The following is a 144,179-nucleotide window of genomic DNA, read 5'->3' on the forward strand; positions in this document are numbered from 1 at the left end:
GAGTTTGCTTACAACAATATTTACCAAGCTAGTATTGGGATGGCACAATTTGAGGCTTTGTATGACCGACCTTGTAGATCACCGATTTGTTAGGCCAAAGTGGGTGATGCACCATTACTGGGTCCGAAAATTATTAGAGAGACAATCGAGAAAGTTATTCTCATTCAGAAAAGGTTAGCAACGGCTTAAAGCCGACAAAAGAGTTATGCCGATAAGAGGAGACGACCTTTATCTTTTGAAGTTGGTAACCATGTGTTTCTAAAAATCTCACCAAGGCGGGGTTTGATGAGATTTGGTAAGAGTGGCAAATTATCTCCAAGGTTCATTGGTCCTTTTGAGATCTTAGAGCGAATTGGGGAAGTGGCATATCAGTTAGATTTACCGCCACAACTTTTAGGAGTTCACAACGTATTTCATATATCTATGCTTAGGAAGTATGAACCCGACCCTTCTCATGTTCTTGATTGGGTTGACTTGGAGGTAGATGAGGATGCCTTTTACGAAGAACAACCGGTTCAAATATTAGATACATGAGAGCAAGTGCTACGGGGCAAAACTATACTGTTGGTAAAGGTGTTGTGGAGACACCATAGGGTTGAAAAAGCAACGGGGGAACGGGAGGCGGAAGTCCGCTCCAAATATCGGGATTTGTTTGAAAATGCTTAAGTTGCTTTTCTTTGTAATATTCCCTAGTGTTGAGGGAAATGTATTTAATGTTGTTAACCATATGTTGATATGTACGTTGTGGTTTTAAGCATAAGGTTGTTGAGAGTTGCCATTACTTTTTAAGAAATTTCATATTTATGCATATTTGGGAGGTTGTTGTTAATGAGATAACCTTGGTGGAAATGGTAGAATTTGGTTGAGAGTTAGTATTGTGATTTGAAAATGAAATAGCGTGATTTTGATCGCTAGAAACCCCTTTGTTTGGGTAGTTTGATTTGAAATTTCGAAGACGAATTCTTTAAAGAGGAAAGGTTGTAGCAATCCCAATTTCAACCCTTCTTTCATGTTTTGCCATTTCGACTGGGTAAGTCAGGGATCGAGTTGCCCGGTCAGCTCGCGAGGGTCCAGGGGGCAGCGCCCCTTGGCGGTCCAAGGGCAGCGCCCTAGCGGGGTCGAGGGGCAATGCCTTCGAAGCAAAAATGCAAAATGCATTCGAAGTTACTTGTCCGCTCGAGCGGCTGTTTATGTACTCGAGCGGAGAATGTTTGGTTCCAAAAGTTTGACCTGTCTGCAAAAGCATTGAGAATGTGTATTTGACGCTCGAGCGGGGCTTTCCACGCTCGAGCGGACCATGTTATATTAATTCGTGAATCTAATATTTCAGATCACTTTTGTATATGTCTTTCTCTCTCTAAAAACATTTCCTCTCCCTTCTCTCTATATCTCCCTAAGCCAAATTGGATCAAAACCTTGATTTCTCAAGATCCATTAGAGTTCTGCCATAGGTTCTTCATCAAAGTTGGTTAACTTCTCGAGGGCTTCGTTGTGTGTGGTGAAGATCAAGTTTCAACACCGTTGATTTTGGGAGTTTCATCTCATTTCTTTTTTAAAACTTGAGGTAAGGATTTTCTTAGAGTTATATATATATATATTTTTGCCAAATCTAGATGATTTTCGAAATCATCCTTCGATAGCTTTGAAAATTGATTGTTAATTCAAGACGTTGAGCGATTTTGAAAGTGGGTTTGTCTCTTATTTTTTTAAAATGATTTTATGGGTTTTGATCTTCATTGATTGAAGAAAAGATAATTTTGGAAAGTTTTGTTTCAAAATATTTGAGTTATATAGTTTTGATGAGGAAACCTAGAATTTGGGGATTTTTTTTAAAGAGACTGAAAATCCATAAATGATATTGTTATATTTATTTCGTGTGTCAAAATAAATGGATGTTTGAAAATTTTCTTATTTATATTTACATAAATGATGAATTTCAGGAAATATGAGAATTATTGTTCATTTTGGAAATTATTGTTCAAAACGTTGAAATAGTCTTGAAATGACTAATTGTTGAGGATACTTGAGAAGAGGGAATTGTGTTATTCCTTGGATAATGAATTGGAATAAAAATATTTATATTCATCTTGTGTTATTGGCATATCAATTCATTTGATTACATTAAATTTTGAAAACTTGCATTGAGAAAAGAATGTTGAGAAACAAGTTTCCATGAATTAGTTTTGGGGTAAATATGGTGGTAAGTCTTGACAGGTGGTGTAGATGAAATTGAATAGGTATCGAGCCTTCCAATTAATACTAGTAAAAATGACAGATTATAGGTGTCGAGCCTTCCAGTCAATGTTGGTAAAAATGACAAATTAGTAGTACTTAGTCTACTTACAGTCACCAACCTAGAGATTACCAGAATCGTATTTACCGCTCTTGAAATGAATTGTTAAGTTTTGAAGAATTGAAATTGCATGACATCATTGAGCATGATGGTTTTCAAAGATGAAGATGTGATTTTCTTTCAAAAGGGCATAGCATGACATGTGCATTTCATCTATTGAAACTTGTATAAAATGTATACTTTGTTAAGGATTTCCTATTGGGCTTTATGCTCACCCTACGGGATTTTTGTGCAGGAAAAGATGTGGTAATGCCGTTTAACTAGAGGCGAGGAAATATGTGTTGAGAGTACGAGAGTCTTATTTTGCTGTGACTCTGTGTGTAAGCTAAGGGCTGTATGTGTGTGAGTTTGAATAACCGTTTTGTGTAACTAGGCTCAAGCCTTGGAAACTTGTAAACCCCTTAGGGATATTTATTTGTTTATTTACTTGTTGTTAGATTAATGTATTGTTGCATGAAGAACTACTGTATCATGTAATGTAAGTTTGGAGATTTATATTCGGTTTTTCTTGAAAGAGTCATAATTATTGTATTATCATTTGGGTTAGAAATTTAGGGCGTTACAGGGAGTAATAAAAAGGAAATGTGTATATCATTTTTCTATGTAGAACATATCAGCAATAGACATAAGGGTATAATAGTCCAACAAATAATATAAATCAGGAAAAAAGAATCTCATGGAATAAAAATATAAATACATAAGACTAACTAGGTTATAATTTGCCTTGGTGGACTTATGGGGTTAGAACACCTTTAAATGAGATTTATCAATAAAAAACTCTAGAATTTTCCTTTGCTTAATTTGATAAATCTCAATTAATAGATTTGTAAAATAACATTTTCTACTTTAAAAAAATTTGGACAAATTTCACTTTGCACCCGTATATTTTATATCTAACCTCACTTTACCCCTTGATTTTTTAATTGTCTCAGTCAATGCTTAGATTTTGAGTTAAGTAGCAATTTGCTCTATTTACATAATATTGTTTCAAAAACTAAGAGACCCTTGTACTTTTTGTCAAAATTCCACTTTCATTTTTAGCATTCTTGCGCTTTTGTTAAAATCTCTCTTCAACACCTACAATTTAATTTTTTTCGTCAATTTTTGAAACGATATTATTCAACTGAATCTAATTGTAACTTGACTCGAAATGTAAAAGATTAACTAAGACAACTAAAAGTTCAAGGAGCAAAAGACTTAGTGTAAAGTACAAGGATACTTAGGCCTTGTTTGGCAAGTGGTGATTTTAGTCAAAAAGTTATCCAAAAAATCAAAAAACTAACAACTTATACAAAAAAAAAAAAAAAACGAAAATTCCCTTTTATCTCTACTTTTTGCACATCTTTTCGTAAAAAATTAAAAAATCATTCCAAACATACTAATTTTTTTACATCATATTTTAGCTAAAAAATTAAAAAGTTACTAAAAAAACTTGTTCCTAAACGAAGCCTTAGTTCTAAAAAAAAATACAAAGGTACAAAGTTGTAATTTGTCCCCAAAAAAAAAAAAAAAAAAAAAATTCAAAAGATACAAGAACACCCCACCCCAATTTTAAATAATACATATATATTTAATTTATTTAAACTATTCCAGTCTAATAAATTCTAAAAAGTCTAACATCTGAAAATAAAATAAAATAAAATTTATAAAACGATAGTACTTCATGTACCAATTAGTGTACTAACTGTTGTACCAACTAGGGGTTTAGAGTGGCTGATGTGCCCCCTTGTAGCGAAATGGACTCATTTTGGGACCCATTTCAATAATTCGAGCCGTTCACATTTTAAAATACATGAAGTAGAACATGTCTACAAAAAATCAAGTTATTCGGATATCGTTTACCCATTCATCCACTCACATTTGTATCTACAAAAATAAATAATAATTATGATTTAAAGTATTAAAATGAATACAAATGTGAGTGGATGAATAGATAAATGATATCCGATTAACTTGATTTTTTATAGACATGTTCTACTTGATGTATTCTAAAATATGAATGGTTCAAATTATCGAAATGAGCCCATTTTGCTGCATAGCAGTGGCTGTTGTGCCCTTGGCACGGCAGCTACCCCAAATTCACCAACTAGTGTTATGACATTATTACTAACTCCATTTATTATACAAATTACAAATATTCAAAACCTCTAAAATAATATCACATCATCTATTAATATACTAATTGATACATATAACATTATTCTTTATAAAAAGTTCATATAAAGTGCATCCAACGGTCCGACTTGCAATAAAATAAAGGGCAATGATACGTTCTTCTAATTTTGAAACTCTAATTAAACTCTAATGATGTAGCAAAGAATAAAAAAAATAAAAATAAACAGTGAAGTTCACTCCAATTATAACTCATTAAAACTCTTTTATTAGACCTCCCAATCATTTTTCTAAAATAAATTAAAGCACAATTAACTACTTCGAAGGATGTGTGTTCTTTTCTTATTTATGTCTGTTTTCTACATGATGGTTCAATCATCGCAAGAACAACCCCAAAATACAAAGCTTGTTAGCTTAGCTAGTGCACAGGATTGAGCCAGTAATACAATTTTGTATAATTATTTGGATCACCATTTCCTAAATAGAAACCATCTGGTCTCACTATCCAGACACAAAGCCACGGCTCCTGTGGTCGATGACCATATTCATCCAAGGTATCGGAGAAAACATCAAAGCTTTGGATTTTGCCATTCCAACCAAACCCGCAGAAGAAGAGAGTAGTTCCGAATAAATTTTCCTTAAAACTCCAATGGAAGTCTTGACCGTTGTTCATCAATTGCTCCCCCAGATCGTTGTCTCTCGATTTGCAATGAATCGTCAATGGGCCTGGAGTGTCTGGGACTTCACTGGTTATATGAACCTGAAAGCTTCTGTTATCTGCAACAATAACATGATGATGTGAGCAAAGAAAGTAATAAAGTACCAAGATGAAGGGGGTAGGAAGAAGAGAATTATGGCTCATCATCATCATCATCATCATCATCATATGCTATGCCTCATTCTACAAACTAAACAAGTATTTTGAGTTGCTGTTGTTGTTTCCCTCTTGCCTCTGTGTGTATAAATAGTACTTGTCTATATGTTGAGTAAATGTTTTTGCATTTATACTATGGAACAGACTTTTTTTAATAATTTTTTTTTATTTTTTTGTTAAAATATGATGTAAAAAAAAATTAGTATGTCCGGAATGACTTTTTATTTTTCACAAAAAGATGTGCAAAAAATAGAGAGAAAAAGAAAATCTTTGACTTTTTGATATAAATTGTTGGCTTTTTGATTTTTTTTAATGACTTTTTAACTTTTAAACTAAAAAGTGATGTTGTCGAACGATATCTAAATATACTTAATTGTGAGCATTTAAAAAAGTTAACGGGTGGTTTGGAATGATTTAAATAAGTGCACTTTTTGACTTTTTATGAAGTATAGGTTGAGTATAGATTGTGTTTGAAGTGATGTGATAGAGAGATAATGTGACTTAAATAAGATGATATGACTTAAATATGATAGTGACTTTTTGACTTTTTAACTTTTTTAAATTATGACAAATAAAGCTATCTACATTCCAAATCGGGTAATGCTAACGGAGCAAGGATCCTCTAGAGTGATTTTTTCCTAAAGTTTCCTAGAGTGCTACATTGTGTGGTTGGGATTTACTGACAAGTCACATCAATTTTTCTGATGTGACTTGCCAGTAAATCTCAACCACACAATGTAGCACTTTAAGAAACTTTAGAGAAATTTCACTCTAGAGGATCCTTGGTGATGCTAACGATACCAAGTTTTCTACCAAATCTTCTAAAGTTAAGCAATTTATTAAGCAAACAATTAATCGGTCTATTTTTCAAGAAATGAAAGTGAGTATATGTGTCGTATTATAAAAGAATCACCGCCTCTTCTTTTGGAAAGAAGTCTCTCTTCATTTACATTGATAATATTAGCATTAGGGTAAGTCAATATGACGCAATCTTCTCACAAAAGGTGGAATCTACATGTGTGGGACTCACCCCTTAAGGGTTGGATCACATTTTATGTTTGGTTTTTATGTTTTTAACATTACTGTTACCATTATTACATTATTTTTATTAAAAAAAAAAAATGCTTGGGACCATTAATTTGGCACTCCTAATTCACTTCTAATGATGTAGAATGGACCATGTGAAGGCTGAGCCGCACTCCTCTTTCTATCTCTCTTTGTTCTCTTTCTTTCCCACCTCATTAGGAATCAAAATAAAAATGCTATATTGCGGTGTGGCATGTTTCTATTTTTTTTATTCAATTTAAATTAATTTCTATAGATAAATATATACACGTCTTATATACAGATGCATAAGTATCTTTTTTTTTTTTTTTTGATAACTCAGGTATCCCCAACCCGCTGATTTTAAGGAAAGCCAGGGCTAATCCTGAGGGTCCTGAAGTTAACGACCGGGCAAACCTCCAGTGGCCCCAAGGAGTGACCCCAGATGCATAAGTATCTTATCCATGCTTAAGAATGGTAAATTTTATTCGAAAACTAGCTATTACATGAAAGAAGTCCCATGTATCATATGATCCATACTAAATTACGTTCTTTGTAGATGCAGTAGGGTTGGCCCTAAGTTTTCAAGGGCTTAAGGTGAAATCAAAAAAGGGCCCTATGTTCATAAATAAAAAAATCACCTTGTTTAGTATCACTACTGTCAATTGATACCAAAATATATATCAAAATGTATTCATTCCAGAGTATCAAAAAAAAAAAAAAAAAAAAGTTACTAAAAGGTATAATTCAAATCAACAAAACAAACTAATTAATTAACAAATCTAATTAATGAAATGTTTTAGCGGCTTGAAGCAAACATATATGATTTCACATTGTGTTAAATTGAAGAGTGGAATAATAATTTTGCTTCACTAGCAATGTGAAACAAACATAAATGAAAAGGAAACATAACTATATAATCAATTTTTCACACAAAACACACAATCCACTTATTATCTTATATCTGATAGTATATAAATTATGGAACACAATTTAATGAAACAAAATTAGGGCAAAAAAATTAGGGAAACTTTATTCAATTAAAATATGATAAAGACATAAGATAAAATTATTTATTCTATTAAAATCTGATAGTTTATGAGAGAGAAAAATTGGCGCAAAATTATTTATTTCATTATTTGGGCCAACTATACTTGTATATGTTTTAATTTATTTTTTTCAATTGCGCCTAACACATTTTTGATGAAATGTTTTTTTTTTTTTTATAAATTGGGCCCAACAAATTTTTTTGAAGCCCTAAATTAATAAAATAAATTGGTTCTATTTAAATTTTAAATATACTACTGATGAATTTGGAACCTTATTTTTGGGCCAAATTTTGAGACCTAAGACACAAGCCTTAATGGACTTAGACCAAGGCCAACCCTGCGATGCAGCTACATCATATAACATAGTATTGAACAATATATCAAGGTAAATATAAAAACACTTAGAAACGCCACATTTGCTTCACAAAACCAGTTTTTGGTAGCACATTAAAATTTCTAAACGACCTAAAAAAATATATATTAATGATTATATTATGTCATTGGCATGGTTTCATAAATAGAAATAAAATTCAAATTATTCGAATATTAAAGATGGGTGCACCTTCAAAAACGGAATGTTAATTTTATAAACCATAGGTGTATTTTGTCCTAAATTTAAAGCTGACTTCAAAATTTAGAAATGTTAATATTAATATTTGATTATTTAATTAATTAAATTTGCAAATCAAAACTAACTCAGTGATGAAATGTTGTTGTAAAAATCCAATTCAGGCCGGTTTGTAAGCTGACTAGGTTTCTTATATCAATAAATTTGGATGCACATGAGATCAAACACAGATGGGACAAAAATATTTCATAAGAGGTGACGCTCACGTAATATGAAACTCACATGTGGTACTCATTCCTTATGGGAAATCTGTGTTTGATATTTGAATTCCTAACATTGTTCTTCTATTTTTGGGTCTCAAAGGTCTACTCGAACTAGATGGATGAAATTCAACATAATCAACACATATAAGAATAAAACAAATACATGAGTATATATTGGACCTGTTTGATGTAATTTTTTTTTTTTTTATTTTTAGAAATTGATTTTTTTAATAATTTTTTGACTTTTTACAAAAAGACATAAAAAAAAATAAATTGAATGGATTAACTTTTGAGAAATTTTCAAATCATTGGTAACCTCACAAAATATTTACAAATTTATGAAAAAGTTATAATTTTAATTATTAAAGCTGATAAAGTTCACCACTAATTTAAAAATATTTTTGAAAACGTATAATGATTTGTAATTTTTTTTTCTTTAACTTTTTATGTTGATTTTTTAACTATTTTAAATTAATTGCCCAACGTGACCCGAAAGTTGATAACCACCAAAAGCAACAGGGTGTCTCTGCCTATATTGATCTGGGTATGCGATTATCATTGAATACCCTTGAAAAACAATTTTTTTAATTTAATAAATTAGTAATATATTTATATATATATATATATATATATATATATGTTTGTGTGTTAAATCAGTCTATTTTTCAATTTTGAATATACCCTATGTTACTCCGTTGAATTCCCAACTAGCTCAGCTTACTTTGCTTTATAACCTACTAATTCTTAAAAAGAAAAAACAAATTGGTTTTAAAAAAATTTAATACAGATTATTCTTCATATCTTTATTTCTTTTCTCAACCATATTGAGCTGTGTAGACAATAATCATGTGTAAGTAACTTTTTAATTGTTTCAGTTAATCCCTAAATTTTGAGTCGAGCAGCAATTTGCTCTATGCACATTGTTTCAAAAACTGACAGAGAAGAGACAATTGATAATATTAATTATACTTAGCACCCTTATACTTTTTTCACAATTCCACTTTAGTCTTTAGCATTCATGTAGTTTTATTAAAATCTCACTTTAGCCCCTACAATTTAATTTTCCTGTTAATTTTTGAAACAATATTATTTATTTTCCACTGTACCCAAAAAAAAAAATTTAAAATTGCTTGGTTAGGTTTTTCAAAAAATACTTTTCAGAAAATTTTATTTTCTTATTTTTCATGTTTTTTTGTTTTTACTGATTTTTTTTTTAATATTTTAAGCAATTTTTTTTACTTTTTAGACATAGCTAACATAAATATATCTAAAAAGTAAAACAACTGTGAAAAAACCTTTTAAATTCACTAAATACCAAAAATACAAAAAAAATACGAAAATTCAGTAAATTTTTTGTATTTTCATGTATTTTTGAATTTTTAAAAATGTTTTCTACAAATTTTTTACTTTTTAGATACATCTAAGTAATGTGCATCTAAAAAAGTAAAAAAAAAATGTATAACATTTTAAAAATATTCACTAAAAACAAAAAACAAAAAAATACTAAAATAAAAAAACTCAATTTTCAAAAAATTTAATTTAAAAAACTCAAACTAAATACACTGATTATTCGACTAGATCTAATTATAACTTGACTCATAGTGTGGGAGGTTAACTAAAACAATCAAAAGGTCTGGAGGCAAAGTGAAACTTAGTGTAAAATACAAAGGTGAAAGTGTAAGTTTTCCAAAAAAAATTCAAAACATGCCAATGAAAAGCACCCCCCTCCAATTTTAAATAAATAATTTTTTTAAAAAAATTATTTAAACTATTTCACTCTAATAAACTCTAAAAAGTCATAAACATTGGCTCTCAAAATAAATGAGTAAAAATTTTTTTATAAGAAGTTCATATAAAGTGCACCCAACAATCCGACTTGCACTAAAATAAATTAAAGCACAATTTAGTGTTTCAAGGATCTGAGTTCTTTTTCTTATTTATGTTTGCTTTCTACATGATGGTTCAATCATTGCAAAAACAACCCCCAAAATACAAAGCTTGATAGCTTAGTCAGTGCATAGGAATGTGCCAGTCATACATTTTAGTCCAATTTGCATCACCATTTCCATATAAAAACCATCTGGTCTCACTGACCAGACACAAAGCCACGGCTCCTTTCGTCGACGACAATAGTGTACTGAGGTATTGGAGAAAACATCAAAGCTTTGGTCTTTGGCATTCCACCAGAACCCACAGAAGAAGAGAGTAGTTTCGAAGAAATTTTCCCTAAAACTCCAATGGAAGTCTTGACTCTTGACCGCTGTTCAGAAATTGCACTCCCAGATCGATGTCGCGCGATTTGCAATGAATCTTCAATGGGCTTGGTGTGTCTGGGACTCCACTGATTATATGAACCTGAAATCTTCTGAACTGTGCAGCAACAATATGATGTGAGCAAAGAAGGTAATAAAGTGCCAAGATAAGCATGGTAGGAAGGAGAGAATTAGAGGAAATATCATTTTACTCCCAAATTTTCATGCGTTTTTTAGTTTGAGCCTCAAATTTTGATTAATATCAATTTTACATTTAAAGTTTCAAAATTTTGATCAATTTGGCCTTTTTTGTCACATTTCGTCGACAATTGAACGGAATGTGCTAACGTGACACCAAAGTTCATTCATTTTAATTCCCAAACTATACCTTAAAAATCAATTTGCCTCCAAATATAAAAAAATTAAATTTAAATATTTAATAAATAATTTTTTATCTCAATAATGAAAAAATACTTTGTAAAAAAGTAATAAATTATATAAAAATCCTCATTTAGAATTATCTTGAGACTATAAAGCATGGATAATTCGACAAACATGTTGCACTTGTACTTAGTACTTACTGACAGATAGTATTTCTGTATACGTACTGGATACACAAAATATGTAATCAAATTTTTCTTTCTTAATTTTTGGCGTATCCAGACATATCTAGTATATGCCCAAGCTATATCGTACCTCAGTCGAAAAAAATATTTTCTTTACTACAAAGATAAAATTGACTTCATTTTTATTTTTAATTTTGTGCTTAGCATGATTTTAAAATTAAGCTATTGTTTGTAAGTTATTTAATATAATGATATTTAATTTTTGTTTATCTTGTACCTATACTATTGGCATTAAATATCAATTGTATATTGGATTTAACAAACTAAACCATTTATTCGCTTTTTGTATTATTCCAAATTAAAAATAAATATTTTTTTACAAACGTATTAAGTCGTACTCGTACCATATTTTTTTTTTGAATTTTAATGTGTCGACGTATCCTTATCGTACCAATACCATTACTCATACCCCTACCTATGCTTTATAGGTCTCAAATGATCTCTAGTTGATCTTGGAGAAACTTATCGTAACTAGTTTATTACCCAAATAAATTTCAATAGAATTTATCGACTAATAGTAATTCTAAAATTGAGTAGGAAATTTTTTTTAAAATTCAGTAAGTACCCGGTACAGGTACAATATGTTTGTTAAAGTACCCTCATACTTCACAGTCTCAAGATAATTATTCTAAATGAGAAATTTTTTATTTTTTTATTTTTTGAAATGTATATATTATTTAAAATTTAATTTTTTCATTATTGAGATAAAAAATTATGTATTAAATATTTAAATTTTTTTTTTTATATTTGGGAGGCAAATTGATTTTAAGGTATAGTTTGACGGTAAAATGAAATTTCAATTGGAATTTGGTGCCACGTTAGCACAATCTATCCAATTGTAGACAGAATGTGGCGGCATGGCCAAATTGATCAAAATTTTGAAAGTTTAGATATAAAATTGATATTAATCAAAGTTTAGAGATCAAATTAAAAAATGCGTAAAAATTTAAGGGGCAAAATAATATTTTCTCACAAAATTATGGCAAATGATCATATGCATTGCCTCATTCTACTAACTAAACAATGCTTTGAGTTATTATTGTTGTGTATAAATAGTACTTGTCTGTGTTGGGTAAATGTATTTGTATTTACACTTTCCTACATTAGTAAATATTATTTATGTGAGCATCTGAATAAAGTATGTAGAAGTATCTACATTTCAAATCTTCTAAAGTTAATCAATTTATTAAGTAAACAATTGATTGGCCCATTTTGTGCCTATTTGGTAGAGTTTATTTTCAGCTTAAATCTACTTATAACTTAAAATAAGTGATTTTGGACTGTTTGATATAGCTTTTCAAAGATGCATTATAGCTTATTTTAAGTGATTTTCAACTTAAAACTCTAAGCTAGCTGAGTGGTGCTTTTTGAAACAGCTTAAGCAGACAACTGAGTTTTGAGGGGTGTAATGACTTAAATGCCCCTCATATACTTCAAATATTACCAAAAAAAACCAGTATATAAATCCACAACAAACACTGTTCACTTTCTCAGAGAGAGAGTGAAAGGTAATTTTCGACGCGTGAGAGACAATTTCTGGTGGCTTCCAGTAACATGAAAGGCTATTTCCGGTGGCGTGAACCAGAGGTGGCTCTCTCTCTTTCTCTCTCATGATCTAAAATGGTACGATGATGATAACGATCGACGGCGTTACGATTTGATGAGCTCTCTCTCTCTCTTCGCGATTGCGGCAGAGAATGAGCTTGAGCTCTCTCTCTCTCTGTCTCTCTCTTCGCAATTACAGCTAGGGTTTTGCAAAGGGATTCTTGAAGTGGACGAAGAGGAGAAGAAGAAAGAGCTACCGGCTAGGGTTTCTTGCGGACCACCGGCGATGGCTAAGGTTTTGCATAATTGAAATGAAAAATGAAATAAAAAAAAAACACAATATATTTCAATTAACTTCCATTTAATTTTTTTAAAAAAATATTTCAATTAATATTGATATAAATTGAAATAGATTTCGCAATTTATATCCATTAAATAAATTGCACAATTTATTTCACAATTAATATTGATATAAATTGCAGAATTGCACAATTTAAATAAAGAAATAAAATGCACAATTTATTTCAATTAAATAACTTCTATTAAAAGAATTTTATATTGATATAAAATTCTTTGGTATTGTAGTAAATATTAAAAAAAAAACAATTGTTGCTAATTGATAATAATGAAAAAAATAAAATAACTTTTATTAAATGAAACATTAAAAAAAAAATAAAATAACAATTGTATGAAATGTATCAATTTTTATATTAATTGATACTAATTATATTAACTTTCATTAATGAAACAATTTTTTTTAAAAAAAATTAAAACTGAAGAAAATGAAAAAATAATAATTTTTATATCTTATAAGGGCAAAAAGGGCATTACACAGTAAAAAAATATTTTACAGCTTATTCAACCAAACACTATTCTGTTAATTAAATCAATAATTCCACAGTTGCACCAAACAGGTTAACAGCTTATATTTAAAGCTATAATCTATAATCTATAATCTATTAAACCATAATTTATAATCACTTCCTACAATTACACCAAACAGGGCCAAATGGAAGTGGGTATGTGTTGTGTTGTAGAAAAATCACCATCTTTCCTTTTGGAAAGAAATCTCTCTTTCATTTACATTGATAATATTACCTCCTTTTTTTTCTTTTTTGCTCAATTTAAATTAATTTCTGTACATAAATATATACACGTCAAATATACAGATACATAAGCACTTTAGCCACGCTTAAGAATGGTAAATTTCGTACGAAAACTAGCTGGTATAGGAAAGAAGTCCCCTGTATCCAATAATCCATACTACATTACATTCCTTGTAGATGCAGCTACATTCCGTAATAGAATATTAAACAGTATATTAAGGTAAATAAAAAAACACTTAAAAAGGCCACATTTACTTCACAAAATCAGCTTGTGTTAGTACATTAAAATTTCCGAATGACCCAAAAAAATATATTAATGATTATATTCTGTCATTGGCATGCTTGCATAAAATAGGAACAAAATTCAAATCATTGGAATATTAAATAAAGATGGGTGCATCTTCAACCCATAATTCCATATTTCACTTCAAACACTGATATTCAGTAGACAAATTTCTTATACATTCAAATTTTAAATTCAAATTCTATGTTTAGACCACAAACCATAGGGTTCATGTGCCTATTTTCTTCAAGTATCAAACGATAAACTCCACATACAGCACATGGAGTAAACCATAAAGTGAAATTTGCCCAATTCATTTAATTTTTGAATCCTGCATCTCGAGCTAGCATGTTACTACTGAATGCATACATAAAGGGAAAGGGATAAACATGTGTTGAAATTTTCAGAAACTGATAATGTAAACAATCTAATAACACACAATGAGCAACTAATTTAAGGAGTGTGAATAAAAAGATGCATTGAAATCAAATTTTTTCTTCAAATAGAAGGCAAAAAAGATGGATCTTTTACTGTCTTATGACACTAAAAAAATGTAGATAGATGAGTGGAATATATAACTATTTATTAACAAAATTATTAGGTGAAAGAACAAAACTTTTGGATTTTCTTTTGCAAACTAGAACAAGGGCACAAGCCTTGTAAATACTTCTTTGTAGCACTCATAGATTCAAAACAAGCACAATCCATACTTCAATAGAAACAGAACCTCAAATGAGAGCAGAACAACACTTGAAGCCTCTCTCTGTTGCATCCATCGAAATCTTGTCATCTTAGACTCATGGACATGGTTACTATGCAATGGGTTGTGGACTTTGAAGTTTGCAGTCTCCATCTCAACTTTTATTGAGCAGCCCATTTTTTGTTTCTGCAATTCTTGATTCGTCAGCGACACGTACTGATTTATCGATCAAAATCAAGATAGCAGATGGGCTGTCCCTTCAGTAGAATCTATTGATGAAATGCTATGAACAACAATCATTCCTTCGTGGAGAACCATACTCACATTGATTCATCTGCATTATCACTACCCATTGAACTCGTTATTTTATTTTCCTCATTTTTACTTTCGTTGAGCATAGGATATTTCCTTTCTAAAACAAGATAGGAGGATAAGAATATGATGGCTCTAGTTACAATGATATCAAGACGTTCCAAGTGTTTGTGTGTGTGTGAGAGAGAGAGAGAGAGTATACAAGGATATAGATTCACTCACTTGAGGTTATTTAACTCTTATCGGTCTACTCCAGACTGATTCACAAACTAGAGAACTAATAACTTTGAGGTCCTCTTCTCATTCTACACCAATCATATATATAGGTGCTCAAAACGAAAGTAATCTTAAAAACTAACCATTGTGGAGAAACCAGCCGTTGGAGAGAAATAACCCATGAAAGATAGCCGTTAATAGAATACAAAAAATTAACCATTAGAGCTGTTGTAGAGAAACTAGCCGTTGGGGAGAAACTAGCCAAGAAAGATAGCCATTCACAGAATACAAAAACTAACTATCTAAGAAGTACAGACACTTCTAAAAAGGTGGTATGTCTGTGTCAGACACTGACACTCCTCAGACACTTCCCAACACGTATCCAACATTCATCCAAATGTGTCTTAATTTTCAAAAAAAAAATATAGGCTCGGACAATCTTTAGACATTTGGAAGACACACGTGTCCATTGCTTAAATACACATGTCGTGTCATACAAATTTTTAATATAATCATATCGTATCCATGTCATATTTGTATCACGTGTCCATCCTTGCTTCTTAGCTAACCATTGGAAGCTAAACATTTAAAGACAAAGAATTCACAGAAACAAACTTCTATAATATTGAATTCAGAAACTAGTTGTTGGGTGGATATTATCACAAACTATGCAACATCAATATAATGGAACTGTAGGAGATCAACCCAAAATGAGTTGGCAAGCCATGAGGCTTGAGTTGGCAGCCATGAGGCTTGCCATGCGCCAGCAACAAAGGAGAAAGCATGGAGTTGGCCATGTGAAGTCATCACATGGTGGGACAAAGCTTTCAACTGGACAGTAGCTCAAAGGAGAATATTGGGCTGGCAGCCAACACACCCATGAGGCCTCCTCCACCTTCTGTTTTGGTGTATAAAATGGAATGATGATGGTGAGTTGAATACACGGCAAACATAGCAAGCAAGAGAGAAACACACTGCTGAGAGAGAGGCACAAAACAGAGAGAGCTAATGAGAGCTATATTCTGTTTGTGTATTAGAGAGTGTGAGAGAGTGTGTTATATAGAGAGACAGTGAGTTGAGAGTGTGTAATCTCCTCCATTTGTTGATATATAACAACATCGCTCCCGTGGACGTAGGCCGGTTTGCCGAACCACGTTAAAAGTCTTGTGTTTTTGCTTGTGAGTGTCCCCTGGTGTGCCCAAGATCCGCAACAATTGGTATCAGAGCCCGGGTGGAGAAAAATCGAGTTTTTTCCGAAAGTGTCCAGATTTCGAAGTGGTTGAAATCCACTTTTGAGCATACCAGAAGGAAGGTCAGGAGGAGAGGAGTCCAAAACTTCAAACCACAGGCCAATCGGAGCTCTAACGCGCCGCCACGCGCCACCTGAATATCGAGAGTGAAGGCCACTCTCACCCACGCGCCCCACGCGCCGACGAAGGAAGAAGACGAGTGGGGGCGCGCGTGAAGCTGACGTCAGGCTGACGTCATCCTGAGCCGAGCCGAGCCGTCGAGCCGTTGACCGCGCCGCTGACCAGGCCGAGCCGCGCCGCCAGCCAAGCCGCGCCGCTGAGCCGCCGTTGACCGCGCCCCTGCGCCGTTGACCGAGCCACTGACTGCGCCGTTGACCAGCCGATCCGGAGGAATTATCTGGTGCTTCTCAGGCGCACCAAATTCAGCAGATCTGAACCGTTGAAACTGTTTTGGCTAGATCTAGGCCATTCGGAGTCCGTTTTTGGCGATCCAATAGTGAGTTCCAACTATTTGGAGTATTCCGGACACATCCGTACGGTTAGTTTTTGAATCGGAGGCATTCAAACTCTTTTGGCTAGATCTAGGCCATTCGTAGTCCGTTTTTTGGCGATCCAATAGTGCGTTCCAACTATTTGGAATATTTCGGACCCATCCGTACGGTCAGATTCTTAAATCGGAATTTCTTTAAAAAGGGAAGAAATTTACAATGGCAGGAAAAGGCGCAAGTTTCATGATTGAGCCTTTTAATGGCAGTAATGACTTTACCCTGTGGCAGCAAAGGGTGAAAAACATTTTAACACGAGAAGGTCTGGTGAAAGCTCTTCTCAAAAAGTCCAACAAACCGGAAGACATGAAGGATGACAAGTGGGAGGAGTTTAGGGAATTGGCAAACAGTACAATTTAGTTGTATCTCGGGAACAACACACTCCGGGAAGTCATCAGTGAAGTAGATCCGGCGGAGCTATGGGCAAAGTTAGAGATGAGGTACAAGTCAAAGTCTTTGACAAACCGGTTATCTCTGAAGAGGCAGCTATATACACTTAGAATGCCAGAAGGTGCGAACCTCACAGAACATCTGGACGAGTTCAATAGGATCACAATGGAATTGGACACCATTGGAGACAAGACCCAGGAGGAAGATAGGGCTATGATCTTGCTGGTCTCTCTACCTGCATCATATGAGCATCTCAGAACAACTCTATTGTACGGGAAGGATGCTCTTGGACTGGATGAGGTGATTGCTACGCTCATTTCTCATGAGTCGATGAAGAAACAGGAAGGTAGCAGTAGCAAACACCCAGAAGGAAATGCCATGGTTGCCTCAGAAAATGAGCAAGGCAGAGGTAGGTCCAATGATAGACGGGGTAGATCCAAATCAAGAGGACGTTCGCAAACAAGGTCAGGCTTCAGGAGAAAGTGTTATTACTGTGATCAGGAGGATCACCTCATAAAAGACTGTGCAAAGCTCAAGGAGGACAAGGCACACAAGGAACAGGCGAGCTCATCAAATGTCGCTGCTGCAGTAAATGCTAAGGATGAGTATGCATTTACAGTTTCGTCGAGTATGACGAAACTTGACTGGATCTTAGATTCCGGAAGCACATATCATATATGCATGGATAAGAAACTTTTTTCTACCTACCAAGCCAAGGATGGAGGTATTGTTCGAGTGGCTAACAACACTGTGAGTAAGATTGTTGGCATGGGAACAGTACGGCTGAGAATGGAAGATGGAAAAATTTTCACGTTGGATGGAGTCCGACACGTGCCAAGACTGAAGAAGAATCTAATTTCCTTAAGTATGCTAGACATGAAGGGTTATAGCTTCACATCTAGCAAAGGAAATCTCAAAGTCATCCATGGAGATACGGTGATGCTACATGGACGACTGGAGGGGAATCTGTACAGGCTTGTGGAGAAGGTTGTGACAGACGGAGCTACTGTCACTTACCGGGCAAGACGTACAAGACATGCACAGAAGAGACATAGGGCCCAGCAGACATGGCAACCAAAGTGTACAAGAACGCATGGAGGCAGTTCGGAGGTGCACAAGACGGAGCCATTGCGGCCAATTTTAAAGACAGCTCAGAGCAAAGAGACCAAGACAGCAAAGCATGTCCCAGGGAAGAAAGTTTTTTTTGCTCCTGAATTAGAGACATATTGGGATCTCTCCAAGACTGGATGGAAGGGAGAGATGCCATCTCAAAGAGTTGCAAAGTAAGCTTTGCATGGCACCCCAGTGAGGGGGTGCCGGGCACTCCAGGCAGGGGGTGCTATTATGGATCACCTCATATGGGTTGAGGGGGTGATTTGTAGGAGATCAACCCAAAATGAGTTGGCAAGCCATGAGGCTTGAGTTGGCAGCCATGAGGCTTGCCATGCGCCAGCAACAAAGGAGAAAGCATGGAGTTGGCCATGTGAAGTCTTCACATGGTGGGACAAAGCTTTCAACTGGACAGCAGCTCAAAGGAGAATATTGGGCTGGCAGCCAACACACCCATGAGGCCTCCTCCACCTTCTGTTTTGGTGTATAAAATGGAATGGTGATGGTGAGTTGAATACACGGCAAACATAGCAAGCAAGAGAGAAACACACTGCTGAGAGAGAGGCACAAAACAGAGAGAGCTAGTGAGAGCTATATTCTGTTTGTGTATCAGAGAGTGTGAGAGAGTGTGTTATATAGAGAGACAGTGAGTTGAGAGTGTGTAACCTCCTCCATTTGTTGATATATAACAACATCGCTCCCGTGGACGTAGGCCGGTTTGCCGAACCACGTTAAAAGTCTTGTGTTTTTGCTTGTGAGTGTCCCCTGGTGTGCCCCGAACCACGTTAAAAGTCTTGTGTTTTTGCTTGTGAGTGTCCCCTGGTGTGCCCAAGATCCGCAACAGGAACAAGTACATTACATATAAAAATACATTAAAGGAACATATTAAATTTCTGGGATTAGTTTTTGGTAAAAAACTAACATCGGCATAATGATATGCTAAGTACTGAAAAAGATTACATTACCAGGTTAACATGTTCCCCATAAAGCGAAGAAGCATCTTGAAGCAATCAAATTCACATACATAAGCTTCATTGTGCAATAATGTATGTTGCAGTTAATTGGTACTTGAAGGATTTGCCAGTGCCATTACGAGTTTCTAAGTAGTTTAGTTGAAAAACATTGTTCATTAAGGGCAAACTTAATGATATTCAATGAAACAAATTGGGCAGAGTAGTTTTAGAGTGTGTATTACAGATTTCGGTTTGTTTACTTCATTTGTATAGTACTTATATGTTTTGATTTTTATTGTTTATAAAAGTGGTTTTTATATTTGAATGCGAATTGATGAATATTTTTACATATCATGTTTTATATTTGTGAATATATGTGGTTGTGTGGATGTTAAGTTTGAGAAATATAATACATGATGCAAACTAGTAATAACAACTTAATTTGACAATATTCAAAAAAAAAAAAAAAAAAACAAACAAACAAACAAACTTCCTTCCAGAGAATTTGATATTTTTTAACACCAAAAGGCCATTCCAGGCAAACCTGCCATTGCAAAAGTCACTTTTTCACATGGGAAACAAGTAAGCATATAAAATAAAGAAAAAAACCATTATTTGGGGTGGCAACCTTGCCTTCATAGAAGCCTACTCTTTTGCAACAAAAAAAAAAAAATGACTATTTGAGAAAAAAAAATTACCAACACATAGAGGGGTGCAAGTAACACTTGCACCCTACAGCCTATCATTTGCACCCTACCATAGACACACTTTCATTTGCCACTCCAAAAAACCATTATTTGGGGTGGCAACCTTGCCTTCATACAAGCCTATTCTTTTGCAACAACGAAAAAAAAATGAATATTTGAGGAAAAAAAATTACCAACACGTAGAGGGGTGCAAGCACAGCCTTTCATTTGCACCCTATCATAGACGCACTAGCACAACCATCCTATTTGTAATTTTTTTTCTATCTCCCACCTACATGTAACTCCCCTTAAATAATATTATGACAACATAGTATCTTCATAAAAACTCAACTATCTATGCCATCGCAAAAGGTTGGAGATGGCATTCCTGCTGTTCCAAATGCTTTTGGTAACCCTGGACTATCGCAATGTGCAATTGCAATATATATAAATATATTCCTTACAGCAAAATACGTATTTGTGACAGTAGAACATACGTTTCCTAGTAGTGAATGTGCAAGGTCCTTCATAAAGTGAGTTTGGCAACCAAGAGAGCAATCACATGATTGACTGTTTTCAAAGTTATAAAAAAAATCAAATTTTAAAAAAGAAAAAGAGAAGAAGCAGGTTTTGAGATCGTTTCATTAACAAATCCTAATTACATGTGAATCAGGATTGGAAACAAGATTAATGGCACCATGTTAATTATCAAAATGGAGCAGTAAGAATGGAAGAAGAATCAACATCAGGTTGAAGAAAAACAAAGGCGGAATTAACCATAGTTTCGATGAATTTATATGAATGAAAGCAAAAAGAAGATACAGATACTTCTTCTTCTTCTTCTTTTCTTCTCTATGGCTCTGATACCTAGTAGGAAGAGTAACAACTGTAGGCACCCCATTTATTAAAAGATTGCTTAATATAAAACATTTTCTCAAAGGAAAGGGTGAAGAACAAGAAAGATAAAAGAAAAATTAAAAAGGAAGAGAGCTAGTTTTTGCCAGAAAGATAAAGCTTTTCTCATGACAGTATAATTGGCAATGTTCTTTCATTATTCCTTGCCATATAGTACATTTATAAGAATGTAGATATATATATATATATATATATGTATATGAGTGGAATAAATAAGTATTTGCTAACAAAGTTATTCAGGTGAAGGAACAGAGCTGGTTTTCTTTTCCAAAGTAGAACGAAGGCACAAGCCTTCCCAAATACAACTTATTTTGCAGCTACTCATAGATTCAAGACAAATATAATCCAAATACTTCCACAGCATCAATACAAATCTGAATAAATAGCGACAAACAATTTTTAACTGTTTAATCCAACCATATCTCGTCATCATTGCAGTCATATTCAAAAGCTGGGATGGTATGTAATAAGGCTGTTGAATATCAATTTTACAGTTTCCATACCCAACTTCTATTGTGCAGCCCCATTTTTGTTTCAACAATTGTTGATTCGTTCGAAACGTGAATCTTCTTGTCATTCTAAATCAACAGAGCAGATGGACTCTCTCAGACAAAATCTATAGATGAAATGCTAAGAAATATCTTTGTTTCGTGATATACCAAATGAACAAACTGTTAGGCATAAACATGTATTGAAATTTTTAGAAAAATTATAATGTAAACAATCTAATAAAACACACAATGAGCAACTAATTTCAGGAGTGAATAAAAAGATGCATTGAAATCAAACATTTTATTCAAACCGGAAGCAAAAGATGGAGTTTTTACTGTCTTCATGACACCAAAAATGTAGATAGATGAGTGGAATAAATAACTATTTATTAACAAAATTATAACGCGAAAGAACAAAACTTTTGGATTTTTCTTTTGCAAACTAGAACAAAGGCACAAGCCTTGTGAATACCACTTCTTTGTAGCACTCACAGATTCAAAACGAAGCATAATCCATACTTCAATAGAAACAATAGAAACAGAAGCTCAAATGAGAGCAAAAAAACACTTGAAGCCTCTCTCTGTTGAATCCATCGAAATCTTGTCATCTTAGACTCATTGAGATGGTTACTATGCAAAGGGTTGTGGACTTGCAATTTTGCGGTCTCCGTCTCAGCTTTTATTGAGCAGCCCATTTTTGTTTCTGCAATTCTTGATTCATAAGTGACACGTACTGATTTATCGTTCAAAATCAAGATAGCAGATATGCTCAACTAGAATCTATTGATGAAATGCTACGAAAACGATCATTCCCTCGTGGCATACCAAATATACTCTTTTTGATTCATCTACATTGTCGCTACCCATTGAACTCATTGTTTTATGTTCCTTGTTTTTACTTTCGTTGAGCATATCCGTTCTGAAACAAGATGGGGGGATAAGAATTTGATGGCTCTACTTACAAAACAATCAAGACCTTCCGAGTGTTTGAGAGAAAGAGTAGAAGGATATAGATTCACTCACCAGAGGTTATTTAACTCTTGTCAGTCTACTCCAGACTGATTCACAAACTAGAGAATTAACATCTCCATGAGGCACGTCATATCACAAGAAAGAAAGACACAACTCTGAGGTCCTCTTCTCAATGCTCAAAACGAAAGTAGTCATTTAAAAACTAACCGTTGAGGAGAAATTAGCCGTTGGGAAGAAATGACCCATGAAAGATAGCCATTCATAGAATACAAAAACTAACCATTAAAACCATTGTGAAGTAACTAGCTGTTGTGGAGAAACTAGCTGCCGTGGATCTAGCCACGAAAAATAGCCATTCATAGAATACAAAAACTAAACATCTAAGATGTAGGGACACTTCTAAGAAGGTGGCATGTCCATGTCATGTACGTGTCAGACATTGGAACTCGTCGGACACTACCCAACACGTGTCGGACACTCATCTAAACATGTCTTTTTTTTAAAAAAAAAATTATCGACTCAAACACTTGGGAGGACACGTGTCCATTACTTAAATATTGTTCTACAATTTTTTAATATTGTCCTACAATTTTTTGATATTGTCAAGTTGGCTTGTTTGTGTCGTATTCGTATCTGTGCTTCTTAGCTAACCGTTTGAAGCTAAGCATTTAAATACAAAGAATTCATGGAAACAAGATTTTATAATATTGAAGTGAGAAACTAGCCGTTATGTGGATATTATCGCAAATTATGCAACATCAGTACAATGGACCAACAACATTACACACCAAAAAAAAAACTAAAGTATATATATTAACAGAACAAACTAGATTTTTGGGATTAGTTTTTGGTAAAAAAAACTAACATTTACATAATGATATGTCTTGTACTGGAAAAGATTATATAAAGCGAATAAACACCTTGAAGCAATCATATTAATATCCATAAGCCTTCATTGCACAATAATGTACAACATAGTTAATTTTTTTTTTTTTTGATAAATATGTTGAAAATAAAAAATAAAAAAATAAAAATTTTACAGGCGGTTGAATATCAATTTTACAGTTTCCACACCCAACTTCTACTGTGCAGCCCATTTTTTGTTTCAACTATTCATCCCAAACAAGAATTTTCTTGTCATTCTAAATCAACATAGCAGATGGAATCTATCTCAGATCAGATAGTGGCCCTGTTTGGTAGAACTTATTTTCAGCTTATTTCAGCTTTTAACTTAATTTAAGCTATTTTGATGTGTTTAGTTTAACTTAACAACACAACTTATAACTTTTTGTAGGTCAAAAATCAACTTATTCTTTGAGTGGGAGAGGAGAAGCTTAATTTATAAGTCAAAAATCAGCTTATGTTCACAGTTCTAAGTTATAAGCTGTTAAAGTATAAGCTATAATCACTTTCCTACAGCTCTACCAAACGGGGCCAGTATCTATCAATGAAATGCTATGAACAATGATCTTCATTTCATGATGTGCCAAATAAACTAACCACTGGAAGCTAAATATTTAGAAACAAATAATTCATTGAAACTAGCCTTTATGATATTAGATTCAAAAAGTAGCCGTTGAGTGGATTGCATATTTAAATATAAGTCATGCTAACATCAGCTATATCATGTAACAGAATATTGAACAATATTCCAAGGTAAATAACAAAAATAAAAAAAAAAACACTGAAAGGCTACATTTGCTTCCCAGAACCAGTTTTTGGTAACACATTAACATTTCCAAACGACCCAACAAAAATATATTAATGATTATATCATTGCATTGGCATGCTTGCATAAATAGAAACAAAATTCAAATTTTTCGAATATTAAAGACAGATGCACCTTCAAACCATATTTCCATATTTCACGTCTTCAATGCGCTATGATATTCACTGGAGTAGTGTTTTATACATTCAAAATTCAAATTCTATGTTTAGCACCCACAAACCATAAGCGGGTTTGTGTGCTTATTTCCAAATATCAAAGGACAAATTGCAGAGAGAGCAAATCACCAAGTGAAATTCGCCAAATTCATTTAATTGTTGAATCCTGCATATCGAGCTAGCATGTTGCTCGTGTATGCATACATATAGGGAGAGGAATATTAATCCAAGTGGATAAACATGTATTGAAGTTTTTTTGAAACTTATAATGTAAACCATCTAATAGCACACAATGAGCAACTAATTCAAGGACTGGTGAATAAAAAGATGCATTGAAATCAAACATTTGTTTCAAACAGAAGGCAAAGACCATAAAAATAGAGAGAGAGAGAGAGAGAGAGAGAGAGAGAGAAGCTACCTTTTGATAAAAAGATGGAGCTTTCACTGTCTCATGAGTCATGACACTATAATTGCGAACATGTTTTCATAACTACTTGCCGTTGGCATTTATAAAAATGTAGATAGATGAGTGGAAACTATTTATTAACAAAATTATTAGGTGAAAGAACAAAACTTTTGGATTTTCTTTTGCAAACTAGAACAAAGGCACAAGCCCTGTAAATACAACTTCTTTGTAGCACTCATAGATTCAAAACAAGCATAATCTATGCTTCAATAGAAACAGAAGCTGAAATGAGTGCAGAAAAACACTTGAAGCCTCTCTGTATTGAATCAATCGAAATCTTCTCATCTTAGACTCGTTGAGATGGTTACTATGCAATGGGTTGTGGACTTTCAATTTTGCAGTCTCCATCTCAGCTTTTATTAAGCAGCCCATTTCTGCAAATCTTGATTCGTCAGTGACACGTACTGATTTATCGTTCAAAATCAAAATAGCAGATGGGCTCTCCCTTAACTAGAGTCTATTGATGAAATGCTATGAACAACGACCATTCCCTCGTGGCGTACCAACAAAGAAGCACGGACACTTCTAAGAAGGTAACGTATCCGTGTCGTATCCGTGTCGGACACCGACACTCTTTGGACACTTTCCCGACACGTGTCCGACACTCTTTAAAACGTGTCCTATTTTTTAAAGACCCGGACACTCTTTAGACACTTGGAGAATACATGTGTATCTCTTAAACACACGTGTCTATCAATTAGACACATGTGAAACCAATTATAAGTTTGAACAAAACAACTTAAGATACAATAATAAAACAAAAATCATATAAATTCATAAGAATTATTGTCATATTTAATATTTTTATTATCTTTGAATGATATATTCATATATATAACATATAATAAATATATAAAATTATATATTGTTAAAACTTACCATCACCTACTCCACCTACTACACCTACCACCACCTACTCCACCTACTCCACATACTACCTACCTACCTATTCTTCTCTTCTATATATAAGAATCATTGTAAACATAACAGATATCAATCAATAATAATACATATAATTTATTCTCTCTCTTTCTCTATACATTATTTCTTACATGGTATCAGAGCAAGGTTAAGAAACTAGTAATTCTGCTTCACCGGCGGGCGGCAGCCTCGCCTTGGCCGCCCGCCGGACCTCTACACATACCTTCACTTCGATTCAGAAGAGGAAGATTGTCATTACAGTGATAATATTGTTAGCCCTAAGCCTCCACAGCTATTGGAACAAGACCTGTTCTGGGAGAGGTCAAGCTATCAAAAGAACAAGAAAACCCCTTATTCCATAGTCTCGAAACAGACCCATCTTTGGGTGGGGCTCGGAGAGCCGCCGTGGAGTGGTTGCTGAAGGTCAACGCCCACTACTCATTCTCTGCTCTCACGGCGGTCCTCGCCGTGAACTACCTCGATAGGTTCCTCTTCAGCTTCCATTTCCAGAGAGAGAAACCATGGATGACCCAACTTGCTGCTGTGGCTTGTCTCTCGCTTGCTGCCAAAGTTGAGGAGACTGAAGTCCCACTCCTATTAGACCTCCAGGTGGAAGATAGTAGGTATGTTTTTTGAGGCTAAACCAATTCAGAGAATGGAGATGCTGGTACTATCAACTCTTCATTGGAAGATGAATCCTGTGACTCCACTCTCATTTCTTGATCACATTACAAGGAGGTTAGGTTTGAAGAACAGACTTTGTTGTGAATTTCTCAAGAGATGCGAGTCAATCCTCCTCTATATCATTTCTGATTCTCGGTTTACGCGACTTCTTCCCCCCATCAACCACCGTCCTTCCAGATCTGGTCAGATCGAGTTCGTCTTGGCTTGGATCGCAAGATCAGAGCACACGAAATCTACGCCGATTCCGTTGAGATCTACACCTTCGGCTATATCAAGGTCTTGTTTGGCTCTCAACATCAAGGTTTGGTTCGGCTTCATCGAGATCTACTTGCTCCATTGACTTTGGGCTTCAGCCACTCCAACAATCACCTTCTCCCTTTTTGAATAAAGCCACAAAATTACACAAAACCAATTTTTTTTCGTTTTATTATTATCATCATCATCATGTTCCCCACTTTCTCTCTCTCATTTTTTCACTTTCCAACCCACCGGGGCACATGCTTTCGTCATTAATATATTATTATTATTATTAAAAAAAATAAAAAAAATAAAAAAAAATACCAAACCCATTGCAGGTTTTCACAAAACCGTGGGCCAAGAAACTCACGTACACCAATCTCCTTTTTCCCTCACTCTCTCGTTTTGATTTCACATATATTCTTATTATTTCTTTCTTTTTTTATTTTTCTTTCACTTTATTTTTAATCTTTTTTCCATTATTATTTCTTTGCACAAAAAAAAAAAAAAAAAAGACGACGAACTGCACACCAAACTCATTTTATTCATGTCGGGGCTCACCCCGATCACCATTTTACACCACAAAAAAAAAAAACAAAAAAAACAAAAAAAAAAAAAAACAAAAAACAAAAAAACAAAAACAAAAACAAAACCACTACATCCACAGGCGGGATTTTTCTTCTCTACTCTGCCGCCGGTCTCTTCTTCTTGCCTCCGTCCTGAGCGGCCCTTGACGGTGCTGCCTCCGTGTTTCCCACGCCACCGAGCACGTTCACTCCCCCCTGCTCCTCCACTACAGCATATGGCGGACCTCCAAATCGGAACATAACAGTGGCCTTCCGCTTCAGCTCCTTATTTTCCGTCTTTAGCACACTTATCTCTGCTCGCGCATCCTTATACATGCGCTGGAGCAGAGCCAGTTGGGCGTTTAACTGCTGCACCTCATTTGTCCTACTCTGCAGCCGGTGCGACAAGTTTGTGACCACAGTCATGGTTTCCACACATGACTTCAATGTATACTGATTGGCTTCAATATCCGTTTGCACTGCCATTTTTTGCTCCGCAGACCGCATAGGAAAGTTCAACGGCGCAAAACCAGAGGCGCTTGGTTGCGGTTCAAGGGCCACCGCACCAATTATTTCTCTTGTGGACTCGTTCAGGTCTGGAAAAAGCGTGAGCAGACCACGGGAAAAGGAGGCCATGTTCTGGGTAGCTGGACGGGTAGAAGAGGCCATGTTATGGGTTACTGAGTGTTTCAGAGACGGGTTGGTTACAGAGTGTTTACAGAGTGTTTCAGAATGCCAATGTTCAGCGGTTTCAGACTGGTTTGCACAGCCTCCGCCTCAACCTTGGTTTAAATAGCCAGGGCAGATACGCGCCACTTGACGCCAGACGACAAAACGAGCGCGCCAACCAAGGCGGTTACGCGCCTCGCCATAATGTCCGGCACACCTTTTTATGGATTGGGCGCGCCTTTTGATGGCTCGCCGCTCGATGATTTCTGTCTGGCACGACTTTTGATGAAGTGGGCGCGACTTTTGAGGGCTCGATATCTATATATCCATGTATATATATTTGGGCAGCCTATATACACCATCATCCAGTGTATTCTACAACGGTCCGGCATGACCACATAAAACTGTCCCGACATTGATTCCGGTTAGCTTTTCCAACGGTCCGACATGACCCATAAACTGTCCCGACATTTGATTCCGGTTAGCTTTTACAACGGTCTGACATGACCTCGTCACCTGTCCAGACTTTATCTGCTACAACGGTCTGCCACAACCATCCAGTGTCCTCTACAACGTTATGACACCACCATACAGTGTCCTCTACACCGTTATGACACCACCATACAGTGTCTTCACCAACGGTCTGACACGACCATACAGTGTCTCCTATCCTCTTTTATTTTTATGTATTTTCTTGTTTTGTTCCTCTCTCCAAACTCAAGTTAGTTAGTTTCTATCCTCCTTGAGTTTGCGGGGGACTGTTAAAACTTACCATCACCTACTCCACCTACTACACCTACCACCACCTACTACACCTACTACCTACCTACCTATTCTTCTCTTCTATATATAGGAATCATTGTAAACATAACAGATATCAATCAATAATAATACATATAATTTATTCTCTCTCTTTCTCTATACATTATTTCATGCGTGTCCCCCGCGTGTCGTGTCCTGCATTTTTTGAAAATTAGCGTGTCGACGTGTCCGTGTCGTGTCACGTGTCCATGCTTCTTAGCGTACCAAATATACTCTCACTGATTCATCTACATTTTCACTACCCACTGAACTCATTATTTTATTTTGCTCATTTATACCTTCGTGGAACGTAGGATGTGGCAGCACAAATATATCCTTTCTGAAACAAGATGCGAGTATAAGAATATGATGGCTCTAGTTACAAAGATATCAAGATCTTATGAATGTTTGAGAGAGAGAGACAGAGAGACAGAGAATAAAAGGATATAGAGGGTGGACTCAAGGATTCACTCACCAGAGGTTATTTAACTCTTCTCAGTCTACTCCAGAATGATGAAAGACACAACTTTGATGTCCTTTTTTCATTCTACACGACTCATATATATAGGTGCTCGAAATGAAAGCAATCATTTAAAAACTAGCCATTGTGGAAAAACTAACCGTTGGGGAGAAACTAGCTGTTGTGGAGAAACTAACCGTTGGGGAGAACTAGCCGTTGTGGAAAAACTAACCGTTGGGGAGAAACTAGACACGAAAGAGAATACAAAAACTAACCTTTGGAAGCTAAGCATTTAAGGACATAGAATTCATGGAAACAAGCTTTTATGATACTGATTTCAAAAACTAGCCATTGGGTCGATATTATTGCAAACTATGCAACAACAATATAATGGAACGACATTACAGATAGTTTGAATAATGATAGTTTATGTACTGGAAAACTACTATATTCCCTGGTTAGCATGTTGCCCGTAAAGAGAAGAAATACCTTGAAGCAATCATATTCACTTCAATAAGCATTTATTGCACAATAATTTACGAAAGAGTTAATTGGTACTTGAAGGATTTGCTAGTGCTATTATGAGTTTCTAAAACAAGTTTGTGATATTTCATAGTTTCATTGCAAGACATTGTTTATTAAGGTCCAAGCTAGTGATATTCAATGAAAACAAATATTTGGCAGAGCATTTTCAGAATCAATGATTATTTGTGTTCAAAGGTTTCACTTGAAAAATATTTTAAGTGCATTTTCTTAAAGTATAATGTTGATGGAGACGTGTATATTAAAGTTTTCAATTGGCACCTTTATTTGTGCATATGTTTTGGTTTTTATTGTTTATAAGGAGGTACCTTTTATCATACCTAAACCAGATTCCCTACAGCCACAATCAATCATACAAAAAGCCAAACTAGTTTTGACATTTAAATATTACAGAAGAATATGAAAATCAGACAATTGAAGACAAAAATTATTAAAAATCCCATTTGAAATACCAAACTGTTACCTTTATTGCACTACAGTCAACAGTAAGAACATAATAACACAATATTTACAAGGCCTAAGTTTATTTGTTCTAGAAAAAGCAAACAAGCATAGTTAACCTAGACATATGCTCTTTATAGAAACAAGCATATTTCATTAGCACAAAACCATACAACACTGCCACACAGATTTAAACCACAACAGCTAGGGGAAATTAACAAAAAGGGTACAGTGGACCTGTTCCGCCTTCCTTGTGAGCATCGGGAATGCTGGAGTAGCAATATAGGTAGTTGGACAATTCCCAGCTCCAGTCATGCTTCCTTGACACAGACAAGCGGGGCCAACGGTTAATCCTAACATAGTGCTCCCTGATCTTCCCCTCGCCCACGAAACTAGTGACAATAGAATAACATGACTCATGACCACCCCATACATCATCGCCAGGATCTGCGGTGAGGGTCCCATCTAGATGAAAGTAGCGGCGCATTGGAGGTCCAGTTCCTTTCCAATAAGGATCAAGATTTCGCCAATATTCTGGGGCCGCCTGGGGAGAATAGAACTGTCAGATTGGTTGCTGATAAATATCAGGAGTGATTACCACAATGAAGCTCACCATAAAATTGCATGTGCATAGAGATAGATATAATTCAGGAATTTGTTCCAGCAATATGTCAAAATTCAATAGTTATTGCAGATGTTACCTGCAACGTGGATTGTTCCCGTATATGGAATGAGAAGGGGAACAGAAATGTGATACACCACATGCTTTAAATTGTGATACCATAGGGGTAGACTTGTATAGTTTGCACTATAAAATTTAAGATATTTGTCTAGAGTAATTTTTTTAACAATTAGACGTCAATAAAATGTAGGTTTTTTTTCTAAATTAATCATGTAGCGATACATTTCTATGAGCATTGTGACTCATTTTTTATGCTTTGTCATGACAAAACTTCACTCACCTTAGATTTTAGTTCATTAGATTTGATAAAAAATAATATATTGGGGGAAAAAAAATTTGAGATTGATTTGGATCACTAAATCTATTATTTTGGAAAGAAAGTGTATCATGATTCAGAACGTGCGTTCCAAAACATAATTTACTAGGGTATCAATGTTTTCTGGAAGGTAATTTATACTCAACTCAGCAAAGCCACATGCAACTCAATGGGGAAAACAAATGTAAGGACTGGAGGGAGAGAAATTTAAGTACCAGTAATTTATTGACAAGTTCTACAACTAATTAGAACAGATATTATTCATTGAGATAATGAAAATTATTTGCATATCATTGAATCTAAAGAATATTACCCAGTTTGCACAACTATGCCATGTGAACTTTAAAAAATCACAATAAAGAACAACTTCATTGCTGCCAACAAAAATTTTCACTGATTAAACAATTTGAGCTCGGGCCGGGGTAGCTTGTTAAAGCCCCACTTTATGACACTTCAATGATTCAACACCATGTCAATGACCAGGTTTGTGAAAGACACAAAGTGGTCATATATCCTAAAAAGTATGTCATGGACCTAACTTAAATGGCAGTGTCACGTACCTCGTTAAAGTGAAACTCCCAAACATGATCACACAGATCCTCCTTCATGATGCGGGTCTGAAATGAAGAACTTGTGCGTTAGAAGGAAGCAGAATGAAATCTTTACAGTTTGTATGTGTCAGAGAGAGAGAGAGAGAGAGAGAGCTAGTCATGTACCCGCTTGCCATCCATGATAGACGTTGAATAAGCGCCTAACTTTGACAACCCCCGGAGTTGTGATGAACGAGGTATGTGAGCTTTCCCAGACCATAATTCCTCACACTACAAAGAAAAGCAAAGATGTGTATGTTTGGCCCATAACACATTATTATAATTAATTTGGAATGACCTAATGTCACTTCACTCATTAGCCTTGAATTTTAAGGCAGGAAGCCCACCTCAGCGTTGGGTAAGGAAGCTAATTCCCAATTAATGAAAAACTAAGTAAAACCTTCCAACATACATGGTCCAGAGGGAACTCAATAACCGTGAGGAGTTAAGATTCCACAAAATAGACATGATTCATTGTGGTACACTGAATGACCTCTGCCTAAAAGCTAACACTAAGAGGAATCTCACATGAAAGAACAAGAAACAGAATAACACATAAGAAGACAACCTATTCAAAACATATAATCCTTAACAGAGCAAAGCATATTCAATAGTCTATTAGACGGTTTTTCAAAGATTGCATCCTTAAAAATTCTTAAGACGTTTTAACCCACCATTATTACTACTGTTTCTCCATATTAGCCTTGCATCATTCATTTTGTTTACGACAACATCATCATCTGGTATCATGTCCTTTAGCTTGCTTCATTCCCTTTTCTTTTAATGATACTCTTGTGTCTAATTCAAATAAGACGTGAAGAAGAAAATAAGGACAAAGAATAGTTGGGCTGAAGACTACACCATGTCCGGTTTTAGTGCTAATGAGCGTGTGGATTTGAGGTTGCATCAAGGAAAACAGGGGATTATTTGTAAGTTAAACATTGAGAAGGCGTATGATAATGTTAACTGGAAGTTTTTGTTGTACTTGCTAGGGAGGATGGGTTTTAGGGACAGGTGGAGGCGCTAGATTCAGTTTTGCATATCCTCTGTGCAGATGTCGGTTTTAGTCAATTGGTCCCCAGAAGGCTTCTTTCCTACCTATAGAGGGTTGTGGTAGGGTGATCCTCTGTCTCCTCTATTGTTCATTTTGGTTATAGAGGCTTTAGTGCGGTTATTGGCCAGAGCGGTGCAAGGAGGGTTGTTGAAGGCATTTGGGGTAGGGGTGTCTTCAGGAGTTCCGGAGGTTTCTCATTTGTTTTATTTGGATGATGCACCCATTTTCTGTGACTTGAAGGTTGACCAAATTGGGTATTTGAGATGTGTGCTTTTGTGTTTTCAGGCAGTGTCGGACCTTCGGGTGAACTTAGCTAAATCTGAATTGATTCTAGTGGGTGAGGTGGTAAGGACTTCGGTATTGGCAACCATTTTGGGATGTAAGGTGGTCTCTTTACCTATGACATATTTGGGTTTGCTTTTGGGAGCCTACCTCAAGACAAGGGGGATTTGGAATGGGGTTATGGACCGCGTGCAGCAGCGGTTGGCAGGGTGGAAGCGGCAGTTTTTGTCGAAAAGTGGGCGCCTTACGTTGATCAAGAGTGTTTTGCCTAGTATCCCAACTTATTTTATGTATGTCCATGTGATTCCGATGCTAGTGGCAAAGCAGATTGAGAAGTTGCAGAGAGATTTTTTGTGGGGTGGTGGGGGTGAGGGTTCTCATTATCATCTAGTGGCTTATAATCAGATTTGTATGCCTGAGGAGAGGGGGGGTTTGGGGGTTCGACGGTTGGTCACATTTAATTTGGCCTTGCTGGGGAAGTGGTTATGGCGTTTTGTGGAAGAGAAGGAGCGTCTTTGGAGGAGGATGGTAGTAGCAAAATTTGGTGTGGGGAGACGAGAGTGGTGTTCGGGTAGAGTGGGTCAGTCTCATGGTTGTGGTGTGTGGAAGGGGACTTGGTTGGGATGAGAAGAGTTTTGGAGAAAGGTTAGGCTGAAGGTAGGTGTGGGGGATAGAGTTCGTTTTTTGCGGGGATAGGTGGTGTAGCGACTTGCCATTAGAGTTACGGTTCCCCTTAATCTTCACTATTGCTGATGATTGTGAGGTGTTAGTGGGTGATGTTAGGGTTGGAAAGGAGCAGTTGGTTGTTTGGAATGTGCACTTGCGTCGTGATGTCCAGAATTGGGAAGCAAGATCAGTTGGTGCAGCTTTTAGGCTTCTTATATAGGCTGCAGGTTGGGGGGGGGGGGCAGATCATGACTCTTTGGTTTGGGACTGTCCTAAATCCAAATGAATGTTCTTTATGTTCTCGTATTATGGTGCGCTTGTTCAAGATGTGCATGTTCAAGATGTTGATGTGGTATTTCCTTGGAAGTGTGTTTGGATGCCAGGTTCCCCATCCAAGGTTGCTTTTTTTGTTTAGACGGCAATATTGGAGCATATCTTGACTATTGATAATTTAATTCGCCGTAGGCATCTATTGGTTAACTAGTGTTGTTTGTACTGTGGGGATGCGGAGCAGTGGATCATTTGCTTATTCACTGTCTGGTTTCTCACCGTCTTTGGATGCTTGCAGTGTTGTGAAAAGCGCACCTAGGCGCAAGGCGAGGCGAGGCAAGGCGAGGCGCAGGCAGTGTGACTGAACAGGTACCAGGCGAGGCACTTTTAGTAAGGCGCGCGCCTTAGCAGCGACTTGAACCAGGCGAGAGAGGCGCAAGGCTCTCGCCTAGGCGCGACTGATTGTTTAAGAGATAGATCTGATCTAACGGCTGTAAGGGTGTGTTCGAATGGCTCGTAATCACAGAGGATTACAACTCATGTACCATATGAGCCAAATACGACTCAAATGAACCCTAATCGAAGTCGTCTCTTCCTCTTTCGCCTCGCAATCGACTTCGACTTCGACTGCTGGAGCTGGACTTCGACTGCGACTGCGACTTGGGACTTCGACTTCGGCTTCGCAGGTCGGTTCGACTTCGACTCTCTCTCCCCTTCTCCTTCTTCTTCTTCAACTCTCAGTTCTGCTTCGACTTTCAGTTCTGGTTTTTTTTTTTTTTTTTTTGGTCTTCGACTTCGACTCTTCCTCTCTCTCCTTCTTCAGACTTCGACTTCAACTTCAACTCTGTTTTGCTTCTTCTTTTTTTTTTCAATTATTTGAGTTGAGTCTCTGAAATTATAAAATTAGGGAAAAAATTACAAAAATTAGGGAAAAAAAAATTATCTGTAATATGCTATTGAAAAAAAAAACTATTTGTAATATGTAAGAGAAGAATCTATCTATTAGGGAAAAAAAATTACAAATAATTAATTATTATGAATAATTAATTATTTGTAATATGCTATTGATCTTTTTTGTTTCTTTATCTGTTAGGGAAAAAAAATTACAAATAATTAATTATTCACAAATAATTAATTATTTGTAATATGCTATTCATCTTTTTTTTCCTTTATCTGTTAGGGAAAAAAAATTACAAATAATTAATTATTCACAAATAATTAATTAATACAATGTGGTATCGATCTTTTTTTTCCTTTATCTGTTAGGGATTAAATTTGTTTTCCATTTATTTTTTTAATACAATTATTTTTCCATTTATTAAATTTGTTGTGTAGAAAATGACATCGGAAAGAAATAGAAAAAATTGTTTTAGTACTATGAATAATTAGTCTATGTTAATTTTTCTATTTTTTACGAAAACTGTGCGCCTTACTTCAATAAAGCCCGCGCCTCGCCTTGCGCCTTGCGCCTAGGCCCAGGCCCCGAGAGACCTTCAGCGCCTTAGTGCGCCTTGAGCCTTTAAAAACACTGGATGCTTGTTGCTACGACCTTTTGGGTTAGCTTGGGTGCAGCTGAGCTCTTTGCAGGCAATTTTGCAAAGTTGGGTAAGGTGGAAGGTTGAGAGGAGGTGTCAGAAGGTTTGGATGCTTACTTTTCATTGCTTAATGTGGTTGATATTCTTGGAACATAATAGATGGGTGTTTTAGAGGGTTTCTCAGTCCATTCCTTCGTTAGAAAGAAGATTTTTTATAGTGTTGTATAGTTGGGTTACAGTTTAGTCGATTCGAATGTGTTGGTTTTTGTAGATTTTGTGGAGAATTTGATTTGTTAGTTTTTTCAGGTCCTTGAGGCCGTTTCTTTTTGTATTCTTTGCATCTTCTTGATACGTTTTCTACAAAGTTTGGTTATGTATCAAAAGAAAAAAAAGACTACACCATGTCCAAAGAAAGGATGTTTTGAAAAAAACAAGAAGGAAGGATGTTTTGAAAAAAGTGTTTCAGATTCGTATGTAACTAACATAAATATCATTGTTTCCAAGAGCAATAATGATCACGAAAACTATGTTGCAGCATCAACAAATAAGCGATTATGTGACAAAAACCAAAAACTAAGATCAAATTCTTTTTTTTTTTTTTTTTTTGTTAGTTTATATCTATATATATATATACATATATATTATGTGGCGGCGGGAGAGGGGTGTGTGTACAAAAACTCCAGTTTTTAAATAGGACTCCAGACTTTGAGCTCTCCCACCTATTTCTATTAAATAGACTATCAAATGTAGGCAAACATTGTGTACTGTTTTCTAGGACTTTACCGGAGAAAAAAAAAAAAAAATGGATGTCCTAGTGATGAGGTGAATTTCCTACACAACCTAAGACCACATGTCTAAGTAATGACTTCAAAACTTCACAGCCTGTAGACGTAATGCTAAAAACTTTTACACAGATTTTGATCCTCATCTTGCAAGAAATGTAGATCAAACTCAAGATTCTAATCATAAAAGAAAGCCAAAAAAAGGGATAAAGTAAAATACATGTCTTTAATTGAATGAAGATACAAAGACGAAGAAAGATATTTGAAATATCAAGGACTTCAATCCAGAGTTTGAGGCTTGACTTGAATCTCATTAATCAATATTAGCAACAAACATTTTGTAGCCTTCAGAACATGGCAAGAGAAAAAGGATTACAAAGCAGATGTGCAACCACATCAGTCTTGTGGATTTGTTCACATGACTGGAACTGGAATATCAGACCAAAATATCAAGAGCATTAGTCAGGTGAATCTATAATATCGGTATGAAAACTGACTGGCAAAAATACATGTTAGCTTATAAACCCATGTCAATTAAAAAATTAACCCATATAATAATGCAGGAATATGTTTGTACAACAGTTCTTATGAACTTCATATAATAAAAATGGGTGTTGTTCTTTATGGTTTACTCATGATAGAAAAATCTACCTCTTTTCTACTCTTAATTACCGATCTTACACATTAAAATCTTTCCACATACAAGATTTCTTCGATTCATCTTAACAGGTTGGACCATGAATAGACAACCAAATGATTCACCAACTTGATGTAGATGAGAAGTACAAATATTTCTGTAAGCTTATAAAATTGTTAAATTGTTAACCACCATGCCACCTAAAAGCTTGAGCTATGAAGCACAGATACTTCAAAAAGGGAGACGTATCCGCATCGGATACCGATACTCCTTGAATACTCACGGATACGTATCGAATACTTCGTAATTAATTTTTTTATTAATTTTGGAGTATCGGATACTTAATTTTGAAATATCGGATACTCAAAGTCATATATTACTTCTAACACTTGTTGGAATATGTCCCACATTGCTTGGAGTTGCCTTATCTGTGCTAGTTATAAGGTTTCAATTTCCCTCTCCTTAATACTTGGATTTTAAGGAGAAGTATGGGTTGGACTTTTCAATTTGGTATCAGAGCTTGGTTGGGCCTGTGACTGGTGTGCCGTTTGTCCGGCTAATGTATGTTGTGGTCCAAGAGGTGTGTTGGAATATGTCCCATATTGCTTGGAATTGCCCCATCTATGTTAGTTATAAGGCTCCAATTTCTCTCTCTTTAATACCTAGGTTTTAAGGAGAAGTGTGGGTTGGACTTTTCAATTATACTTTGTTAAGTTCTTTAATAAGAGGAATATAGTGAAAACTAAAGTAATAGAATTTGTCCAATTGATGTATCATTATTGTCTCTCTCACTTCTCTCTCGCTCTTTCACGTTTCTTCTCTCTACTCGTTCTTTTTTTGGTGTTGGCATGTAAGAATGATGTTTAATTTGCATTTGATTTTGCTTTTAGTTTTGGATATTTTATGAATGTTTGAAGACTCTTAATTTAATAGGAATCCCTCTCTTGATTTATTAATTTTCTTTAGATTTTATTTTCATGCATATTACATTATTAAAATTATAAGCAAAAAAATAATTTTTTTTATGAACGTATCCCCACCATATCCGTATCTTACTTTTCAAATTTTGACATATCGCCTTATCTATATCCCCGTATCGCCGTATCCGTATCTCTGCTTCCTAGAGCTTGAGTTGTTAAACATAAGGGTAACATTATTATTAATACCCTCAGTGTGCCCCCTTACATGTTGCCAGACTCTACTTCATAAGCGAGACAAACACACGCAAATATTATCATTGTGGGGTAGGCAGTGAAGATCAATCATGAGATCCATACATGTTAAGTTGTTAACCACCATCTCACCTAAAAGCTTAAGCTTTTAGAGACAAACATGGGTTAAGATGAAAAAGAATGAGATTAGAAGAATGAGAGAGCCTAAACCTTAATGATAGCTCAACATTGCATTGACATAAATACCCTCAACACTTCCCCTCAAGTGGGTGCATATCTATCATATGTACCAAGCTTGTTACAAATTTACTTCAATTGGGAAGCAAACAGAGGTTGGTGAATGAATCAGCCAACTGATCTATTGAGTTTACATGACTTGTACGAATTACATTCTATGGCAGCTTCTCTATGATAAAATGAGAATCAACTTAAATGCATTTTGTTTTTTCATGAAATATTGGATTAGAAGCAAAATGAATTGTTGTTTCTTCTAGCATATGCTTCAACCAAATCAACTCACATGTATTATATGCCATAGCTCTATATTCAGACTCAGTACTTGATAAGGCCACTACTATTTGTTTCTTACTTTTCCATGACACCAAATTACCGCCAAGAAATATACAATACGCTAGTGGTTTACTTCCTATCAAATGGAGATCCAACCAAATTGGCATCAGTATAACCCTCAATCTGAATGTGACCATGATTTTGGTACAGTAAACCACAGTCAAGCCCACTTTTGAGATGTCTCAAAATCTGCACAATAGCATCCTAATGATAAATTCGAAGAGCATCCAAAAACTGACACAGCGCACTTACTGCAAAAGAGATGATTGGTCTTATAATTGTCAAATAATTCAGCTTGCCAACCAATCATCTATACTACCCTGGAGGCTGGATCTGCTAACAACGCACCCTAATCTACCATCAACTTGGTGTTGGAGTCTACAGGTTTAGATTCCAACATCCTTGTTAATCAAGAACATATTTTCTTTGAGACAAAGATTCCATGACGTGACCTAACCACTTCAATGTCCAAAAAATCTCGAATGTTCTAGATGGGATTTATTTTGTAGAAAGAACTTCAACACTAGAATACTATCGCAATCATCACCAATATCATCCACATACACATCAACAATATCCTACCAAATGATCTACCCCACACCTCTAGAGACCAAAGTCAATCATAGCAATCACTAAATCTTCCAAACCAAGCACGAGGATATTGTTTTAGTCCATATAATGAATTTTTCAAACAACATGCTAACATTGACACCCATTGAGAAAGGTTACTCCATATAAACCTGCTTATGGAGATCACCATATAAAAAGGGGATAAATGGACATATGAAACAAAATTAGAGATAGGATGCAAAGTACAAGTTCTCTTACCCTTATCGAACAGCAATGGGAAGATATAAATCATGTGGTGGAGAATCCAGTGGACTCTCTCTCTCTCTCTCTCTCTCACCTAGCCATCTCTGGAACGCCAACTTAATTCCTGCCAGCATAGTTCCCATAAGGCTCCATCCAATGTGCTGACTCAACCTCCAATCTCTACACCCTCTAAACTTAGGCCTCGTTTGGGAACAGGTTAATTTAGTAACTTTTTGGCTATTTGGCTAAAATATGAGCTAAAAAAAACTAGTATGTTTGGGATGACTTTTTGGCTTTTTACGAAAAGATGTGTAAAAAGTAGAGAAAAAAAAAAATCTTTGACTTTTTGGTATGGGTTGTTGGCTTTTTGGCTAATTTAGTAACTTTTTGATTTTTTGGCTAAAAATGAGGGTTCCCATACGAGGCCTTAAACTCAAAGGAAACTCCAATTAGGATTTCACACCAACGAGTAAAAAAGCTAGCCACGTATGAAGGAATCAAAGCAACAAAACACAATAAGCCATACTTGCAGAAAATCAAAATAAATTCTCAAATTTTGTGGACCAGTGTAATTATTTAAAATAAAAAATTACAAGCATACAAGCAAGGTCTTAAATATCGCCCACTACTTATTGTATTGGCCATTATGTATTCAAATTTTGGACTTCCAATACCATTATTCATCAATATATTGGCCGATATATGACTCTTACCGCTGAACACCAATACATATCCTGATTTTGTTATTTAAAACCATGCATACAAGTGAAGCAAACCACTTCACAAAATGCTACTAAATGGACCTCAACAATAAGAAAAACAGCAGTAAACTCCGCTGGCTATAAACCAAGCCAAGAAATAAAATAAAAAATTCAATTCCCGAAAATAATCCCCAACTAGGTATTAACAATATCCTGCATAATTGTAGCTCTGTGGAACACCAAATGAAGCACAGCAACAAAAATCAGCAAAACCCTAAATGGGCATGCATTCAATAGCAAATTAAAACCCAACATTCAATTCTCTAGGGCTAAACTGACATAAAGCCGCAAATTAAAACCCAATAACTCTCTAGAACAAAAGTGACCCCCACATTAGGCGCGCACACACACACCAAAACCCAATTGTCGAATCCTCTCTAAATCGAAAACACAGTTAGCCTTATAAATTAAAGCACAAAACCCAATTGTAAAAAATAAAATAAAATAAAATAAAATAAAAATCACTTCAAAATCATCAAGAAACCAAAATTGACATTGTTAAGCGAAACCCAAATGCAGGCAAACCTTTCTTTTCCAGAGGCTGTCGCTGGAAGCAACTCCGTACCATGTTCGTGAGGTAAGGAGTGATAGTGCCACGCTGGGTGCGTTGAGATGGCGCAGAATCATGGTCATGATATCTGAGCCAAACACGGTCAGAGGGTCCTGAAGCAGAGCCTCCTCTGTTTTCAGTTCTCTGGAAGGCTCTCTTTTCCTCTTCTTTCTCTTCTTCCCCGTCGTCTCCATCACTTCCCCTCTCCTATCAACATCATGTCCATCATCATTCGACACTTCAATCTCCACAACTGGGTTATTCTTCTTCGAGTTCCCTTGTTCGAATTCTCTATCATTAGGAGGCTCACTCATTGCAGCTAAGCACCCCACCAAATACGAAAGCGACATATATGTACACTATATATGTGTGTCTGTCTGTATATGAGGAGAGACAGATTGCAGATGTTTGTTCCGTTAATGGAGAGTGAGGCAGTATGAGAGAGAGCAGTGTGAAGTGAAGTTCTTGTACACATTCATCAGATCATCAGATGACATTATTTTGGAGGTTTCCGGGATTTTGTGCACCGCAGTTTTGATGACGTGTCTAAATCAGGATGGGCTAAGTTGGGAGGTGAGTTTGACGTGGCATCATGGCAGAATTAATTAAGGTTTTAGAGAATAACTCTTTCTATCAACTTATTTAAATTTCATCTTTAAATACTATTAAAAAAAATGATTTCTTATTTTAAGAATTATTTTTTCATCTACCTTGTTCAACAATCTTTTTATTCTTTTTTTTATTTTATTAAAATAATTTTTTTAATTATTTTTAAATTTAACATTTTTTAATAATAAAATAATTAAACAACATAAAATAAAGTTAAAAATAAAACTTAAAAGCAGTGCTTGAGCAAATGAAAGAGAGAGAGAGAGAGAGAGAGAGAGAGGTGTGAAAGCTTAAGCAAATAAGAAGCCCCAGTCTCAAGTCCCAAAGGCAGTGCTTAAGCAAACGGTGGCTCAAAGCAGATAGGGGTAATTATAGAAGAAAGCAATAGAAGTAGAAGTTAGGGGCCGAACGCCCGGGTGAACGACCGTTTAGATTATTTTTGAGCATTTTTCTTTTTTAGTTACAAGATATTCATGGACATCCGAGGAATGTCCGAGTGGACGTCCGATTGACATCGAGAGAACTTTTCTTTCACGCTTAAAATGAAGTAAAATAATAATTTATCAGATATAAAGTAGCTATAGTGACTCTCTACAAATAGGGAGTTACTGTAGCAATTCTAAATTTATGGAGTGGTATAAGGGATCTACTGGGAATCAGGATCCCTTTTATACATTTCCTACTTGTAGGGCCATTGGGCCCACTTTTAGGCCCAATTTTGATAATCTGAACCGTTCATATTTTAAAATTTGTTCAGTATGTCATACCTGTAAAAAATCAAGTTGATCGGATATCAGAAAGCATGTGTTCGGAAAACTTGAACTAAAAACTATTTTTTTAAAGAATTTAATAAATAATTTTCCGAACACATGTTTTCTGGTATTCGATCAACTTGATTTTTTACAGGTATGATATAATGAACAAATCTTAAAATATGAACGGTTCGAATTATCAAAATTAGGCCTAAAAGTGGGCACAATAGCCCTGCAAGGAGGAAATGCAAGGAGAGGATCTTGATTCATCTATTGGAGAAGAATTTGTGAAGAATTAACTCCTTATAATAGCAAAAAGCTATTATAAGGGAATTGATATAGATGCTCTTATAAGACCATTTCTCATCATTACCCAAATCTTTTATCAAATTTAAATTTGATAATAATTTAATAAAAATATTAATTATTTTATTAAATTAGTATTAAATAAAGGGAGTCTTATTTTTTTTCATTAAACTAAAGAAGCAATTAACCTTTCATCAAATTTTATAGATGACCAGATAGATAATCGGTCGGTCAGGCGAGTAAACGATCGGCCGAACAACCAGGTAGACAATCAGATTGTGAAAAATTTGAACAAAATTTACTCTAGATCGAACGACTACCCAAACATCCTCTCAATTGTCCTCCCTATCGACCGATTATTTGATAAAAATTTAAAATTTAACGTACAACTCAAATTTGAAATGAAAAAAAGGAAAAAAGAAAAAAAGCAAGGATTAGATATGCTCCAAAAAAGGTCAGATCCCCGCTGTTGAGATTTGGACTATAATGTATTATTCAGACTAGTGTGGTCTCTATTTGGATAATTTAAATAGTTTATTTTGTATAATTATTTATTTATATTATTTTTATAAAAAAATTTAAATTGATACAATAATCATAAGATATTCAATTTATTTTGTTATCATAGAAAAAAATGATAAATTGAACTCCGTAAAAAAAGTTATAGAACTTGATGAATGGTTAAAAATGTATAATTATTTTATTATTTTTAATAATTAATTGCACTTTATTAAATTAATTTCCTTAATTTATTTTTAATTGTGAATTTAATGATATAATTTTACTACTTGCAGAATAATTCACAATTAGGATAAAGATTGGGTAAGATGACGATTAAGGGGAAAAAAGAAAGCAAATTGAAGTCAAACTTAATTCTCAGCAGAAAATATCATGAGGCCAATCGAAAGGTGATTTGTTACATCAACACAGACAATAAAAGGATGACGCATGAATCAAGGCTCAATTGGATGAATGAAGTAGGGGTGAGCAGCGGAAATATCGATCCGTCAAAACCGATCGAACCGAACCGATCCGTCGCATTTTGGACGGATGCGTGATGACGAGCAGACGGTTGCGGATTGATTTTCTCCAATCCGTCAATTTGGCGGACGGATGGAGGATTTGAGATTTATTTGGCCGCAACCGAACCGCCAAACCGCCAAACCACGAGCACTCCTAGTAATTTATAAAATTTTGTGTTTTCAATTTGTTTAAATATTATGTTTGTGTTTTCAATTGAAAAAGAGTTTAAATATTTTGTTGAAAAAAAGTTTTCAACTTGAATATATTTTTTGAATTGAAAAAAATAAACGTATTATTTATCTATATTTTTTGGTTTTTAAATCTAAATCTAAAAATAATAAATAGAAAATGTGATATATGCTGGTTGGTTTTTGTTTTCAAAAACATATGTAGATGTAACAATACAGAGACATACAATCTCTACTACTGTTCTGTTCATGGTTTTGGTGGTTTGAATTGTTATTATATTTTAAGAATCACAGATTGTAATACTTTATGTAGATGAATCATGCTGTGATTATAATATGTGGATAAGGCATGCAGTGATCGTGATATTCTAAAGTTTTAAACTTTCTTTCTTTAGATAAGGCATACAGTGATTGTAATACTTTTTTAAGTCATTGACTGTAATATTTTCTTTCTTTTTTTCTTTTGAGAAAGTGCATAAGTTGAATTATGTTGAAAATTTATAAAATTTTAAACCGCCAAACTGATTCGCATCCATCTGCCAAACCGCCAATCCGCTCAATCCACATCCGTCGGATTGGCGGACGGATGCGGATTGATTTTCTCCAATCCGCCAATCTGGCGGACAGATAGCGGATTGGAGGTTTCGTGGCCGCAACCGACCCGCGCCCACCCCTAGAATGAAGCGATAAAGAAATCTTATTAGATGGATAGGAACTTGCCTCTATTTATGCATCAGTAATCACTATAAATACATTTGGGTTTCGTTTGGCGAGGGCTTTTGTGGCTATTTTAGTCACAAAAGACAAAATATGTTATTTTAGTCACAACAAACAAAATATCACATCTAACCCACAATCATTACACTCTTCTCTCATAAAAAAGTTTAAAAAGTCAAAAAGTCCTTCTCAAACCAAGCTTTTTAGCCTAGGTTAAAATAACCAAAAATTCAAAAAATCAACTCACTTCTCAAACGGAGGCTGAATCTGTTGAGAATGGGGGAGGAATTCGGAAGAAAGCACTTTTTAATACACATTATTTTTCTTTTGTTTTTATGATGTTCTAAATTTTCTTTGTTGAGATTAGGGATGAAACTCCAATCAGCTTGCTTGGTTGTGTTTTTTCAAAAACACTTTTCAGAAAATTCTACTTTCTCGTTTTTCATGTTTTTTTATTTTTACTGAATTTTTTTAATATTTTAAACAATTTTTTTTTTACTTTTTAGACATACCTAACATAAATATAACATAAATATACCTAAAAAGTAAAAAATTTATGAAAAAAATCTTTTAAAAGTTCACTAAATACCAAAAATATAAAAAAATACGATAATTCAGTACATTTTTTGTATTTTTATAAATTTATTAAATTTTTAAAATATTTTTTCACAAATTTTTATTTTTTAGATACATCTAAGTAAGGTATATCTAAAAAAGTAAAAAAAAATGTTTAAAAATTTAAAAATATTCACTAAAAACAAAAAAACACGAAAACCAAAAAACTGAGTTTTTAAAAAACTTAATTCAAAAAATTCAAACCAAACACACTGAATGTTTTCTTTGTAAACATTTTATGATTCAATCATGACTTTTAATATCAGATTATTTTAATTGATTGATTTATTTGGAATTTTTTTTTTTTATTTTGTATAATATCTTATTCTATTGTAGATTCCGGACACGACAAAAGCTTGATATTCCCTACGAATCAAATAACTAGATTGTTATAGTGTAGTCAATCAGTGAAAGTAATTAATTTTTTTAAAATTAATTTTTATATGGAATAATCATTTTTATCTTCCGATTGAAAATACTCATTTGTGTATGTTTCAATTGAGTTATATAAATTGAATTTAAAATTTTTTTAAAAAGTATTGGTGGAGAATCTTTGATGCCTTAGCACCCTTTTTATAATCACCTTTTTATCTTTTGATTAATTATTTTTCTCAAATTATTCAACCATTTCAAAAATTAAAATCATATTTTTCTTTACTTTATTTGAGTGTTCAGCAATTATTTTGAACAAATTGGTCCTTATGGATTCGACCTTGGACTCACCGAATTATATTACTTCGCGACACCTTGCACTTGGGATTACAATATAAAAGTCACAGCAAAGCTCAAATTATCAAGTTAGTACTCATGGTGAAACTCACGGGACCGAACATCACCATTCAATCCAAATCATAGATTGGAGGGAATCACAACCCTTACAAAAAGAGTTCTATTGACAAGAAAAAATATAAAATATTTATAATATCAATATATTCTTTACATATACCAAAACACTCCGCACATTTTTATATATTTCAATACACTTTCAAAATAATTTTTTAACATTAATAAGCCTCCGTTTGGGAAGTGGATTGGCTTTTGATTTTTTTATTTTTTTGGCTATTTTAGCTTGGGCTAAAAAATTTGGTTTGGAAAGAGCTTTTTGACTTTTTTGACTTTTTTTGTGAGAGAAGAGTGTAATGATTATGGGTTGGATGTGATATTTTGTTTGTTGTGACTAAAATAGCCTATTTTGTCTTTTGTGACTAAAATAACCCTAATCCCTCTTGCCAAAATAGCCTATATACTTTTTTAAACATTTTTCTTATTAAAAATGTAATAAATCTTATAAATTTAATATGATTACATTGATTTTTATTTTAACAATGTTAGACAATCGAATGTGACACAAAAAATTTAAAATATTTTAGTATCAAAATATCTTTTTTTAGTAATATTGCTATGGAATTACTAAAAAAAAATAGCTAAATATGGTGTAAATTATTTTTTTTATAAAAAAAAAAACTGAATATAATTTGACGTGTATAAGCCCATAAAGGCCACGAATCACTATGAACAATCCAACCCCATCACTTGGAGCCCAATGCATAACCCAGCTGGTGAGGTCCAGGACAGCTGGAGTCCAACATAGCATAAAGATCCAATGACATTCAGACACACGGCAGGTGAAGGACATGCCACATCAGCAGACAAAAATCTGCAAAGTTATTGCCACTGCACATCACCATTAATGCAGCTCATCACAGCATTTATTACGACAACACCTCTCCATCGGAACAGGACCCTTTTACCCTGAGCAAGGTAAGCTACAGCATAGACTTTTGGCGAGGAGGGCAGGTCGGAAGGGACAGCGAAATGATTACCAAAGGATATAAGCAAACGTCGAAGACAAAAAGAAAGTTAAGCTTTTCTATCTCTAATCTCTCCTCTATACTCTACTTTTCTTCCTAACTTGCTCGTCGGAGGGTTCACTGGGGGACTACCTCGTTCCCCGTTGAACTTGTTTGCAGGTTATTCGGTGAGCTTGATCATTTGGACTTGGGCTTGAGGAGCGTGGACCAGTCCGATCCATTCACTGGGATAAACTGTATTATTAGTTGGTGCCGTCTGTGGGAAAGTGGTTCTTATCCGGACGCCAGCTGTGCTCATTGTCGCTGGAGACCCTGTCCTAACAACCTTTTCCTTCTACCCATCCAAGTGTATGGTCACGACTAGATCCATGGCTTCTCACCATAATGCTACCGACCATCAAATCGACCCTTCCAATCCAAACAACACACCACAATATATCATTGAGCTTACCAACAACATTAACCGCATGGCCGAACAAAACCAGGCCCTGATAAATGCTTTACTCCAAAGAAACCTTCCGATGCCTCCTCCACTACCTCTAGACATCCCACCCAACCAAGAAAGAGCCCCGAGCCATACTGTTTTGCAACCCCATCCACCCAACTTGGAGGGTTTGCACCCTCCTCCCCGGCATATAAATCTACCACCTCCACCCCCACATCCTTCGGTCGTGGCACCAGGCCCTGAAGGGGAAGCCAGCAGCGTCTAGCCCTCATTGACTGACCATGGTGACCACATTCCCCTCTGGGACGCTGAAGTTCGAGCAATGAAGCTCCAGCTCCAAGGGGTCATGCAGAACATTCAGCATAAACCCTCTACCATGGCAAGCTTACCATTTGTTGCCTCCATCCGGGACAAACCTCTGCCCGCCAAGTTCAAGATGTCCACCATTGACTCTTTTGACGGTACGACGGACCCAGTCGACCACCTGGAGACTTACCGTACCCTCATGATCCTTCATGCCTTCCCTGACGAAATCATGTGTCGGGCTTTCCCTGTGACACTGAAGGGATCAGCCAGTTACCAGCAGACTCTGTCTCCACTTTCCAGCATCTCAGCGACTCCTTCCTTAGCCATTTCATTGGAGCCCAGCGCCAACGCGGCCCTGTAACCCAACTCCTCAACATCCGTCAGACTGAGAGGGAGTCACTGCGCAGTTTCGTTACCCGCTTTACCACCGAAGTCCTACAGATAGCGAAAAACGATAACAAAGTCATCCTCACGGCTTTCATGGCCGAGCTACGATCGTTTGATTTCCTCTTCTCCCTCTCCAAAAATTCCCCGACCTCCATGGCCGCCCTACTCTCCAAAGCCCAGAAATACATGAATGCCGAAGATTCACTAGCCGCTCGGCAGGATCCAATATCTAAAAACCCGACCCCTAGAGAAAAGAGAAAAGACTCAGAACCCAGAAACACCCAGTATAACAGCCAAACACCCCACTATACCGACCGACCTCCTCGCGCTGACCGGTCGGTTCGAGCGGTACACGCCCCTTAATTCTTCCATGGAACAAGTCCTCCACCAGATCCAACGGGACTACCCCCTCAAATGGCCCCTACCCTCACGGACCCCTTCAAACTGGAAGGATCAGTCCAAATATTGTCGTTTCCACCAGGACCATGGCCACAACACTGATGACTGCATCAACCTCAAGGATCAGGTCGAGACCCTCATTCGTCAAGGGCGTTTCAGCCGGTTCACGGACACCCGTCCACAGCAGAGGAAAGAACCGAGCCCCTCAGAAACAACCGCCGGCATACCCCACCCCGGCAGCTAGCCCAACCTAACCAAGGCCATGATCGCCCCCCACAACAGCCTCGGCCACCAGGTAATCCCCCTCCGCCAGTTGGTGAAATCCAAGTCATTTCAGGTGGCCTTGCTTGTGGCGGACCATCCCGCTCCGCTCAGAGGGCAGAGCTCAGGAAGATAAGGCAAGGCTCGGACAGAGCAATTGCCACGATAGACCGACCCTCCAAACAGCCCAAGTAATGGACAGAGCCCATCACCTTCACGAACGCCGACTGTACAGGCATCCGTTATCCTCATGATGAGCCTTTCGTCATTTCTGCCATCCTCTCCAACTATAAGGTCAGACGGGTTCTCATCGACAACAGCAGTTCTTCAGACATCATATTTCTCAACTGCTTCCGCCAGCTCAAGATTGGGGAGGAAAGCCTGTCTTCCCTTCAAACCCCTTTGGTCGGTTTCACTGGCGACTAGGTGACCTCCATCGGCTCCATCGGCTCCACCGGTCTCCCCCTCACCATCGGCGAATACCCACGGCAGACTACCAAGCTGGTCACTTTCCTTGTGGTCGACTGTCCCTCTGCCTACAACATCATCCTTGGCCGCACCGCCCTCAACGCTTTCCAAGCCATCACTTCAACCTACCACCTCGCTATAAAGTTCCCTACTGACATGGGCGTCGGGACAGTAAGGAGAGAGCAGACTGTAGCCAGGGAATGTTATGTCGCCTCACTCAAGGAAGTCAAGCTGAAGGAGGCCATGATCATTGAAGGACTTGATGTCTGAGATGAGGACGAGCTAGTTAGAGGAGAACCGGTTGAGGAGCTCGTTGAGGTTCCCATCGATTCCACCAACCCTATGAAGACTGCCAAGATCGGCAGCCAACTATCCCCCCAAGCTAAGGCTGACCTTACCGCCCTTCTGATCGAGCATAATGATGTGTTTGCCTGGACCCATTCCGACATGCCGGGCATCAACCCCTCTTTCATAACTCACCGCCTCAGCATCGAACCCCATTTCCGACCTTACCGCCAAAAGCAGCGCATCTTCCATCCAGAGCGCAATACACTTATAGCCGCAAAGGTTGACAAGCTCCTTGAGGCCCAATTCATCAAAAATGTGAATTACCCTAAATGGTTGTCAAACGTGGTCCTAGTCCGCAAGAACAATAGCAAATGGCGACTCTGTATCGATTACTCTGACCTAAACTGAGCTTGTCCCAAAGACAGCTATCCTCTTCCCCGCATAGATCTGCTGGTCGACGCCACGGCCGGTCATCAAATGCTCAGCTTCATGGATGCTTTCTCTGGGTACAACCAAATCCTGATGCACCCGTCCGATCGGGAACTTACATCCTTCATTACCGACCGAGGTACCTACCACTACCGTGTGATGCCATTCGAACTGAAGAATGCTGGGGCTACTTACCAACGGTTGGTCAATGCCGTTTTCCATCATCAGATAGGTCGGAATATGGAAGTCTATGTCGACGACATGCTAGTCAAGAGCAAACTCTCTATTGATCATCTGTCCGACCTGCGAGAGACCTTCACCACCCTATGCAAGTACCAAATGAAGCTCAACCCAAAGAAGTGCGCCTTCGGCGTAGGATCTGGGATGTTTCTGGGTTTTATTGTCAGTCAGCGGGGCATTGAAGCTAATCCTGAAAAGATCAAGGCCTTGATTGAGATGCAGTCACCCAGAACAGTTAAGGAGGTACAAAGGCTCACTGGCCTAGTTGCGGCCCTCAACCGCTTCATTTCCCGCGCAACAGATAAGTGCCTACCATTTTTCAAAGTTTTTCGGTAAACTTTTGAATGGACAACTGAATCTGAAGAAGCTTTTCAGCAGTTGAAGCAGTTCATGGCAAATTCCCCCTCCTTTTACAAGCAATTACGGGCGAGCCCCTCTTCCTCTATTTAGCCGTCTCAAGCACCGCAGTCAGTGCAACTCTTATCAGGGAAGACGACTCTGTCCAATGGCCGGTCTACTACATCAGTCGGGCTCTCAGGGGAGCAGAGCAGAACTACCCGCTGTTAGAAAAATTGTCCTTGGCCTTGGTCACCGCCTCCAGACGGCTCCGTCCTTACTTCTAGGCCCATTCCATAGTGGTTCTCACCGACCAACCATTGAAGAAGGTCATGCAACAACCAGAACTTTCCGGTAGACTCATGCAGTGGTCAGTGGAACTCAGTCAGTTTGACATCTCCTGCCGGCCTCGAACAGCAATTAAGGGATAGGCTGTCGTGGATTTCATCCTGGAATTCACTAATCCTACCCCAACCGTTGGCCCCCACCCCCACCAACCCCTACCGAGCCAGAAGAACCGCATTCATGGACTCTCAACGTGGACGAATCATCCCACAGGGAAGGTAATAAAGCAGGCCTCATTCTCACCGCCCCTAAGGGCGGTTATTTCAAATGTGCTCTCCGTTTCTTGTTTAATGCCAGTAACAATGAGGCCAGATATGAGGCATTGATAACAGGACTCCGCCTCACCAAGGACATTGGAGTCAGCCACATCCGGGTGTTCAACGACTCCCAGCTCATCGTTGGCCAGATTATGGGGGAATTCGATGCCAAGGAGGACACAATGCGGGCTTACAGGGATACGGCCCTCCCCCTTGTTCGTCTCTTCAATACCTTCCACATCAAGCACATACCTCGGGCAAAAAACTCCAAGGTAGACGAGATGGCTCAGTTGGCCTCTGCAGACCAGTCCGACCTCAACCACCGTGTCCACCTCGAATACCTAGCCCACCCGGCCATCTCACCCGACTTACAGGAAGTGCAGTTCCACCAAAACAAACCCATCCCTTGGGCCTCCGACATCTTCCTATTTTTGACAACGAGGGCATTCCCAGATGACCAACAGCAGGCCGCCAAAGTCAGGGCCCGGTCGTCTAATTACATCCTGGTCAGTGGCATCTTATACAAATGTGGTTTCTCACCTTCATACCTGCGATGCCTAAATTCGGCTCAAGCAACCTATGTAATGCGGGAAATCCATGAGGGAATTTGTGGCAATCATTCGGGCGACAGGTCTCTGGCCCACAAAATACTCCATACTGGTTATTTCTGGCCAACTCTCAATCAAGATGCGACTGATTTCGTGCTTAAATGTGATAAGTGTCAACGTTTTGCCAACATTCCCCATGCTCCTCCTACAGAGTTGATTACACTTTGCAGCCCTTATCCATTCGCCAAATAAGGGATCGAATTGGTAGGTCCACTTCCCACCGGCCGAGGTCAGACCAAGTTCGCGATCGTCGCCATTGATTACTTCACCAAGTAGGTAGAGGCAGAACCCCTTGCCACCATTATCGAACGAAACACAACCAAGTTCATCTAGCAGTTGATCGTTTGCAGATTTGGCATCCCTCAGGCCATCATCTCCGACAACGGCAAATAATTTGACAACGCCAAGTACAGGAAGTTCTGTGCCGACCTCCAGATTCAACCATGTTTCTCTTCCCCCGGTCATCCCCAGGGCAATGGCCAAGTGGAGGTCACCAACGGTTCTCTCCTGAAGAACATCAAAACTAAGGTCGAAGCTGCGAAGGGACTTTGGGCTGAGGAACTACCGAATGTACTCTAGGCTTACTGAACTACAGCTCGGACTCCCACTGGGAAAACCCCTTTCCGCTTAGCATATGGCGCTGAGGCGGTTATTCCAGTAGAAGTCGGTCTGCCTACTCCCAGGGTTTTACATTCGGATCCAGCACAAACCAAAGAGCTCCGTCGAGCAGACCTAGACCTAATTGAAGAACTCAGAGAGACCGCTGCTATCAGACTGGCCTCGTACCAACAGAAAATGAGAGCACACTACATCCGGAAAGTCCGACCAAGGGAGTTCGCTGTAGGGGACCTTGTCTTGAGAGAAGCAACTCTTGCCACTAAAAATCCAACTGAGGGTAAACTGGCAGCCAAATGGGAAGGCCTTACGTGGTGAAAGCCAGACCACGTTCGGGCACTTACCGACTTCAGGACATGGAAGGTCGAGACATCCCCCACCCATGGAACGCCGAACACCTGAAACGTTAATAAGCTCCTACTTTTGTGTCGCTCAGTAATTGTGTTTTCTTTTCGGCAAATTTACACATTCTTGATATCTCCTTACGCAATGTAACTTTTTAATCAACTGGGTTACACTTCCCCTGCCATCAATTATATATCTCAGTTTTCTGTATGGTGTCTCAATGACGTTTTGATTGCAGCACTCATGAAAAGTCTCAGCCAGACTGAGCATTAACAAGCCTCAGCCAAACTGAGCATCAACAAGCCTCAGCCAGACTGAGCATTATAAAGCCTCAGCCAGACTGAGCATCAAAAAGCCTCAGCCAGACTGAGCATCATCAAGCCTCAGCCAGACTAAGCATTAAAATGCCTCAGCCAGACTGAGCATCAACAAGTCTCAGCCAGACTGAGCATCAACAAGCCTCAGCTAGACTGAGCATCAACAAGCCTCAGCCAGACTGAGCATCACAAAGCCTCAGCCAGACTGAGCCAAATAAAGCCTCAACCAGACCGAGCATGAAGCACTCGTCCAGACCAAGCCTCAGCCAGCCTAAGCATAGCATAACAAGTCTCAGCCGGACCGAACGCCACAATTTCAGGTTCAGACTGAGTTCCTTACGACTTCAGTGAATCATAGCTTAGCCCCAACTGAGCACGCGTTCAGGGCTCGGTCAAAGCCATCTATGCAAACTTCATGCTTGTGGAATTAGTAGGCACACTTGGTCACAATTCCAGGTCCAAGTCTTTACACCAGTCTTTGCTTAGTAAAATTCCAAAGACCTCCTTACACGTTTTCTTTACAAGTCAAGTTATCTTCTTTTCAATTAAACTATTACAGGTCAACCTGTTTCCTTACAAGACAAGCCTCACTCCAATAGACCACTAATCTACTTCAGCAGTGTGGCAAACACAAACTTATAATTTTATTACAAGTTCAATTTCACGCTGCATTGAGGAGTTCTTAACTTTACTCTGCATTGAGTCTTTATTACAACTTCAACTTCAGTTTACACTGAGGAGTTCTTACACATAGTTCTTATTACAAGTTTCACTTCACTTTGCACATCACAAGAACAGACAATCATTCATTTCAACTGTACAAGAACAGACAATCAAACGAAAACATAATTACAATTTTATTTATTCAGAAATTTGTACATGAGTTCATTACAGCCATTCAAAAAAAAAAAAAAAAACTCTCTTAAGTACAAACTTTCTTCACCTCACTCATTCCTCTTCACTGAAGACAAGGTCTTCTTCTTCAATACCCTCATCCAAGGGGGTTTGGGCCATATCATTTTCACCAATTGTTACACTACTGAGGTCTAAGTCTGGGAACAGTTCTTCAGCCCTACGTTTGAACATTTTCCAGCCACTGTCCCAGAACTCAGCCATTTCGTGTTTATAGAAGTCTGACTGCTGGAAGCTCTCAATCACTTCCGCTTCAGTTCTGCCCCCAGTGGTCGTCCTCGATGGGCCCGTGCCCCCCCCCAGACTCCTCCCTCGCCAAGCTGCTGGTGACCGCGGCATCCACTGCCATCTGAAACTCAGCAGATCCTTCGAATTGATCCACTGCTGCCACATACAGATCGGGGTAAGCCGCCCTTTCAGAGGCTGCCTTCGCCCTCTCTTCCTCCAGCTCATTCCGCAGGGTCGCTATTTCAGAGGCTGCCTTGGCCTTCTCTATCCCCAACTCCTTCTTCAAGGTCTCCCTTTCAGCAGTCGCCTTCGCTCTCTCTGCCTCTAACTCCTTCTGAAGGCTCTCCCTCTCTTCGAGTGCCTTCACACGCTCGCCCTCCAGCTCTTTCTGCAGACCGCTAATCCTCACGTCTGCCTCATCTTTTTGCCTGACCAGCTCTTCATTATTGATCATTGCCTCTTCATGTCGTTCGACCGTGACCGCGCAGGCTTTTCGAGTCTCATCCAACCTCTTCTGTTAGCCAGCCAGTTGGAACTCGAGCGATACAACCTGGCGGCGTGTGTTCTCCAGCTCCACCCTGACCGCTTGCAGATCAGCGTGGGCACTCTTCCAACTTGCACTCTTCTCCCTCAACTTGGCAAGCTGAGTCTTGGCCTCATCTGCCTTGAGCTTTGCAGCCCCAGCCTTCCTCAGTAGAGCCCCTGCTAAGGTGGTTACCTCTATTTGAGCGGAGCATAACCCCTTCAGCAGTTCAGCCTCGTTGAATCTGGCTGCTGAGCGCAAGGCTACCTCTTCTACAATCCCCACAAGGCGGTCTGCCCCGGCCCTGGCTGGGCCTTCTTCTCCCTCCAGCCGCCCAGCCACCGCACGAGCATGGTAGATCGTAGTAGTTAGACTAACCCCCCCTCCATGGGGTACAGGAGCCCCCTGGGGCTGTTCTTCCCCCCTTGGCTCAGGGCCAGTCGTTCCATCTTCTACTTGCACTTTAGGGGCAACCCTCGCGACCCCCGCGGCGATCGCCGCCACTAATGGAACTACTTCCATGCCCTCTGAGGCAATGTCCACCACTTCTGGGGCAATTACTCTTCTTGGGGTCTCCTCCACTTCCCCCCCTCTGCCCTCTTCGCCATACTGGTCTCTTTACCCACCACTTCCCTCCTCCTCTTCAAGGCAGGCTCTTCTTGACTCCTCTCCACCCTCCTCTTCTTATTCTTCTTTAGAGCATCCCGCTCCTTGTTCGCCCGTTCCTTCACAGGATCCACTGGGGGTGGTCGGGGCACAAAACTACCTAAGTCTTTTTTCTCCAACGGCTTGGGGCGCGGTCGGATCCGCTCTCTCGTGACCGGCTTCGAGGTAGGCCCCAACTGGGACTCCTTGTACTTGTCCGCCCGCGCGAACAACCTCCTTTCCTCCTCCTCCTCCTCCGCTTTCTTCTACACCTCCAACTCCTCCCTTTCTGGACCCCCTCCCAACGGCTGCGGTCCCAAGTTTAAGGCAAACAGAACCGACGGTAGAACAAGCTCGTCCCACCTTACTCCCTTCTCCTCCCTCCAATCCCTCACCCTCTTCACTCGGTCCTCAGTCGCCTTGTCCAGCTTGGGCTCGACCGATTTGGTGGGCACCTTCCAAGTTGTGTGAACTCCCGCCCCGCCGTTTGTCGTCACAAAGAACCACCTTGGCCTCCAGCCTTTTACCGAAGATGGCAGACCTGCCACCAGACCTCGTCCAGCCACCACTTGCAGTGTAACCCAAGCGTCCTGCTGGCCGGAGGCCTTGTAGCACGAGAAGAACTCATCTACCATCAAGGCCAACCCTCCCGACGTTTGCAGCCAAGAACTCGCGCACGCCATCAATATTTTCCAGGCATTTGGCATCAACTGACCTGGCGCCGCATCTAGTTTATTCAACACATCAACCACAACTTGAGGCAGCGGTAGCCTCACACCTCCTTGCAATGCCTCCTCGTACAAGCTAAATTCCCCCGTCCGTGCATCCGACGCCCTCTCGGTAGATGTCGGCAGCCTCAACCCTATTTCCAAAGGAATCTGGTACTTCCTCCTTATTTCCTTCAACTCCGCCGGTGTAAGAGTGGATCTGTCTGCCTTTGTGTGCCAGTGATCTGGTTCTGCCTGGCTGATTGGCCTTGGAGCCGCTACCAAGGTGGAACCTTGGGATCGTCCCACCAACTCCCCCACTCTCTCCGTCCGGTACTGCTGCGCCAACTCCACTGCATCATCATCGCCAAGTGGATCCACCCTGACATTCGTAGTTTCTTCTTGGGCCATCTCTATGGTATGTCTACGAATCGCTTCGGATGCAGGTGCAAGGAAATTGAAAAAGTGTTGTAGAGGCGTATCGTGAGCAACAAAGGAATTAACACTTGGAATGTTTTGATTTTTTGTAAACAAGTAGGTGAATCAAATGATGCCAAAAGCCCATGGTTTTCCCGTATTCTAAGGATCCCAATTAATTTTTGCCATTTTGAAAACTTTTCAAATCATCTGCCAAAATTGTCTTTTCAACACCCATAATGACCTATCGTTTCATCTCTGATCTGGCGCCTAATCTCCCCTCCCGCGGGATGTCGCCACGTGTACGACCACGATCCCCTGTCTCCTCCCCTTACCCTGTCTTTTCCACTTCAAATCACCACGTGGCACGACGCCCCTCGAGTCCCACGCCCCTCCACCTCACCCTTCGCAGTCGGCCCTCTTTGCGGTCAACCCTCCCACTCGGCCAACCTCTGCTGTCGGCTCCCCTTTCGCGGTCGGCCCTCCTCGCGGTCAACCCTCCCACTCGGCCAACCTCTGCGGCTGGCCCTCCTTTCGCGGTCTGCCCTCCTCGTGGTAGACCCTCCTACTTGGCCAACCTTTGCGGTCGACCCTCTCCGTGATCGGCCCTTCCACTCGGTCGCCCTGCACGGTCGGACCACCTCCCAGTCGGTTCACCCCCTCGGTCACCCTTGTCGGTCAACCTCCATCCTGCCAATCCCTAACACCCCCATTTACTTCATTAATATTCCCTTCGTTGGACTAAAGCTGAACTTGGGAATGGGGGACTACTGACGTGTATAAGCCCATAAAGGCCACGAATCACTATGAACAATCCAAGCCCATCACTTGGAGCCCAATGCATAACCCAGCTGGTGAGGTCCAAGACAGCTGGAGTCCAACATGGCATAAAGAGCCAATGATATTCAGACACACGGCAGGTGAAGGACGGGCCACATCAGCAGATAAAGATCTGCAAAGTTATTGCCACTGCACATCATCATTAATACAGCCCATCACAGCATTTATTACGACAACACCTCTCTGTTGGAACATGACCCCCTTACCTTGAGCAAGGTAAGCTACAACATAGACTTTCGGCGAGGAGGGCAGGTCGAAAGGGACAGCGAAATGATTACCAAAGGATATAAGTAAACGTCGAAGGCAAGAAGAAGGTTAAGCTTTTATATCTCTAATTCTCCTCTATACTCTACTTCTTTTTCTAACTTGCTCGTCGGAGGGTTCACTGGGGGACTACCCCGTTCCCCGTTGAACTTGTTTGTAGGTTATCCGGTGAGCTTGATCATTTGGACCGGGGCTTGAGGAGCGTGAACCAGTCCGATCCATTCACTGGGATAAACTGTATTATCATAATTATATTAAATTTATAAAACTTAATAACGTGTTTTTTTTTAATTTTAAAATATTGTTTTTATTTATTTATAAATAACTGTTTATATATATATATATATATTAAATTACAACACCAAATTGCTTGAATCTAAAACCTCACCCCCTTCTCATATAAATACCACTTAGGCAATTTTATAGTTACACAACCCTCATTGTTAATCACCAATTATTATTAGATAAAAATTGATAATGTCATCAAAATTTTAAATTAAAATACTGAATTTGCCCTTGCATTACAAAATTATCGAGTCAATGAGATTCTTTTAATCAAATATCAAAAGCCACACAAACTCAAGCAAACAACTTGCAAGACATAAATTTGTATCATCTTACAAAAAAAATTGATCTTTGATCTATGAAAAAAAAAAAAAAACATGGAGAAGAGAGTCATCAATCTAGTTCCCTCTTCTATTTCTGTTTTGATTAGTTTGTAGTTTTGATATGAACCCCCATATCTGGTTTGTAGTCTGATTTGCCTGTTTGTGTGTGAGCATCTCAAAACTCTATTGATGGAGAAAAGTTCTTTGGTGTATGTATATTCTTTAATATGTTTTATCTTTTTGTAAATCTCTCTACTGGATTTATACACTAGTCTTGTATACTTGTCAAAATTGAAGTTAATTGAATATCAAGATTAGTCGTATTATATATAAAAATGAAAATTTAATAGGTTTTAGATTAGTCGTATTAGAGCATCTCCAATAGAGCTCTCAAAACACTTGTCAAAGCTATAATATAGCAATAGTGATAAAAAGTGGATCTCCAATAACTTGCTATTTTATTTCCCACATATAGCATATGCCATATCTGTGCTCAAATTTGACAAGTAAAATAGTAATTGCCAAACATGCCACATTAGCAAATATAAACATATTTGTGGCTCTAAATTCCGTTGAAAAAACAGAATTGAAACAGCAGAAAACCAAATAATTTTTCAAATTTAATTTTTCTATTTAATTTTTCAAATTTAATCATATTTATTTTTTTTCTAATTTTTCTAATTTTTTTCATTTTTTATATTTGTCTAGTCGAAAATAATATAAATATATAATTTTTTTAGAAATAGTTAGAAAAAGGTCATAAAAGACAAAAAATAAACAAAAATAAAATCACAAAAAAACCTATATCCAAACAATACCTACAAACTTGGATGAAAAGTTGGTTGAGAATTGCTAAAATAGCAAGTGACCATTGGAACACTATTGCTATAATTTGGCAAAATAGCACTATTCATTGCCAAATTATAGCAACAACCATTGGAAATGCTCTTATGGCCTCGTTTGGGAAGTGACTATTTTAGAGATTTTTTAAATTTTTGGTTATTTTAATAGGCTATTTTAGTTTTTGTGTTTGGAAAGATATGATGGATTTTTATTTGAGTCGTTGTATTGAAAAATATGTTGAAATGGTATTTGAAATTAAAATAACAAATTTATCCCTAAGATCACATTTTCCAAAATTGATATAAAGTGGGCAAAATCGTAATTTAACAAGTGATGGAACAACTTGACAAGGTGACAGTGTAAGCTGTGCCTACACTGTCCCATGGCAGCCCTATTTATTTATTTATTTATTTTTTAATAAAAAAGGTTGGTTTAGGAGTTTTTTAGTTTTTTTTTTTAGTTTGAGGCTATTTTAGCCTCAAACTATTCTTTATATAAAAATGAAAATTTAAGAATCACAAAACTGTCAATCTCCCTCCAGCATTAAAAATTCTTACACAGATGTATATTCTTTAATAGGTTTTAGATTAGTCGTATGATATATAAAAATGAAAACTCTCAATCTCCCTCCAGCATTAAAAAGTCTTACACAGGTGTATATATATAGTAGACCAACTATCAATATATATTAATATAATTTATATAAACAATTAATTCTTTGACATTGTTAGCTTGGTGCCCAAGAATGGTTGTCTAACAACAACTATAAGTTGACCCAAGAACAAAGGGGCTCTCACGTTGACACCTCAAAGATGGAGGAAGTGAAGCTATTGGGAGCATGGGCAAGTCCATTTAGCTGCAGAGTCATATGGGCTCTGAAACTAAAGGGCATACCTTACCAATATGTAGAAGAAGATCTTTCCAACAAAAGTCCTCTGCTTCTACAGTACAACCCAGTTCACAAGAAGATCCCAGTGTTTGTCCATGGTGGAAAACCAATTTGTGAGTCTATGGTTATCCTTGAATACATAGAAGAGACATGGCCACAAAACCCCTTGCTGCCAAACAACCCATACGATAGGGCTAGCGCTCGATTTTGGGCTAAATTTGTTGAAGATAAGGTAAATATTTTCACATTTTTTTATTTGTTTCAGTATTTTTAAGAAAGAAAAATAGTTTAAAAAACTTTATATTGAATCTTTAACTCTCTATGAATCTATATATAATAAAACAAATCAGTTTTTGAAGAGTGTCTTATCTTATGTGGCATAGTTGAGGGTAAAGATTGAATAAATCCAAGGGTTATGAAAAATGTCCTATGTGGCATGGTTGAGGGTTTAAGATTGAACATGCCTTTGTATTCGTCTTTGATGATTTTTGTTTACTATGGTGCTATAGGGTATTATAATTTGGACAATGTTTCGAACCTCCGGGGAAGAACATGAAAAGGCCAGGCAGGGTAGCTTGGAAATGCTGAGAACCATAGAAGAACATGCCCTTGGCGACAAGAAGCTCTTTGGTGGAGAGAGTGTTGGAATGGTGGACATAGCCTTGGGATGGATTGCTTACTGGTTGGAAGTCATAGAAGAGATAGTAGGTGTGAAGTTGCTAGAGGCAGAGTCATTCCCTCGCTTGCATTCGTGGATAAAAAATTTCAAGGAAGTGTCTGAGATCAAAGAAAACCTTCCTGATCGTGACAAGATGTTTGTGTTTTTCAAGCATCTGAGGGAGTTTTTACTGTCATACTGACATCCCTATGAAAGAAAAACTTCCTACTTGCAACAAGATGTTCGTATTGGTGTGATGTTGGTTTTTGGTCTATGTTAATTTATCTGTTTGGTCAAAGGCCTATGTTTCAGTTTGGTGAAGGGCTTTAGGGCTCGGTGCCTAGTGGGTGTATTGTCTTGGGACTATTAAGCACATAATATCTAAATAATAGTTAATTGCGTTTTTAAAAACTTGTGACTTTTGAATATGTTTGATTGATAGGATTATAGTATAGAATTGAAATTATTAATTTGTGGGCTCAATTGTACAGGAAAGAAATAAACATTTTCGTATAATCCTATTGATCAAGTCTGTGCTCCACCGTACGACGTCGCTTTATTCCCTGAAAATACAAACGTGAGCTGGCCGGCGGGTGTGTGCCGGATACCTCTTCGATGCCTAAGTCAGCCAAATAGACAAATAGACAAAAGCTCTGTATATTCGAGAATCAAAGTTGCGTTACCTCTCCATAGGTGATGTTGTGAGCTTTTATAGGTTCCGTGTGGCACAATCCTAGTAGGACTCTTACTCCTCCCTGTAGAGTCCCCCTAGGAATCACATTTCTAAAAGATAATACTTATCCTTCAACATCCCCTCATTACTTAAACCAAGTGAGATGGCTTTACCATGGTCGGATCCCAATATAACCGAGGTAAGCATGGCTATGCTAAGCCGCAGAGTAGACCGAACTAAAGCCAGTTCGGTTTATTCCATTCACTACTCTTACCTCGGCTTCTCCTCTACAAACCATGGTGTGTTTAGAACGAACTAAGAAATAGCAAGGTTTTGACCGAGCTAACCGCAACATGCCACGACCGGGCTAACTCTGAGTGTGGTGACCGGGCTGTCTGTAACACTCTCTTGGACCGGGATAATAACAAGGCCTTTTGGGAACTGGACTAACGCCAAGGCCCTTTTTACTTCGCCCTTCTTACTGTGGCTCACAACGGCCCATTACCCAACTCGGCCTAATTTATATATATCAATTACCCTCTCAATAATTTTGTATTTGAAGTTAATTGAAGATTGAAGTTAAAAAATTTCAAGTGTCGGAGATCAAAGAAAACCTTCTTGATCGTGACAAGATGTTTGTGCTTTTCAAGCATCTGAGAGAGATGTTACTGTCGTACTGACATCTCTATGAAAGAAAAACTTCCTACTTGCAAAGCATTAGTGGAAGATGCTACTGGTATTTCTGACAGTTGTAGTAGTGTGATGTTGGTTTTTGGTTTATGTTAAATTTCTCTGTTTGGTCAATGGCCAGTGCATTTGTGTTTTCAGTTTGGTGAAGGGCTTTAGTGCTTGGTACCTAGTGAGTGTATTGTCCCGGGGCTATTAAGCACGTAATACCTAAATAATAGTTTTTTGTGTTCTTAAAAACTTGTGACTTTTAAGCAGTGTTTTAATTATTTTTTAGTTATTTGTTTACAATGTATATTTTTTGTCCTCTTGTTGATTTCATGGATAGATAGCTCAAGGGGCAAACACAAGGAAGAAAACACATACTGTCTAAATGGTCCCAAAACAACCTTTAACTAAAGGAGGGTCTCTTCCAAGAAAAAAGACTCAGAGGGCTCATCAAACCATGGAAGAAGTGAAGCTTCATGGATTTTGGCCTAGTCCTTACAGTTGCAAAGTGATATGGGCTCTGAAACTAAAGGGTGTCAAGTATGAGTACATAGAAGAAGACCTCTCCAACAAGAGTGAATTGCTGTTACAGTATAATCCAGTTCACAAGAAGATTCCATTGCTTGTTCATGGTGGAAAACCGATCCTTGAGTCATCTGTAATCCTTGAATCATCGAAGAAACATGGCCGGAGAATCCGTTGCTGCCGGAGGATGTTTATGAGAGAGCCATGGCTAGGTTTTGGATCAATTTTGGAGAACAGAAGGTAATTATATCATCTTGCTGTTATTTTTATCTTACTTCAGTTGTTTAATCTTAATTTTGACTCATCGACTCCTTATCAAAGATTAGAGTCAAGTTATGGCTCGAGTCCTTATTGAGTGGGCACCTGCGAATTCCCGTTTTGCACTACCCAGATTGTTAGGCCTTTTTAGGCCATAAAATGACTTACTTGAGTCTAGACTAAAAATTTATTAAGAATAATAGTAGTAATTATGAAAAAAATATCATGAAATATTTTATGAAGATTTTTTATTCTTTGATTAGTGTGTTGTTTTTTTGTATATGTAATCGAACGGTGAAGAATCTTTCATAATCACTTTTATGATCATTTTCATGATTTTTTTTCATGATACCTATCATTACTCATTTATTAAATCACTTAGCACATCTTAATTCAATGTAATAATGTTAAGTGGTGTCTATTTTCTTTGATAAAGATGTATTTTTATTAGTTTTCTCTTGCACTATGTTTGGATTGAGTGATTTAGAGAGAATAAAAGAAATGAAGAGATATGTATTTCTCTTACTTATTTGGATAATTTAAGTAGAGAGAAATGAGGGAAACGGAGAGAAACTCATTTATCTTATAACCCTCATTTTCAATCTTTTCAAAAGTAGAGAAATTGAGAGATAAAAGAAACCAATAAATTCTTATATTTTCATAATACCAATTTTGTCCCTATAAAAATAAAATAAATAAAATGATTGACACTTATGCCCTCAAAGGCTTTTCATATCCAGCAAAAGGTTATTTTAGTAATATAACATAAAAGTTTTTTTTTTTTTTTCTCTTATGAAATCTAACCAAATAAAAAAGACAGAAATCACAATCATTTCTTTTCTTTTATTTTTTACTTATCCAAATAAGAATAAGAGAAATCACAATCATTTTATTTTTTTTCTTTTCTCTTATAATTTAAATAATCATTTTTTTTTCTTTTCCCTTCTACATATTTTATGTTGAATTATCCTATTCTACTCGATATTGATGAGAATGCTCATGGTTGGCCCCTTGATGAACTTTTATCGTCCATTAATTATTAGTCCGTTACTAAAACCTTTTGAAAAAGACAAGAAAATATATATATATATATATATATATTTTGGCTTCTGCATGACTAATTTACGCCTGACCGGTGGTGGAGCATAGGGATGGCAATTTGAACTCGGCCCGACGGGGATCCGACCTCCCGATCCCGATTTGAGCAGTTTTTCTTCGAAAATATCCCCAACGGGACGGGGATGGTATTTAAAATTCAATCCCCGATCAGTTTCGGGCCGGGGACGGGGATATGTGTCCCAGCCCCGTACCCGGTCCGTCCCCGTCCCCGTCCCGTCCCCGCTGGTCCCTGAAATGAATTTACCATTTTACCCCTATATATATATAAAAACCAAACCCTCTCACACTCACACTCACCACCACGTCTCTCATCTCCCTTCCTCTCATTCTCTGTGTCCCTCTCCCTCTCACTCACCACAGCGTCTCTCATCTCCCTCCCTCTCGCTCTCCGTGTCCCTCTCCCTCTTACTTTCCCTCTCCCTCACTCACTCACTTTGATTTCTCTCTCATTCTCTCATTTCTTGTTATCATCATCATCATCGTCCAGATCCACGGTGATTTCTCTCTCATTCTCTCACTCCTCGTTATCATCATGATCATCCAGATCCACCACCGTGAAGCCACCGATCTGAACCGTGAAGCCACCGATCTGACAGATCGTGGTTTGTGAACCGTCAAGCCAAGCCACTGATCTGTGCATCTCTTTTCCTCTCTCTCTCTCTATATATGTGTATGTGTGTGTGTGTGTGTGTGTGTGTGTGTGTGTGTGTGTGATAGTGGTCTTCCTTGCCATTGTTCCCCGTATTTGGTTCTGGAAATAATAATCTATATATAGATCTGTGTGTGTTCTAGATCTGTTGTCCATATATATACAGATTAATTTTTTTTAGATCTATTGTTGTATGGGTGTGTGTGTTCTAGATCTGTTGTAGATTGTTGTCCATATACATATATTTTTTTTTTGTTGAACAGATCTCTGTGTGTGTGTGTTGAACAGATCAGTGTGTGTGTTGTGAATAAGTCTGTCGGGGATTTTTTGGGGTCGGGGAAACCCGATCTTAGTTAGGGGACGGGGGCGGGAGAGGAGATGCCTTCCCCGTCAGGGATCGGGACCGGGGACGGGGATTTTTTAACCTTCGGAGATCAGGGATGGGGAGTGTCAACCCCGGCCTCGGCCCGGCCCGTTGCCATTCCTAGTGGAGCATGAAATTAAATTAGGATGGGCATTTATTAATTATAGTTTTTTTTTAAAATTTTTATAATCAATGTTAAGAAGATAATAATAATTTTTAAATTAATATTAAGTATAAAAAATTAAATAAATTATTACAAAATTATTTCACATAAAATTTTATAATTAACTTGGAGTAAAATCGAAAAGAAAGTATTGTGTGTAACTAGTGTATCATGAATAATGTAAAAAGGTCATATATTTAACTCGTAAAATAAATTATATAATGGTAAGATAAATTAAATTTTTACAAAATTTGAGTAGAAATTTCATATAGTAGTGATATCGATATCACGTCATTATTGACATATAATATCATCAACCAATAGTAAAACAATATATGAAGGGTGAACTCCACATGGTAATATAACTAACAATCTAGTCATTTTTACATATATATAGTGAGATTAATTATATTTGCATATCAATAATGATGGATATTATCTTTATATTGAGATTTTTTTACAAAATTTTCATACATAAAAATATAATTTGTTGTAATCATTTCATTTTCAGTAAAATAATCACTATTATTTTCATAAATTTAAAAATGCCCTTGATATTTTATTCTAAATATTATTTTGTTTAAAATTTTATTTATATACATATGTATAAAAAATAAAAAGATGGGCATTTATTAATTATAGTTTTTTTTATAATCAATAATAAGAAGATAATAATAATTTTTAAATTAATATTAAGTATAAAAAATTAAATAAATTATTACAAAAGTATTTCACATAAAATTTTAAAATTAACTTGGAGTAAAATCGAAAAGAAAGTATTGTGTGTAACTAGTGTATCATCGACAATATAAAAAAGTCATATATTTAAGTCGTAAAATAAATTATATAATGGTAAGATAAATCAAATTTTTACAAAATTTGAGTAGAAATTTCATATAGTAGTGATATAGATATCACGTCATTATTGACATATGATATCACCAACTACGAGTAAAGCAACATATGAAGGGTGAACTCCACATGCAAATATAACTAACAATTTAGTAATTTTTACATATATATAGTGAGATTAATTATATTTGCATATCAATAATGATGGATATTATCGTTATATTGAGATTTTTTTACAAAATTTTCATACATAAAAATATAATTTGTTGTAATCACTTCATTTTCAATAAAACAATCACTATTATTTTCATAAATTTAAAAATCCCTTGATATTTTATTCTAAATATTATTTTGTTTAAAATTTTATTTATATACATATGTATAAAAAATAAAAAGATGGGCATTTATTAATTATATATATATTTTTTAAAATCAATAATAAGAAGATAATAATAATTTTTAAATTAATATTAAGTATAAAAAATTAAATAAATTATTACAAAATTATTTCACATAAAATTTTATAATTAACTTGAAGTAAAATCGAAAAGAAAATATTGTGTGTAACTAGTGTATCATGGACAATGTAAAAATGTCATATATTTAAGTCGTAAAATAAATTATATAATGTAAGATAAATCAAATTTTTACAAAATTTGAGTAGAAATTTCATATAGTAGTGACATCGATATCACGTCATTATTGACATACAATATCACCAATCAATAGTAAAGCAACATATGAAGGGTGAATTTCACATGCAAATATAACTAACAATCTAGTAATTTTTACATATATATCGTAAGATTAATTATATTTGCATATCAATAATGATGTATATTATCTTTATATTGAGATTTTTTTACAAAATTTTCATACATAAAAATATAATTTATTGTAATCACTTCATTTTCAATAAAACAATCACTATTATTTTCATAAATTTAAAAATGCCCTTGATATTTTATTCTAAATATTATTTTTGTTTAAAATTTTATTTATATACATATGTATAAAAAATGAAAAAAACAACAACAACAACCCCCCCAAAAAAAAAAAAAAAACAAAATGAAAAATCTAGGGTGGCACAGGACCCCTAGTTCCCATGTGGCTCCATCAATGTGCATGACCCAATATTGTCATTTCAAAAGTTCCTAAATAGATCATAAACAGCATGTCAAATTAATTGAAGAATGTTGAAAATGCACCGTTCATTAATATTTTTACTAAATAACAAAATAGTTTTCTTGTGTTCAAGCAAACATCTGATTTTTTTGTTCATATAGAGTTCAATTGCTACATACTACTGTTTGATAAGAGTGCAATAATAAGTTCTGAAAATATTTACAATTTTCTTCTTCTTTTTTTCTATATTACTATGGGGTAGGATCAGTTTGCTTAGAATCTTTTCTCTCAATTCTGCATTTAACTATCAAATAGTTTTCGAGTAATGGTAGGGATCATGAAAAAAATATTATGAAGATGATCATGAAAGATTCTCCACATTTGGATTATACACATAATAAAACACTACACATTAATCAATATTAATCAAAGAATGAAAAATTTTTATGATATATTTTATGATATTTTTTTCATAATCCCTAATATTATTTATAATTTTCACCTTATTTAGTCAACACTTTTATCTAGTTCCGCCTCTAATAAATTTTCTTGGTTCCGCTTGTGACACCGACTTAATAATTTGTGGTCAACTAAGGTTTTATTTTCTATGATTTCCTCCGATCCACCAAAGAGACACGAGAGAAAGCAACAAAAACAAGTGCTTGAATTTTTGAAGACCATAGAAGAGCAAGGCCTCGGGGACAAAAAGTTCTTTGGGGGCAACACTTTGGGACTAGTAGACTTATCATTTGGATGGCTTGTTCAATGGTTTGAAGGCATGGAAGAAGTAGTATTTTTTTTGTTATAGAAAAATTTTCCCTATTCTCCTGCAGGTCCAAGACAGCGTCATTTATAGAGATTATCAGGGTGTTCTGTTAGCCGTTCCGAGTAAGCAGACTATAACTTGGGAACTTGTCCCGACCTCCCAAGACAAGTTCGGCTTAAGTCAGGACTCGCACAACAGGAGAGTGTTGAACCCAGACCAAGTGCCAATTAGATAACTTGAGGTCCAATCTCCTAATCAACTTCCTAATCAATTGTGCTTCGCCCAAAAGATTGGCCTAAGAGAAGGGAATTGAACTTGTGACCTTGGGACTTAAACCCCAAACCTTAACCACAATGCCACCTATCCCTAGGTTAAAGAAGTAATATTAGGCACTACTAGTCCCACATTGTTGGACCCAACCACTTTGCCTCGCTTGTATGCTTGTGTTCAGACGTTGAAAGAAGTTCCTGTGATCAAAGAAAACCTTCCCAATCGCGAGAAATTGTCAGCTCATCTCAAATGTGTCAGAGACATCACGCCATGATGAGTTGTATTTCAAATATTTTGTTATGTCAAAGGTTTTAAGCTCAGTTAAATTAAAAATAAAAATAAAAAAATTATGTGAATTTGTTCAATGAGTAGTATTTTACTTGTTGCTTTTCATATCATTTGCTGGTGTCTTGTGTTGTTTTTTTGAACGTGTGACGTGTAGAGGTCTCGAGTTTATACATGAAAGATAATGGTATAAGAAATTATGATTAGGTAGTTGATTGGAGTTATGAAAACGATTTGTTTACATACAAGTTGCTTTTGTTTCGTCTTATTGAAAGTTGGTTGTAGCAAAAATTATTTCCTTTTGACTTGAATAATTAAGTAACTGTTTTTTTGTGTGGATTAATTTTGAATTGATGATTGCTTCAAATAATTCTGTGCCATTACTGCCATTCTTGAAAATTTTATGACAAGTTTTATATAACTTTCGAAATTTGTAGCAATTCGCGTTATTTATAAAATATATATATATATATATATATATATATATATATATATATATATATAAAATAAATAAAAATAAAGATATTCTGGTCATATTTTAATTATGAAAATTTGTGGACAATCAAATCAAACTCTAATCTTATAGGATCATCAGCACATTAATAGGATTTAAATACCACTCAATTTCAAGCATAATCAACCTTATAGAGACTTTTCATGTATGTGTTTTGTATTAAAATTCTAAAATTTCACAATTTCAATTCTGTAAAATTAAAATTATATTTTCGATTCATCTTTATGAGATACTAAAATAAAATTTATATTGAATATGAAAATTTGAAGAAAAAAATGGAACCCCCCCTATATCCACTTTCAAATTAGAAAAATGGATACAAATATTTATATTTCAAATTAAAAATAAAAATTATATGTATCCATATTCAAATTAAAGATGAGGACATGTAGATCTAATTGTTCATTTTGAAATCATAAAGTGAAAATAAATATATCTATCTGTCAAATTTTTATTAAAAAAAAATAAATCATATAGAACATATATCTTACTTGAAAAATCTCAATAAAGATAAATTTAAAAAATTCAATTCAATTTAATATAATTAAAGTTATAACATTTAAAAAAATCTAACACAACATACACCTAAAAGATAAAAATATGAGAGGATAACTTTGTCACGACCTACTCCCCGTACCTAAGGGTTAAGTATCGTGATGGCCAGTAACTGAAGTTACCCCCGACCAATTCTTGAACAAATTAATAAACGCGAGCGGAAATAATATTTAAGTGAGGGTGCCAAAATAATCATCGGAGCTTCTATTTTTATTACAAAATTTATTGACCAAAAAGACCGATATTTACATATAAAAATATCATAAAAGTGTTGTGTGTGTCTATTCCGCAACCCCGCATCCAAGACTTTTCAAAAGCTATTTCTAAGTTGCATTGTTTCCTGAAAATTGGTAAACAGCTATAAGCACATGGCAATGTGAGAAATATTACACCAAGAGTATAGGGACACAAAATAACCATGAATAGTTAGTTAAGCCAAAACATTTACATAACGCAATTTGTAAATAAATCATTTAAGTGGCAGAAACTGAAATACAGAAATTATGTAAATAAATAACCATAACCACGGTATAGAATAGAACAGAACAGAACAGAACAGAGGTCACAGGAGTGACAGTCAGAACAGAGATACGGATTCAAGAGGTGGCACGTACGGATTATAGAGGTGGCTCCCATAATAGTGTATCATTTATCTCCTCACAACACTTTGCTCCACACCAGAAATCAGAGTGTCAGTGGATCCATGACAGACAAAGGGTCACAAAGTGACTAATCAGAAGTCAATGATTTATTTAAGTTCCCCCAGGCATGGGACCCTGTGGTGGTACTTAAAAAATATAATTGTTTATAAAGTTATAGTCAAATAATCTTTAAAATATAAACAAACATATCAACGAGTTTCATTTTAAGTAAATAAGGGTTAGGAAATAATCCACGTAATCGAAATATTAGTATAATTTATATATAATAATTTATAAAACATAACTTGTATTAAAATAAATATGATAAGTCAAAACATACGTAAAATATATAATGGTAACTGAAGTTATAATATAATTCCACTATCGAAGACCCTCTCAACTTCTATTATTTTTTCTTTCTTTTCTCCCTTTCTTTCCCTTTCTTTCTTTCTCGTTTGCACCTAGTGATCACCTCCTCTCTATTTATAGGGAGGTGAAAGCCTTTGAATCCAACGTGACAGTTCAAATCCCTCTCAGATTTGATCATGGATTCGTTCTTATCTTAATAAATATCTAAGATAATTACACTTTGACTCAATTTTTTAATATAATTATATAAATAAATTAATTTCTAATTAAATTGCATTCAATCGTATACCAACAAAAAAATTAATTATTTATTTTACTACCACACCTATTATTATTATTATTGGTATCAATATTATTATTTATTTAATAACATATTATTACATACAACCATAATACTAGTATAAAATTTAAAGAACAACTTAAATTTTCAAATTGTTACAATCTTTCATTTTTTTAAAAATTTTGTCCTCGAAATTTGTCATATGTGTAAGCTATCAGCTGTGCACTCTGATAAATATATATTAGATGATTAATCTGATAGAAAATATTACCTCAAAAAAAAAAAAAAATACCAAAAAAAACTCACTATCTAGTTATCAAAAATTGTTTTGGGCAAAAATGAGAAACAATGGGTGATTTTAAAAACTTTTCATTAGTTTTATTTCTGAAAAGAAAAAATGAGAACATAATTAAACTAGCGACTGGAAATAAAATGATAGAATCACATGCAAGAGTTGAAGAAATTTGAGAGGGGCTTCCATTTCTTTTATCCGTGAATTTTTCACTGATGAAAAACAGTTTCAAAACTAGTATCTTTATAATTTGAACCCACTTTTAAAAAATCGAAATGTTTTTTTTTTGAATACTAAACTGGAAATTATATGTATTTAATTATATTATAATTTTGGTGGGTGCTTGAGCCCGATATCCTTTTGTTTCTTTTCCTTCTTTTGTTATAACAAACATGAATTATATCTAATATCCTTCACAAATTAGGCACAAAAAAAAAACAAAAAATTAATATATATATATACATAATCATATAAAATTATAATATAATTAAATCGACTAATAAAATATAATATTTAGGTACTAATTACCTGCTATTCTACTTCTTTAATGTGCATGTGTCCTATACTCCAATGATGATTTATTTATTTTTTTATAAACCATTGCTTTGATACTATTTGTCACGGCCCGCTCCCCGTACCCAATGGTTAAGTATCGTGATGGGCAGTAACTAAAGTTACATCTGGTCAATTCTTGAACAAATTAATAAACACGAGCAGAAATAATATTTAAGTGAGGATGCCAAAATAATCATCAGAGCTTTTATTTTTATTACAAAATTTATTGACCAAAAAAGCCGATATTTACATATAAAAATATCATAAAAGTGCTGTGTATGTCTATTCTGCAGCCCCGCATCTAAGACGTTCCAAAAGCTATTTCTGAGTTGCATTGTTTCCTGAAAATTGGTAAACAGTTATAAGCACATGACAGAGTAAGAAATATTATACCAAGAGTATAAGGAACACAAAATAACCATAGATAGTTAGTTAAGCCAAAACATTTACATAACGCAATTTGGTAAATAAATCATTTAAGTGGCAGAAACTGAAATACAGAAATTATGTAAATAAATAACCATAACCACGGTATAGAATAGAACAGAACAGAACAGAGGTCACAGGAGTGACAGTAAGAACAGAGATACGAATTCAAGAGGTGGCTCGTACGGATTATAGAGGTGCCTCCCACAATAGTGTAGCACTTATTTCCGCACAGCACTTTTATAATATTTTTATATGTAAATATCGACTTTTTTGGTCAATAAATTTTGTAATAAAAATAGAAGTTCCGATAATTATTTTAGTACCCTCACTTGAATATTATTTCCGCTCGCGTTTATTAATTTGTTTAAGAATTGGCCGGAGGTAATCTCAGTTACTAGCCATCACGATACTTAACCCTTGAGTACGGAGAGCGGGTCGTGACAAACTTGGCAGTGGTGACAGTAAAAAAAAAAAAAAAAAAAAAAATCATAAAAAATATAGCATTTTAATTATTAAAGTATATATTTTTTTCATTAATTTATAAATTTTATTTGACTGTACACTGTATTATTATTTCTCCTAAAAATATCATGAATTATGCTTGCCACCTAATGATAGAATCCAACACCAAACAAATATTATAAGAACCAATAAAAAGCAAACCTTAAACGCTATAAAAGCTCTCCAAAATGGACTTTTAATCAAAACTTCCAAATTCTTATATAGTTTTCAAAACTCAATTTGTGTTATTTATGAAGAAAAAAAGAAAAGGGAATTATCAAACAGCAATGGGAAGATCTAAATCATGTAGTGGAGAATCCAGTGGAATCTCTCTCTCTCTCTCTCTCTCTCACCTAGCCATCTCTGGAACGCCAACTTAATTTCTGCCAGCATAGTTCCCATAAGGCTCCATCCAATGAGCTGACTCAACCTCCATTCTCTACACCCTCTAAACTTAAACTCAAAGGAAACTCCAATTAGGATTTCACACCAATGAGTAAAAAAGCTAGCCACGTATGAGGGAATCAAAGCAACAAAACACAATAAGCCATACTTGCAGAAAATCAAGATAAATTCTCAAATTTTGTAGACCAGTGTAATTATTTAAAATAATAATAATAATAATAAATTACGAGCATACAACCAAGGTTTTAAATATCACCCGCCACGTATGGTATTAGCCGTTATGTATTCAAATTTTAGATTTTTAATATCATTATTCATCAATATATTGGCTGATATATGACTCTTATCGCCAAATACCGATATATATCCTGATTTTGTTATTTAAAACCATGCATACAAGGCTGTCTTTCTCAAGCCCTACAACACTTGACCCTTAAAAGGAAAGATTTTGCGAATGTTGACTTGGACTCCCATCAAAACAGAATTCAGAGGGTAGGAGTGGATTTCCCTCAACTGCTATTGGAAGCTCCGAACAAGCAGCCACTTGTACTGGTGGTCAACTCAGTTGGCCATAGCTCTACTCCTGAAGATAGAAAGAGAGGCAAAAAGGGTAGACCTCGAGGCAAACGCATTACCCTTGTGAGGGACCTGTCTTTGGTGGATGTGTTTATTCAAAATACTGAGCCGGAGCTTAAGACACCGATACCAAGCCAGGTAATTTTCACTCCTTCTGTCATTAAGATTGAGGATTGTATTTCCCAAGTTCCCAGTTCGTATCCAGAAAATGACACTGTTGTTAACTCATGGGCTTTGGTGGCTGGCCCTAAAAAGCCACAAGACAAATGTTGATTATCAGTTGGAATTGTTAGGAGATTGGGCGACCTCTAACAGTCCAAATCCTTCAAGGGTTGTGCTAGACCCATCGCCCTACAATAATATTTCTAATGGAAACCAAAAATAAACAATCCTTCTTACAAAGGATTAGAAGAAAACTCCATTTCACAAACCACTGCTACGTCAATCCAATGAGAATTGCTAGCGGCCTTGCCCTATAGTGGACAGACGAGGTGGACCTTCAAGTGCGAATGAAATCTTCGAATGTCTTCAGGTGTCTCATTGCCTCTAATGGTATTAGCACATATTGGTGAACTACCTTTGTGTATGCTCCTCCTCGATGGCCTGAAAGAAAACGGTTCTGGAATGATCTTTGAGCAATGGTGGCTGAGAATAGCTATCCCTGGCTTTGTTTAGGTGATTTCAATGAAATTGGCTGGTCCTGGGAAAAGCAAGGGGCCAGAGGGGAAAATAGAGCCATAATGCATTTTTTCCAAGAGTTTATGATGGATTGTGAATTAATGGATATAGAGTTCAAAGGGGCTCTGTACACATGGACAAACAATCAAGAAGGTGAAGCGAATGTCCACAAACGACTAGATAAAGTCTTGGCCACCTTGGACTGGCGACACTAGTTTCCTTATGCTCAAGTCCATCACGAAGCTCTCATCGGGTCCGACCATTGTCCTTTGCTATTACATTGTTTGATCCCTCTAAAGAGAATTCCTCGACTTTTCAAGTTTAAGTCTATATGGACCTTTCATCCTGAATGTGTTGCGGTTATTAATTCCTGCTGGGCTAAAGGTAATCATGGATCACCAATGTTCCGTCTCTCTAAGAAACTCACGACTGTAGACACTCCATTTTTGATCGACCTTAAGACTCAGACGTCATCGATTGAGCGCTCGGTGATTGTGCACAACATGATTTGAGCCTAATGTGTATCATGCTTTAGGCCATCATTCTAACATGACTTTGGCTTAACTCTAAGAAGCTTTTGTCCATGTTTTAGTATGCTCTAGCTCTGATTTGTGTTGTTTTGGTCATGCATGCCATGCTTTGTATAGCTATAATGCATTCTAGCCTGCTAGCTTTGTGTATCAAGTCCACTAGCATGTATTACTTGGGCTATTTGAATGATTTGGCATCATTTGTTATGTGATTTCAGTGCATGTTTCATGTTCATGCATTCACATCTTTCACTCTTTCAATGCATTGAAGGGTTTGCCCTTTATGCCTTAAACATGAATCATTGTGTATGCCTTCATGCCTAAGCTTGCGAGCTATCATTTCAATGTATTTTTGGGGTTATTTTGCCATGATATAACTCTGATTTTTGTCAGCGAAGCCATCTCATGCTTGGTCTTGATAGGCGTAGTGTAATCCACCTTATTTACCTTGCATATTCCATGCCTTATGCCCTTCATTCTAGCTTGTTTTGGCTTCCTTCCATACATGTTTTAGTATCATTTTGACATGTTTTAGGACTGTTTTGGGTTGCCTTGACCATATGCTTCATGTTTTGCATAGTTATAGTACAAATGCCTATGCTAGCTTCAAGCTTTGGGTACCATAGCATGCTTCATTTGTGTTGTGTACATGATTTGGCATCATTTACCATGACATTTTAGAGCATGTAGCATTGCCATGTTCCCACCTCATTCACTCTTTAAGTGCCTTTGAGTGTTATGCATTGTTGCCTTATTTATGGCCTAGTGTGTATGCTTGCATGCCTAGACATTTAAGCCTCCATCTCAGCATATTTTGGTCTTTGTTTTGACCTACTTAAGCTCTGTCCATGGTTGGTTCATGCATTTGTGCCATGTATTGCATGTCCCCCTTGTAGTCCTCTTTGCTAGCTCTAATGCTTAAGGACCTTTGCATGCTATACTTGTATTGTTTGGGTGATTTGGCATCATTTCATACCTTATTTCAGTGCACTTAGTGTTGTTACACTTCCACATTTGTCACTCTTTGAGCACTCTTGAGAGTTGTGCTCTTATGCCCGGTCAATGGGCCTTTGCATTGTGCATGCATTTACTTTGTACTTCATGCCTTAGTTTTAGCTTTATGGCCACTGATTTGGGCATGACTGAGGTCTGTCCATTTTGGTCTAAGTCTATCGAGCATGTCATGTGAATGTTGTTACATTGCATCATGTTGTTGCATGCTTATGTTGCCTTGCATTGTGTATGCTCATGTTACATTGCATTGCGTATGCCATGTTATTCTTTGCATGGTGTATGCCATATAGTTGCATTGCATGTTTGCATGCTTGAGTTACATTGCATTTGTTTGGATTAGGTGTTAATCCAAACATGAGAAACGAAGGACGTTTCATACTTGAAGTGATGAAACGTGTTTCAATTCTTGGTCGCTGACGCTCTTGATAATACATGATAGAGTTCTAGGTTTTATGTGTTTATGTTTGCATTCATTTTACATTGAATTGTGCAATTTGGCTTCTCGGCCATAATGCATCGAGATGCGTGATTGGTGGCCTGAGGGTCTAGAACCACACTCCCTTGAGCTTATGAAATGATAGGGAGGGTGGTTGTGCACACATATCTTGCAAATACATTGCCATGCCCTTTCTTGCTCTCTGTTGCAGCAAATTGGAGAAGTGCAACAAAAACTGGTCGGCCAATCAGAAAAACTAGTTGGCCGACCACTTTTTCTGGTCTGCAGCAATAAAAAGTGGTCGGCCAGTGGCTGGAAACACCCCTAGGTGGTTGGTAGCCCTCCCACAGGTCCCCAAGGTGAGTTCGAAGCTTTCTAGAGCTTGGTGCAAGGTTCTGAAAACAATTACAAATAGAGGCAAGTTGGGGCATCGTGACGGATTTCCGAACGAGGCGACCGAGCATGCATGCACTCCTTATCCCGAGGACCTCTATTTAATGCTTTCCTTAGCTAGTTTATGCTTTGGTTTTGTATTTAAGTAATTAATGCGTTTAGTTGCTTATTCGTGTTGTAATAACTAGTTAGTTAACTTGTTAGTTAATTAGCTTTGTTTTGTACTTAATTAGTTGGCCTGTTAGTTGGCTAGTTTTGTGATGTAATAATTAGTTTAATTAGCTAGTTAGCTTCTTATTCAGACCCTCCGTTGAGAGGGCCAACTGTTATAATAAGCGTGCGTATGTGTGATGAATGTCTTCCAACCCCCATTTCTTTCTCCCTTTTACTTAACCACTTATGATGGTTAGTTTTAGGACATGTTTCGATTAGCATACCTTATGCTTGCATGTGTACATCCATTCATCTGTTTTGCATGCACCGAGCTCGGCGCATCATACTAACTGCATTGTATTTCAATACATTTACTTGAATACGTGTTCAACGGCATGTTATCAAGTTGCATTTCACATGACATCTTAGAATAGCCGAGCCTATTTTAGTTTCATTTTTGCATGTGTTGCGTTAGCTATCTTAACATGAACTAGGATCATGCATGATTTCTAACTAGTTCTCTGTTTTGGCTTGGAGTACACTGTGAGTGTTTACGCTTTAGCATACTGCATGTGTGTAAGTGCTACCATGTTTAGCATGCTTGCCATGAGGCTAACTGATTAACTGATATAACTGCATGAATGCCTGTGGGTGAAGGTTGGATTGCTTGAATTGGAACAATTCATCAAAACCATATTTTCTAAGCCCACTTGAGGTTGGCAAAATCCGTGTCTTAGCCTACTTGCGAGTAGCTGTAGACGTGCCCGAACGTCTCGGCCCCGCGCGCGAGATTGGCGTGAAATTCATTTTGTTCATTCGGCTTACTACAGTTCAGACTCAAATGTCACGGTTTTGAATCTAATCTCGTAAAGTGCAATGCAAGACCGATAAATCACCAAAGAGTCCAAATCGGGCAAATCGTTTTGGAAAACTAATTTTTGTAAAGAAGTGCCAAACATGGACTGCTTTTCCAGATACAGAGTCGTCACCTAAATGTTTTGTTTTTTAGGAAATTTAGGAAACCTTGACTCGTGTCTAAGGCCACGTGTCCATCATCACCAAAGTTGCCTCAGCTCGGGAACTTGGGTACGGGAGGGGAAGGTCATGCAATGAGCACCCCTGCTCGCCCGATCAAAGATCGACCTTTCTTATTCCGTTTTTTTTTTTTTAGCTAGCTTTACTACGTGATGTGCACAACACACAAGTATAGACTAGATCACCTGAGTTGGAACAAAGCATCTCATGTTTGTTTGAAAATGGTTTGAAGGTGCTACTCGCAAGTAGGCTAAGACGTGGGTTTGCCACCCTGGGGTGGGCTTAGAAAACATGATTTTGCCACTCTCAAGTGGGCTTAAAACTCGCATTTTGATGAATTGTTCCAATTCAAACAATCTAACATTCACCCACAGGCATTCAGACAGTTATATCATTTAAGCAAATAGCCTCATGACAAGCATGCTGTCATGGCAACACTCACACTCATGCAAGATGCTAAAGCATAAAAGCTTACCTAGTACTCCGAGCCAAAACAATAGTTAGTTAGTAATCAATGCATGATCCTAGCTATGTTAAGATGGCTAATGCAACACATGCAAAATGCAATTAGAAATAGGCTCGGCTATTCTAAGATGGTATATGAAATGCAATTTGATAATCATGTATTCAAATCGGAATTGAAATACAACGTAGTTAGCATGATGCGCCGAGTCCGGTGCATGCAATACAAATGAATGAATGCAAACATGCGAGCATAGGAATGCTAATCAAAATATGAGCTAAAACTAACCATTGTAAGCGGTTAAGTAAAAGGGAGAAAGACGTGGGGTTGGAAGACATTCACACACGTACGCACACTTATTACAAAATTTGCCCTCTCGACGGAGGGTCCGAATAAATAATACAAGCCAACTAATTAACTAACTATCCTAGCTAATTAATTATTACAAAACCTTAACTGATTCAGCAAATTAATCAAGTTACAAAACAGACTAAGTATGAAACTAAAGAGGCTGCCACGGCTCTGCCTCGGGATGATTGAATGATGCATGCTCGATCGCCTCGCTCGGAAACCCGTTGCCATGCCTCATATTGCCTCTGTTTGCACTGTTCTGCACCTCTGAAAACTGCACAAATCTTCAACTCACTTTTGATTCACCCCATGGGCATGCTGAAAGGTCATCGACCAGGAGATATGGCCATCGGGCAGAGAACAATGGCCATCGACCAATTTTTATGCTATTGGCCAACAATTGTTAGCCGATCGGTACTCCAGATATCCAATCGGCCATCTCTTCCTGCAAATTACTCCTTTTGCTCCAACAGAGGACAAACAAGGGCATGGCAATACATTTGCAAGAAAATGTTGTGCACCTACACCCCTTATCATGTTTGAGACTCAAAGGAGTGTAGTGTTCGACCCTCGAGCCATCAATCACGCATTTCGATGCATGATGGCCAAAGAGGCCGAATTGCACAAATCAATATGGAATGAATGCACAAGAACACATGGATGTTTCACACTCTATCATGTTGGATCAAGAGTGTCGGTGACCGAGGATTGAGGCACGTTTTGTCACTTCAAGTACAAACGTCCCTCGGTCCTCGTGTTTGGTTTGACACCCCAAACCAAACACAATGCAATGCATACAACAATGAAAAAACTATGTAATGCAACATAAGCATGCCAAATGTAATATGACTCAAACATGCACACAAGGCTAAGGTAACAAGCATGCAAAATGCAATGCAACCTAAACAAGCAAACATACAATGTAATAGGCATGCAACAACAATACCAACAACAAGTATGCAACATCATGCAATGCGATAAGCATGCAACAACACACGAACTGCATGATCCATGGACTTACACTGAAAATGGATAGGCCTTAGCCATACCAAAAACAGTGGCCAAAATGCTAAGAAATGATGGAATAAAATGCAAAATAAGCATGCATGCCAATTGGCCTATCACTTAGGCATAAGGACACAACTCTCAAACATGAGCAAGGAGTGACAAACATGATAATGTGGCAATGCAATAAGCTCTGAAATCATGTGAGGAATGATGCCAAATCATGCACACAAGTCAAGCATAGCATGCAAGAAAGCTCAAAGCTTGAAACTAGAAAAAAGGGATTACACTAAGGCTATACAAAGCAAGCCCCGAAGGACTAAGGGCAACCAAAACAGTCCCAAGGTAGGTCATTACAAGACCAAAATCATGCTCGAACCTAGCCAACACAAGCTAGAACAAAAGACCGAAAGCATGAAGCATGCAAGGCTAACAAAGAGGTGTTACACTACATTTATTACAACCAAACATGGCATGACTTAACCAATGAAAAAGAGAGTTATGACATGTTAAAATAAGCCCAAAAACCCGCTGAGATGACATCCTAAAGACCTAAGCATAGAGGCATGCACAATGACCCACTTTTATGACATAAAACATTAATTCTTCAAAGCATTGAAAGGATGACAAATGCAAGTGCATGGCTACACTACATAGACTGAAATCACATATGAAATGATGCCAAATCATGAAAATGGTCCAAATAACGCATGCTAATGACTTGGATACTCAAAGCTAACAAGCTAGAATGCATTGTAGCTATACAAAGCATGGCATATATGATCAAAAAAACACACAATAGAGCTCAAGCATGGTAAAACATGACTAAAAGCTTCTTTGAGTTGAGCCAAAACATGCAAGAATGATGGTCTAAATGCAAGGTGCATGTTAAGGCAATGGAGAGGATTACACTACAAGTGCATGATGCATATAAGAGGCTATTAGACCAACCTTAGACAGAGGTATTACATGGCAAAATAACACCAAATACTTGCTGAAATGGAGCCAAAACAAGCTAAGCAAACATGCTATCAATATGAGCCATTTATACTAGCAAATGAGAGACAAGGAGAGTGGGGTGTCCCTCTCCTATTCAAGACTCCAAAACCACTTCAGTGGTGAGAAGGTCAAAACCAGATGGTTCCAAAGCCCAAAAAGAAAGGCACAAAACTAGGCCAAACAAGGCCTAAGAGGGGGTAGACTACCCCCAACCGAAAAGTGACCTCAAACAATCATCTCAAGCACACAAAATCAGAACTTTTTACAGTTTAGAGTTAAGTTTAAAACAATATGCAAGTAGGCCTAAAAGCTTAAGCAAGAATGGGGGATTAAAAGGTAGTTTACTCACTGTTGAAGAACACCTTCAAGAACACAACTCCAGCACCTTTTCTGAGCTTAAACCACTCCAAAAACTGTAAAACCAACTCCTAAGGACCTCAGCAAACAAAGGATGGTGTATTGCTAGGTGTTTGTGTGTAATAGTATGAAGAAATCACACTTTTGGGCACAAACAAGAGTAAAAGGAGAGAGAGAGAGGTAAAATATAGAGAGAGATATAGAAATTCTATATGCAATTTTCAGAACCTCTAGAAAGGGAGAGGGGCCTCCCTTCTTGTAGAATTTCAATTCTCAAGCTTGTTCAACAAACTTGAGTCTTGAAGCAAATGGAGGATCAGAATTGTGCATACCAGCTGTCATAGCTGGCACAAAATATCTGCAAAAAGCAGATGGGAAGGTCTTGGCTCAAAAATATGGTTGATCGACCAAAAAGAGTGCCTATCGACCAAAAATAGTGCTGATCGGCCACCACTTTTGGCCGATGGCATGGAAACATGGCCGATGGCATCATGCTTTAGCCGATGGGTTGAGGGGATGGTCAACAAGCCACCCTCTTCCCTCAGAAGCAAAACCACAAGTCCTTGGTCCACAACCAAGCACAAAACAGACAAGTTGAAAGATCCTAAGGCAAGGCGCGCAGCCGAGACCTTCGGGAACTCAAAACGAACACGAGCATGGATGATCATCGAGTGTTCAAACGATGACGTCCAAGTCTTGAGGACGGTAAAAAATGGGGTGTCTACAGTTGCCTCTCTTTAATAGAACTCGAAAGTAATAAGATGATGAGAGTGAATGTCAAAGCCCAGAGACGACCCATTTTTGACAAGGCTGAAGACTTAGACAAGCATACAAGATAACAAAGATATGCGCCCGCAGGCAGGGGAAAAATGCAAAAGGACATGCACGATGCCGAACATAATTTATGATCATGCAAAGAGAGCTGTAATGAAGCATAACATGCAATAGTTTAAGCAAGCAAATAAGAATCAAACTACACTTCATGCAGAAAGGACGTAAGAAAATTATGCAATTCTCACTGCGTCTCACGCGGAGAAGTCTAAAAGCGACTACGGGGGAAACTCGGAGTCTCAAACACAACATCTCTTAACGTAGCACACACAAGAGAAGGGAAGGAACAACAATTCTCAGCGTATCACACACAGGAGAAGGGAGGAGCAACAATTCTCAGCGTATCACACGCAAGAGAAAGGAAGCAATTCTCAACGTATCTCACACAAGAGAAGGGAGGCAATTCTTAGTGTATCGCATGCAAGAGAAGGGAAGTCATTCTCAGCGTATCTCACACAAGAGAAGGGAGGCAATTCTTAGCGTATTGCACGCAAGAGAAGGGAAGCAATTCTCAGCATATCACACGCAAAAGAAGGGAGGCAATTCTCAACGTATCGCATGCAAGAGAAGGGAAGCAATTCTCAGCATATCGCACGCACGAGATAGGAAACAATTCTCGGCGTATCACACGCAAGAGAAGGGAAACAATTCTCAGCGTATCACACATAAGACAAGGGAATCAATTCTCAGCGTATCGCACGCAAGGGAAGGGAAGCAATTCTAGGCGTATCCCACGCAAGAGAAGGGAAACAATTTTCAGCGTATCACACGCAAGAGAAAGGAAGCAATTCTCAGTGTATCACACGCAAGAGAAGGGAAGCAATTCTCAGCGTATCACATGCAAGAGAAGGGAAGGGAACAACACTCAACGTATCACATCGAGCGCGCCGAGGTGTTTCTAACTAAAACAAAACGAATTCAAAGGACAAGAAAAGTTTCACCTGGAATTCCTCTGAATGAACCGCACACGCAGTGCCATCTAGTTGAACCAGCCTCAAATGAACCATACATACAATATCGTGCCTGCATAAGAAAGAAACTCAACAAGTACAATATAGTAGCAACACATGTTCAACGTCACGTCAAAACATCATTTCAATATGAGATAAACGCATGCATATGCAATGCAACTGAGAAGGTGCATAGCAATGCAAGTGAAAAGATGCATGATAATGCAAATAAAACATGCATGACAACGCAAGTAAGGAGATGCATGACAATGCAACATAAGTGTGCGTGACAACACGGATAAAAAGGTGCATAATAATGCAAGAAAGGCATGCGCGACAACGCGAGCCATGGGGTGCATAAACACATGTAAGTAAAGCATGCATGACACCGCAAGCAATGTGTATAACAATGCGAGAAAGGCATATGCGACAACCCAAGCCAAGTGCATAACAATGCAACAAGTGTATGTTCCATGCAACATTAGGATGCATATTCTATGCAAGAGGGAGAAAGGCACATTCTATGCAAAACATGGTGAAACACTGTAATGCAACGCATTCAAAGCAATTCTCGAATCTTGCAATACATAAAAGGATACAAAAAAGGATACACCTCGTACGCATCGAGTGCCGCATATGGAAAACACAGTTCGAGGTCAACACGAAGGCCGGTTAAGCTTCAAATGTGTACTTTCTTGCACTTTCTTGAGAGATATAGGTACCAATCAACAAAACTGACCCAAACTAGGGTATTGGAGGTGCATCGACCACAAGGGGAGGCCATCGGTCATCCATCGGCCACAAAATGAGCTCATCGGCCAAATATTTAACCGATCGGCTAATAATTTGGCCGATCGGCCAAAAATGGCAATTACGGGGCAGTTTTGTCCCTTCACCTTGAGTCTTTAAATATAGGGCCTCAAATCCTATTTCCTCACTTCCTCAAGCTCGAAAAACATTTCCCTACCTTTCTAGGTCATTTTCCTCGCTTCGATCCTTGTTTTTCCTTTGTTTTCGAGCCTCCCACATCGTTCGATTCGCGAAACCCTCTTCATTTCAAACACTTTGAATCGAACAAAACGTGATTTCGATGTCCCCTTCTCAATTTCCACCACTTGGGATTTGTTTCCCCTGAGTTTACCTCGATCTTCGTGCCTTTTCCCACACTCCGACCTTTTCTTCCATTTTTCACCCCTTGGGGTTGACTTTTGGGTTGACTTTTTTTATTTTCACCCATTTTCCATACCCTCGACTATTTTTGCACCTTTCTCGAGATAGCAGACGACATTCCATGGAGTGGGACTCCCTCAGGGATGGACACGGACCCTGAGGTCGAGCTCCTTCCTCTCAGTGTTCGACCATTCGACCCAACGACATACCGACCGGCGATACACATACTGCCTCCTGATAGCATCCGCCAGTTTAGGAGCTTCGCGCGAGGCGCTCTAGAGGACCTCCTGCTGCGCAAGCCGGAGTTGCATCTTTTTGATGGCGACTCTGAGGTATATTCTTCCTCTCTTTCATTTTCCGCAATGTAGATCAGATATCTTCGATAGCCGATACTGCTCTATAACTGAATAACCCAAACACATTGATACATCATATGCGTAGTTCACCGTGAGCACACCCACACGCGATATCTGTTTAAACTTGAACACATGCACACACATTGAATATTCATCAATTCTAAATGCATTCAACATACTGTATTTCTGACACCGCTTCACATCTGTCTGTTTTGAACACAGGGAGATTCTCATGCCTCCCGGGGGTATGGGAACACCATTGCCTAGGGTTGGTATATGGAGCTGCCCGATTCGGTCTGCTACATCGTTGATCAGGCCGGCTTCGGCATCTTCTGCATGGGACTCTCACGCCTTACTGCGAGTAGGCCCCTTCTTGGCGCGCTGGTGGAAAGGTGGTGGGACACCACCGATTCCTTCCACCTTTTTGCAGCGAGGGAGATGACGATGACTCCCTTTGACTTCTCCATGCTCACCGGCATCGGAGTGGGGGGGTGATCCGATTCCCTTTTATGCTGATATGGATGAGTGGGACACCGCTCAAATGTTCTTACTCGGCGCTCGGCCACCTCTCTCCCGGCCAGGGTTCGTGAGGTATTCTTGGTTCAAGGACCATTTTAGGGTACAGGCGCCCACGACCCGCGAGGAGGAGGAGCAGTACGCTCAAGGCTTCATCATGTTTCTGCTGGGGACCACCCACTTCGCCGATTGGGCGAACATTGTCACCCTTTATCTGCTGAGCGCATTGGTGGATGTGACCAGGATCTGCCGATACGACTAGGGTGGTGCAGGCTTGGTCACACTTTATAGATATATGAGCTCATCTTCTCACTGCAGCGAACATTTGCTCGGACGCTACTGGCGAGCCTGGGAGGTACACTTTCCCTTTCTACTTTACAGTTCTGCTTTAAATTATCTGTACACTACACACACTACACACATGCAATCCACTTTACACTGGCTGTACACTGCATACACTGCACAATACACTTCACATGCTGCACAATACACTACATACACTACACAATACACTGCACACACTGCACAATATTCTACGTACACTACACATGATTCTAATTTCCGCGTTATCTACATACTGCCTTACTGATAAGCATACTCATATTTGCCCTGTTACCTTCTGTAGTTGTGGGTGTACGCCTACTTTCCTAGGCTTGCTCCAGAGCCGGAGGTGGAGATGCCTCTCGCCGTTCCATTTTCGCACCGATTCGATGTGAGGTGCGAGTAGAGGCCGCGGGAGTCTTTCTTGTTTTTTTGCAGATACTTCGACACTATTACCACCACAGAGGTATGTCAAACATCGCAGTTTATTTGAGCTTCGCTTCACATTGTATTTTCAATAGCAGATAACAAACTGTATAACCTGTCATTTGCAGATCACCTGGTAGCCTTGGGCCGCGTTGTTGGAGGCAGTGAGGGATTAGTATTCAGGCGCTTGGGAGACTGCCCGGTTCAGGGTTTTGCTGGAGGGTCCGGTCTGCTGGGCATGGTATCTGGGAGAGCGCTTCCTACGTCAGACTCTCGGTTTGCCAGAGCAGGTAGTCCCGACGCCACCTCCTTCGCATATGAGGCATATCGTGAGATACACCACGCAGGAGATGATCGATTACACGATCAGTTGGGATTTTGACTTCTTCAGAGAGGTGGGTGACTACACCGACTTCATTCAGACACATCTCATGCGGCCTCTAGCCAGTACTCGCCGAAATGAGAGGGAGAGGCCTGCAGTGCCAGTAGGGAGAGTAGGAGCACGGAGGGTGACCCAGGCCCGTGACCAGAGTGGGTCCCGAAAGGGACGTGGAGTGGAGTGGCCCGAGCTGCCCACTACCATGACATGCCGAGGACAGGGTGGGGAGACCTATCAGATACCTATCGCTCCTCCTTCGGCTGATCACAAGCTCGTTGGAGTTCGCGGCTCGACCCCGATATATACTATACTTTGCATTCGATACAGTCATTTCATTTCATTTGATATCCCGCAGAATACTAATGACTTCAACACTTCTGTAGGCTTCGATTGAGTATACTGGACAGGCATTGGAGCTGACAGCCTTAGTGATGGGGATGCTTCAGAGGAGCATTGACCTGTTGACCATCTACGGCATCTCGGTGAGTTCCTTCAAGCTCGGTCCCGAAACTTTGCACATCCTATTCCATGCTGATCTAATGCACCACACTGTCAATACGTTGTTTGACACACAGTATTCACGGCACTGATGCACTGTAATCACACACTGGCCACGACCTTCATACACTATACTCATATGCTGCTCACGTCATTCATATACTGTATTCATACGCTGCTCACGGCATTCATACTTGACTTCGCGTAGTATAACTGATGCATTTACCAATTGTTATTTTCAGGCCCCATTCTAGATACCAACTTTAGGGGGTGCTCCAGCAGGACTAGCTGCACCTGCCCGAGGAGCGGGGAGAGCAGGGCGAGGGATTACAGTACGCTACCGCAGCAGAGCCAGGCACACTCACTCTGGAGTAGCTCGCGAGCACCTGTCCTAGACGATGACAAGTCTGATGCAGAGGCGGAGTAGTCTCAGGACGAGACTGGAGATGGCTCGGACTCAGGTTCAGAGGGCGGAGCTGGCAGTGACGATCCTGGACCTTCGTCCAGGAAGAGGATGAGGACAGACTCCCGTGCTTGAGGCGACTAACACAGATCCATACATTTTGCTACTTTTCTTTTTTGCTTTATTTTCCTTTTTACTGGTAGTTTTGCACATTATACTGCCTCAGGTAGGTTTTGCTTTCTTGAAAACTATGTACTTTTGCAAAAGAGAATATGATGAAATGAAATAGCTGTTTTGTTCAAAAAGTGTTGCATTTGTACATTCTATGCATCGCATCGCATTACATAACAATGTAAATGAGATTGAATTTTGTTTTGAAAACTAAACGCTCGAATTGCATTAATCAGGTAGTGAACCGACTAATAACAAAACAACTTGATAAGCAAAACAAAGAACTCGACAAGCTAACCCAATTGTAAATACAACTCGATAAGCAAAACAAAGACTTAAAGAATGCAAAATACAACTCGATAAGCAAAAGTACAATAACTCGATAAACAAATTGCAGTAATACAGGCGTGACTTCGCAAAATCATCACCGGAAGGCATTGGAGGTTTAACCAGTCACAAGTTCCCCACATTTCCAACATATATACAGCTTAGAGAACAAGAGGAAGTGTCATCGGCCAACGGGAGAGGCCATCGGCCACGAGAAATGGCCATCGGCCATCATTACTAGCCGATCGGCCAAAAAAGATGGTTAGTCGGCACTCTTTTTTGGCCGATCGGCCAAAAATGGCAAGCACCTACAAAATGCTGACACTTGTCTTCCAATCGACACCTTACCTTCTACAAAAGCCTCAGCTTCGTAGTTCTCTCCATTTTAGCTCAGTTTTTGCACTAAATAGAAGCATTTCTTGTCCAAAATCTCACAAATTGGATTGCCAACTTGGATGGCTCGGAAAAGCTGAATTTTCGGGGCTTCGGCATAAATGCACTATTCACTTTGAGTCACACCCGCTGCGTTTTCCGTTCCTCCATGCCACGGCAAGGTTTTGGAATCCAGTGACACACGTTTTCAGCTTTGGCGGACAAGAGATGTGTCCCACTTTTGAGGATTTCCAAGCTTTGATGGAATCTAAGCGTGATGAAGAAATTTTGCCTTAGCTCCGGTTCGGCCACTTCCAAGCATTAGGACGGATGTGCGGCCTTACTTTGCATGACGCTCGGTCATTGATTCACGATAGAGAGCTGGACATTCCGAGCTTGGTTCGTCAGTTTTCTGATGCCGGCGACTGCGACAATCATCACTGGCAGGGTTATCAGCAACATGCGCTTTGCTTATGCATGCTGTCTCATTTCTTGCTTGCCCCAGGCTCTGGAGGGTTTAGTACTCGTTTGATTGAGGTTGCTGAGGGCTTAAAAGAGGGCAAAAGCTGCATCGCCATGACGCTAGCCAAAACATTGATGGGTTTGGACGCTTTTTATCGCCAGGAGATGACTAGATTCGTGGGGAGTCCATTACTATTGCAGGTAATGTTTCCCACCCCATCTCACATATATTCCTCACATCACTCGGCCCTCAGGCTCGGTTTTTCTCTCAAAACCTTTTTCTCACTTTTTCTCTCAATGTACACCTCTCTATTATTTAATCTCTCATTTTTTCATCCCTCCCCAGGTATGGTTGATGGATAAATTGAAGATTGTGGACTCGTGCCTAGCGTATTCAGTCCGCAGCTATTTCTTCCGACGACGTCTAGTCGATGCCCCTGATGAGAGATGGTGGTGTAACTGGATGTGTAGTTTGTCCGCAGACTGTATTGCTCGGCGCTGCCCCTGGCTCAATTTACCGGCGATGAGCTATAGCATGACCCGTCAACCCGGGATTCAGTTGATTGGCCTAACACACTGTGTCTTTTACTTTCCGTTCCTGTTCCGGCGCCAGTTCGGACATGATCAGACTTGCCCGACAGTGGGGACAGAGTACCCTGTTGCATTTCCGGTCCGAGGCACATATGTAGCTCGGTATGCCGCAGCATGGAGGATGAGAGAGCTTCGAGCCCCCGCTCCCATTTTCAGTTGCACCTTCTCTGATGAGTGCATAGCTTGGCTTGATGAGGAGGCGCAAATCGGGCCTACTTTGGCGTCAGAGGCTTCCACAAGCTCGGGGAGGGGACGCAGGAACACCTGACTATGCCCCAGATTTATTTGCTTTAATCAGAACTTTCAAGTTTTCTTTATGAATGTAATGAAAAGCAACTTTAATTTGTATTCAAGAGTAGGAGAACTCTGTATTGAAATCGATGTAATTGAAGGTTGTGGGTACTGAAAATTTTCCGTTTGGTCCAAAAATGGTCAAAGTTGTAAAAAGATTAATTTGAACAAAATCAACTTTTATTAAAACTTTTCAAAGCCATTTTTGATATGGATCAGAACTGGACACGCCTGAGATCTATCACTGAGATGTACAACCCCGGATCCCAGCAACTGGAAAGTTGTCCCTAGTCTGAACAACACTGCGCTGGAGATCACAACCGAGCTCTTGAATGCAGAATAGACAAAGACGAACAAACATGCTCACATGGACAAAGTTGATCGGGGAAGTGTTTATGGCTAGACTTCAGGATGAAGTTGCCTACGTATCTCAAAGATGGGAATCAAGCCTTACGTAGTTCGGCTCGGGTTCACTTGTGTATTAACCCTCACCTTTTACACTCTAACTTTTGCCAAGACCGCCCTTTCTAGATTTTCAACCTTGCGAGCTCAGTTTTTATAATTTCAAATTTTCTGTGCTCTAACTTTTGCCTAGGTTGCCCTTTCGGGTTTTCGGCCCAGCGAGCCACTCAGGGAAAATATTTCTTCAACTTGTCCGTGTTGATCGGTTGGGAGAACTCTAGGCCATCTAGGTCCATCAGAATGACAACTCCACCCAACCAGACAGACTTGATGATGTAAGGACCAGTCCAATTGGGTCTGAACTTGCTCCTAGGGTCGTAGATGGGAGCTCGGTTGTCTTTGAGCACCAAATCTCCTTTTTTCAAGTTCCTGGACTTAACCTTTTTGTTAAAAGCCCTAGCAATTCTCTGTTGATAACCCTGAACATGATACAGTGCTTTCAGCCTTCTTTCATCAAAGAGCATGAGTTCTTCGAACCTACTTTACTGCCAATCTACCTCGGCTATCTAACACTCAGCCAGTACTCGTAATGACGGAACCTCAATTTATATAGGCAGAACGATCTCCATCCCATAGACTAAGGAATACGGAGTCGCTCTAGTAGAAGTTCGAATTGAAGTCCGGTAGCCCCACAAAGCAAATGTCAGCTTATCTAGCCAATCCCGGTAGGTTTCCACCATCTTCTGCAGAATACGCATGATGTTCTTGTTGGCGGCCTTAACTGCTCCGTTGGTTTGCGGCCGATATGTAGATGACTTATGAAAAGCCACGTTGTATTTCTCAAACAAGTCGATCACTTCTTTCTTGAAGTGGGAACCATTATCTGAAATGATCTCATTTGGGACCTCGTAGCGACAGATGATGTTGTTCCTGATGAACTTAGCAACGTGCGATGCCTTCAACACCGCGTAAGATTGGGTCTCAACCCACTTCGTAAAGTAATCTATCGTGACAAGAATGAACTCATGCCCATTGGACCCTTTCGGAGCGACAGCCCTGATCACATCAATCCCCCAGACTGAAAATGGCCATGGTGAAGTCATGTTGTACAGCTTCGATAGCAGAATGTTCATGCAATTTGCGTGGATTTGGCATTTGTGGCATCGCCGGACAAAGCCAATACAATCCTCCTCCATGGTGGACCAGTAGTAACCCTGTCTGAGAATTTTCTAGGCTAGCATCACCCCGTTCACGTGCGCTCCACACTCTCCTCCATGGATGGCTTCCATCAGGCGCATGGACTCTTCAGCATCAACACACAACTTATGCATCTTGAGATGACCTCTCTTGTACAATTTTCCTCCGCAGACGATGAACTGAGCAGCCATTCTTCGAATTGCCCTTTTGTCTTTGGCATTTGTCCCTGGTGGATACGCCTCTTTTTCCAAGAAGTTCTAGACATTGTAATACCAGGGGTTCTCATCTTATACCTCATCTATGGTAGCAATCAGCTCGTAGGCCGGCGAACATTTCTGTTCGATGATGATCGGACGCATCCGGACTTGGAAAGGGATGTCTATCATAGAAGATAGAGTTGCTAATGAATTTGCGAACTTGTTGTTCTCTCTTAACAGATGAGCGAAATTCAGTTTCTCAATCTGAGGAATCAGCATATCCAAGGTCTGGTGGTAGATTCTCATCTTTTCTTCTTTGACTTTCCAATCTCCTTTAGCTTGAGATACAACAAGGTTCGAGTCCTCGATGACGTCCAACCGTTTTGCCCCTAGTTCCAGAGCTGCTTCTAGTCCAGTAATACACGCCTCATACTCTGCCTCATTGTTCGATACTTTGAACCGGAGTTTGAATGCTAGAGGTATACGGGAATTGTCGGGTACTATCAGCAACACCCCTATCCCATACCCGTATTGGTTTGACGCTCCGTCAAAGTACATCGTCCAAAACTCTTCTTTGACGTGCAAAATGGCCTCGTCTGGGAACAAGTACTCGATTGCTTCATCCCCTTCCACTGGGTGATCGGCTAGGAACTTCGCTACCGCTCTCCTTTTTACTGACTTGCGTGTCATGTACTTCAGATCGAATTCGAAAAGCAGAAGCAACCAACGGGCTAGCCTACTCGTAACTGCTGGTTTCTCGAAGAGATATTTGATGGGATCTAATCTCGAAACTAGTATCACAGAGTGAGCTAACAGGTAGTGCCGCAGCTTCCTGGTAGCCCATACCAAGGCCAGACAAGCCTTCTCCAGCAGAGTGTAACGGGTCTCATAATCCAGCATCTTCTTGCTCAGGTAGTAGATAGCTCTCTCCACTTTGTCCTCAGACTCCTGTGCAAGCATGCAGCCCATTGTAGTTTCAGTCACTGAAAGGTACAAGATCAACGGTTTCCCCGGCTCAGGCGGTGACAACATGGGTGGGTTCTGTAAATATTGCTTGATCTGTTCTAAAGTAGCTTGGCATCGACCATCCCATTGGAATTTTGTTCCTTTCTTTGGGAGACCAAAGAGTGGTTCACAAGTCAAGGTTAATTTAGCAATAAACTGTCTTATGAATTGCACTTTACCCAGAAAGCCTCGCACCTCCTTTTCAGTCTTCGGTGGTGGCATTTCTAAGATGGCCTTGATTTTGGAAGGGTCGACTTTGATACCTCTCTATGTGATCAAGAACCCCAGTATTTTCCCTGCTGTAACACCAAACGTACACTTCTGAGGATTCAGCCGCAATCGATACTCTTTAATCCGTTGAAAGAATTTTTGTAAGGCGGCGTAGTGGCCCTCTCTTTCTTTGGACTTGACAATCATGTCGTCCACGTACACCTCAACCTTCTTATGGATCATGTCATGCAAAATTGTTATCGCGGCCCGTTGATATGTAGCTCCAGCATTGTTCAGCCTAAAGGGCATCACCCTATAACAATAGGTTCCTCACGGGGTGGTAAAAGCAGTCTTCGCCCGGTCTTTGGGTGCCATCAGAATCTGATTGTAGCCTGAAAAACCATCCATGAATGAGAGCAATGCATGCCCAGCAGTGAAGTCCACCAATTCGTCGATATGCGGCAGAGGAAAGTCGTCCTTCGGACTGGCTTTGTTCAAATCCCTGAAGTCCACGCATACCCGAATTTTGCCGTCCTTTTTCAGTACTGGAACTATGTTGGCCAACCAAGTTGGGTATTCAGATACCAGCAGGAACCCTGCGTCAATTTGTTTGGTGACCTCTTCTTTGATCTTGATAGCCCAGTCCGGGCGGATCCTTCTGAGTTTCTGCTTAACAGGTCGGGCCTCGGGGTCAAGAGGGATCCGGTGCTGTACAATCTCAGGATCGATTCCAAGCATGTCTTCATAGGACCACGCAAAAGCATCTTTGAAATCTTTTAATATAGCGACTAAGCGCTCGCGCTCCTCCGAAAACAACGTGGACCCGATCTGGACCAGCCGCGGGTCCTTCTCAGTACCAACATTAATTTGGATGATTTCATCAACCAAGGGTTTTACAAACCTCTCCTGCTCTTGATCAAGCAAATATTTCAAAACCAGAGGAATTTCTTCCTCGTCATTTTTGTCAAAATTTTGAAAGTCCTGATTAATACAATAAATCAAGGGCATAGAAAAATACTCAAAAGCCATAGCCATTCTATTCTCATTAATCACTTCCAAGTTTCCTGATTAATCTATTACAACAGACTCAAAGGAAAAAGAAAAAGACGACCTAGACAGGACTGTGACATCCGGGTTGTCACCCCTAGGAATACCAGACTTAGACTCAGACGAGCTGGAACTTGATTCCGACTCCACAGACTCAGTGGAATCAGATTCCGGCTCACTACCTGACCCGATGCTGTTCGATAAGAATCCCTCATCGTACTGCCAGACGAGGGAGGGTGTGATGGACTCATCCAAAATGTTTGCAGATGGGCTCATAGCCGCTTCCCGATCATAGACACTGAGAGATCATCTCCTAAGCACTCATGTACGATCGGAGGATCTGAAAGTAGGCAAGCCAGTGCTACCCCCATTTTAATCTCGGTGGTCTTGGAATCCACTTCCTTACATTGTTCAACCTCAACTGATGGGTCTGTCTGCTCTTCGGCAACATCATTCCCGGACAACTGTAAGTCGAAGAAGACCTCAAAACCCGGCAGGCGCCTCTTCTCGGCATTCAGCCATGGCTCTGGGAAGCCGCAGAATGGAAAGTCTTCCCCCTCCCGGACAAAGCGTTCGTTCAGGGTGCCTTGGATAGGCCGATGCATCAACTCAAAATGCCTCCTGGTCTGCTTGGCTCTGGCTCTCCCAGCCATTTCTCACCCAGTCCTCTTTGGTAGGCAGATAACCTAAACCAAAGGTATGCGGGTTATGCAGCACTTCGGCCAATGCTGTAATGCCCTTCTGGCCACTTTTTCCTAGTCCCATCCCAGGGATATGCTGGAGCTTATTCATGAGGTACACAGACTGTGCGCTGACATACAATCCCTCATCAATAGCCAAAATGCTCTGAACGACCCGAGCCTCGGCTAAGGTAAATCCTGACAAGAACACATCCTCCGTGCTATGCTCGATTTCCAAAACCGGTGTAGACACCTCTGGCGGCGGATGGATTGATGAATTTCCAAAAACTATAGCCATCCCCTTCCCGTGGGGGTATTTCAACATTTGGCGCAGGGTGGAAGAGACCGCCTTCACCTGGTGCAGCCACGGCCGCCCTAGGAGTAGATTAAAGGTTGCGGGAACGTCCAAGACATGAAACTCAATATCGTGTTGTCCTGGACCAACCTGAGTCTGAATTTTCACGGTTCCCATCGCCTCTCTGCTGGTGTTGTCGTAGGCCCTTATCACTTGGGCAGTTGGCACAAAATCCGCAGGCTTCAACCCGATTGCACATGCTGTCCTCGACGGGCACACATTGATGGCGGATCCTGTGTTGACAAGAACTATCAGTATCCATTTTTCTCTGCACTCGACAGAGATGTAGAGAGGTTTGTTGTGATTTGCGCCCTCAGGCGGCAGTTCCTTGTCAGAAAAGGTCAACGTCGGGGAAGCTCCTCCGGGAAAAACCAATCCTACCAGCTGATCAGGCGTGGTCTCTATTGAAAGTTTGGCTTTGTCCATTGCAGAAAGAACAGCTTGTCTATGTACTCTTGAGACCATGAGCAGTCCCTAGATGGAGATGTCCGCTTGTATCTTCTTAAGCTGTTTCAGCACAGCCTCCTCCTTGAGCAGCTTATCTTTCTGCTTCTCTGCCTTTTTGTCCTTTCTGGACGCCTCTGGCTAGTCTAAATGTAGGGGTTTGAAATACCGCCTGCTCCTAGTCATGTGGTCAACTTCGCCAACATACCAGGTATCATCCGGCTGGCTTTGTCCCTAGTCTTCATCTGTATGGGCAAGACATAGGTCGTCATCTTCCCACCGTATACCATCAGCAGCTGACAGACACCTATCCGGCTCCGTTACAACTATTCCTGTGCTCGCAGCACCTTCGGTTCCTGTGCCTGCAGCACGTTCCGTTCTTGTGCACACAGCACGTTCCGTTCTTGTGCACACGGCATGTTCTGTCCCCGCAGGGGCCTTGGCCTTTCTGACCCTCTCAGAATCTTCGATCCTTTCCCGCTCAGACTGCTTCAGTGCGGCCTGCTATTCAACATTTCTTGTATTCAAATTGCTCGGATCCTGAGAAAAATTCTTAACACCGGCGCTCTCCGGCGATGCACTCTGTTCTTCGGCCCTTCCGACCACTGTTGATGTCCCCATCCCTGACGGACCCTATTCTAGCTGAGGTTGTTCAACAACATTCGGCTGGTCGTCAAGCCACCCAGTAGACTCTGATGCCCTATCCAAATCAAACCAGTTGACTGTCACGTCTCCCGGATCTTGTTCATTGAAAAACTGAAGGTTAGCAATGTCCTCTTCCAGATTCGCTAGGTCATCTAGCCCCTGATTAAGTCCATTCTCCCGTACTACACAAATCTCAGCTCCCACTGGCAATTCCACATCCGGCCTAGCCTAGCTTGCTGTAATGTAGCCACTCGGGTTGTACATGAAGCTTGCACACCTCTCAGGCTCTGTATCATCAATCTCATCTGCCCTCGCAGTCGACCCAATTCCATCTTCGATAGCCACCACCACCGTTTTAGGTTGGGTTTGGGAGATGTCTAACATGCACAGTCAGTGCTGTCCGGAATGAACACCTCCAGCTTGGGTAGGTGGGAAGGGGTGATATATATGCTAGGGTCGTATGAAATAACCCCAGTTTGGATTAGATTGATGCATTTAGAAGGTGGAGCTTGGTTATGTGGTGGGAGAGGGTTGGTTGTGACATTCAGTTTCTCCAAAGGCACGATCACCTTATTGTTAATGAGATCCTGAATCTCATGACGCAATCTAAAGCACTGGTCGGTGTCATGGCCAGGCTGTTGGTGAAAGGCGCAGTACTTTGCCGGGTTATGGGTTGGTGGGAGATTACTTGGTAAGGGCCGCGGCTCTAGGGGCTTCAGGTGCCCTTTCTTGATCAAAACCCCCAAAGCTTTGGACGGAGACATATACAGTGGGGTAAAGGTTCTCTGGTCCGGGGTGCGAATTTGGTTGTTTGCGAGCTACTTCCGGACGCACCGGTGAATGGTGTAGCTTAAAGGGTTCTGGGAGGGGTGGTGGTGACCATTCCCAGATCTGAAGATCTGGCAGCTGCAGCACTGCTTGTGCCTACAGTTTGTACTGCGGTAGAATGCCCTCTTGGGCTGTTCTCTCTCATGATCAATGAGGCCCTATTTCATAGCGTCCTTGATTTGCACCCCTATCTCATGTAGATCTGCAAAGGTGGGAAGGGAGAGAATGATCATCTTCTGCATAAGCTTGGGCTGGAGGTTGCGCATAACCATCCGAATCTGATCTTTGTCAATAGGCCTGATGGTCATCATCGAGGCCTTGGCCCTCCACCGGGTCACAAAACCGGAGAAGCTATCATTCGGCTCTTGCCTAGTTGTCTTGAGATCATGAGTTGTGACCTCGATCTATGTATTATAGGAGTATTGAGCTATAAAGGCCTTAGCTATCTCCTCCAAACTTCTCTTAACAAAATCCTCCAGTTTTGCATACCAAATGGCCGCTACACCTGACAGGGTCCGGCCAAACAGAGAAAGCTTCTGCAATCTGGAGAGGCCCATCGGCCTTAGTATGTCCGAGAACAGCCGCAAATGCACCATAGGATCTCCAGACTCGTCGAAACGGTCTATGTGCGGCATTTTAAACCAGTCTGGCAGAGTCACGGCCGAGTCAGTGTACCCGTCCTTAATATCCAAAATGGACTTCACGTCCTGTGACTTCTTGAACAGCTTTTCAAGCTTGCTCACTTTTAGTGCTGTGGGGTCCACCTCGAACTCAAAGGGGGAATCCGGTAGGTTGGTCTATGCTTTGGATAGCTGGGGTAGGATCGGGGGCGGAGCTGGCCCGTTGTATCGTCCATATTGTCCTGGACATTAGCGGTCTCCCTGAGTATTGGAACTCTTGGTGGGGGAAGAACCTGGTGCGAAGCAGATGCTCTGGCTTGCTGTGGTGGTTGTTATTGCTGCAATCTAGCAATCAACTCTGCCTGCTGGGCCATAACTTCGGCCTGGCGTGTGGCAAATTCTGCTTGACGGGCGACGTCCTGCTGCATAGCTTTCATACTCTTCTAGAGCTAACGCATCATCTCCTCTATACCTGCCATATTGTGCTGGTCTATCTGAACAACCGGTATATCTGTCCCTGTAGCAGAAACTGAGACCTCAGCTTGACTGTTCACTGGTGGGATAGACCACTGATCTGGCGACTGCTGTACCGATACACTGCACCTTTTTGACCTCCGTCTGGTAACCAGGGGTAAAGAAAGGAACACTGCTTGTCCGTCTTTCAGATCCCTAGATCGATTAAGTCTACGACCTCTAACCCAGAGTGCTCGAGGAATATCTGCCTAGTCGGATGCAATGGTGCTAAACTACCTTGCAAAAAGATAAATAAAGCATAATAAGGAAATAATGAACAAAAAAATAGACAGCATAACGGCTTAAATTAACACAACACACAGTTGGTAAACACAAGCTGAATGAACCGTTCTCAACCACTGTTCACTGTTCCCAAATCACTGCCCCGAATATGAATCTGATACCCACAGGTAAAACTGATTCCCATATACTGATGTTGATGCCCACAGACCTGATACCCAGACTTACAAACTGATACATGCATTCCTGTAGAGACGCACTCTAAAAGCACATAGCAAGCAAGTGAGAGCCAAAAACACCCCTATGGAGGGGTAGGGTTTCCTTGTCCTATTTTGTCAGGAGCTAGGGTTTCACAACGCACGCAGCGGTTTTCAAACAACCTACAATCGGGTAAGCAACCTGTCCTAGCTTGAAATAGTCACTATGGATTCCGATATGCACTAGGTCGAATGGTCAAAGAGGGTGCCCCGGTAAAACCGGGGTTTGTGTTCCCGCGTTGGCAGAGCCCGCAACCGGTCAGCCTTATGGCACGCTTCTCAAAGCGAGCCTCCGACAAACCGTTCAGGAATAGCATACAGCAAACACGGTGTCCTAGGCACACCAATGCAAATGCAATGCAAAGAGACACATAAGTGTAGTCAAAACAAGATATCATGAGTTCGAGTCAAGTTCTCTAAGTCCCCACTAGAGTCGCCAGAAACTGTAGACGTGCTCGAACGTCTCGGCCCCGCGCACGAGATTGGCGCGAAATCCGTTTTGTTTATTGGGCTTACTACAGTTCGGACTCAAATGTCACGGTTTTGAATCTAATCTCTCAAAGTGCAATGCAAGACCGATAAATCACCAAAGAATCTAAATCCGGTAAATCGTTTTGGAAAAATGATTTTTGTAAAGAAGCGCCAAACATGGACTGTTTTGCTAGATACAGAGTCGCCACCTAAATGTTTTGTCTTTTGGGAAATTTAGGAAACCCTGACTCATGCCTAAGGCCACGTGTCCGTCATCACCAAAGTTGCCTCGGCTCAGGAACTTGGGTACAGGAGGGGAAGGTCATGCAATGAGTACCCCCGCTCAACCGATCAAAGATCGACCTTTACTAACATGATATCTTGTTTTTGAAAACACATGTGTTCTTATAACGATTTTTTTTTTAGCTAGCTTTACTACGTGATGCACATAACATACAAGTATAGACTAGATTGCCTAAGTTGAAACAAAATATCTCATGTTTGTTTGAAAATGGTTTGAAGGTGCTACTTGCAAGTAGGCTAAGACGTGGGTTTGCCACCCTCGGGTAGGCTTAGAAAACATGATTTTGCCACTCTCAAGTGGGCTTAAAACTCGCATTTTGATGAATTGTTCCAATTCAAACAATCTAACCTTCACCCACAGGCATTCAGACAGTTATATCATTTAAGCAAATAGCCTCATGGCAAGCATGCTGTCATGGAAACACTCACACTCATGCAAGATGCTAAAGCATAAAAGCTTACCTAGTACTCCGAGCCAAAACAACAGTTAGTTAGTAATCAATGCATGATCCTAGCTATGTTAAGATGGCTAATGTAACACATGCAAAATGCAACTAGAAATAGGCTCGACTATTCTAAGATGACATATGAGATGCAACTTGATAATCATGTATTCAAATCAGAATTGAAATACAATGCAGTTAGTATGATGCGCTGGGCTCGGTGCATGCAATACAAATGAATGGATGCAAACATGCGAGCATAGGAATGCTAAGCAAAATATGACCTAAAACTAACCATTGTAAGCGGTTAAGTAAAAGGGAGAAAGACATGGGGTTGGAAGACGTTCACACACGCACGCACACTTATTACAAAATTCGCCCTCTCGACGGAGGGTCCGAATAAATAATACAAACCAACTAATTAACTAACTACCCTAGCTAATTAATTATTACAAAACCTTAACTAATTAAGCAAATTAATCAAGTTACAAAACATACTAAGTATGAAACTAAAGAGGCTGCCACAGCTCCGCCTCAGGATGATTGAATGATGCATGCTCGATCGCCTCGCTCGGAAACCCGTTGCCATGCCTCATGTTGCCTCTATTTGCACTGTTTTGCACCTCTGAAAACTGCACAAATCTCCAACTCACTTTTGATTCACCCCATGGGCATGCTGAAAGGTCATCGACCAAGAGATATGGCCATCGGCCAGAGAACAATGGCCATCGGCCAATTTTTATGCTATTGGCCAACAATTGTTAGCCGATCGGCCATCTCTTCCTGCAAATTGCTCCTTTTGCTGCAGCAGAGGACAAACAAGGGCATGGCAATACATTTGCAAGAAAATGTTGTGCACCTACACCCCTTATCATGTTTGAGACTCAAAGGAGTGTAGTGTTCGACCCTCGAGCCATCAATCACGCATTTCGATGCATGATGGCCAAAGAGGCCGAATTGCACAAATCAATATGGAATGAATGCACAAGAACACATGGATGTTTCACACTCTATCATGTTGGATCAAGAGTGTCGGCGACCGAGGATTGAGGCACGTTTCGTCACTTCAAGTACGAATGTCCCTCGGTCCTCGTGTTTAGTTTGACACCCCAAACCAAAAACAATGCAATGCATACAATAATGGAAAAGCTATGCAATGCAACATAAGCATGCCAAATGCAATATGACTCAAACATGCACACAAGGCTAAGGTAGCAAGCGTGCCAAATGCAATGCAACCTAAACATGCAAACATACAATGCAATAGGCATGCAATAACAATACCAACAACAAGTATGCAACATCATGCAATGCGATAAGCATTCAACAACACACGAACCGCATGATCCATGGACTTATACTGAAAATGGATAGGCCTCAGCCATACCAAAAACAGTGGCCAAAATGCTAAGAAATGATGGAATAAAATGCAAAACAAGCATGCATGCCAATTGGCCTATCACTTAGGCATAAGGACACAACTCTCAAGCATGAGCAAGGAGTGACAAACATGATAATGTGGCAATGTAATAAGCTCTGAAATCATATAAGGAATGATGCCAAATCATGCACACAAGTCAAGCATAGCATGCAAGAAAGCTCAAAGCTTGATGCTAGCAAAAATGGATTACACCAAGGCTATACAAAGCAAGCCCCGAAGGGCCAAGGGCAATTAAAATAGTCCCAAGGCAGGTCATTACAAGACCAAAATCATGCTCGAACCTAACCAACACAATCTAGAACAAAAGACCAAAAGCATGAAGCATGCAAGGCTAACAAAGAGGTGTTACACTACATTTATTACAACCAAACATGGCATGACTTAACCAATGAAAAACAAAGTTATGGCATGTTAAAATAAGCCCAAAAACCCACTGAGATGGCATCCTAAAGACCTAAGCATAGAGGCATGCACAATGACCGACTCTTATGGCATAAAACATCAACTTTTCGAAGCATTGAAAGGATGACAAATGCAAGTGCATGGCTACACTACATGGACTGAAATCACATATGATATGATGCCAAATCATGAAAATGTTCTAAGTAACGCATGCTAATGACTTGGATACTCAAAGTTAACAAGCTAGAATGCATTATAGCTATACAAAGCATGGCATATATGATCAAAACAACACAAAACAGAGCTCTAGTATGGTAAAACATGACTTAAAGCTTTTTTGAGTTGAGCCAAAACATGCAAGAATGATGGTCTAAATGCAAGGTGCATGTTAAGGCAATGGAGAGGATTACACTACAAGTGCATGATGCATATAAGAGGCTGTAGACACCCCATTTTTGACCGTCCTCAAGACTTGGACGTCACCGTTTGAACACTCGGTGATTATCCATGTTTGTGTTCGTTTGGAGTTCCCGGAGGTCTTGGCCCGCGCGCCTTGCCTCAGGATCCCCGAACTCGACCGTTAAGTGTCTGGTTTTGCACCAAACACTTACATCTTGCCTTTGAGAGGCAGGGTAGGGCTTGTAGACCATCCCCACCCACCACCGGCATTGGCTAGAGGCCACCGGCTGGTTTTTGTGGCCACCGGCAATATAGTTTGCCGGCCGGCACTCTTTTTTGCCGGTCAGCACTATTTGTTGCCGACCGGCACTATTTTTGGCCAAGATGGCATTTTTGGCCGGCCGATTGCTGTTCATCTGCTTTTGCAGATATTTTAGGACAGCTGTCTTACTTTTGCTCCCCTCCATACACGTGTATGGAGGGATCTCCCTCTTGTAAAGCTTGTCTTATAAGCTTTACAAGACAATATAGAGAGGAGCTCTCTCTAAGGCAAAAAAAGGGGGACAAGGTTAGAGAGTGAGATATTTTGAGAGCAAGAACAGCCATTGTTAGGGTTTGAGTTCTAGGATTTGAGTTAGATACACTTTCTATCTCTCTTTCCCTCTCTTTTGTTCACTAGGTGCTTTGTGTCTTACTATTGCACACAAACACCTAGTGTTTCACCTTCCCCTTGGAGCTGAGGTTCTAAGGGGTTTGTTTTGAAGTTTTGGTGTTGGATTTAAGCTCAAGGAGGCCATTGGAGCACCATTTGTAAAGGGGTCATCAAGGGTGAGTTTCTAGTCCCATTTTTCCCCATTTTTGCATTGATTTTATACCTATCTTAGAGCTATTTTTGTGCTTATTGTATAACATAAAAAAGTTCTATTTTTAAACCCTCTTTATTGTTTATTAAGAGTGTTTTGTTGTTTGAGGGTTGTTGACCACCCTTAGGCCTTGAAAGGCCTCATTTTGAGCCATTTTGTGCTAGCTCCGGGATTTTGGTGTTGAGGTCTCTTCACCATTGAAATCTTGAGGGATTTCAGTGGTGAAGATGATGCTTTGAAGTCCCAAGAAGGAGAGGGCCACCCCCTCTCCTTGTTGTCCTTGAAAAGGGCATGTTTTGGCCTCTTAAGGAAGCCTATGCTTGAGTGTGTGTTGAGCATGTTTAGGTTGTTTTTCATGCTTATATATCCTTAATATAACATGATTTTAAGTTGGTTTTGGAACTCCATGCATGCTTAGCATAGTTCCCATGCAATGCCTTATTTGTGCCTTAACATGTCTTAGGTTGTTAGCCTTTGTTGGAGCATGTTTTTGGCTTAGTCTTGTGAAGATTATGTGCTTATCTTGACATGTTTTAGCTCTGTCCATAGTCGTTTGGATTGATCTTTGCATGCTTGACATAGCTCCTTTGTATTTGGGCTTGTTGGCCTTGAGTATGTGCATGTGTAGCATGTCATCTTTGCATTGTTTTGGTGATTTGGGATCATTCTATATGCCATTTCAGTCCCATTTCCATGCTTGTTTGATTGCCTTGCATGCCTCTTTAATGCTTTGGAAGCTTGACTTGCATGCCTCGTGTTTTGACTATTGTGCATGCCTTTGTTTTGGAGCCACTTAGATGCCATCTAAGTAGCCCTTTAGCTTCGTTTTAACATGCTAAACCTCTGATTTTGGTCCTTCCTTTCATGCCATGTTTGGTCTTGTTAAGTGTAGTTCAATGCCTCATTGATTTGCTTTGAACACTTAAGCCATGTGGTGCATGTTTGGCTTGATTTTGTTGCTTGGTTTGGCACCATCCTAACATGATTTCAATACTTATGCTGCATGCTAATTAGTCCATGATTCCTCTTTTCAAGTGTGCTTGAATGTTGTTTGTTTTGTGCTTAAGTGTTGGCCTTAACATATGTATGTGTGCATGTGTGTTTAGCCTCTACTTTTAGCATTTTGGCCACTGTTTTAGGCCTTATTAGAGCTGCCTAATCCATGTATAAGACCATCTTTCCATCTATTTGCATTGCCATATGTATGCTTGCATGATTGCATAAGTCCATTGCCATGCCATGTTGCATCCTTAGCTAGCATGCTTAGGTTGCATTGCATCTTGCATGCATGCTTTGTTCCTTGACATGATGATAGGAATTGGGCCTTGTTTGTTTGATTGGTTTGCATTGCACTTGAAATCAAAGTTGCATACTCGGTTCTTTGGGCCATCATGCATGGAAATGTGTGATTGGTGGTCCGAGAACCGAGGCACATGTCCCTTTGAGTCGCAAGCATGATAAGGGACATGATTGTTGCATACATGCCTTGAATTGTGCTTCCATGCTTTGCCTTGCCCTCAGTTGCTGTCAGTTGCAGGTTCTGCAGGAATACTCTGCCGACCGGCAGTGTAAGGTGCCGGCCGGCAACAATTTCTTTGCCGACAGCTTCAATTTTGTGCCGATGGCCATACCACACTACCGGTGGCAATTTCATTCAGCCGGTGGTGACCCCCTCTGTCCAAGGGAGCAGCCTTGAGGTTTTGACAACCTCCAGAGGAGTGAAGGAAAGAAAACAGAGGCAGCTTACGCATGGCGGCGCGTTTCCCGAGGCGTTTACTGCTTTTCTTAGTCTATTTTAATTTGTTAATTAAATTAGGCAATTTGTAATATTAATTAGCTTGCGTAGTTAATTAATTTGTAATATTTATTTGGTCCCTCCGAGTGAGGGCAAATCTGTAATAAGCGTGTGTGGGTGTGTGCATGTCTTCCAACCCCCACTTCTTTCTTCCCTTTTATTTACCTGCTTACGATGGTAGATTAGGGCACGTTTAATTTAGCATACCTTATGCTATGCATGTGTGCATTCATGCATTTGTATTACATGCATTAGGCTCGGTACATCATGCTAACTGCATATGTATTTCAAATTCCAAACTGAATATGTGATAATTGTGCATTTTCACATGACATGTTTAGGTTAGCCGAGCCTATCTTAGCGACATTTTGTATGCGATGCATTAGGCACTTAACATGAACTTGGATCATGCATGTTTGCTAACAAGTTCTTTATTTTGGCATGGAGTACTATGTAAGTATTTTAATGCTTTAGCACGTCACATATGTGTGAATGCTACCATGACAGTATGTTTACCATGTGGCTAGATGCTTATGTGTTAAACTGTTTGAATGCCTGTGGGTGGAGGTTGGATTGTTTGAGTTGGAAAGACTCATTGAAATCCGCATTTTAGCCTACTTGCGAGTAGCAAATTCCAAAGCATTTTCAAACCGAACGGATATGCAATGTTTATTTCCAAATTAGGCAATCTAGTCTATACTTGTTTGCTGCGCGCATAACATAGTAATTCTAGGCTAATAAATGGAATAAGAACACATAACGTTTTCAAAATCGGATATCACGGTTAGTAGAGGCCGGTCTTCGGACCGGGCGAAAGGGGGTGCTCATAGCTGACCTTCCCCGATCGTACCCAAGCTCCCGAGCCGAGACAACTCCGGTGATGACGGACATGTGGCCTTCGGCACCGAGTCAGGGTTTCCTAAATTTCCCCATTTTAAAAATATTTAGGTGGCGACTCTGTATCTGGCAAAGCAGTCCATGTTTGGCACTACTTTTCAAAACAAATCTGTTTTCTCAAACGATTTGCCAGATTTGGACTCTTTGGTTCAGATTTAGAACCGTGACACAAGTCGAGTCCGAACTGTAGTAACCCCAAATGAACGGAACGGGACTCATCCTCCCGGGGCGTTCGGGGGACGTCTACAGAGGCTATTAGACCAACCTTAAACAGACGTATAGCATGGCAAAATAACACCAAATACTTGCTGAAATAGAGCCAAAACAAGCTAAGCAAACATGCTATCAATATGAGCCATTTATACTAGCAAATGAGACACAAGGAGAGGGGGGTGTCCCTCTCCTATTCAAGACTCCAAAACCACTTGGATTTCAGTGGTGAGAAGGTCAAAATCAGATGGTTCCAAAGCCCAAAAAGAAAGGCACAAAACTAGGCCAAACAAGGCCTAAGAGGAGGTAGACTACCTCCAACCAAAAAGTGACCTCAAACAATCATCTCAAGCACACAAAATCAGAACTTTTTACAGTTTAGAGTTAAGCTTAAAACAATATGCAAGTAGGTCTAAAAGCTTAAGCATTTATGGGGGATTAAAAGGTAGTTTACTCACCCTTGAAGAACACCTTCAAGAACACAACTCCAGCACCTTTTCTGAGCTTAAACCACTCCAAAAACTCTAAAACCAACTCCTAAGGACCTCAGCAACCAAAGGATGGTGTATTACTAGGTGTTTGTGTGCAATAGTATGAAGAAATCACACTTTTGGGCACAAACAAGAGCAAAGGGAGAGAGAGAGGTAAAATATAGAGAGAGATATAGAACTTCTATATGCAATTTTCAAAACCTCGGGAAAGGGAGAGGGGCCTCCCTTCTTATAGAATTTCAATTCTCAAGCTTGTCCAACAAGCTTGAGTCTTGAAGCAAATCCTTCTATACACGTGTATGGAGGATCAGAATTGTGCATACCAGCTGTCACAACTGGCACAAAATATCTGTAAAGAGCAGATGGGAAGGTCTCGGCTCAAAAATATGGTCGATCGACCAAAAAGAGTGCCGATCGGCCACCACTTTTGGCCAATGGCATGGAAACATGGCCGATGGCATCATGCCTTAGCCGATGGGTTGAGGGGATGGTCAACAAGCCACCCTCTTCCCTCAAAAGCAAAACCACAAGTCCTTGGTCCACAACCAAGCACAAAACAGACAAGTTGAGAGATCCTAAGGCAAGGCGAGCTGTCGAGACCTTCAGGAACTCAAAACGAACAAGAGCATGGATGATCATCGAGTGTTCAAACGTTGACGTCCAAGTCTTTAGGACGGTCAAAAATGGGGTGTCTACAGTAGCACCTTCAAAACTGTTTTCAAACAAACGAACATGAAATCTTTTGTTCCAAATTAGGCGATCTATTCTATACTTGTATGCTGTGCGCATCACATAGTAAGCTAGCTAATAAACCAGAATAAGAACACATGTGTTTTCAAAAACAACATATCATGCTTAGTAAAGGCCGATCCTTTGATCGGGCGAGCAGGGGTGCTCATTACATGACCTTCCCCTCTCGTACCCAAGTTCTCGAGCCGAGGTAACTTTGGTGATGACGGACGCATGGCCTTAGGCACGAGTCAGGGTTTCCTAAATTTTCCAAAATAAAACATTTGGGTGGCGACTCTGTATCTGGCAAAGCAGTCCATGTTTGGCACTTCTTTATTAAAATCAGTTTTCCAAAACGATTTGCCGGATTTGGACTCTTTGGTGATTTATCAATCTTACATTGCACTTTGTGAGATCAGAATAAGAACCGTGACATTGAGTCCAAACTATAGTAGCTCAGAACAAAACGAATTCGCGCGCCTCTCGTGCACGGAGCCGGGAGTTCTCCGGGCGGTCTACAACGGCATGCAGCCGCAGATTAGTCTCTTGGAAAAAGAAGAGATTTGGGGATAACTGGATCAAAATCAATGCCCTCAAATTAGAAATTCAATAGATTCAAGCTTGCCCTTATTCCGCTGCTAGAATGGCAACAATTCGAGATCTATTGAGGGTGTTGGAGACTGTGTTGAACTAAGAAAAGATGTATCAACATCAGCGGTCTAGGGTTAATTGGCTTAACTATGGGGACAAAAAATCCTATTTTTTCCATGCAACAATGGTTCAGAGGAGGCAGAGAAATCAATTGGTGAAACTATTGTCCGAGGAAAGGGAGTGGTTAGAGACTGATGAGGCAATCAATGAGTGTAGACGCGCTCCCGGGAACTCTCCGATATCCGCATGCCTGCGAGGGGGCAGGGATCTCGTTTTGTTCTGAGCTACTACAGTTCGGACTCAATGTCACGGTTCACAATCTAATCGTACAATGTGCAATGTAAGACCTATAAATCACCAAAGAGTCCAAATCCGGCAAATTATTTTGGAAAACTGATTTTTTAGAAAGAAGTGTCAAACATGGACTGCTTTGCCAGATACAGAGTCGCACCTAAATATTTTATTTTGGGGGAATTTAGGAAACCCTGACTCGTGCCTATGGCCACGTGTCCGTCATCACCAAAGTTGCCTCGGCTTGGGAACTTGGGTACGAGAGGGGAAGGTCATGCAATGAGCACCCCCGCTCGCCCGATCAAAGATCGGCCTGTACTAAGTATGATATTTTGTTTTTGAAAACACGTGTTCTTATTTCGGTTAATTAGCTAATCTTACTACGTAATGCGCACAGCATACAAGTATAGACTAGATCGCCTAATTTGAAACAAAACATTGCATATTTGTTTGAAAATGGTTTGGAGTTTGCTACTCGTAAGTAGGCTAAATCAGGGATTTTAATGAATTGTTCCAATTCAAATAATCCAACCTTCACCCACATGCATTCAGGCAGTTAATCAACTAAGCAGCTAGCCTCATGGCAAGCATGCTTTCATGGCAACATTAACACACATGCAGTATGCTAAAGCATAAACACTCACAGTGTACTCCAAGCTAAAATAGAGAACTAGTTAGAAAACATGCATGATCCTAGTTCATGTTAAGATGGCTAATGCAACACATGCGAGAATGCAATTAAAATAGGCTCGGCTATTCTAAGATGACATATGAAATGCAACTTGGTACATGTATTCAAATAGGAATTGAAATACAATGCAGTTAGTATGATGTGCCGAGCCCGGTGCATACAAGACAGATGAATGAATTCACACATGCAAGCATAAGGTATGTTAATTGAAATATGCCCTAAAACTAACCATCGTAAGCGGTTAAGTAAAAAGGAGAAAGAAATGAGGGTTGGAAGACATGCATCACACACACGCACGCTTATTACAACAGTGTGCCCTCTCGAGGGAGGGACCAAATAAGAAGCTAACTAGCTAATCTAAGCTAATTAAACTAATTATTACACAGCGAATAAGCTAATTAGCTAATCCTAGTTAACTAACTATTACAAAACAGTTAAGCAGCTAAACAAATTAATTACTTAAGTTACATGACTAAAGTGTAAACTAACTAAGTAATTTAGCTAAGTAAAGCAGTAAACAGAGGTGCCCTCAGAGGAAAGAATGCATGCATGCCCGGTTGCCTCGTTCGGAAATCCGTCGCAATGCCTCAACTTGCCTCTATTTGCAACTATTTTCAGAAACTTGCACCAAGCTCCAGATAGCTTCTAACACATCTTGGGGACCTGTGGAAGGGTGGCCGACCAGTTGTTGCTCTCTCCAGCCACTGGCCAACCACTTTTTGCTACTGCAAACCAGAAAAAGTGGCCGGCCAGCTAGTTTTTCTGGCTGGCCGACCAGTTGTTGCTGTCAAACTCCAGTTTTCTGCAACAGAGAGCAAGAAAGGGCATGACAATATATTTGCAAGGTATGTGTGCACAACCACCCTCCCTATCATTTCATAAGCTTAAGGGAGTATGGTTCTCGACCCTCAGGCCACCAATCGCGCATTTCATTGCATGATGGTCGAGAGGTGAAGTTGCACAATTCAATATGAAAATGAATGCACAAGTAAACACATAAAGCGTAAAACTCTATCATGTAGGATCAAGAGCGTCGACGACCGGGAATTGAGGCACGTTTCATCACTTTAAGTATGAAACTTCTCTTGTTTCCCGTGTTTGGACTAACACCTATTCCAAACACAATGCAACACAAGCATGGCATACACAATGCGACTCAAACATGCAAACATGCAATGCAACTAGAGCATGCAGACATGCAATGCAATGAAACAAGCATATGAACAATATGCAAGGGACAGGCATGCAAACATGCAAGACAACATAACATAGCATACTCAATGCTCGATGGCATGCATGCTCAATGCAAAGCAACTTTAGATTCTAAATACAATGTAATACATGCATGCACAATGCAATGCAACAAGGGCAATGCTAGGGACATGCATACTTAATGCAAACAACAACTAGCATACATAATGCTAAATGTCAACTAGCATATGCAATGCAATGAACATGGCACACTCAATGTAATGTGACCTAAACATGCAAACAGCATGGCATACTCAATGCGATGAACTACATGGCATATACAATGCGAAATCAATCATGCAAACAACATGGCATACTCAATGCGATGGACCTCATGGCATACACAATGCTCAATGGACTTAAACCAAAATGGATAGACCTCAGCCATGCCTAAATTAGTGGCCATAACACCAAAACAAAGGCACCAAAAGACAAGGCATGCATGCACAATGCATTGGCCAACCAACTAGGCCTAAGAGCATAACTCTCAAGAGGGCTCAAGGAGTGATAAACATGGAAGTGTAACAACACTAAATGCACTAAAATTAAGTAAGAAATGATACCAAATCATTCAAACAAGCACAAGTATAGCATGCAAAGGTCCTGAAGCATGAAGGCTAATAAAGAGGACTACAAAGGAGGCATGCAATACATGGAAAATATGCATGAACCAACCACAAACAAAGCTCAAGTAGGTCAAAACATGGACCAAAACATGCTAAGTTGGAGGCTCAAAGGCTTAGGCAAGATGGCATACATGCTAGGCCATAAGTAAGGCAACAATGCACAACACTTAAAGACATTCAAAGCACGAAAGAAGTAGGAACATGGCAATGCTATAAGCTCTGAAATGAAGTATTAAATGATGCCAAATCATCTAAATAGCTCAAAGATAGCATGCATGAGTCAACAAAACACAAAGCTAGCAAGGCCAATTGCACTATAGCTATATAAAGCATGAAGGATATAGCAAAGGCAACCCAAAATAGTCCTAGAATATGTCAAAATGATACTAAAACATGCATGGAAATAAGCCAAAACAAGCTGGAATGAAGGGTATAAGGCATAATGCATACAAGGCAAATAAGGTGGATTACACTACACCTATTAAGACCAAGCATGGGATGACTTAACCAACAAAAATCAGAGTTATATCATGACCAAATAACCCCAAAAACACATTGAATGATGGCTCGCAAGCTAAGGCATGAAGGCATACGCAATGATTCATGTTAAGGCGTAAAGGGGCAAACCCTCCAACGCATTGAATGAGTGATAAATGCAAGTGCATGAGCATGAAACATGGACTGAAATAACATAAGAAATGATACCAAATCATTGAAATAGGTCAAGCAACGCATGCTAATGGATTTGGTGCACAAAGCTAACAAGCTAGATTGAACCATGGCTATACAAAGCAAGTCATGCATGGCCAAAACAACCAAAATTAGAGCTAGAGCATGCTAAAATATGGACAAAATCTTCTTGAAGTTAAGCCAAAAGCATGCTAGAATGACATGATGCATGTTAGGCTATTTCATGGAAATGCACTACAAGTGCATGGAGCATGCAAAGGCCAACCAAACCAAACCCTAACAAAAGTATGACATGGTAAAACAACACCAAGAACATGCTAAAATGGACTCAAATCAAGCTACAATGACATGCTACTTCATGAAGCATACAAAGACTAGTTTGTGTGATTCACACTACAAGTGTATTAGGCATGCATGGAATGACCAAACCAAGCAAAAATAGTGGTAAGCCTCAGCAAAATAACCACAAATACATGCTAAGATACAAGCTAACACAAGCTTAACAAACATGCTCACACATGAGGCATTCAAGACAAGTATTGAAGACACAAGGAGAGGGGAAGACCCTCTCCTTTTTGGGGCCTTAAAACACCATCCCCACTAGAGGGATTTCAGTGATGAGAAGGCCAAAACAAGGTGATCCCAAAGCTTAAAAAGAAGGCACAAAAATAAGGCCAAACAAGGCCTAAGAGGGGATAAAAAACCCCAAACACAAAAGTGACCTTAAACAAAGATCTTAAGCACCAAAAATCAGAACTTTTTTTAGTTAAGAGTTAAGCTTAAAACAACATAAAAAAGGGTCCAAAAGCTTAAGCAAGAATGGGGGTTTAAAAGGTTAAAAACTCACCCTTGAAGACCTTCTTCAAAACCAAAACTTCAGCAGCTTTTTCCAACCAAAACCAGTCCAAAAGCTTCAAAAACAACCTCAAGGGACCTCAGCTCCAAGAATATGGTGTTTGAGTGTGTGTTTGCGTGTTAAAGTGTGGTAAAACTACACTTTTAAGGCACAAAATCAAGAACAAGAGCAATATAGAGACAAAGCTATATGTATAACCCTCAAGGCAATTTTTTTGAACCTAGAGGAGGGAGGAGGTGGTTCTCTCTTATAGAGAACCAAAAGAAAAGCTTCTTGAAGAAGCTAAGGTTCAAGGCCATCCCTCCATACACGTGTATGGAGGATGGTTCTGGTGCCCTCTAGCTGTGCCAGCTGGAGGAAAATATCTTCAAAAAGGTGACAAAAAGTGGCTGACCACTTGAAGTGGTCGGCCAACTACTTTAAGTGGTCTCCCAAAAAGACAACTGGTCGGCCATGGTGGGAGATGGTTAGCAGCATGAAAACAATGCAATGGTGTGGTGGCCAACCAGAAAAGATGGCCCAAAGACCAAGGAGACCAATTGTTAGACCAAAAAATTGGCTGGTAGGAAGAAAAGTGGTTTGCGGGGAGAGAAACTGGTCTCCCACCCTTGGACCACCTTCCAAACAAGGAAAACAAGGTTTGTACCAAAAACAAACCAAAACGGATGCAAAACGAAAGTTCGAGAGGCAAAGCGCGCAGCCAGGAGCCTCGAAAACTAGTTGACAAGCACCAAAAGTGGTTTACGACCACAAAAGTGGTCTCCCAAACCACAGTGGCCCTCTAGGCCAAAGAAACAAGGTGTGGTTCAAAAACCACGCCAAACAGAGAACGTTATGCGGTCCCGAGACAAGGCGCACGGCTGAAGGCTCCGAAAACCGGAAACTAGTCTCCAAACGGGAAAAGTGGTCTACGACAAAAAGTGGTCTACGAGACCTCTCCTTCCCTCAAGCAAGGAAAACAAGACTTGGTCCGCAAATCGAGCCAAAATACAAAGAGTTCAGAGGCCCGGAGGCAAGGCTCTCAGCCAAAAACTCCGAAACCTTGAAACGAGCATAACATGCGCAATCACCGAGTGCTCAATCGATGACGTGTGAGTCTTAAGGTCGGTAAAAAATGGGGTGTCTACAGTTGCCCCTCTTTGACAGAACTCGGAAGTCATAAGTGACGAGAGTGAATGTCAAAGCCCAGAGACGACCCATTTTTGACAAGGCCGAAGACTTAGACAAACAGGCAAGATAACAAAGAGATGTGCCCGTAGGCAGGGGCAAAATACAAATGACATGCAAGATGCCGAACATAACTTATGATCATGCAAAGAAAGATGTAACGAAGCAATTATACACAATAAATGCAACAGTTTAAGCAAGCAAATACAAATCAAACTACATTACATGCGGAAAGGATGTAAGAGAATTATACAATTCTCGCTATGCTCACGCAGAGAATACAATACCGTCCGGTTCGTCTGGTCGCGCCAGTTTCAAATGAACCATACATACAATATCGTGCCTGCATAAGAGAGAAACTCAATAGGTACAATATCGTTAGAAACATGCATAACAATGCAAGTGAGAAGTACGTGACAACGCAAGTGGAGGGGCGCATAACAATGCTAGTGAAACGTGCATAACAATACAAGTAGTGTACATAACAATGTAGGCGGAACGTGCATGACAACGCGCGTGAAGAGTGCATGACAATGCGGGTGGAAGGGGTGCATGACAATGCAACCTAATTGTGATCCATAACAATGCGGAAAGGGGTGCATGACAATGCAACCTAAGAGTGACGCATAACAATGCGGAAAGGGGTGCATGACAATGCAACCTAAGTGTGATGCATAACAATGAAGAAAGGGGTGCATGACAATGTAACCTAAGTGTGACGCATAACAATACGAAAGGGGTGCAAGACAATACAACCTAAGTGTGACGCATAACAATGCGGAAGGGGTGCAAGACAATGCAACGTAAGTGTGACGCATAACAATGTAGAAGGGATACGGGTGCATAACAATGTAACAGAAGTACACATAGCAATATAAGTAAAACGAGCGTGACAACACAAGTAGTGAATGCATAACAAAGCAACGAGTGGTGTGCATAACAAAAGCAAGAGAGGAAAGTGTGCATAACAATGCAAGAGTGGTATAACTTCGATAGCGGTATAACTTCGATAGCATGCCCTGAAACAAAATGCCAGTTAAAGAAAAAAATAAGCCTTAACGCGAGCAAATTAACCGGAACCTCCGATTTACCTCTCAAAGGGGTCACAACATACTTAAAAAGGATACACCTCATTCTTTGACTAGTGAGGATGAGCCATGCATCGAAGACTTGAATTGAAGTTCCCGAGGGGAGGATTCGCGCCGAAAAGTGTACCTTTCTTGTACTTTCCCGAGAGCCAAGGACTCCAATCATCACCAAAACACACAAGGAGAGCAAAGGAGCTCTGAAAATCATCCAGAAGGTTGGCCGACCAGTTATATCAGTGGTCGACCAGTTGTTGCCTTCCAAAGTGGTCGGCCGACCAGAAAAACTGGCTGGCTGACCAGTTTACAAAATCTGGGGCAGTTTTGTCTTTTCAAGGTCGGATCTTTAAATGGAAAGCTCCAAATCACTTTTGCTCACACCTCCAAGGCCGAAATGCATTTCTCTCCATCTCTAGACCCTTTTCTCTCTCAGATCTGCACTTTATATGCGTTTTCCAACACCCCACGCGAAGTTGTTTCGTGAAAACTTTCGATTCTCTTCGTTTTGAACCGATTAAAATTTGTTTTCGGAGCTTCTTTCTCCATTTCCACCACTTGAGGTATGTTTGTCTCGAAGTTTGGCATCTTTTCTCGGGCGTTGGCTTTTGTTGACTTTTCTTATTCCCGAGAGTTGACTTTTGTTGACTTTTTGCAATTTTGGCTTATTTCGCTCGTTTTTGCAAATTTCTTCAGATGGCTGATCATATTTTGTATGGTGGAGGCTCCCCGAGGGTAGAGGATGAGCCCAACATTATGCCGTTGCCTTCGAGGATACGGCCGTTCGACCCAGAGAGGTACCACCCACGGGAGCACATCCTACCTCCCAGTACCTTCCATCATTTTACTAACTTTGCGCGAGAGGCGCCCGCAGACTTACTGTTACGGGAGCCGGTGTCCCATCTATCTCACCACGCGCGAGAGGTACATACTTCACTTTTACATTTTCTGCGAAGTATTTTATCTGCTTATTCTGAACACATTCACATACACAATGCTTTTGCTCATAGTTGAACACAACTTGCACACAGCATTTTATCCACTTGGCACGCAGCTTTCAACATAACACTTTGCTCATCTGGCATCCAGCTCTTGACATAGTATTCCATTCATTTGGCGCACAGCTCATTCAGGCACACAACACATTTTAGGCACACAGCACATTTCACGATACTTTGTTCATTTGGCACACAACTCATTTGGGCACACAGCTCATTTAGGCACTCAGCTCATTTTGGGCACACAGCTCTTTTCGGGCACGCTACTCATTTTAGGCACACAGCACATTTCACGATACTTTGTTCATTTGGCACACAGCTCATTTTGGGACACAACTCATTTCACGATACTTTGTTCATTTGGCACGCAGTTCTTTTGGGCACTCAGCTCATAACATAGCACATTGTTCAATCTAAACACGCAGTTCATAACACAGTATTCTGCTCAATTTGAACACACAGTTCATAACGTAGTATTTTGGTTTATTTGGCACGCAGCTCATAACATAGCACACTGTTCAATCTAAACACGTAGTTCATAACACAGTTGTGGGAGCCGAATTTCATCAGATCCATAGGGATGAATGAGCGTGTCCGGTCAGGAGTGTAACCTCTACTCGGCACATAACCTGGTCAATCGAAGAGCCGAATAAAATAACCAGTACCCCAGCCAGTAGAACGGAGGCCGAATAGATGTGTATGTAACGGATCAAGGATGGGCCCAGTCAGAAGGCCCAAAGAGAATACTATAAATACGGGACCACCTATCAGAGAAAGGTATGTGAGAACTATTACACTTAACTTAGAATACAAGTAATCTTGAGTGCAGAGACTGACTTGCCCGTCGAAGTGCTAATTCCGGTACCCCTGACCAGAGTGTTTATTCATTTTCAGGTGACTAGTAGAGGATCACGAGCGTCTCCCAAGATCAGAAGAGTATTTCCAAATCATATCCCCACAATTGGCGCCATCTATGGGAATACTCAAATACATCCATGGCTGGTGTAACGGAACACCCTCCGATAGTCACTGATGAAACCACGCAGAGAGACGACTTCACTCCAACAAACATGCTTGGACCGGAGACTATCCCCGCAAGACGCGCTTTGAACTTCGCCTCACCCTCGACTCCAGAGCATGAAGCAATGCAAGCGATCATGGACACAAGCAAAGAAAAACGAACAAAGGTTGGAGAACATGATCGCAGAGAATGAACGTCTCCGTCAGGATTTGGCCTTGGAGGTGGCAAAGTCCAAACAAGCTATACACCAAGGCCCGGAATGACCTGTGAGGGCAGGTGGTCGACAATCTCTAGCCCAACAACAAGACACTAACAGCAACTCCGACTCATTATCCCCGAAGCCCAGGAAAAAGGGACGATCTAAAACTTCCAGTTCTTCTGAAGAGAGTCCCCGTATAAGGCATAAGCGAAGAAAAAACAGTTCGGATGAAGATCAACACGATCCTTTTGTACGACGGATTGCAAAGGCAGTGCTATCCAAGAAATTAAAAGCACCGTCATTCACTTTGTACGATGGTAAATTAGACCCCACCGATCACATCCGCCATTACAAGCAAGCCATGACACTACATGCAGATGACGAGGCTTTGATGTGCAGAATATTTTCGAGCAGTTTGGGACCACTAGCTGTCAAGTGGTATTACAAACTAGAGCCGGCTTCGATTAAAAGCTTCCACCAACTCCAAAAATCCTTAAGAGCAAGGTTTATCACTAATGAGGTCCATCCAAAGCAAGCCAATTCCCTCTGGGCAATGCAGATTCAACCGGGGGAAACCCTTCGCGCCTACTCGGTGCAGTGTTAGGAATGTTTCAATCTGGTAGATGATGCTTGCAATGACTCTATGGCCATCACCGCCTTCAAGATGGGGCTGCATCCCGACAATGCCCTCCGCAACTCTTTGACCAGATGACCCCCCAAAACAGTTTGGTTGTTGATGAAGAAAGTTGAAGAATACTATAAAGTGGAAGATGATGCCTTGAGGCTTAAAGCCGGCAATATCACCAACAAGATGGCTCCTGCTGAAATTGCTCAGCCGATAAATTCTGTAGCACCTCTGAGCCTTGAACCTCGCCATCGGGCAAAAGGAGATAAGAGACGGGATTCTCGTCGATCTAGTGACTAATGCTCTCACTGAGCGAATGAACAGCTGCAAGTCGATAGTAAGCGCACAAGGCGCGCCGACAAGAAATATATTGAGTTGTCAGAGCTGATCAGCACGGTTATGTCCAAAATCCAACATCTTCTATTCTTCAAATGGCCGTAAAAAATGGTGGGACCTCCCGATACTCGAAGACGGGATCGGCGGTGCGAGTATCATAAGGATCATGGCCATGAAACTGAGAGTTGTTATGCATTGAAAGATCACCTGGTGGAATTGGTGCAGGATGGTTGGCTGCAACAGTTCGTCCGAAAAGGCAACCTGACCAAAGCAATAGCCTTAAGACAGGATTCACCTCCGCTCGGCGTGATCCACATGATATACAGCTTGCCAATGTCATCGGCGGTGCATATGATTCAGTCAAACTCTGACCCTCAAAACCAACTCACTCCGGCTAAACGGCCCCATGAAGCCGTGGGCATTACTTTTGATGATTCAGATTTGGCCGGAGTAACAGTGCCCCACATTGATCCCTTGGTAGTTGAGTTACGCGTAAACCGGTTCACAGTTGAGCGCGTACTTATCGATCCGGGGAGCACATCGGAGGTTATGTATTATAAGACATTTACCAAACTCGACTTCTCTAAATCGAATCTCTCTTCGGCCCCATATCCACTATTCGGCTTCAACTCTAATCCAGAGTACTCGTTGGGGAAAATCACACTACCTGTTCGAGCGGGCTCCCGAACAGTAGATGTAGAATTCTTGGTTATCAAGCTTCCATCGCCGTACAATCTCATTATGGGGCGAACTTGGTTGCACACCATGCAGGCCGTGCCGAGTACATATCATCAGCTGCTACGCTTCCTGACGGAACGTGGCATTGAGCAAATTCACGGCTCCCAAAAATCGGCATAAGCATGTTATCTCCTTGTTGGAAAGATGGCAAAGGAGTTGCAAGTAAATTCCATTGAGGTGCCGGATCGGGAGAGCCTCGACGATGTTGGGTGGCTTCCAAGTGAAAAGGCCACGAAAGGCCTAGACCGAGTTGACATTGACGGAAGCCCAAAGAAGTTCTTCATGGTTGGTACCTCCCTGAGCCAAGCCGACAGACAGTAGCTAATCTCTTTCCTACTCAGCAACCTTGACGTCTTTGCGTGGACTCCATACGAGATGCCAGGTATAGATCCGTCTGTCTCACAGCACTGTTTGAATGTTGACATTAAGTGCAAGCCGATTATTCAGAAAAGCTGGCGGTCGGCCGCAGACCATACTGCCACCGTTGTTGAAGAGGTTAATAGGCTACTTGATGCCGGGGCAATCAGGGAAGTGACCTACCCAACATGGCTCTCTAATACAGTGGTCGTGAAGAAGAAAAATGAAACCTGGCGAGTGTGCATCGACTTCACGGACCTAAACAAAGCCTGCCCCAAGGATTGTTTTTTCCTACCCAGAATTGACCAACTTGTAGATGCGACGGCACGCCATCAACGGATGAGCTTCCTCAATGCTTACAGAGGCTACCATCAGATCGCCATGCATCATGAGGACCAAGAAAAAATTGCATTCCTCACCCCAAGAGGAACCTACTGCTACAAGGTTATGCCTTTTAGGCTGAAGAATGCAGGGGCAACTTACCAAAGACTGGTCACGGCTATGTTCAAGGAGCAACTCGACCGCACTATGGAAGTGTACATTGATGACATGGTAGTCAAGTCTAGAGAAGAGCAAACCCATCTAGCCGATCTAGAAGAGACGTTCGACATCTTACGCAAATACAAAATGAAGCTGAATGCTTCCAAATGTGCGTATGGGATTGGCTCGGGCAAGTTCTTGGGTTACATTGTCAACCACCGGGGAATCGAGGCCAACCCGAGGCAGATCACAGCAATCTTGGAACTCACCTCTCCTCGTTCAGTAAAAAAGGTTCAAAAGTTGATGGGGATGGCTGCCGCACTCAATAGGTTCATCAGTCGGTCTATAGATCACTGCCAACAATTCTTCCATACACTACGGCAGGGCAAGGCTTTTGAATGGTCCGCCGAATCTGAAGCCGCTTTCAATGGCCTCAAGACTTACCTCCGCTCAGTACCACTCTTGATAACACCCGCAACTGGTGACCCGCTCATTTTGTATCTGGCAGTTTCCGACAGGGCTATCAGCGCCGTACTCATAAAGGAAGAGCTGGGGGAGCAGCAGCCAGTATATTATGTGAGCAAGGCAATGGTGGACGCCGAAACACGCTACCTTCCGCTGGAGAAACTCATGCTAGCCCTAATCATGGCGGCAAGAAAACTGATGCATTATTTCCAAGGACATAGTATTGGGGTGCTAACAGATTATCCCCTCCGTTCAGTACTACGAAGTACAGAAGCATCAGGATGTGTTTCAAAGTGAGCTCTTGAACTCGGCTAGTACAACATTCAGTTTCTACCCAGAACTTCAATCAAGGGACAGGTACTAGCCGACTTTGTTGCCGAATTCACTGGGGGTCTTACTGATTTCAAGTCCGACGAAATTCGACCGGAGCCGAACTGGAGACTTTATGTTGGGGACATCTGGCAGTTGTACTGTGATGGATCATCCAATCAGCGGGGCAGTGGAGCTGGAGTTGTGATCATGGCTCCTGACGGTGCAATAATTGAACAGGCCGTCAAGCTCGGCTTCGAAGCATCAAATAACGAAGCCGAATACGAAGCCCTTCTAGCCGGTTTACAGAATGCTCATCTTCTGGGTGCTCGGCGCTTGCTTGTATTTTGCAATTCAAAACTGGTGATCAATCAACTAAAGGGGGAGTACGCGACAAGAAACGACCGTATGGCGGCTTACATGAAAACGGCCAACTCCTTGCTGGAAAAATTTGAACATCATGAATTGAACCAGATATCACGTGATCAAAACACACACACAGATGCCCTTGCCTGCCTAGCCTCAGCCATTAACTCAGAGATTAAACGGACCATCGAAGTAGGTTTCATCCCGGAGCCGAGCATCGGCCCTTCCGAGGAAGTTCAGGTCAATGTTATAGAATCTGGACCAAGTTGGATGGATCCCATTGCTGCATTCCTGTCTTCCGAACAGCTCCCAGAGGGCAAGAAAGAAGCGCACAAGCTGCGAAACAAAGCCCTGTAATATTATTTGGGTCCGCAAGGAAGGCTTTATCAAAAATCCCTCTCTGGTCCATATTTGGAATGTGTGCACCCTAACAAAGTCGAAGAGCTTCTTACTGAAATACATGAAGACAGTTGTGGTGCCCATTCTGGCGGGTGCTCTTTGGCCCATAGAGCTATAACACAGGGGTATTATTGGCCGACAATGAGATCTGATGCGGAATGCTATGTGAAAAAATGTGAACAGTGCCAGAAGTTCTCCCCGTTAACCCATCTGCCTACTGAAGAATTGAGCTCTATCACCAGCCCCTGGCCGTTTGCCCAGTGGGGGCTTGATATCGTAGGACCGTTGCTGAGGGCCCCAGGGAACAAGCGATACTTGATCGTCGCCACAGACTACTTCACAAAATGGGTCGAAGCGGAAGCATTAACGTATATTCAAGATTCTGATATCAAGCGCTTTGTGTGGAGAAATATCATAACTCGATTCGGCATTCCAAGAGCTCTTATCTCAGACGACGACACCCAGTTTGATTGTGGCGCCTACCGGGAGCTGTGCAGCAAGTATGGTATCCGGCCCTACTTTTCTACGCCGGCTTACCCACAAAGCAATGGTCAAGCCGAAGCCTCTAACAAAGCCATCTTGGACGGCATCAAGAAGAGGTTAGAGAAAGCTAAAGGAAAATGGGTCGAAGAATTGCCGAGTGTATTGTGGGCTCATAGAACTACGCCGAGGCAATCTACTGGAGAAACGCCATTTGTTTTATGCTTTGGAACCCAGGCGATCATACCCCTGGAGATCGGCCACCCAACCCTGAAATCTCAAGTTTTTGATATGGGCCGAAACGACATGATGCAGGCTTTGGATTTGATTTTGATCGAAGAACGAAGAGATCGTGCCCTTGCGTCTATGGCGTGGTACCAGCAGCAGCTTGCCAAGTCATATAATCATCGTGTTCAGCTGCGCCGATACACACCAGGAGAGTTGGTCCTAAAGAAGGTACTTCCAGCTGCCGAGAAACCGGCTGATGGAAAATTGGGTCCTAACTGGGGCGGCCCCTATCAGATTGATTCGATCGCAGGAGTAGGGGCATATCGGCTCAAAGACATGTCAGGAAGGAGTCTGCCACGGCCTTGGAATTCAACGCATTTGCACAAATTTTATCATTGACCCGGCTTGTGGGGCATGATACTTGTTCTGAACGGTTCGCCATAGACATCTCATTTCTGTAATGCAAAGACCCCTATTTACTCATTACAAACATCGAATTCAAAGGTGTTTCGATAAAAGCCTCCGGACTCGGAACGCCCTTCGTGGATATCACGATTGGCCAATTAAAGTCTCTAGATTCAGAGCCCCATCGGCGAATGACGTCTTTGGGCCGATTAAGCCTCCAGATTCGGAGCGCCCTTCGTGGATATCACGATTGGCCACTTAAAGTCTCCGGATTCGGAGCCCTAACGACGAATGACGTCTTTGGGCCAATTAAGCCTCCGGATTCAGAGCGCCCTTCGTAGATATCACGATTGGCCAATTAAAGTCTTCGGATTCGGAGCCCCATCGGCGAATGACGTCTTTGGGCCGATTAAGCCTCCGGACTCGGAGCACCCTTCGTGGATATCACGATTGGAAAATTAAAGTCTCCGGATTCGGAGCCCCAATGGCGAATGATGTCTTTGGGCTGATTAAGCCTCCGGATTTGGAGCGCCCTTCGTGGATATCACGATTGGGCAATTAAAGTCTCCGGATTCGGAGCCCCATCGGCAAATGACGTCTTTGGGCCAATTAAGCCTCCGGATTCAGAGCGCCCTTCGTAGATATCACGATTGGCCAATTAAAGTCTCCGGGTTCGGAGTCCTATCGACGAATGACGTCTTTGGGCTGATTAAGCCTCCGGATTCGGAGCGCCCTTCGTGGATATCATGATTGGCCAATTAAAGTCTCCGGATTCAGAGCCCCATTGGCGAATGACGTCTTTGGACTGATTAATCCTCCAGATTTGGAGCGCCCTTCGTGGATACCACGATTGGCCAATTAAAGTTTCCGGATTCGGAGCCCCATTGGCCAATGATGCCTTGGGCTGATTAAAGTATGGCATTCGTACAGACCGTATAAACAAAGGCTGAAAAATGTAAACATTCAAAACGAGATTGTTCAGACTGCACAAACATAATCTAAAACGCGCAAACACTCAGAACAAAATGTGTACTAATATAAATAACAAGTACGCTACAAATTGAAAACTAAGCGTTTTATTAAAATTAGCCAATAAATACATAATTTCACTTTCAATCTACATAAGTATTACAAAGTTTTCTTCTGTTCGGCGGCTCCTTCATCATCACTCTTCTCAATTTCGAAAACTGAGAAGGGGAAATCATTCTGTTGGTACAACGGCAATGCCGAATCCAACCCTGCTACCTGGAGTGCCTCAACTTGTTGAAGTGCCTTGATCCAACCGTACCTAAATCCATGATTTTCACATTGGCAAACTTCTTTGGCGAGTTTCTCCTTTGTCTTTTGAATTTCAACCTTTCGGCCGTCGTGGAAGCCCTTTTCATAGGCCGCAGCCCTCGCAGTCTCGACCGCGAACATGTTAGCCGTGTTTCAATTGGCGATCGCATCACTAATTAGCCTTTGAGTAAGCCTCTCTTCTACGATTAGTTTGGGGTGGCTGGCCGATTACGACTCGGCGGACTTGATTTTTCGTAGCTCACGCTCGGCCTTCTCGGCGCGAGCTTCCAACTTTCGAATGCGTTCATCTCTCTGTTCTATATAGCGGCGAGCGGTGCGGAGACGCATGCCGATCTCATAAGTCATGTACAGTCCCCTCACCGCCCCATGAACGCCTTCACGAAACACTTCAAAGTCCTGCCGACCTACCATCGACTGCTGAACTTTGGGTGGAAAAATCGGTCGAGCGAACTCGACTGCCACATTTGGATCTCAAATGATCGAATCCGCCTCTGTCATTGGTCTATTACCCATGAAGACCATAAAACTCAATGGGCGAGGAGTCGCGTCAGATTCCCTTCCAGGACGGGGTTGAGGAGACTTACGCTGTGGCTGTTTGTCCCTCATTGGCGACCTACTTCGACGACGAGGAGATTGGTGTCTCTCCCGATCCCTCGAAGTCCTACTGCCCATGCGTGAAGGTTCACCACTTCGATTCATGTTTCCTCCTAGCTCAGTTAGCGTCTTCGCTTCACCACTGCTGTTGAAGAAAAGTCTATTCGACATTCGCACTTGTTTAATTTTCGACTACGAACTGGACTGAGTTGTTGTCAAAACATATAAATAAGACCTTCATTCACGAAGTACACACCCATTTACTCCCTACGAAGGCAACACCTTCGAGGCAATCTCATTAATATCGAAACCTTAACAGCCCGGCGCCGATCGAGTCACGTGCCTCAATCGCCCCCTCTGTTATTCGGCGTTCTACGTTCATGAGCCAGCTAGTCAACTCGAGTGCCCCAGCCGCTCCATGAATCAATTAATTAGTACTATATAAGTTCGTTTTATTCGGCGTTGTACATTCATGAACCAGCTGGGGGCAAGGGCAGATTCATCAATCTAGTCGGCTCGAGTGCCCCAGCCGCTCCATGAATCAACTAATCAATACTACATAAGTTCGTTTTATTCGGCGTTGTACATTCATGAACCAGCTGGGGCAAGGGCAGATCCATCAATCCATTCGGCTTGAATGCCCCAACCGTTCCACGAATTCTTTCATCAGAACAATATCCACATAAGTTCAGTTTATTAGGCGTTCTACGTTCATGAGCCAGTTGGGGTAAGGGCAGATTCATCAATCTAGTCAGCTCGAGTGCCCCAACCGCTCCATGAATCAATTAATCAGTACTACATAAGTTCGTTTTATTCGGTGTTCTACGTTCATGAGCCAGCTGGGGCAAGGGCAGATCCATCAATCTAGTCGACTTGAGTGCCCTAGCCGCTCCATGAATCAATTAATCAGTACTACATAAGTTTGTTTTATTCGGCATTGTACATTCATGAACCAGCTGGGGCAAGGGCAGATTCATCAATCCATTCAGCTCGAATGCCCCAAGCATTCCACAAATTCTTTCATCAGAACAATATCCACATAAGTTCATTTTATTCGGCGTTCTACGTTCATAAACCAACTGGGGCAAGGGCAAAGGTTGACCTATCGGCACTTCATGAATTCATTTTATTTATGATTAAACCAAAATTATTAATTTAATCAGCTATTAAGTTTGCCATCTCACGAAGTTGTCGCGTTTCGTTCTAACTGCTGATTCTTTTAATTATGAACTCATACAGTTAACAATACAAACAATAACTTCAGAACATAGAAAATTTTCATTCATAAATTGAGTACAACATAGTTATCATTTTATACATGAAAATTATCACAAGCAAATAGTTGTTTACTAAGAAATCAAAACATGATTGCAAAAAGATACATTGAAAATAGCTAAAGTGATCCCCAAATCAATCCTTGGCATCAGACTCAAGCGGCTCAACGTCCACTTGCTCTTATGGAATTGACATGTCCAATGTCACTCCAGCGGCAGCAAGGGCTTTGCGCTAGCCATGTTTGAATCCTCGATTGTCGAATTTGGGGACCTCTTCTACGGAATTTTTCAGAGCGGTGTTTTTCCCAGCCTCAAATGCTTCGGACGCCTTCGAGTCGACTTTCTTCTTCGCCGTCTTCAACTCTGCTATCTCGGCCTCCAACTTGGCAATCGCCTCACTGGCCAACTTGAGCGATTCCTCGTTCGCGTTGGCCCTCTCCTCGGCTTCCGCTCTGAGTTGGTTGGCGGTGCGCGCCCTTTCCTTCTCTACTTCGGCCCGCACGCTTTCCATTGTCACTCTCATCGCCTCAAACTCAGCCCTACTTCGCTGAACCTCCACTTCCAACTGCAAACGGCCAATCCTTTCGGTGGCATCATGTTGGCGGCGGCCCAATTCGGCTATCCTTTCGACCGTCTGCAAAATAAGTTGGGATCGTCACATACCAAAAAATATCGCTTGCAAACAATATCAAATCAAGGAATTGGAATGAAGTTACATACCAGAAGGGCCGATTGGGCAGCCAATGCTATCGCTACCAAATCCGGCTCCGCCCGAAAGGTTGCCTTGTCAGCCTACAACGAGACCGAGGCAGCCAAGCCCAAAGCAACTGCTGGATCCTTCACGGCCGACGCTTCGGAGGAGATCAGCGTGTTCTTTATCTTGGGTTGAACAACGAAAGGAACCACATCCGTTTCCTCCAAGCGAAGCCGTTTATCAACAAGGTTCTCCTCCTCAAAACCGGCCTCACCCTCGGCGGCACGTTTCTCTCCCTGATCTAGAATCAGCTGTTCTTCTGGATTCGGAAGATCGGCCGCCTTCTCCACCTCGGTCACGTCAATGTGAGCCGTTTCTTTTACAATAGTAGGTGCGACAGATTCAGTCGGGACAAGTCCAGAACGGATGGCCTCGGCTTTCTGTCAGGCGGCCATGCGTTCGGCGTTTCTCCTTCGTGCCATCTACGTCAGACTTTCCTTAGCCATATCCTCAGAATAATTGCCGGGAAGGTCTTCCAAATTTGTAAAAATATCTCCAAAGGCGTCCCCTTGGCTTGATGTAGATGGAGGATCAGAAAAGTTTAACCCGACTTCCTCGAAGGCCGAGTTAATAGCTTCGTCAACCTGCGTCGCCAACCGGTCAGGATCCTCAGTGACTGGTTCGGCCTCTTGTTCTTCCACGTGTTCAGAATCGGATGTTTCTAAACTAATCTGTCTCAAGTTCTTGAAACTGGGGAAGATGAGGGCTGCGAGATGGCTGTCGCCTTGCGCGATCGAGAATATTGTCCGACGCCGAGAATGTCGTGTAAGTCAGCTTGTACCGAAGTAGAATGTGGGCAGCCCTCCCCTGTTTTTGAAGGTCTGGACGGCCAACAAACTGTAGCGTGGTTTTGATTTCTGTAAAAACAATATCACCGTCTGAAACCAGCACTCTCTTCAAGTCACTGCCTGCACAAACAAAACGATTAGATATATGCAGTGCCGAATACGAATATAAAGATGGAAATAACAGAAACAAATGATCTAATCGGCCATCTGGTTCGCCTTTCCGCCTCGGCACTGGGTCTAGGCGATCTTCGCCTTCACTGACCTCCCAATTGCCGCGGACAACGACCATCACGTCGTCTACACGCTTGCCAGAACTGGCAAGCATAGTCACTAAGTGATGATCAGTACCCTTGGCTTTAAGAAAGTAACACCCTAGCCGGCCAGTGGATTTGGCTAAGACGTAACAGTGCCGAATGGCGAGTATACCTAAATTGATCCTAAGACGACGATTTAGTTCTACATTCCCCATTGTGATGGGAAAGAAATTCACGTTGGGCTGGGAAGGGATCAGACCCCAGTATCTAAGAACGGCCCTCAAAAGTGGGTGAAGAGGAAAGCGGACTCCGCCCTCAGCAATTGATAGGAGAGGAAAGACGATAGTGCTCTCGTCTTCCCTCTCCATATCAGTGGTGCTGCCTTCCAAAAGTGACAGATGGACATCATCGAGGATGGAGAAATGACGTTGAAAATCGGAGATTCGATCCACTGAAAGAAGCTCCTTCAGATGTTTTGCCATTTTTTTGGCCAAACCCAAGGATTATGGAAAGCTAAAAGCAAATAAGGAAGCGGGATCGAAAATGAAGGAGGAGAAGACTTATAGGAGACAAAGGGAGAAGCGAGACACAAGGAGTTGTAGAAGCCGCGAAGAGAAGGAGTTGCACTAAAGGGTGAGCAAGATATCTTTTGAATATCCAGAACATACATTCGAAGAGACAATTTCAAATCATATTAATGGAAGCAGTGCACGAAGAGGCGGGAAAACGTTACAATGGCCAAGAAGCGTGTGCGCGATCTGACACGCATTGGGAAGAGGGATAACCGCCAATTTTTGACTTCCCAAGCTAGATGCCAAACACGCCGACTAACTGATGTAGTAGGGTGTTTGGGGGGCAATTGTGGGAGCCGAATTTCATCAGATCCATAGGGATGAATGAGCGTGTCCGGTCAGGAGCGTAACCTCTACTCGGTACATAACCTGGTCAATTGAAGAGCCGAATAAAATAACTAGTACCCCAGCCAGTAGAACGAAGGCCGAATAGATGTATATGTAACGGATCAAGGATGGGCCCAGTCAGAAGGCCCAAAGAGAATACTATAAATACGGGACCACCTATCAGAGAAAGGTATGTGAGAACTATTACACTTAACTTAGAATACAAGTAATCTTGAGTGCAGAGACTGACTTGCCCGTCGAAGTGCTAATTCCCGCACCCCCGACCAGAGTGTTTATTCATTTTCAGGTGACTAGCAGAGGATCACGAGCGTCTCCCAGGATTAGAAGAGCATTTCCAAATCATATCCCTACAACAGTATTCTGGTCAATCTGAACACACAGTTCATAACGCAGTAGTTTCGGTTTATTTGGCATGCAGCTCATAACATAGCACACTGTTCAATTTGAACACGCAGTTCATAACACAGTATTCTGCTCAATCTGAACATATAGTTCATAACGCAGTAGTTTTTTGCTCAATCTGAACACACAGTTCATAATGCAGTTTTTGCTCAACTTGAACATGCAGTGCATAACGCAGTTTTTACTTAATCTGAACACGCAGTCCATAATGCAGTTTTTGCTCAATCTGAACACACAGTCCATAACGCAGTTTTCTTTCAATTTGCACACGGCTCACAATACTGCTTAATCTGAACACACGGTCCATAACACAACATTCTTCTAATTTGCACAAGGCTCACAACACTGCTCAATCTAAATACGTAGTTCATAACACAACATTCTTTTAACTTTGCACACGGCTCACGACACTGCTCAATCTGAACACGCAGTTCATAACACATCATTCTTTTAACTTTGCACACGGCTCACGACACTGCTCAATCTGAACACACGGTCCATAACACAGCATTCTTTTAATTTGCACACGGCTCACAACATAACGTTATGTTTATTCTAAAATTAAGTTTATCTGTTCATTCCAACATGCAGGTATCTTCCCGTTTCACTCGGGGATACAGATCGATCATTGCCAGGGAGTGGTATATGGAGCTCCCAGATGCTGTCCGATACATTGTGGACGAGGCAGGGTTTGGTCCATTTTGCTCGGGACTGTCGCGTCATCCGGCGAGCAGGATCCTTTTAGGTGCATTAGTAGAGAGATGGTGGGACACCACCAACTCCTTCCATTTCTCAGCCACCAGGGACATGACAATGACCCTGTACGACTTCTCCATGCTGACAGGCCTCGATGTGGCAGGTCGACCGGTCCCATACGACGCGGACATGGGTGAGTGAGAGGCAGCTTGGACTTATCTGCTTGGAGCTCATCTATCGCCTTGCAGATCACCGGGCATGGTGAGGTACACCTGGCTTGCGGAGTAGTACAGATGGACTACGTCTGAGACTATTGAGGGCATACAGCAGTATGCCCGAGGATTCTTGATGTTCCTGCTCGGGACCACTCTGTTCTCCGACAGGGGGAACACAGTTGGTCTTTATCTGCTCAGTGCTCTAGTAGACCTATCACATGTCAGTTAGTATGATTGGGGTGTCGCTGGCCTTGCTACCCTTTATTGCTACATGAGCGCAACCTCCCGCGAGCGGGGGACCATAGTAGGTGGCTACTGGCAAGCCTGGGAGGTACATTCTACCCTCTTGATTTACATTTATGCTTTTCATTATCTGTACACTGCACACAGTACACATTACATTCTGTACTCTACATTCTGCACCCAGCATTCTGCATTCTCTATATATTCTGTATTCGCATTCTGCACTCAGCATTCTACATTCCCTATACATTCTGTATTAGCATTCTTCACTCAGCATTCTGCATTCTCTATACATTCTGTGTTTTGATAGCCACTATCTTGTCTTCCACAACTGTGGGTTTATGCCTACTTCCCGACATTTGCTCCTGAGCTCGAGGTCGAGGTACCTCTCAGGATCTCTTATTCACGCAGATTCGATGGTCGGTGCCAGCCCAGACGCCGGGAGACTCTATCATATCTCCGGTAGTATTTCGACATGGTGCGGGCGACCGAGGTAAACTAGAACTCTCAGTTCTTCATGCTTTCAGCTTTGATTCATCTTGCATATTTATGACATCTAATCAGTTTATGCACTTGCTATCCGCAGATCACCTGGCAGCCATGGATAGCCATATCAGGGTATGCTCGGTTCCAGTTCACTGGGGCATGGAGCGCCTCCCGTTACAGGGTTTTATTTGAGGGACTAGTCGGCAGAGCCTGGTTTCTCGGGGATCGGTTCATGCGTCAGACGATGGGCAATCCCACTCAGGATATCCCCTCAGCACCTCCACTGGACATGCGGTCCACACAGAGTCTCACTCCTCGGGAGGTTGACGACCTTATGCTGGGCTCCGATGCAGTTCTTTTCCTGGAGGAGGGGGAGTATGCGACATACGTCCGCAGGTTCCTGATGCCTCCATTGACATCTATCTGTACTCCTATGAGGAGGGCTACTAATGTGCCATCGTCAAGTCGCGCTCGAGCTGCAGACATAGCTTCCACTAGCAGGGCCAGCAGTTCAAGAGGTAGGGTTGGATGGATGCCCTCCACTTGTCATTACGCTAGGTGGCCAAATCTTCCGACCGAGCTGACGGGCTGGCAGTATGGGACTTCTTACCCGATTCCACTGGAGCCTCCGATGTGCGACCATCGATACGTCAGTGACCTTGACTCACCACCGGTACGCTTCACAGTTTTCATTTATCACTCAGATATTTAGACATTCATTCATTCACTGATGACTTGAACTTGTATCTGCAGCCTCCTAGAGAGTATACCGAGGGGTTGCTCGGAGTGGTGGCCTCACTCGAGAGCATGGTTCTGCGGAGGGAGACACTGCTATATGCCTCCGGCGTTTGGGTACTTTTCAATTTCCTTACATCTATCATACTTCTGATGACATATGGAAATTGAACATTCCACTGTATTGATTCATTGCATGTGTAGAGCACATCTAACACACCACATTCACATACTATATCTGCATGTACCCACTCTATGTACCATTCTTGCATCTGCATTTGATATACATACTGGCTGATGCGTTCAAACTGTCCTTTTCAGGTCCTACCTTTGTAGACTGGGTCATCTAGGCCTTCTCGAGTATCTAAGAGAGGGGTTTCAGCATGCAGCCGAAGGGGGCATAGGGTACCTATCAGTCACGACGAGAAGTCTAGCGAGGAGGAGGAGCCAGCACATCCAGAGTCAGAGACATCTGCAGGCAGGGATGACGACTCTGGTTTTGGTTCCGAGGATGGAGGTGACGCCGAGGAGGATTCCGAAGACGATGACTCCGATTCAGATGATGGTGCTGGTACCAGTGGTGCAGAGGCTGCTCAGCCGAAGAGGGCGAAGAGGGCCTCTCGGTCTTGAGCTTGATGGCACTAATGCAGATGTTCCTGTTTTATTTTTCTTTTTACATGTAGTTGTAGCACATTGTACAGCTTAGGCAGTTTTATTTTCTCCAAAACTTGTACTCTTTTGTAAAATGTTGTAAAAAGAAGCTATGATGGAATGAAAATGACTTTTTGTTCAAAAGTGTTGTACTTGTATTCTTAGCATCGCATCGCATCGCATCACATCATTTTGCACAAAAATGAAATTGAATGGAAATTGAACCTCGTGTATTGCCAAGTCAGGTAGTGAACCGACATAACAAACTAAACAACTTAACTCACTAAGAAACAAAACCTTAGCAAGTTCACAACTCGATAAGCAACGGGCAATAACTCGATAAATAAAGAGCAACCACTCGATAAACAAAACTTAACAACTCAATAAGCAAAACTTAACAACTCGATAAGCAAAAACTTAACAACTCGATAAGCAAAACTTAACAACTCGAAGAGCGAATGCATTTTGAGACAAACAAAGTGACAAAATGCATCCGAAACAGAGATAAACTCAAACCTTCAGTACTCTCAGCACACAGGAAAGCTAAAGACTCCCTTCTGGAGACAAGAAACAACTGGAGACCAGCTTTTTACCCATGGTCGACCACTTTTAGAGCTTGTCGACCAGTTTTTTTTGTCTGCAACCCAAAAAAAAGTAGCTGGCCGACCAGAAAAAGTGGTCGGCCGACCAGTCAACCTGGGAACCTCCAGTTTTCTGACACTTGTCCTCCAAATAGTGCCTTATCCTCCATAAAAGTTCCAGCTTCGTGGTTCCCTCATTCTAACTCAGTTTTGCACCAAAATGGATGCGTTTCTTGTCGAAAATCTCACAAATTGGATTGCTACCTTGGATGGCTCGAAAAAGTTAAATTTCTGGTGCTTCGGCATTAATGCACTATTCACGCTGAGTCGCACCCCGCTGCGTTTTTCGTCCCTTCATGTCGCGGCAAGGTTTTGGAATCCGGTAACACATGCCTTTAGCTTTGGTGGACAAAAGATGTGTCCCACTTTCGAAGACTTCCAAGCTTTGATGGAGTCCGACCGCGAGGAAGAGGTTTTGCTGCAATTCCGCTTCGGCCACATCCAAGCCTTAGGACGGATGTGCGGGCTCACTATGCATGACGCTCGGTCTTTGATCCGCGATGGGGAGTTAGACATCCCCAGCTTGGTTTATCGGTTTTCTGATGTCGGTGATCGCGGCGACCATCACTGGCAGGATTTTCGGCGACATGCGCTTTGTTTGTGCATGCTGTCTCACTTCTTGCTTGCCTCAGGCTCCGAAGGGTCTAGTGTCTGGCTGATCGAGGTTACCCAAGGCTTAAAGGAGGGCAAGAGCTGCATTTCTATGACACTGGCTGAGACATTGATGGGCTTGGATACTTTTCATTGCTGAGAGACAACTAGGTTCGCGGGGAGTCCACTACTGCTGCAGGTAATGTTTCCCACCCTATCTCACATATATTTCTCACATCACTCGGCCTTCAGGCTCAGTTTTTCACACAAAACCCTTTTCTTACTTTTCTCTCAATGTGCACCTCTCTATTCTTTAATCTCTCATTTTTCATCCCTCCCCAGGTATGGTTGATGGATTAGTTGCAGGTTGTGGACTCATGCCCAGCATATTTAGCTCGCGGCTATTTCTTCCGGCGACGTCTAGTCGATGCCCTTTATGAGGGATGGTGGTGCGAATGGATGTGCCATCTATGCGCTACCAGTATTGCTTGGCGCTACCCTTGGCTCAATCTGCCGGCGATGGGTTACAGCATGTCGCGCCAGCCTAGGATTCAGTTGATTGGTCTGACTCACTGTGCCTTTTACTTTCCGTTTCGATTTTGGTGCCAGTTCAAACATAATCAGACTTGCCCGGAAGAGGGAATAGAGTACCCAGCTGCATTTCCGGTCTGAGGCGCACAACTAGCTCGGTATGCCATGGCATGGAGGACAAGAGAGCTTCTGGCCCCCGCTCCCACTTTCAGTTGCACCCTCTCTGATGAGTGCATAGCTTGGCTTGATGAGGAAGCGCAGGTTAGGCCCACTTTGGCATCAGATGCTTCGACCAGTTCTGGGAGGGGACGTAGGAACACCTGACTATGCCCCGAATTTATTGCTTTATTAGTACTTTCAAGTTTTCTTTATAAATGTAATAAAAAGCAACTTCAATTTGTATTCAAGAGTAGGAGAACTCTGTATTGAAATCACTGTAATTGAAGGTTGTGGGTACTGAAAATATTTCGTTTGGTCCAAATATGGTCTAAGTTGTAAAAAGATTAATTTGAGCAAAATCAACTTTTATTAAAACTTTTCAAAACCATTTTCGATATGGATCAGAACTGGACATGCCCGAGATCTATCACTGAGATGTACAACCTTGGATCCTCAACAACTAAAAAGTTGCCCCCAGTCTAAATATCACTGCACTGGAGATCACAAACCGAGCTCTTGAATGTAGAATAGACAAAGATGACCAAACAAAATCACATGGACAAAGTTGATCGGGGAAGTGTTTGTAGCTAGACTTCATAATAAAGTTGTCTACGTATCCCAGAGATGGGAATCAAGCCTTACATAGTTCGGATCAGGTTCACTTGTGTATTAACACTCTCCTTTTGCGCTCTAACTTTTTCCAAGGCTTCCCTTTCTGGGTTTTCAACCTTGCGAGCTCAGTTTTTATTATTTCAAATTTTCTGTGCTCTAACTTTTGCCTAGGTCGCCCTTTTGGGTTTTCGGCCTAGCAAGCCATTCAGGGATAATATTTCTTCAACTTGTCCATGTTGATCGATTGGGAGAACTCTAGGCCATCTAGATCCATCAGAACGACTGCTCTACCCGACCAGATAGACTTGATGATGTAAGGACCAGTCCAATTGGGTCTGAACTTGCCCCTAGGTCGTGGATGGGAGCTCGGTTGTCTTTGAGCACCAAATCTCCTTCTTTCAAATTCCTGGACTTAACCTTCTTGTTGAAAGCCCTGACAATTCTTCGTTGATAACCCTGAACATGGTATAGTGCTTTCAGCCTTCTCTCATCAAACAACATGAGTTCTTCGAACCTGCTCTGTTGTCAATCTGCCTCAGCTATCTGACACTCAGCTAGTACTCGTAATGATAGAACCTTAACTTTGATAGGAAAAACAGCCTCCATCCCATTAACCAAGGAATATGGAGTCGCCCCAGTAGAAGTTCGAATTGAAGTCCGATAGCCCCACAGAGCAAACGGCAGCTTATCTGGCCAGTCCCAGTAGGTTTCCAACATCTTCTGCAGAATGTGCTTAATGTTCTTGTTGGCAGCCTTGACTGCTCTGTTGGTCTGTGGCTGATATGTGGTTGACTTATGAAAAGCCACAATGTACTTCTCCGACAAGTCGATCACCTCCTTCTTGAAGTGAGAGCCATTATCTGAAATGATCTCATTCGGAACCCCGTAGTGACAGATGATGTTGTTCCTGATGAACTTGGCGACATGCGAAGCCTTCAACACCGCATAAGACTGGGCCTCAACCCATTTCGTGAAGTAGTCTATCGCTACCAGAATGTGCTCATGCCCATTGGACCTTTTCGGAGTGAAGGCCCCAATCACATCAATCCCCCAGACTGAGAATGGCTATGGCGAAGTCATGTTGTACAGCTTTGACGGCGGAATGTTTATGCGGTTTGCATGGATCTGACATTTGTGGCATCGCCGAACAAAGCCAATACAATCCTCCACCATAGTGGACCAGTAATAACCTTGTTTAAGGATCTTCCGGGCTAACATCACCCCGTTCATGTGCGCTCCGTACTCTCCTTCATGGATGGCCTCCATCAGGCGCTTGGACTCTTTAGCATCAACACACAGCTTATGCATCCTGAGATGACCTCTCTTGTACAGTTTTCCTCTGCAGACGATGAATTGAGCAGCCATTCTTCGAATTGCCCTCTTATCTTTGGCATTTGTCCCTGGTGGATACGCCTCTTTTTCTAAGAAGTTCCAGACATCGTAATACCAGGGATTTTCATCTTGTACCTCATCTATGGCAGCAATCAGCTTGTAGGCCGGCACAAATTTTTGCTCGATGATGATCGGACGCATCCGGACTCTGAAAGGGATGTCTATCATGGAAGGTAGAGTTGCTAGTGAATCTGTGAACCTGTTGTTCTCTCTTAGCAGATGAGTGAAATTCAGTTTCTCAAACCGAGAAATTGGCACGTCCAAGGTCTAGTGATAGATTCTCATCTTTTCTTCTTTAACTTTTCAATCTCCTTTAGCTTGAGATGCAACAAGGTTCGAGTCCCCGATGACATCCAACCGCTTTACCCCTAGTTCATGGACGACTTCTAAACCGGCAACACATGCTTCATACTCTGCCTCATTGTTCGACACTTTGAACCGGAGCTTGACTGCTAGAGGTATGCGAGAATTGTCGGGTGCTATCAACAATATCCCAATCCCATGCCCATATTGGTTTGACTCCCCGTCAAAGTACATCGTCTAAGTCTCTTCTTCGACATGCAGAATGGCCTCATCTGGGAATAAGTACACAACTGCTTCATCCTCTTCAACTAGGTGATCGGCTAGGAACTCCGCTACTGCTCTCCCTTTTACTGACTTGCGCATCACGTACTTCAAATTGAATTCCGAAAGCAGAAGCAACCAATGGGCTATCCTACCCGTAAGTGCTGGCTTCTCGAAAAGATATTTGATGGGATCTAATCTTGAAACCAGTATTACGGAGTGAGCTAACAGGTAGTGCTGCAGCTTCCTGGTAGCCCATGCCAAGGCCAAACAAGCCTTCTCCAGCAGAGTGTAGCGGGTCTCATAATCCAGCATTTTCTTGCTCTGGTAGTAGATAGCTCTCTCCACCTTGTCCTCAGACTCCTGTGCAAGCATGCAGCCCATCGTAGTTTTAGTCATTGAAAGGTACAAAATCAACGGTTCCCTCGCCTCAGGCGGTGACAACACGGGTGGGTTCTATAAATATTGCTTGATCTGTTCCAAAGCAGCTTGGCATCGACCGTCCCATTGGAACTTCTTTCCTCTCTTCAGGAGACCAAAGAGTGGTTCACAAGTCAAGGTTAATTTTGAAATAAACCATCTTATGAATTGCACTTTACCCAGAAAGCTTCGCACCTCCTTTTTAGTCATCAGTGGTGGCATTTCTAAGATGGCCTTGATTTTGGAAGGGTCGACCTCGATGCCCCTTTGTGTGATCAAGAACCCCAGCATTTTTCTTGCTGTACATTTTCAAGGATTCAACCGCAACCGATACTCTCTGATTCGTTGGATGAATTTCTGCAAGGCGATGTGTAGACGCGTCCCGAGGGCCTCATGCTACAGTTTGGACTCAAATGTCACGGTTCTTAATCTGACCTCACAATGTGCAATGTGAGATTGATAAATCACCAAAGAGTCCAAATTTGGCAAATCGTTTTGAAAAATTGATTTTTAAGAAAGAAGTGCCAAACATGGACTGCTTTGCCAGATACAGAGTCGCCACCTAAATATTTATTATGGGGGAATTTAGGAAACCCTGACTCGTTGCCTAAGGCCACGTGTCCGTCATCACCAAAGTTGCCACGGCTTGAGAACTTGGATGGGATTGGGAAAGGTCATCTATGAGCACCCCCGCTCGCCCGATCCGAAGATCGGCCTGTACTAAGCATGATATCTTGTTTTTGAAAACACATGTGTTCTTATTCTGGTTAATTAGCTAGAATTACTATGTGATGCACACAACAAAACAAGTATAGACTAGATCGCCTAATTTGGAACAAAGCATTGCATGTCCGTTTGTTTGGAAAATGGCTTGAAGTTTGCTACTCGCAAATATGCTAAAATGTAGATTTGATGAATTGTTCCAATTCAAGTAATCCAACCTTCACCCACAGGCATTCAGTCACATAAGCATTTAGCCTCATGGCAAGCATGCTATCATGGTAACACTCGCACTCATGCAAGATGCTAAAGTATAAGCACTTACCTAGTACTCCGAGCCAAAACAAGAAACTAGTTTAGAAATCATGTATGATCCTAGTTCATGTTAAGATGGCTAATGCAACATATGCAAAATGCAACTAGAATAGGCTCGGCTAATCTAAGAATCGCATGTGAAATGCGACAACTCAATACACGTATTCAAGTTGGAATTGAAATACAATGCTATTAATATGATGCGCCGAGCCCAGTGCATGCAATACAAATGAATGATGCAGATATACGAGCATAAGTATGTTAATTGAAACATGACCTAAAACTAACCATCAAAAGCAGGTAAGTAAAAAGGAGAAAGACGTGGGGTTGGAAGACATTCACACACGCACGCACACGTATTACAAATTCGCCCTCTCGACGGAGGATCCGAAAGAATAATACAAATTAACTAACTAACAAGCTAATTAATTAATTACACAACACTTAACTAATTAAATAAATTAATTAAGCTACTAAAGCAGTAAAATAGCCTCGGGAAGAGGGGTGCATGCATGCTCAGTCGACTTCACTCGGAAATCCATTGCCATGCCATGTTGCCTCTGTTTGCATTGCTCTGCACCTCTGAAAACTGCACAAGTCTTAAGGATGCTTCTAAACTGCTCCCTGAGTGTTGTGGGGGGTCATCGGCCAAAATACATGACCACCGGCCAAGGGAAAATGGTCATCGACCAAAAATGAGGCTCTCGACCAAAAGTTGGTAGCCGGCCGGCACTGAAGATGGCCAACCGGCCATATCTTCCTGCAGAATGTTGTTTTTGCTGCAGCAGAGGACAGACAGTGCATGGCAAGGCATTTACAAGATAATGTGTGCGCAACCACCCTCCCTATCATGCTATAAAGTCAAGGGAGTATGGCTCTCGACCCTCGGACCACCAATCACGCATTTCAATGCATGATGGCCAAAGTTGCCAAGCATGCAAATCAATGTGGAATGAATGCAACAAAACATATGAAAGCCTAGAACTCTATCATGCTTGATCAAGAACGTCGACAACCGAGGGTTGAAGCACGTTTCGTCACTTCAAGTATGAAACGTCGCTCGGCCCTCATGTTTGGTTTGACACCCCAAACCAAACTCAATGCAATGTATGCAACCAAGTACAATGCAACATGGGAATGTAAGGCAATGTAACACGAACACGACAAATGCAATGCAATGTTACCTGACATGCATCCAAACATGCAAGAATATGTGACAACATACAAGGCAAGCATGCAACAACATGCGGGGATGGTCTTAAACCGAAATGGACAGCTCTCAAATAGGTCCAAATCAGTGGCCAAAATGCTATGTAAATGAGGACAAAAGCTCATACAAATATGCATACTAATTGGCCTAGAGACTGAGACACAAAAGGGTAATTTTTAAGCACACTTAAAAGAGGTGAAAAGCTTGCAAATGTGACAACATTACATGATCTGAAATGATGCTAGGGGTGATGCCAAATCACATAAACAAATTAGGCATAGTATGCACAAGGCTTAAAGCCTAAGACTAGTGAAGGGACTTGAACCGAAGCTACACAAAACAAAGAGCATATGGCAAGCATAACCCAAAACAGTCCTAAAGCATGGCAAAGTAAGCCTAAAACATGCAATGACCAAAGCCAAAACAAGCTAAAACAAAGGGGCAAAAACATGAGACATACAAGACTACCGAAGAGGTGTTACATTACACCTAAGACAACCAAACATGGCATGTTTTAAGTCAATGAAAACGGAGATATGGCATGCTAAAATGAGCCCCAAAACCCACTTAGATAGCGTCCCAAATGCCTAAGCATGGTCGCATATATGATGACACATTCATGAGGCATAACATACCGACTCTTTAAAGCGTTAAAGAAGTTACAACTGCAAGCATATGAGCATACTATATGGACTGAAATAGCATAACACGTGATGCCAAACCACTGAAATGGTTGAAATAGAGCATGCTAATGACTTGAGCACCCAAAGCTAACAAGCTAGATCACATGGTAGCTATACAAAACAATGCAAGCATGACCAAGAAGACCAAAATCAGAGCTTAAGCATGTCACAACATGGCTAAAAGCTTCATGGAATTAGACCAAAACATGCAAGCATAGTAGTTTAAATGCTAGGTACATGTTAAGGCAAATCATGGAATTACAAGACAAGTATACAAAGCATGCATGGTATGTCTAAACCAAGTCAAAACAGTGCTATATCATGGCAAAACAAAGCCTAATATATACTAAAATGAAGCTAAAACAAGCCAAGCAAACATGATACCAACATAAGCCATTTATGCAAGCATTAAAGACAACAATGAGAAGGGATAACACTCTCGTATTTAGGACCTCAAAACCACCTCTCCACCACTGAAAATTCTCTAGATTTCAGTGGCAAAGAGGTCATACAAAGACAAGAACAATGGCCAAAAGGGGTGGCCTAAAACAAGGCCTAACAAGGCCTAAGAGGGGGGGGGGGAGGGGGACAACCCCAAACCTCAAAATGACCTTAAACAAAGTTCTAAAGCAAGAAAAATCAAAACTTTTCTCAGTTATAAGTTAAGCTTAAAACAATAAGCAAGAAGGGCTAAAAGCTTAAGCAAAAATGGGGTATCTAAAGCAAGAATGCTCACCCTTGAAGAATACCTCCAAGAACACAACACCAGCACCTTTTTCTGATCAAAATCAGTCCAAGAACCCTAACATCAGCTCCCTAATGCCTTAGCAACCAAGGATGGTGTAGTGCTAGGTGTTTGTGTGCAATAGTAAGACAAAATCACACTTTAGGTCACAAAAACACACAAAAAAGTGTAAAGATAGGGAGATATGGAGATAAAGAGATACAACTATTCTAACCCTAATTTCAGAACCCCTGAGAAGGAAGGAGGGCCTCCCCTCTTATAGAAATCCAAATTGCAAAGCTTCTTGGAGAAGCTAAGCAAAGCTCAAATCCCTCCATACACGTGTATAGAGGGGGTCAATTGTGCATGACAGTTGTGCCAGCTGGCATAAAATATCTGCATAAAGCAGATGAATAGGGTTCGACCACCAAAAATGGCCGATCAACCAACACAATGGCCGGCAGACCAAAAACAGTGCCGATCGGCCAAAACTCTTGGCCGATGGCAAGAACAAGGAGCCGATGGCATCATGCCTTGGCCAGTGGGTTGAGGGGATAGCAAACAAGCTACCCTCTTCCCTTAAAAGCAAAAACACAAGTGTTTGGTCCATAACCAAGCACAAAACAGACAAGTTGAGAGATCTTGAGGCGAGGCGCGTAGCCGAGACCTCCGAGAACTCAAAACGAACATGAGAATGGATGATCATCGAGTGTTCAAACGATGACATCCAAGTCTTAAGGGCGGTCAAAAATGGGGTGTCTACAGTTGCCCCTCTTTGACAGAACTCGAAAGTCATAAAAATGATGGGAGTGAATGTCAAAGCCCAGAGACAACCCATTTTTGACAAGGCCGAAGACTCAGACAAGCATACAAGATAACAAAGATATGTGCCCGCGGGCAGGGGCAAAATGCAAAGGACATGCAAAATGCTGAGCATAACTTATGATCATGCAAAAAGAGCTGTAATAAAGCATTTATGCAATAGTTTTAAGCAGGCGAATACAAATCCAACTACATTACACGTAGAAAGGATGTAAGAAAATTATGCAATTCTCGCTGCGTTTCACACGGAGAAGACTAAAAGCAACTACCGAGGACACTCGAAGTCCCAAACACAACATCTCTCAGTGTAGCACACGCAAGAGAGGAAAGGATTGTGCAAGAAAGCGCGATCCACATAACAGTGCGGGTACGTCCAAACGCGGCACGCGAGTGGAGAAAGGGTTACGTCCAAACGCAGCGCGCGAGTGGAGAAGGGGTTACCTCCAAACGCGGCACGCGGGTGGAGAAAGGATACGTCTAAACGCGGCACGCAAGTGGAGAAGGGATACGTCCAAACGCGGCATGCGAGTGGAGAAGGGGTTATGTCCAAACGCGGCACGCGAGTGGAGAAAGGGTTACGTCCAAATGCGGCACGTGAGTGGAGAAGGGGTGCGTCCAAACGCGGCACGCGAGTGGAGAAAGGGATACGTCCAAACGCGGCACGCGAGTGGAGAAAGGGTACGTCCAAACGCGGCACGCGAGTGGAGAAAGGGTAACAGTTGAACTAAACCAGGACTACCTTTGAATGAACCATACATACAATATCGTCTGGTTTCATCATCTTCAAATGAACCGTACATACAATATCGTGCCTGCAAAAGAAAGAAATTCAACAGGTACAATATAGTAGAAACACATGTTTCACGTTAAACCAAGACATCATTTCAATAGGAGATAAACATACACACATATGATGTGGATAGAAACATGCATAACAATGCAAGTGAAAGGTGCGTGACAATGCAACTAAATGTGGGTGCATAACAATGCAAGAGAGAGCATACGCGACAACGCAAGCAAGGGATGCATAACAATGCAACCTAAGTTTACGCATAACAATGCGAGCAGAACGTGCGTGACAACACAAGTAAAAAGGTGCAGGATAATGCAACAAGTGTGCGTGGCAACACAAGTAAGGGGTGCATAACAATGCAACCTAAGTGTACGCATAACAATGCGAAAGGTTGAAATGCATGACAATGCAAATGAAGGACTCATGACAATGCGGGAGATTGAAATGTATGACAATGCAAATGAAAGATGCATGATAATGCGAAAGATTGAGATGCATGACAATGTAAATGAAGGATGCATGACAATGCGAAAAATTGAGATGCATGACAATGCAAATGAAAGATGCATGACAATGCGTGAGATTGAAATGCATAACAATGCAAATAAAAGATGCATGACAATGCGAAAGATTAAAATACATGACAATGCAAATGGAAGATGCATGACAATGCGTGAGATTGAAATGCATGACAATGCAAATGAAAAATGCATGACAATGCGAAAGATTGAAATGCATGACAATGCGTGAACTGAAACGCATGATAATGAGCATAATTTGATAAGGTGCATGATAATGCAAATGAAACACGTGAAACAAACGCGGATGGAGGGGGGCAAGACAATGCTACCTAAGGGAGGTGCACGACAATGCAAGCAAGGTTAAAACGTGCTCCATGCAATGTACTTGTACATACTCTATGCGAAAGGATTAATGACATACATCCAATGTAACGTGTATATTCTATGCGACAACAAGAATAAGTATAGTACAAGATGCATTTATGCAATATGTGTGATGATATGATACATGTTACAAACAATGTAGAGCATGATGTCTATTGAATGCAATAAGCAAACAAAGCGGCGCTTTAGAAAGCACCTCATGGGGTGAGTGGTGATGAATCGCTCTACTCTGATGGGGATCTCCCCTTGTGTTCTTCGAACTCTTACCTTCAACTCACAGTACAAATGCTGACAAGGGGTAACTTCTGCATGTAGAAACCACAAATGTCGTTTTCCTTCCTGATCATATTCACAACTTTCCCTAATCGCCATTCTAGCTTGAAGCAAACTTGATCTTGAGCTTAAGGTAGAGGCACACTCATACTTCGGAGCATTGACCAGGCCTGAAGAGGTATACCCGAAATGCAATCTTGGGACTTTCTGAAGGTGAAACAAACTTAGATGCTCCAAATTTTTCCTCTTTTCTTTTGCTTTGCAGTCTGGAACCAACATAGCTTCAGATAGGTCCTGGTTTTACTGTTCTCATATGACTTAGGTTGAACCCTGCAGTTTTATGAAAGAACAAATCCTGTTTTGCACAAATGTGGAGAACGGCACAGCACTCCGAGCACAAAACGATTCTTTTTTTGAAATTGGAATTGAGAATGAGTTTTTGATCAGGTATTGAGTCTACGACTGACCACGGCGTACCACGACTCAATAAATGAAAAAAAAAGGTAAAAACAACCTAAGCACATCTATTGACACTCGAAACGACTCAAAACAAGGATCGAGACAAACAAAAACAACAAACAAAACAAACACAACACACATGACACTCAGACGTGTTACAAAGACGAGAGACCTCTTGGTTCACGAGGAGCCAGTTTCTCCGGGTATTGGTTTCCACCCTTTCTCATTTGTGATTCTCACATCACTCGGCCCTCAGACTCTGTTTTTCTGAAAAAGCCATTTACCTCACTTTTTCTCTCAACGCACATCTCTATATTCTTCAATCTCTCTTCTTTTTTATCCCTCCCCGGGGTGGTTGATGGATAAGCAGGAATGGGCTCTTTCCTAGTATTCAACTAGATTCTCTTCTTCCACTCACGACAGTGAACTTTTCCACAGAGGGGTTGTGACGCGGCTAGATGTGCAGCAGATCCGCAACTGACAGCGGTTAACGACGCCCTTGGCCAGTATGGATGTGATCAGACCTGTTTAGATGAGGGAGTGAAATATCCTGATCCATTCCATTTCGTGCTTCGCACTTGGCTTGATACCTTGTTGCTCGGAGGATGTGACAGCTTTCTGCCCCTTGTTGTTAACTTCAGTCGTGCCCTTTTTTGGTAGATAGAATGCCCTTTTCCCGGAAAGTAAGTTGACAATGGGGAAAAGACAGAACACCTGACTCAACTGTGCCCCTAATTCATCATTTTGACCATTTTTTTTTGTTTTTGAGTTTTTGTTAAAACAATTTTAATCAATATGAGAGTTAGATTAACATGCTTGTTCGATTTTCTGATTTAAAATCATGCAAGTCAAGCTATGAGCACTGAAATTTTTTCTTTTTTGGGTCCAAGACATGGTCCGATTTTGGGAAAATGAAGCAATTTTTCGAGAAAATTAGTCAACTTCATTAAAAATTCTCAAAGCTTGTTTTTGCAAATGGCCACTGCTCGACCAACGCGGACTCTACTCTTGAGATGCACAACCTCAGATCCAAAACAATGAAAAATTTCCCCTTGTCTAAATGGTACTGCATGGCGACGGAAAGTTGCCCCTTATTTGAATGGCACCTCAGCGCACTGTATGGCAACGGAAAGTTGCCCCTTATTTGGATAGCGCCGTAGCACACTGTAATCAATCCTCAAAGTGACGATTACAACCGAACTCTCGGATACGGAAATGACAAAGATGATCTAAACCATTACATGGACACAATTGATTTGAAAATGTTTATGGCTGGACTTCAGGATGAAGTTGCTTACGTATCCAAACATGGGAATCAAGCCTTACGTAGTTCCGGTTAAGGTACACTCGGGTATTAACCTCTCCTTTTACGCTCTAACTTTTGCCAAGGCCGCCCTTCCGGATTTTCAACCTTGCGAGCTCGATTTTTCTTTTCTTTTCAATTCTTTTCATTTCTTTTCTTTGTTCAGAATTTTTCATTTCTCTTTTTTTCATTCTTTGCATTTTTTATTTTTTTTGTTCTTTTTGTTCTTTTTCTTGCTTTAACTTTTGCCTGGGTCGCCCTTCCGGGTTTTCGGCCCAGCGAGCCTCTCAAGGGTAAAAGCGTAGCTTTGTCCATGTCAAATGGTTTTGAGATCTCGAAGCCATCTGAATCCAGGAGAATGGCTGTTGTTCGCTAATGATGTAGAAGTCCACCCAATGGGGGGTTGAATTTGCCCCTAGTGTTGTGGATAGGAACTCGGTTGTCCTTAAATACTTTTTTCTTTCCTCCCCTCTAGGATTTGATATTCTTGCCGATCTTCATTAGTTTTGAGAAGCATCCCAATTTTTGGCTCTTCGAGTGCATCTAGCATTTTTGGTGCCCCTAATTCGAGGGGTGTTGTTGGTCTAGCTTCACAAGCTTCCTTTGATCGCATTTGATCTACTTGATCTGACTTTCCTTGCCGCTGATTCGAGGGTTACTTCAAATCTAGCCACACAGGCCTCACATCGTGGTTAACCGTTGAACATTCTGAATCCAAGTTCAAGGTTTGAAAGCAAGGGGTCGTGTCTCGATGCCGAGAGTGATCCTAGGATGCACAATCTCAAGAGCAATTCCACACAGGTCTTCGCAAGATGGCGCAAAACATTTTTTTTTGGAATCTTTTAAGAAAGCGACAAATCGCTCGCGTCGATGTAGACGTCCCCGAACGCCCCGGGAGGATGAGTCCCGTTCTGTTCGTATTGGGCTCACTACAGTTCGGACTCAAATTGTCACGGTTCTTAATCTGAACCAAAGAGTCCAAATCCGGCAAATTGTTTTGAGAACAACAGATTTTTAGAAAAGAAGTGCCAAACATGGACTGCTTTGCTAGATACAGAGTCGCCACCTA

At 40.5% G+C, this 144,179-nt stretch overlaps 2 protein-coding genes and 2 pseudogenes across 3 annotated transcripts; 3 read left to right on the top strand and 1 right to left on the bottom strand.

The window, feature by feature from the left end:
- Positions 1 to 26,052: 26,052 nt before the first annotated feature.
- On the top strand, positions 26,053 to 26,950 carry LOC145793820 (cyclin-D3-1 pseudogene; annotated as a pseudogene).
- Positions 26,951 to 30,288: 3,338 nt separating this feature from the next.
- On the bottom strand, positions 30,289 to 41,503 carry LOC114312046 (uncharacterized). 2 transcript variants are annotated; one of them, XM_028258226.2, is made up of 4 exons: positions 40,943 to 41,503; positions 32,002 to 32,106; positions 31,846 to 31,902; positions 30,289 to 30,831 (listed from the first exon to the last, which is right to left on the bottom strand). In XM_028258226.2, exons 1-4 carry the CDS (start codon positions 41,315 to 41,317, stop codon positions 30,502 to 30,504), a joined length of 867 nt encoding a protein of 288 aa, XP_028114027.2. In that variant the 5' UTR covers positions 41,318 to 41,503; the 3' UTR covers positions 30,289 to 30,501. The 2 variants fall into 2 exon arrangements, with proteins under 2 accessions (XP_028114027.2, XP_028114028.2); XM_028258227.2 differs by lacking the exons at positions 31,846 to 31,902; positions 32,002 to 32,106 and having other exon boundaries at positions 40,943 to 41,453.
- An 18,310-nt stretch (positions 41,504 to 59,813) lies between these two features.
- LOC114311979 (putative glutathione S-transferase) lies at positions 59,814 to 60,979 on the top strand. Its single transcript, XM_082875332.1, has 2 exons — positions 59,814 to 60,142; positions 60,420 to 60,979. The coding sequence occupies exons 1-2, from the start codon at positions 59,834 to 59,836 to the stop codon at positions 60,768 to 60,770; spliced, it is 660 nt and encodes a 219-aa protein (XP_082731458.1). The 5' UTR covers positions 59,814 to 59,833; the 3' UTR covers positions 60,771 to 60,979.
- A 1,292-nt stretch (positions 60,980 to 62,271) lies between these two features.
- On the top strand, positions 62,272 to 68,281 carry LOC145793821 (putative glutathione S-transferase pseudogene; annotated as a pseudogene).
- The last annotated feature ends 75,898 nt before the right edge of the window (positions 68,282 to 144,179 follow it).

The sequence above is a fragment of the Camellia sinensis genome, chromosome 6 (genome assembly GCF_055761805.1).
Source record: "Camellia sinensis isolate YWXY chromosome 6, ASM5576180v1, whole genome shotgun sequence".
Lineage (NCBI taxonomy): Eukaryota > Viridiplantae > Streptophyta > Magnoliopsida > Ericales > Theaceae > Camellia > Camellia sinensis.

Bases quoted from the DNA above. Each gene is read 5' to 3' on its own strand.
- LOC114312046 (XM_028258226.2), bottom strand. From the start codon at position 41,317: ATGTCGCTTTCGTATTTGGTGGGGTGCTTAGCTGCAATGAGTGAGCCT. The intron at 32,107-40,942 runs GTTTGCCTGCAT...TTTTCTTTGTAG, and splicing joins ACAGCCTCTGGAAAAGAAAG to TGTGAGGAATTATGGTCTGG. The intron at 31,903-32,001 runs GTACATGACTAG...TCTTCATTTCAG, and splicing joins CTATCATGGATGGCAAGCGG to ACCCGCATCATGAAGGAGGA.
- LOC114311979 (XM_082875332.1), top strand. From the start codon at position 59,834: ATGGAGGAAGTGAAGCTATTGGGAGCATGGGCAAGTCCATTTAGCTGC. The intron at 60,143-60,419 runs GTAAATATTTTC...ATGGTGCTATAG, and splicing joins CTAAATTTGTTGAAGATAAG to GGTATTATAATTTGGACAAT.